At 42.4% G+C, this 144,179-nt stretch overlaps 3 protein-coding genes across 4 annotated transcripts in view; 1 reads left to right on the top strand and 2 right to left on the bottom strand.

Annotated features, from left to right (window-relative positions):
• The first annotated feature begins 5,372 nt into the window (after positions 1-5,372).
• Positions 5,373-35,706, top strand: FECH (ferrochelatase). Its single transcript, XM_054032329.1, has 11 exons — positions 5,373-5,614; positions 11,511-11,628; positions 13,374-13,493; positions 13,927-14,075; positions 23,225-23,359; positions 24,247-24,353; positions 26,566-26,664; positions 28,939-29,046; positions 30,176-30,340; positions 30,804-30,863; positions 31,357-35,706. Exons 1-11 carry the CDS (start codon positions 5,551-5,553, stop codon positions 31,489-31,491), a joined length of 1,260 nt encoding a protein of 419 aa, XP_053888304.1. The 5' UTR covers positions 5,373-5,550; the 3' UTR covers positions 31,492-35,706.
• A 21,181-nt stretch (positions 35,707-56,887) lies between these two features.
• Positions 56,888-114,563, bottom strand: ONECUT2 (one cut homeobox 2). Its single transcript, XM_054033058.1, has 2 exons — positions 113,252-114,563; positions 56,888-72,564 (listed from the first exon to the last, which is right to left on the bottom strand). The coding sequence occupies exons 1-2, from the start codon at positions 114,402-114,404 to the stop codon at positions 72,278-72,280; spliced, it is 1,440 nt and encodes a 479-aa protein (XP_053889033.1). The 5' UTR covers positions 114,405-114,563; the 3' UTR covers positions 56,888-72,277.
• Positions 114,564-143,928: 29,365 nt separating this feature from the next.
• Positions 143,929-144,179, bottom strand: part of ST8SIA3 (ST8 alpha-N-acetyl-neuraminide alpha-2,8-sialyltransferase 3) — a 13,061-nt gene continuing 12,810 nt past the window's right edge. For both annotated transcript variants that reach the window (XM_054033101.1, XM_054033102.1), the window contains one exon: positions 143,929-144,179. This exon is cut by the window's right edge. The gene's annotated coding sequence lies outside the window, so the exon portion shown is untranslated.

Raw genomic sequence — 144,179 nt, forward strand, 5'->3', positions numbered from 1 at the left:
AAGCCGTACACAGGCAGCCTGGACTGTAGTCAGGACCTGTTCAACTATATGCTGAGCAAGTGCAGAATGGTGGTAGAATGTGCATTTAGATGTTTAAAAGCGCACTGGCGCAGTTTACTAACTCAGATAGACCTCAGCGAAACCAATATCCCCATTGTTATTGCTGCTTGCTGTGCGCTCCACAATATCTGTGAGAGTAAGGGGGAGACATTTATGGTGGGGTGGGAGGTTGAGGCAAATCGCCTGGCCGCTGATTACGCGCAGCCAGAGACCAGGGCAGTTAGAAGAGTACAGCAGTTTTGTGACTGGCCAGGCTACGGTGTGAAACTTCTGTTTGTTTCTCCTTGATGACCCCCCTCCCCCCGGGTTCACTCTACTTCCCTGTAAGCTAGCCACCCTCCCCTCCCCCCTTCGAGCACCCCTTGCAGAGGCAATAAAGTCATTGTTACTTCACAGTCATGCATTCTTTATTAATTCATCACACAACTAGGGGTCAAGTATCAGGGGGTAGCCGTGTTAGTCTGTATCTACAAAACTAGGGGGATAACTGCCAGGATAGCCTGGGAGAGGTGGGGGAGGAGTGAAGGACAAGGACACACTGCAGTTTAAAACTTTGAAACTTTAACTCTTATTGAAGGCTAGCCTTCTGATGCTTGGGCAATCATCTGGGGTGGAGTGGCTGGGTGGTCGGAGGCCCCCCCACCACGTTCTTGGGCATCTGGGTGAGGAGGCAATGGGACTTGGGGAGGACGGCTATTGGTTACACAGGGGCTGTAGCGGCGGTCTCTGCTCCTGCTGCCTTTCCTGCAGCTCAACCATACGCTGGAGCATATCAGTTTGATGCTCCAGCAGCCGGAGCATCGACTCTTGCCTTCTGTCAGCAAGCTGACTCCACCTATCCTTTTCAGCCCGCCACTTGCTCTCTTCAGCCCGCGATTCAGCCCGCCACTTCTCCTCTCATTCATATTGTGCTTTCCTGCACTCTGACATTGTCTGCCTCCACGCATTGTGCTGTGCTCTGTCAGCGTGGGAGGACATCTGGAGCTCCGAGAACATATCATTCCGAGTCCGCCTTTTTCTCCTTCTAATCTTCACTAGCCTCTGCAAAGGAGAAACATTTGCAGCTGGTGGAGGAGAAGGGAGAGGTGGTTAAAAAAGACACATTTTAGAGAACAATGGGTACACTCTTTCACGTTAAATTTTGCTGTCCACATTACACAGCATGTGCTTTCGTTACAAGGTCGCATTTTTCCTCTTATATTGAGGGCCTGCCGGTTTGGTATGAGAGATCACTCACGCAGTGCCAGGCAACAGAATTCGGCTTGCAGGCAGCCATGGTAAGCCACAGTCTTTTGGCTTTTTTAACCTTCATAACATGTGGGAATGGTTTCAAACAGCAGCGCTCTCATTTCCAATACCAAGCACCCATTGGGTTGGCCATTTAAAATGGGTTTGCAATGTAAAAGGAGGGGCTGCAGTTTCCGGGTTAACATGCAACACAAACCCAACTAACCCTCCTGCCCCCGCACACCCAATTCTCTGGGATGATCACTTCACCCCTCCCCCCACCGCGTGGCTAACAGCAGGGAATATTTCTGTTCAGCTGAGCAGGAACGGGCACCTCTGAATGTCCCCTTAATAAAATCACCCCATTTCAACCAGGTGAACCAGACCGTGAATGATATTACTCTCCTGAGGATAACAAAGAGAGATAAAGAATGGATGTTGTCTGCATGCCAGCAAACACCGGGACCATACGCTGCCATGCTTTGTTATGCAATGATTCCAAACTACGTGCTACTGGCCTGGCGTGGTAAAGTGTCCTACCATGGCGGACGGGATAAGGCAGCCCTCCCCAGAAACCTTTTGCAAAGGCTTTGGGAGTACATGAAGGAGAGCTTTCTGGAGATGTCCCTGGAGGATTTCCGCTCCATCCCCATACGTTAACAGACTTTTCCAGTAGCTGTACTGGCCGCAATTGCCAGGGCAAATTAATCGTTAATCATTAAACATGCTTGCTTTGAAATCATGTGTAATATTTAAAAGGTACCTCAGGGTCTGGGAGCACACCTTGGGTGAGTTCGGGGGTTACTGGTTCCAGATCCAGGGTGACAAAGATATCCTGACCGTTGGGGAAACCGGTTTCTCCGCTTCCTTGCTGTGAGCTATCTTCCTTGTACCCCGAACCCGCTTCCCTGTTGCGTGATTCTCCATTGATGGAGTCAAAGCACACGGTTGGGGTAGTGGTGGCTGCACCCCCTAGCATGGCATGCAGCTCCGCATAGAAGAAGCATGTCTGTGGCTCTGCCCCGGACCTTCCATTTGCCTCTCTGGCTTTGTGGTAGGCTTGCCTTAGCTCCTTAATTTTCACGCGGCAATGCTGTGCGTCCCTGTTATGGCCTCTGTCCTTCATGGCCTTTGAGACTTTTTCTAATATTTTGCCATTTTGTTTACTGCTACAGAGTTCAGCTAGCACTGATTCATCTCCCCATATGGCGAGCAGATCCCATACCTCCCATTCGGTCCATTCTGGAGATCTTTTGTGCTCCTGGGACTCCATCATGGTTACCTGTGCTGATGAGCTCTGCGTGGTCACCTGTGCTCTCCACGCTGGGAAAACAGGAAATGAAATTCAAAAGTTCGCGGGGCTTTTCCTGTCTACCTGGTCAGTGCATCTGAGTTGAGAGTGCTGTCCAGAGCGGTCACAATAAAGCACTCTGGGATAGCTCCCGGAGGCCAATACCGTCAAATTCCGTCCACACTACCCCAAATCCAAGCCAGAAAGGCCGATTTCAGCGCTAATCCCCTCATCGGAGGTGGAGTAAAGAAACCGGTGTAAAGGGCCCTTTAGGTCGAAAAAAAGGGCTTCGTCGTGTGGACGTGTCCAGGCTTAATTCGATTTAATGCTGCTAAATTCGACCTAAACTCGTAGTGTAGACCAGGCCTGAGGAACTGGTTTGGCCACTCCCCAGACTTCTCTGGAAAATGTAAGTCATGATCTCAGCTTATGTTTAAAACTTCACATATAATGCTGCTGCTACATGCATTTTGCCATGATATTATTGATCAGCAAGTTATGAGTTTTTAGATACCTCACAAGACATGCCTTGTACAAAAATTACTACAGTAGTGTGCAGGGGTATAGTCTGTTACCATTTTTAGTCAATTTCACTTTCAGGTTTTCTCTCTCTTCTAGAGAAATGCTGTGATGTCTGGGTTGCAAACAATACAAGAGGATTATTATAAATTAAAATCTTTCCATTTTAAAATATGAACATATTTCTAGTCATCCTCAGTTTTGTAAATGCTAGTTTTTGGGCCAAATTGGTTCAGATAATGCCCCTCCAACTTCTACAGATCAGCTGCATGAATATCGGGGGAAGTTTGAGTTGCAAAACTGAGGTCCCAGTTACGCTGCTATGCCCTGAATATGATATTTGGCCATTGGACTATAACCTACTAACTGAATTCTAAAGGAACTCTTTGCAACTACAAAGCTCACCATCTCTGCTATGAATCTGAACCTCAATGGATTGAACTCATACATTAATCTCTGACAAAATTACCAAGAAGAAAATGGACAAAAAATGTATATATTGTTGAGAGTAGACAAATATTTGGAGGAGAAAATTAATTTGAGCACAACATCTGGCTAGGGAATAAGACAGGCCCAGGTCCAACACAAGCCTGTTACTGATTTCAGACCAAATGGAGGCTTGGCAGCAATGTGTTCTGGGAAAGGAGGAGACGGATATAAAAAGCTCAGAACAGGATGTGTTATTGGATTTCTTCAGGCAAAGGGCCAGCAAGGAGCTTTGGAAGAGACTGCAGTAGGTGTGTCTCAACCAACTGACAGACCCCAAACAGAGGAAGCAAGAGTAACTCGTGGGTCCTTCTGCACCTACCAAGCCCTAGAAACCTGCTCAGCCTCTTCAAGGAAAGTTGGAGAAAAGGGCAAGAGGGGAAGGTTTACACAAGCCTGCAACAGAGAGCTAGTGACCCCAAGGTCAGTGAGGAAAGGAACTGTTTTTATGTTTTTTTTTTCTGAAGTTGCTACAGGACCTGGGACACACCCTGATTGAATTGGCCCCGTCAAAACTGGTTCTCCACTTGTAAGGTAACTCCCTTCTTGTCAGGTGTCAGTATATTTACGCCTGTATCTGTAATTTTCACTCCATGCATCTGAAGGAGTGGGTTTTAGCCCACAAAAGCTTATGCCCAAATAAATCTGTTAGTCTTTAAAGTGCCACCAGATTCGTTGTTTTTGTGGATACAGACTAACAGGGCTACTCAGTGGCGGATTAATGATTTTGCCACCCCTAGGCCCTGAAATAATTGCTGCTGGCCCCAACTCCACCCTTTCCCCGCCCCCATTCTAACCCCTTCCCCAAAGTCCTGCCCCAACTCCGCCCCCTCCCTGCCCCTATTGGGTCCCTTCCCCAAATCCCCGCCCCAGCCCCGCCTTTTCCCCCAGCGGTTTCTCCCTCCTCCCTGCCCCCCAAACAGCTGTTTCTTGGCCCTGGGAGGGAGGGGAGAGAAACAGGACCCTGCTGCACCGGAGGCGAGCTGGAGCAGGGGAGCTTTTCCGGGGGTGCTCAAATTTGCTGCCCCTGCAGATTTGCTGCCCTAGGCTTTGGAGATACTACACTGCTGCAGCTACCCCTCTGATACTTGACTGCATGAACCTCGCAATTCAATAATTAAAGAGACAACTTTCTTCCATGTTCTGCACCAATCTTCTATTTTAAAACAATAGAAGATAAATTAGTATAAACAATTATTCTTTTGCCACTAGCTATAAAAATAAAAGGTTAAATTTTTCAAACTTGAGTGCCTAAAATTTGGTACCTAAAGCCCCAAATCGGTAAACACTTATTTATGGACATCCTCTTAAGTGTTTGCAAGATCGGGGCCTAAATAAGCAGCATGAGGTCCAGAGATGCTAAGCACCCATAACTGAGCGGTCCAGACTGTGTACCCCTGAAAGTCAGAAAACCTATTGAGGTGCCTACATATGAATGTAGGTGCTTAACTTTGGACATCCACGATAGAAAATGCTGGCCACACTTTTTAGAATACTTGATATCTCTTTGGTTTAAATTAATTTGGGACTCAAATCCCTCCAAAGAAAAGGAGACCTGTTTACAAATCAGTCTAACTTTTGCTGTCACTTTAGTGTTGGCTGTTTGCCCCAGCTCTTAAGCCATCTGCAACCAGCAGATCCTTGTCTTTGCTCTGAGATCCGAGTCACACTCCCTCTCGCTGCGCTGGCAGCTGGTTTGCTGGTGGCTGGGAGTTGGATCTTTAACAATCAAAGGAAGGGGGAGGATCTCTAGCGCTGGGACCTGCCTCTCTCCCTGTCCCCACCCCTTCCAGGCCACGCAAACGCATGTCTTCCTAACGCAAGAAAACGGCGGGCGGGATGACACAGGAGGATCTTGACAGGGAGGAAAGAGGAGGGAGAGAGAGGCGAGCCCACTCCAGCTAGTGCTAAGGCACGTTCAGCAGGGGAAGGGAACCCTTTTCCCCGGGCGTCTGCAGACTAAGGGAATGTATTTAGTTCACACAAACATGGCTGCTGCCTTCAGAGCTGCAAACCGAGTGTTGTGTCCATGTAAGTTTCCAACCGCATTTTAAGGGTGGCCGGGATGCCCTGGGCTGAAGGAAGCGTGCTGTGGAAATTGCAGCCTCCCCCCAGGGCTCCGCCAGCGGGCGGGCCGGGGGCTCTCCTGCCGCTCGCTGCACTTGCTGGCTCCCCGGGAGGGGTCGGACTTGGGGGAGCCGGGATGTTTTCTTGCCCGTCCCTGGCCCCCTAATCCCTCCGTTCCTGGGGGGCGGGGAAGTGACCCCCGCCGCTGCATTGCTAAGGGAGCAGCAATTCCGAGAGGGGTTTGTGCAGCAGGGAGGCAGATTAACGCCTGGCTGCGTTACATAAACAAAGGGCTTTCGCACGGAGCGCGGCCGGGCAGTGGGTGGGAAACCCCCCCCCGCCCCCCCGGGGGCCAGGGATGGAGGAGCATTTCTGGAGCAAACTCTTCCCCCTTGAGCCCCGGGCGGCGGATGGTCTGAGCGCAGAGAGGACAAGAAAAGATGTAACTTCTCCCACAGGCTGCCCACTTGAGCCCGGTAGCCCGGGCGGTGTTGGCGGTAGCGGCCCCTGTCCAGGGCACATGTAACACTTTCCCTTGGGCTGAGTGCAAGCAGAGGGCACGAGAAGACACCCCCCCCCCCTCCCCGGGGGGCTCTGCAGCCGGGACTGTGTTACGCAACGCGCCCTTTCAATGAAAAGCGTTTGCATAACGCTGCGTGATTAGCAGCCGCAGCAGGAGCCCTGGGGTGACTGGTGCGTCCTGCTGCAGCGAGGTAGTTAGTGGCTGGCAGCGGGAGTCCCTGCAGATGACGCTGGGTGTTGCGGGCAGCTGGTGCCCAGGGACAGTGCGCCCTGGTGGGGCAGGGCCGGTTTCTGTGAAGGCAGCACCAGGGCATTGTGCCCAGGCTCAGCAAGTGCCCCCTACTGAGGGTTTCACGCCTGCAGTAAGTGGCCTGGCCAGTGCTGAGGCACCCAGAGCCAGGGCCCTAGTTCCGTGCAAAGTTTTCAAGCTTCTGCTCTGCTTTGTGTCTCCCATTTTTTCGTGTTGTTTGTCTGTGTAGATTGTAGGCATCGGCTGTCTCTTTACATAGTGCCAAGCACGTTGTGGGCGCTTACTCCATTCTGAGCCAGCATGCTGCCCTTGCACCAGAACCTGTCTCTGGTGCCCAGGGTCAGCAGTGCTCTCTACAAGCTGTTGCAGGCGGGTAACCAGTGTTGTGTGCTCTGTCTTGGTGCAGTAAGTGTCTCTGGAAGCCAGGGAGGGAGTCAAATTCTGCCATCAGTTACAGCCATCAACCTCAGTCAGTGGGCTTGTACCATTAAGTTGAGTCTGGCCCAACATCTGTACTGACTGTTTGCAGGGAAATCTGAACTTCCGCACGCAGACCCAATTACAGCTTTGTCGACACCAGTGTAAAAGCAAACCCACTTCAGGTGACCATGGGAGACTGGGAATCACGTCTGTTATAACTGGGCCTTGCAGACACGGGTTATTTATCAGAGAGCACTTAGATGAGTATTTTGCCTTTATGCAGTGGTGGTGTAGCCATGTTGGGCCCAGGATATCAGAGAAGTAATATCTTTTATTGGACCAACTTCTGTTGGTGACCTGAAGAGCTCTGTGTGGCTTGAAAGCTTGTCTCTCTCACTGGCAGAAGTTGGTTCAATAAAATATATTACTTTACCTACCATGACTCTCTAATATCTTGTCTTTATTCATTCTGTCACAAAGTAGAGCCCTTTGGAGCACGGACAATCCTTTCTGTTCCTATTGCAAGCTGTGGTGGTTGGGAGAGTTTATGCTTAGCTGCCTTAAAACTTGGGTATGGGTGCCTCTGATTTTTGCATCAAAAATAGATTTTTGGTTTTAAAAAGCCAGAAACTCAAACAGTTGAAGGACTACAAAAATTATTTTATAAAATAGATCAGTTCTCAAAGTGCCTGGACAGTGTATTATTTTGGAAAGGATACAAACATTCACATAGACCCAATGTGAATGATGAGCCCTTTCTAACTCCCCCAAAAACAGACCCTCCCTACTTAACTTTCCCAGCCACTCACCATATCCCCAGAAAATTCCTGGGTCAGGAGATTGACATTGCTGTCCTCTAAAACTGTGCAATATAATCCTTAATCGGCTGCCTTCAGCGATAGAACCACCAGGATTTGTTGCCATACAATAGCAATTATTATTATTTATTTAGTTATTTTCACTTATAAAATGTAGCCACTTTGGACATCTACATAATTTAAAAGGTCATTTGTTATATTTAGTATATTAAAATCAATTTAAAAGGAAACATGCTCCCCCCAACAGACTACAGCCTGTGAAAAGAGATGAGACTTGTGCCATGCCCTTACCATCAACAAACTTGGCTCTGTCAGGCCAGTGGGGAAGGGACTGCCCTTGAAAACATTCTATTAACAACCACCTGCCATATAAATTTGGGGACGAATGACATTCCCCAGCTTTCCTGGTAATCTTTGGTTATGGGAAAGGAAAGAAGTGGTCTCTCTGGTTGTCAGGAAACGTGCCATGTAGGCTGAGATATGTGAAAGTCACTTCTATGGAGTTGGTCCCCCAAACATTTTAGAATTTAATTCATACAAATAAGATGAGACATAGAATGCAGCAGGTCAGTTGTGGAGATGAATACAAAAGGATTGAGCTGGGCATGTAAAACTTCATAGATATTAAATCCCAGAAGGATCCATTAGATAATTTAGTTGGACCTCCTGTATAATGCAGGCTGTAGACTTTCATCCAGTTACTCCTATAATGAGCCCAATAGCTTGGGTTTGACTAAAGTTCAGTTGGGTCATCGCTTTTTAGTATTTTAACCCTAAATCTGCCTCTTTTTTTTGTTACAAAGCTGGAATTTGAATCCCCTTCCCCCTCTCAGCTTTGATTGAAAAAATGTTAGTAATTAATGAGCACTACCCCTGTTGATTGTGAAACAGAACATGTCCCTTACTACACATACTTTGTGTGTATCTTTTTTCCAGTGTCCGTGTAAGTGAATGGAGATTATGGTAGGAAATTGATTCAAGTGGTACTATTAAAGAAAAAAGTTTAAATAAAAATCCCTGAATTAAAGTAACTGAGACATACAACCAAAAAAGCAAGATGGTTCTTTGCTGAGAAAAACAACTATTGTAAACTCAGCTTGTTTGCTGAACACCACCTCTGGTAAAAGTGAGTAACTGATCTAGTGATCCAACTCGCTGCAAATGCCTAGGGCCCTAGGCAAAACATGGGACTGCTGAAATGCCTTTTCCTCAAGAGTCCTTGGCTTTTATGGTCTGTCTTTAACCTTAACATGGTTTTTTGCATATTGTCAGAAATGGTCTCTGTCTTTTTGCCCCTTATTTATCACCAGGGCTCTATGAAAAATAGCATACAGAACAGTGACTAACATTTTAAGTAAATGCTAACAATGGTTTAAATATAATTAGCAGAGCACTTTTTATTTTTGTTTTAAAAGTACATCTATAGATTTTTTTTTCTTAAATGTTACTGAGTCAGTGTAACGATGTATGCTCAGACAGTCTAACAGTTTTTTAAAAGGAAGAATGCAATATAATTGATGAGGAATATGATTTAAGGTAACTTGAGCGTGCAGATGTATGGTTTTATTTTATTGAGTGCACATGAATGAGGAAGTGGTAGTATGTATATGTAGATCTAAGAGCTACTTAGAATACTGGGAATAAGAAATACAGCAAACAAAATTCTTTAGAGATAAAAATGTCTAGCTGGATTATTTGGTCATGTGAGAGGTGATTGACATACACAACTATTGTTGTATTCTGTTCGACTTACAAAGTTTTTATCTAATTGAAGAGGAATGTGAAGCCTTAGCATTCATTTTTAACTACAAAAATGGAATTTATAGATATCTAACTTGGCATTTCAAAATGTGGGTTTTTCCCCCCCTCTCTGGAATCTGGTTCAATAACCCTGTAATATAATTTTTTTCCTTCTCTTAAAAACATTTTGTTGTAAATTATTACTCATTGAAAAATTAACAAGATTGTGCTTTAGAAAAAACTTTAGATGCTGAAAAGTTGTGATTAGTTTTCCCAGTTCCAAGTCAGTTTTCCAGGTATTTTAATGGTGCTTCTGTGTAAAGCAAACGTACTGTAGACTGTGGCTTAGAAAGTGAAATCTTTTTATATAGTCTTGTAAGTGGGGGACCCTTTTCTAGTCTCCATTGCAGTGTGAGCAATGGTAAACATGGAATGTGTGATACAGTTGTGATAATTTAATATGGCAACATGTTAAGGAGGCATTTGTGTACGCTGTGAAAGTAATTGTGTGTGCATATTTAAGGGCAGAAGTGGCCTCTTCAAATTTTATTGTGCCCTAGCTCTGAGGGATAAAATGTTTATGGTATTTTGAAAATTAAATAAGAAAACCTCTGTTAACATAACATTAAGCTTGAAGGGTTTAAATCACAAAAGATATGTGAAATAGAGTTCCAGTAGTAGTGTTGCACATCCTGTATATTCTATGGGAAATCCCTTATGAAACAGAGAAATAAATATAAAAACCACACATTTAACCAGTGAAACAATGAGATATACATATTTACAATGCAGCTGAAAGCTTCACTTTTGCATTGTATAGTATAATGTCGACTGTACTATACAAACTTTATAAATCTAGTAAATTAAGATTTTCAGAGAAGGAGAAAAAACAATCCTTCAGGCACCGAAAGTGCTTAAATCACCTCAGTCCCTTAGATCACAACCTTTTAACCCACTATTAATATTTAGACATGTCTAAGTGCTTAAACCACTAATAACCCCCATTAACAAGTGTAGTCTTCTTATCCATCTCTGCCTTTGGGCAAAGTCTGGCTGAGGCTAGAGCCATGGAGTGATGGGAAGAATTGAGTGAAAGCAATGAGAGAGATGGCTGCCTAGAGTGAAGTTAAAGAACCCTGGTTGAACTGGCCCTGAACTGATCCGATGGAATTGCTGGATCAGTCTACTGGAGCACAGGGTCAAGCTAGGAACAGTCCAGGGCTCAAATACATTAAGCTACATTGCAGCAAATGTTTAAAAGCCCTGAAATTCAGGGGCTGATTTTTAAATGTTTTTTAATCCGTATAATATTTATATATGGATGGGTGTATTTTAATGTTTTGTAAATTTAGTGCTTGTGAAAGATTCTGGCAGCAGCTTGACAGTCTTGGTGACTGAAAGGGGGGGAGGGATAGCTCAGTGGTTTGAGCATTGGCCTGCTAAACCCAGGGTTGTGAGTTCAATCCTTGAGGGGGCCATTTAGGGATCTGAGGTAAAAATCAGTACTTGGTCCTGCTAGTGAAGGCAGGGGGCTGGACTTGATGACCTTTCAAGGTCCCTTCCAGTTCTAGGAGATAGGATATCTTCATTTAAAAAAAAAAAAAGTCATTTGTCCATAGAATAGTTACAATATTGCAGTTTTTCACTGCACAACCATTTCATTGTACCTCCACTCTGAGCTGAAGGTACTTCACTTCCTTTCATGCTGAAGTGGTGTCTCTTACAGCATTGCCAGCCCCAAGTGTTCAAAACTCATGAGTCAGGCCCTAAAAATCATGAGATTGATTTTAAAATGATAAGATGTTGCAAAAAATAAGTTTTGGTTCTTTGCTTTCCTGGTTTTTGAGCCTTTAAGGCACACTCAGGTCATGTTTTCCAGCTTTTCTCTGCAACCACGGGGGCTAGACACTTACCCTTTTAAAAATTGTATGAAATCCATGATTTTTCCTTAAATTGCTTGGCTCCAGGAGATGGGGCTTCAAAAGAAACGCCAAATATCAGGAGACCACCAAGCACATTTAAAGAGATATTGGGGGAAGGCAGCATATGTCTCATAAACAGAATCCTCTGCCCAGTAATAAACTAACAATACATTTAACCTTCTCTCCAGGCACAAAAAGCAGCAGCTGCAGTCAAGTGAGAGTCCAAATACAATGGAGAGGTCAGTCAACAGCAGCAGCCGCCACACAAACAAAAAGCACAGAGCCTCAAATTCAGCCTGAAAAGAGGTAAGGAGTTATTCACAGGCCTCATCTGTGCTGACATGAAGTGTGTGTGTGTCCTACAGGTAATTGCTCTCTGTCTCTCTCCAAAATGGTATTGCTTTACTTTACAATGCTCTGGTTTTAAAGCATTACAATCGTCTCACTGTTTCCTTGTGTTTCCCTCATTTCTATGTCTGTATCCATCTGTTCTGTTGTCCATTGTCGGCTATTTAGATACTAAGCTCTTTGGGGCTGGGATCATCTTTTTGTTCTGTGTTTGTACAGCATCTAGCACAAGGGCGTCTTCATGACCAGAGCCTCCAGGCACTATTGGAATATAGATGATAAAAATATTTACCCTTATGCCCTGTTACATCTTGTGCAGTGTTTAGTAGGGTGAAGGGGAGAAAGGAGCAGGGAAATAAACAGTGGTTAAGATTTTTTTGGAGTAGGCTATGGGAATTAGGCCAGTATCTTTCATTTGAAAGTTAGTGTCTAAATCCCTGAGACTGTTTTGAAAATCTTAACAAGCCATCTTGAAGCGTAACTATTTGTATAGTAAGAAGATAAAGTATAGTAGAGTGAGATAGCAGCTTAATAATGCAGTTATTGCATAAATTTGAGACCCCATTTAGTACACTCTTGTTAATAATAATTAGTGCCTTTCATTCAAGGATCTCAAAGGACTTTGCAAACAAATGCACCTGTGCGGTGTTTGCAGATATGGAAACGACAGAAGGGGGAAGAGAGGCTCCTCATCTCAGACTGTATAAAAGATCCAAATCCTGTGGATCTCAGACCCTGTACAAAGTCTAAATGCTTGTTAGTTACCATAACAGGCTTGATTCTGTCCTTCGTCTGATGCAGGATCCTTGATGAACCATATTCCAGTGGTAGGTAGGACTAGCAGGGTGAAGCTCTGGCACTCCACTGTTCCAAGTGGGAGGGTAGGGTGCAGCAGAACCAGAGTATGGAGCCAGAACACTTGCTCCAGCAGGGAGTTTCCCTCTGATAGGAGAATTCTCTGCTGGCCATTTGCTCCCAGTTTTTGGTCTGTCTATGCCCTCTGAGGTGCACGACAGGGCCAGAGCTGAGTCAAGAACCCAGGATGTTCATAAACAGGGATTAATGCCTTGGTGTGTGGACTGGCTCATCATTTCAGAAAGTAGTTAAGAGATGGAGAAGACATACAGGGCTAGGACATCTTCTCTAGCACACCCCCTGCTTGGACAGGATTGTTCTCTGTAGTGTAATATGTTTTCTGGTGAACCTAAAATGTGCAGCTGGCATTTAGCTGAGGTATGGAAACCGCTGTATTCATTTACTTGCGGTGTTTATTATTAAAGGATGTATACTGGAAAGTTACTTCAGCTATGGGACGCAAAATACTTGATTTAAAAAGGCCACATGTAGGTGTGAGTTTGCTGGCTCTGATGCTTACTGAGCATAAATAGATTGCACTTGCTAATTCGGCACATAGTATTTTGTCAAGTGTCTCAGGGCCAGATTGTTATAACCTTACTCTTGTTGAGTAGAAACCTATACCTTGAATAGCCCCATTGATCTCCCTGGGATGGAGTAAGGGACTGCTAAATGTGAATAAGGATATCAGCATTTACCTCTTGATTAGTTTAACATGATCCTCATTTTGCACACTAGAACGAGAGCAGGGGGTCAGGCTGATTAGCCAGTAGCTGTAAAAGGTGGCAGCTGATTACAGGGCGAAATAGAAAAAGATTTCAAACTATATATTTTTTTTCTTTTAATAGGAAAACTAAAACGGGAATCTTGATGTTAAACATGGGTGGCCCAGAAACACTGGGAGATGTCCACGATTTCCTACTTAGGCTTTTCCTAGATAAGGACCTGATGACGCTTCCAGTACAAAAGTAAGAAACACTTGGTTCACATGGTGTGTTAGTATGTGAGTGTTGTTGTAGGCTATATACTTGGACATCAGAAAGTCCTTCTAGCTGGCTGCAGTGCTTTAGGTCAAGAACTCTGTACCGACTGTCTCATGTGAACTTGGTAATGAGAAATTATATTGCAGTCCTCCAGAAACTGGGGGCTACAGGATGAGACCTTTAACCGGTGATCACAACTCTGTTTACTGCCAATTGGCAAATTTATTTACGTGAATTAGATTAAGTGGTATTATAAAACAATACAAAACAAGCCATGCATAGAATGAGACTGAACATTATTAGCTTGCTGTGTTTTGGAGGCTGGTGGTGGGTTGGATGATTTTTGTTGTTTTTAAGATGCTGGAGGGGAGGTGATGGGGGGGATGTTACTAACTCACCCTGCTTTTGAACGTTTCAGTAAGCTGGCACCATTTATTGCCAAACGTCGCACACCGAAAATCCAAGAACAATATAGCAAGATCGGAGGAGGGTCGCCAATTAAAAAGTGGACTGTAACACAGGGAGAAGGCATGGTGAAACTGCTGGATGAAATGTCTCCTCACACTGGTACTTATACCCTTCCGTACAGTTGTTTAGGAGATTGTTCTGTTTGTTGTAGTGGGTGTGTGTGTGGGGGGAGAAGACTGGGCCATGGGTGGTCATGCCTATTGGGAAGAGTAGGAGTCAGGCTTAGTGGGCGGAGCTAATCCAAGGGTCAGAGCCAGAGGTTGAAACCAGTAGCCACACCAGGAGTCTGAGCAGGAACTAAGAGCCAAGCCAGGGGTCAGAGCTGGGATCGGGAGCTAGGGTCAGGGTGAGGAAGGTGGAACTAGGAGCTAGGTGAGGTAGCAAAGACCGAGCAGAGACAAGGCAGGAATGGGTTTAGGAGCAAGGCAAGAGCAAAGTGAGGAGCAGCAGACATCAGGAGGGTCACACCTATGGGCATGAATGCATTGAGCAGCCAGAGAGTTGCTGCTGGGTTTAAAAGTCAGGCATTTGCCCTTCCTGACCAATCAGGTGGTGCAATCAGGTAGCCAGCTGCAGGCCTCTTGTGCTTGTTGGGTTGCCAGGAGACAGATTCTGCTGCAGGCCCTGATCCCTGACAGTGTGTGTGTTTGCTCCGTCCTGTTTAATACACAAAGATACAACTCCTGACACAAAACACTTACTAAATTAGACATATGCAGTGGATGGAGCATTTGGTGTGTGTGTGTGTGTGTGTGTGTGTGTGAGAGAGAGATCATGACTCCATCTAGTGGCTTCTTTGAGTAGATATAACTTCCTACTACAGTCTCACAGCTATGATTATCTACACTCTGAATCCTTTAAACTGTTCCTGAATCTAGTTGTCAGTCGTAGCTAAAAGGCTTAACACAAACTTGGCTTGATCTTATTACAGTCATTAGAGGAAGGGGGTGGCACAGAAAGATGCTGTTTCACAGTTTAATTCTGCAGTACTAAGCAAGATTACTGCTGTCAGCACCACCCCAGGACATGTGGGACCCTCCCTTGAAGCTAGAGCGATAGATAAGGCTTAACGGTTTGGTTTGGACGGCATCCACAAGATACAAAGACTGTATGTTCTCCTTCAGCTAGGGTAAGATTTGAAAATGGGAGAAAATTGTTATTCCATGTAAATGTCTGTCTCCCCCCAAATCCTAGGGCCTCTGTCAGCTTAGCCACTCAGCTTTATCAGGAGAAATCCGTATCAAGGAGGGGTGTCTCTTGTTGCAATTGACTCCCACACAAACTAACGTAGTTTTTACCAATAGTGGTTTTTCAACCTGTTCAAACCTTCACTGTTGAGCACTCTTAAATCCTCACTGACTTAAGCTAAATTGATACAAGTCATGTTTAAACCATTTTAAGAGTGTTCATGCAGGAGTCTGCACCAGTGTCCCAGGGTGCTCCACTCACCACTAGTTGGGCTCATCCTCCCGGCTGCTCTGGGGATTGGCTCATGAGATCAACATCCTCACCCGCGGTTGCACGCCATCTCTCTCTCTCTCTCTGGTCTGCAGACCCTCTCTCGCTCCTGTAACAGCATCCTCCTCCTCGTGACTTGGCCCTCCAGCTGGGTCACTCTGCGTTTTCCCCCCCCTTCTGGGAGGTACAGTCTTTCAAACCCTCTGTCACTCCGACAGTGACCCGGGCAGTCTTCCAGTTCACAGCCCCATCAGTGCCTAAACTGTCCCCTCTGCCACAGGAATAACATTGCCCTGCTTGGGCTTCTGGCCTCCCTACCCTGGGGCCTCTCTTCTTGCCCTAGCCTTTCTGGCCCTTGCTCACCTCTTGGAGAATCTTGAGCAAGTAGTACTGTTCTTCAGCTAATTGCCTCATATAGTGCCTCTCGCTCTTGCTGCTAGTTCTCTAGAATCTGCCTCATCAGGGCCTGTATCCCCCTTTGTTGCTTGTCAGCCCCCTTCACTGGGAGCAGCAGCTCTGTGGTCCAGCCTGGGAAGGTACACCTGCCTTCTGCAAAGACAGCCTCCATACATGGTGGCACCATTGTTATTTTGCCTCAGGTGTCTCTCATCTAGCCTTTCCTGCTCCCCTTGTATCATAGGCAGCTGTCTAAACAGCTTCTCAGTGTCTCCCACTCCCCTTGTATCAGGGGAAACCATCATTGCTCACATTCTCCACCAGTTGAGTCACAGAATCAACTCACTGCAAGCGGCACCTCCTGCTGGCTATCTTAGGAATTAGCATTGTCAGTCTGTGCTCTTCCTCCGGTGGTGTCTTGCCCCATTTTGTCTTGCTCTACTGCTCTGCTCACTCCTGGATCATCAGCACTCTCTTCATGCCTTGGCTCTCCAGCCAGGTAACTAAAGTCCTTCTCTTCCAGGTATTTCACAGTCTTTCCAGACCTGGTGTCTCCAATGCCTTTGGCCACACCCCAGTGGCTAGTAAGGGAACTCAGGCCCACCCACCACACTGGGTTCTAGCCAGGGGCCCTATAACAAGCAGTCGCAGTCCTTATGCAGTCCTACCTCTTGCTGCTGTTTCTCTGAGCATTTTCCTACATATCAGGCTCCCCCCCCATTTGCCAGCCTCTAACTCCCTCCATGCAGGGAGTGACTGAAGCATTTCATAGCCTCTGTAGCAAACTATCTGGCTTTATATAGGCCTTGCCTGTTCCTGCACAGGTGAGTGTGTCCTTAATTAGCCACCTCCAGCTTAAATCTCCCCTGCTTGCAGCCTATTTAGCTGATTGGGCCCAGCTGGCATAATTCAGCTCTTGCAGGGCTAGTGTGGGGAGTCTACTCCATCACAACCAGTTTAACTGAATCGTTTTAAAATCGGATTTGAGTTAAACTGGTGCAAGTTTGTGTGTAGATTAAGCCTAGACTTCTACATGTTCATCTCATGCTGGTCACAGTGAGCAGCTTTGGGAAATTTGAAACATTTGTACCTCTCCTGGATTTTTGTGAGGATAATAGAACTATGGCACATAAGGTGCTGTAAGCCAAGAATCTTTTCTACCTGAACTTTATGCTATGATTGGAATATGCTTGTCTGGCAGCATGGGGAAACCAGTTTCTCTCTGTTTCCATAGAATAGGTTCAGCAGTGCCAGGCTTTTCCTGTGTGTCTCACCTCTTGAGGGAATGCCCTGAAAAGGCACAGTAGTTCTGCCCCTGTGCCCATTGTCACTGGGGATTAAGTACAGTATGCTTGGCCACAGTTGTCTTTGGATTGGTTCCTTTTTAGTTCCTTGTCATTGCTAGTCATACCCATTTGGTAGTTGCCAAAAAGCAATGATCACCTGATGGCTGCTCTATTTGAAATGAGCCACAGGGCTCACCTTAGTTCTAAGTAAGCCAGTCTCTGCAGCATGTTTTGCTCCCGTGGGACAGTCGGCAGACAGGCTAAAGAATAACTTGGTGGGGAAGAGTGGGGAAACTTGCTCTGGCTTCCACAGAGCACCTTTGCTGTGGACTAATGCCAGAAGTCCTTTCCCAGTCCTGTTAACCTGATATTACAAAGTTACCGGGAAAACTGCAAAAGCAAGACAAAGTAAGTCTTTGTTTTTGGCCCACGAGGAGAGCTTGTGTTCAGTCCCGTAACTTAACTGTGCTTGGAGTCCACAAACACTTGTTTTCTCCCCATTTCCTTGGCATTGGAATCAGCTGCTGAATCAGTTGGCAAGTCATGGAACCCACATCGGTGTCTGGAAAGATTCCATATGCTTTTGACTCCAAGTTATTCATAATTCTTTGTATTTTAGGACCCATTTAAAACTTGGGTAGGTGAGGCTTAGCTATGAAAGTTGTAAAGAATTTGGAACTGGGAAGCAAAAAGTTGCAATCTTAAAAGGTAATCATGCTGAAGCCAAAATGGTCTTTACTTTCTTACACGCACCCCTGACTCATGAGTTTGTTTTGTGTGAATTGTATTCAACCCTTTCTTTCAGACACTGTAGTTTAACTCCATTGAAACGAAAATCCTTGCAAGTGTAGCCAAAGAATAAACTTCATCCAGAGATTGGGCTCAGAAATTACATCCTGCTATAGCAGTAAATGCAGTAGTTTATTTTTTGTATAAAAGTAGTTTCTAAATAGGTCAGGTTTGCAATAGATCCTGAAGCTGATGGCTTTAGGAAGCTTTATCTATTCTTCTCAGAGTGTATCACTCCCTCTTACTTTACCATGTGGTCACCAAAAGAAAGCCACCCTGTCTTTATCTGTTTGTGCAGCCTTTACATCTGACTTGGTATCCATTATTTAGAGATGTACTTTACTGCCTAGACAGTAGCTGCAATTTTAGAAGTAGGGCGGGCTAACAATTTGTTGTTAAAGGTGACCTTGGAGGATTTAGTGAGGCCAAATGCATCACTGCATTGCCTCAAAATAGCTTGAAAAGTCAAAAGTGCACCTTCAGCAAGAGCTGTAACGTTTCTGGAGTGCTTTTCAGAGTTCTGAAATTTCATTATGTTTGGTCTGCACTTAAAAAGTTTTACTAGCATAACTATGTTGCTGAGAGGTGTGATATTTACTGATATAGTTATACTGGTAAAAGCCCAAGTGTAGATACAGCTGTACTAGTATAGTGCACTTTATACTAGTATGTCTTATTTTACGTTGCCAAACAAGGATAAGATATGCCAAAATAAGCACTTTTATACTGGTACAACTGTATCTCCGCTGGCGTGGGGCGGAGGGGTAGGGAGTGATGACACTTTAAATACTCCAGCATAGTTAAAGTGGCAAAAATTTTAAGTGTAGACAAAACTTTACCCTAATCCGAGTCTTCCTGATGATGTGAATGTAAGTTATGGTAAAAAAAAAAAAGCCGTTTTTTAAAGCAGTACACATATCTTGGGGTGTTTTAACAACCTAAACTTTCAAATGTAAGTAGCAATTTTGTGTGCCAAAATTGAAACACCTTAAAATCCTTTGGATACTACCTTACAGGGGCCTGATTTTCAGAGGTTGGATGCTCTGCACTTCCTTAAAATCATGCCCTTTTAAGGCATTTCAGGTTTGGGACCCAGAAAAATCAGGGCAACCCCAAACCACCAGACACTTGGAAAATTTAGGGCTTTACCATTCTGGATGCCTGTTGCTTCCTTAACACGTGACCATCAAACACATAAGCACAGGAGTAATTTTACATATACAGGTAATCCCTGTGAATATAATGAGACGACTAATGTGTGTAAAGATACTTATACGCATGTTTGCAAGACCAGGACCTTGTTTGGTCAGAATAATGCTGGCTTTCTTATCAGAGCTGAAATATCTTTGTTTAACATATATGAATTGTTAGTACAGATGATTACTGGTCTGTATATCTAATAAGAAATTTATATTCCTTTATCTCCTGTTTGTCTGTGCTGTTTTTCCCAGTTCAGCAATAATTTTTCCCAAATCTTTTTGTTTCTGTTCCATTAAAACTTTTGCTGTTTGAAGGCATAACTAAGTCTGTTTTAACAGAGGTTGTTTGAGTCCTTCCCTTAGAGGTGGGTTTGGCAGCATCCGTTGCATTGTTATTTTGAGTACAGTCATTTTGGGTTTGATTTCCAGACAGGTAGCACAGAGTTATGATCTGATAGTTCAAAGGACAACATTTTGCATTTTTCTATTCTCCAGCTTTCATCTTTAAGGTATCAGCATATAGTTTGTTCTAGGAGGAGAAATGTGGATTATAGAAAAGCACATGTAGTCTCTGCCTTAGGGGTTCTGGGTCACCAGCGATCTAGTTCTGAAATTATAATCAGTAGTTTTTTGGAGGAAGCAGCTGTATTGGGATAGATCCCTGGTCTTAAAATTTATCCAGATTTTGATGAGCAGCCTTGGTTGACCCCAGTGCTCCTCAGATCTCAGCTAGGAGCAGCAGTAGCAGACCTCACTAACTCTCTTTAAATGCATAACGCTGTCCGTGACAGCTGTCCCCCTGCTGGATTCCTTTTTTCCCCTTCCTTTCTGTTTGTGCTGAGTGCCCCCATGGAACTGACCAAAGTCACAGCCTGGCCCTGCTCATGGAAATGGCCTGTGCAGAGTGACTGGAGCCATTGCTCTGCCCGGGGGGTGGGCTTTTTCGCTCCTTTGTCTAGCTTCTTTGTTCAGGACCAGGCTCGGTGTAGGGTGCTCTGCCCAGGTATGCGAGACCTAAAGTGGCCACATAGCTGAGCATATGAGTCATACCTGTGACTCAGAACTTGCCCAGACATGTCCTGTGCCTACCTGCAGTTTCCCTGCCTTCTCTCCTCCCCTGGATTAGGGTGACCAGATAGCAAATGTGAAAAATCGGGATGGAGGTGGGGGGTAATAGGAGCCTATATAAGAAAAAGCCCCAAATATCAGGACTGTCCCTATAAAATCAGGACATCTGGTCACCCTACCCTGGATTAAGGGGAACCAATCAAAGTTACTGGCGGGAAACTGCCTGAATTTGCCCTTAAAACCAGACATTTTCTGATCAGACCCCCGGAGAAGGTCCTTGCTTTGCCACCTGGTCTGATCAGCTAGGGGTCTTTGAGGGGCCCTCTCCCCGCTCTCGTTTGTTTTTGAGCATACCCCCGTTTTTAAACTCCCCTCCCACGAACAACGAATTTGTTGCTGGAGAACTCCTGATTATTGTAAGCGAATCGAGTCCTCTCTGCGTCCTCTGATGCCGAAACTGCTGTTCCTGCTGCTGCTTTGGGGATTGGTAAGGAAAAACCTCTTGCACCCCCCTCCCCTCTCCTTGTTTTACCTGCTGGCTTTCTTAGGCCTTGGCTACACTTACCCGGTAGTTCGGCGGCGAGCGATCGAACTTCTGGGTTCGACTTATCGCGTCTAGTCTGGACGCGATAAGTCGAACCCGGAAGTGCTCGCCGTCGACTGCGGTACTCCAGCTCGGCGAGAGGAGTACCGCGGAGTCGACGGGGAAGCCTGCCTGCCGAGTGTGGACCAAGGTAAGTTCGAACTAAGGTACTTCGAACTTCAGCTACGTTATTCACGTAGTTGAAGTTCCGTACCTTAGTTCGAATTAGGGGGTTAGTGTAGACCTGGCCTCAGGCAGACCCAAGCTAACTCCTTGGTCTGTATCTGTAATCTGCTTCTAGCTCCGCAGCGCCTTTGCTGCTAGAAATGAGCCTGCTTGCAGCCACCACTAGTTAAACACCCCTCCTCCCCCCTTGAAGCTGTATCCTGGGCACACTCTGCCCTCTGGAACTACCCCTAGTATAAGGTGCACCCATTAAGTTAGATTTAGCCTTTAGTCTAGATAAATTGTAATTTCATTTTGCATAGTTGTGGTTAAGTTAGGTTTAGAAAATTGCTTGCAGTGTACTCTGTAAATTAGGCTTAAAGAATTGTTGCATTGTGTTTTGTTACTTGCTAATTTGTGTAGTTTTGGTTAAGTTAAATCATAGATAAGATTTTCCTGTGTTCTGTATAGTTGTCTCTCTGCTGTTTAAACTTGCAGCCTGTCTGCTCTCTGTGTCTCTCTCTCTTAATCCCTTCCCCCACGTGCTCACCCTGCTCCTGCTGCTGCCAAACCTCAATTGTATTACTGAAGTCCAGCATAAAACCCCATTGGTTACCCTTTTTCTCTCTAACACCCCTCACATTTTACATTTACAACACTGTGACACATTTTTACCTAAAGTTGTTGGTTATTTAACACATTTTACCCATAACTGTTAGTTGGTTATATGCTGCTGTGACACACTCTTTACATAGAAACTGTTAGCTACCTGTTACATTTATACTTCAGGGTTAATTGGTTACCAACTGTATTGTACCCCACTGTATTGTACCCCACTATTGAAACCCCCTATCCTATTTACTAAAAGAAACCCCTCCCCAATTGTCTACCTTAACAAACCCCATACCCCTCACTATTGAATTTTCCCTGTTTTTGCATTTTCTTAATAAAGTTTATTTTACACCCCACCAGTGCATTAGTTGTCCCCCAAGATCCCCAACCTGCTGGCAGGGTCAAAAGCAAGGACTTGACTAACCATGGGGAAGACAGTATTGCTTTAACGGAGGGAAAAGCACAGTGGGATCATGGGAACTGCTTATATTATTTTGACTGTACTATGTTTTATCTTTTGATTGTAGGCAGTGGAGGAGAGGATGTGCACATGTGTGTATATTCTTATTTACTATTTGTATTGTGGTAGCCCCTAGGAGTCTCAAGATCCTAGTGTGGTAGGTACTGTACATATACAGAGTAAAAGGATGGTCCCAGCCCCAAAGAGTTTTCAATCTAAGTAAATAACACATGCCCTGATTCTTTAAGCATTTTGTTCTTCCCACAGCAAGCAGGGAACCTTAAGAAAATCACAACTTGTAAGACATGTAAAGAATTGCCAGCTTTTTTATTTTTAATTAGAAATGTGCATTTTTACAATATACTTCAATACCAGGAGGTCTGTTGATAGTGAATCCTACACCAGAGCACTGGAAAGGATTGCCAGAACCTGGGACTGGATGACCGGGGATGGATCACTTGATAAATTGCCCTGTTCTATTCATTCCCTCTGAAGTACCTGGCACTGCCCACTGCTGGAAGACAGGATACTGGACTAGATGGACCATTGGTCTGACCCAATATCCCGTTCTTATGAAATTGATTCCTCTGTTGATGTGCTTGTGTGATCTGCATTTAGCTGTTCGGTATGTTTAGCCAGACATGCTCACATTCCTTAACCCAATCATTTGGAATACAAGAATTCTATTCCCATTGAGCTAACTGCTCTTAGGAAGTGAGCTGTGTTACGATTCTTGTATTTTAAAGTGACATGGTTCCCATCTGGCATGAGCCAGGTTGATCATTTCCTTTTAACTTAGTTGAACATGCCTTCTTGATACTGCACTATTGTCAAACATGTAACATGCCATTGTACTCTGTCTCGTGATGGCCTGTAGAATACATCAAAATGATCTCCATGTTTGGAGGTGAGGGAGAATTTTACAGATTAATGCTGCTACTGTCAGTGCTAGGATCTTCAACAACTAAAATATATACATTTCCAAAACTCTGATTCACAGCTCATGGTAAGCCTCTAGCATATAAAGTATGCAATTATTATTTCTCCACAGCCTAACTTATCACAAACCGGGAAGAGATTTTCAGCATCTTGTAAACATCGTGATTGTCATTTTGGCTGTTGTTAAGTCAGGGAGGAGGCTGGGCTGCAGCTGGTCAGAAGGGGATTTTAAAATCCAAGCGTTTGCAGATAAAGTGATCAGCTGCTATTTCTTTTTCTCTTTCTGCTGGCAGCACCTCACAAATACTATATTGGATTTCGGTATGTCCATCCTTTGACAGAAGAAGCAATTGAAGAGATGGAGAAAGATGGCGTTGAAAGGGCTATTGCATTCACACAGTATCCGCAGTACAGCTGTTCTACCACGGGTGAGTGTGTCTGTGAAAGTGCAGTAAAAGAGGAAGATAAACAGCATATAAACAAATGTATCCGAAGAGCTGAGAGTCCAAGCACGAGAGGCTTATGAAAGCATGTGGGAACTTTTGGGATGTGAATGAAAACCCAGCTTGCCTTCCTCGAAACTAACTTCCTGGTTGGCCTGCTTTAAGTTTCCTGATTATAAGTAGAAGCCTGTTCTCTAACCATAAGGAATTTTAAATTTATAGGTCTTGTTAGATGCCTCACAACATCCCTATGAGGGGTTGTACCAATTTTACATATAGGTAAACTGAAGCACAGCTCCATAAAAGGGCACTTTCCTGAAGTTACATAAGTGAGTTGCATAGCCAGAATTGGAACCCAGGAGTCCTGACTCACAGTCACCTGCTCTAACCATTAGAGCCACTATCAGTGCCAACAAAATCAGAAACCTACATAACCGGAGTATGTACATGTTCTAGAGGTATATATTTCCACTCCCTCCCCTGGCCCTAGGACAGGTGATAATGCTTAGTGTACATTTCAGTTTAAAGCAGGGACCCATCCTCCCCATACAATATAACATGCTTTTGGGTTTTCTGCATCACACGGTGATGCTTAGTATAATGCTCCCTTAATAGCTCCTGAAAATAACTTTGCTTTAGTTGAGGATTTAGTTGGCAGGTAGAAAAGATCTATTAGTTATATAGATGTCATGAGGTAAAGATTTTTTTCTCCTCTTATGCTCTGTTCTGATTTGCAGTGTAATGTATTTGATACCTAGTCCTTAAAATATTGAAATGGCTGGTTGCAAAACTCTTTTTGTCTGGCAGCATCCATACTTCTGATGAATGTATAGCTAAAGCTCCTGCTAATCTCCTAATTTTGTGCATTTCAGGAAGCAGCCTAAATGCCATTTATCGCTACTATAATAAAAAGGGGGAGAAGCCAAAGATGAAATGGAGCATTATTGACAGGTGGCCCACACATCCCCTTCTCATTCAGGTATGGAGTTTGTATGCAAACCATTGTGGCTGTCAGGAAAACTCTTTTTGCTTGTCAATTGAGCAGATTTGACATGGAGTTATTGAGGGTACGTCTCCACAGCAAGAGAAGACCCACAGCAGTAAGTCTCAGAGACCAGGTCAGCTGACTTGAGCTCCTGCAGCGGGGCTAAAAATAGCTGTGGAGACACTCAGGCTGGGGCTGGAGCCCAGGCTCTGAAACCTGGCAAGGGAGTCGGAGTCCGGGCTCCAGCCCAGGCCTGAACATCTACACTGCTATTTTTAGCTTTGCAGCACAAGCCCCGGGAGCCCAAGTTAGCTGACCCAGGCTCTGAGACTTGCTGCCATGGGGTTATTTTTTTTTTTTTTTTTGCTGTGTGGACGTACCCCATGAGACTACTTGTCTTAAAGGGACACAAACTTGTTCCCTGATTTAGATTGTTTCAAAATGTTAAAAACCTCAGAACAAAAGGAATATTTCAATGATATGTTATATTTTATATTATAAAATATATATCCTATGTGCTAGGTCTGAAATTACTGGGGGCAGTGTTAGTTCAGGATTAATGTGTGGAAGCTTGCATTGCTTCCATAGACCTCCATGTAATCCGTGCTAGTAATGTCACCCTGAGATCCACAGCCTAAGGGGCTCGATTATCCTCCCATTGAAGTTCACGGTAGACTTCTCATTGACTTCAGTGGGAACAGAATTAGGAATCCCTTCGAAAAGAAGTGGGGGGGGGGGGAGTGGTAATGTGCTTGACTGAGGGAGGAGCCCATTTTTTTTAATTTAAAGAGGTGGAGTGCATGTGCTGGGCTTTTAATAATAGCACTAATGTGGTTTTGTATTATTCTAAAGCCCTCGTCTGGCATCAGAGAGGTGGGTAATGCTGGCCACAGCAGTAGCTGCAGCAGAAACACTTAGCAGCCACATTCTGCTCCTTCTTTTCCAGGGAAGATGTTAGTGGCTGCTTTTGCTGGGAAGAGACAGAGAGAGAGATGCCAGAGGAGCGTGAAAAGCAGAGTTGGGAGCTTTTCTTCTTCTTCTGCCTTTGACTTTTGCATTTTCACGCTGGTCTCTGACTGACTAGAGTGCAAGTGACTGAGGGGAGACCAAGAGAGAACAGTAGTTCTTGGCACTTGTGCATGCCGTTCACTTCTTTCACTGAGATGTCTCAGCAGAGTTCAGGAATCCGCTGCATGATCAGATAATCTACCAAATGCTGCTCTCCATTAGATGGATTGCACACAAATACAGCTGCGTTTTATAAGCTAATCAACATGCATTTCTCCATGCCCAAGGGAGCCTGTAAGTGAAGGGCTGGCTCAGCCTCTGATTGTATCATTGCAACAGAAATTAAAGTTTAATTTTTTGTAATGTTTTTATCCTATCTGTGGTGGTGGTGTTGCAATGTGTCTGGTAGGGAGCTGCAGACAGTCACCGCAAACTTTTTTTTTTTCCTTCTGGCAGCACCGTGTGCAAGTTGTTAAGTCAGCTTCTTTTCCTTTCTGTATGTTTCCTTGCCACCTGGACATGTATATCTTGGGCTAGGTTCTGATTTCAGTCACTGCTGTGACTCTAAGGTCAGAATCATTCCCTAGTCTTCCATGTGGGGAAACAAGGCTTTGGTTTTCAGGTCTTGGTTAACTGAAACCATCTGTCTCCCCATGTTCTGTCCTATCAGTTGACCTCAGATAAGGAACTCATTCTATCAGCCCACAGATTTAAATGTTGGGTTGGGGGCAGAGCATTCTGAAAGAGGGAACCCTGCTCTCCCTGTAGGCCCATCAAAGCCCAAGTTTGTTATCCTTTAGGACATGCATTTTACACAGCGGGCTTCTGTCAGTGAGAGCAGCTTGACTGCGGGTGTGTGGACAGACACTGATTCAATTTGCTGTAATATCTTAACTTGTGTCTTGTACCTGAAGTCCAAGTAGCTGATCCAAAGTTCATTGGGAGCCTATCAATGGACTTCAATGGGTTTTGATTTAGGCACTGTAATTCATTATTTACTGAACATTTTATTGTACACATTATTGATCAAACTCCCACTGGCATGCTACTAAAAAAAGAACCTTTGCTGTCTCGTCAGAAGTTCTTATGGTGAGCTAACACAAAGCAGAGCAGTGCCCAGCCAATTTGTGCACATTATTTTGAGCAGATGGGTGCATCTCCTGTTATCGATCTTTACTCTTTTGCCTCTCTCTTACAGTGCTTTGCAGACCACATACAAAAAGAACTGGATCTGTTTCCACCTGAGAAAAGGAAAGATGTTGTCATTCTTTTCTCAGCTCACTCGCTCCCAATGTCTGTAAGTAACATGAAGTCACCTCTGAAGTTGTTAAAACTCCGTTGCATGGGAGAGTCACGTTATTGGTCTGATGGGTTGCATCTCAGGCAAAGCAAAGTTTTGAGTAGCCTGCAGCTTGTAGGCCATCAGAATTAGACCAGACAAGGAACAAAACCTACTTCTTGCCCATCGCTTCTACATGAGGATAATGGGGGCGGGGGGGGAGGGCGGGGGAATTGTTTTCTCACCTTTCAAAAAGAAATTACTCTCCCTGAAGCAATGAGAGTAGAATCTTTGCACGTTTAGAATAGACCATCTAGAGTGGGAAATTTTAACACAGTGGGCTGGCAGTAACTAGCAACTTCAATACAGTGGCTTCTAATCATTTGGGGGGGGGGGGGGGGGGGGAGGAACAGTGGCATTGTACCACATAAGTTGAGGCTGCAGAATCTGTCTTCATTTGTGTGAAGAGGAACAATCAGGTGATGTGGCAAAGGACAATTTCATAATGAATTCTTCTGTAAAGCTGTCTTGTTCCATAAACACACATTTAAAATGTTTTCAATACTAATGGTTCAGAGTGTCCCAGTTCAGTCAAATTGTGTGTGTCATGGTTCACCTTCTAATAGTGTCCACTAGGGTCTTTTTATTATTTTTACAAGTAAAAAACTCGTGGAATAGGTCACAGTCTACTGGCGTAATTCAAAACAGTGTTCTCTGTTCTGGAAGTCATTCCAGTGCCAGTCAAGGCTGAGATGCAGGGTACTGCCGTTTCAGAAGTACTGTATTAAAAGTAATCTTTGGTCCTTTCCTTTTGCTATTGCCTAGCCCTGGGAGACTCATATTCTTGGAATATGCTGCCATCTAGTGGTTAATGGCAGAGAGAACAGTGGACATCAGTATTATTTATTTATTTATTTGTACGAAGGTAGCACTTAGAGCCCCCAGCAGAGATCTGGGCCCCATTGTGCCAAGCACTGTACAAGCACATGGTGAGGGACAGTTCCTCCTCTGAAGAGCTGAGAGTCTAAATAGATAAGACAGACAAAAGGTGGGAAGGGAAAGAGAGCCATGGAGAAGTTGAGTTATCTACCCAAGGCCACACATCAGGTGAGCAGCTGAACCAGGGGCAGAACTATGACTCTTGACTTCCAAATTTTAACGTGCATTTTTCTTTCTTTTGTTTTTTCCCTTATGGGTCTGCAGAGTTCCTGCTGGCTCTTTTCAGAGCTGTAAGGACACACATCTTGTTTTCTGCTTTAGTTGCTCCCCTTTTCCTGCATTGACTTCCAGGTTACCCGTCCTTTGTTTTACTGTTTCACTTGAATGCCCATCAGCACTGCTCCTTGAATCAGCCAACAGGAGTCATGTTGAATGGCATGGAACATTCCTCTTCTTCCCCTGTTCCATTCCCCAATGTGTTGCTGCCTCCACTGCTGTCCCAGACTTTGCTGGCAAGGGGAGAAATTGACACTGAATGCACTGTGAGTGGCCTGTCCTGTAGTGTAGAGTAATACCGCTAGGGCACTGGGCACAATGAGGCGCTTTTCCCCAACATGTTTGTACTACTGTTTCACTTGAATTGAAGAGAATATAAATAGTAAACATGAGCTTTCTCCAGTCTGAGGCCGGGGATAGGACTCAGTACTCCTCAGCTTTATTTCTAGTTCTGCTACTGGCTCACTCTGTGACTTGGCCAAGTCACTTATGCTCTCTGTGCCTCAGTTTTCTCATCCATAAAATATTAAAGTATCTGTAAAATATCAAACCCACAGAGGTATTATGAGGATTAAATATTTTTAAAATGCTTTGAGATCCTCTGTTGGAAGGCAATTACATGCATGCAATAAAGGAAACCTGTGAAATGTCAGTTTGATGCTAAAGTAATTGAAAAGAAACCATTTGTGACTCCAGCTAGTGACTGAAAACACACACATGAAATCAGGAGCAACTATTCTTTGCAATGGCTAAGATAGGCCTGTTACACTTCAGACTGAGAGTTTATAACTCTTAAATTCTGAATTATCCAGTAAAATAATAATAGTTATGTTCATTGTGATATATGTAACGGTTAACGATTTCTGTTGCCTGCACAAACATCTGCCATTGTGCGAGGCACAGCTGCTGCAGCCTGTTGCAGGGGATACATGCACTGTGCTCACGCATGGAGACTTTGCTTGCTTGCTTCCCTTCGTTTAAAATGAGTGATTGAGACTGAACATTTTTAGATGTTCTTTGCACATGAGAAAACATAACATTCACGAAGACTGAAAGGCCAGTGTTTCTGTGTTGCAGGTAGTGAACCGTGGCGATCCATACCCTCAAGAGGTGGGAGCTACTGTCCAAAGAGTCATGGAGAAGCTCAACTTTTCCAACCCCTATAGGCTCGTGTGGCAGTCCAAGGTATGTGGTCAGAAGGAAGTTGTTAAAAGCCACCTGCAGCCCCTTAGTCATCAAAGTTTAGGATGATCTCTTCTCTCTTCCTCTCTCTCCTACTTTCTGGACGTATCTGAGTTCCAATGGAATGGTGCTCTTTGTGCCTGGGTGTTATCTTCTATATATATTTAAGAGCCACATGTAAAGTTTTTGCCACTTTACAGAAGTTCTTGATGCATCATTCCCAAGTAAACTTCTGATAGCCCAGAGATTCTCCAGTACTCCTCATATGCTCACCCAATGGTGGGGATTTTTCTCTGACTAGCAGCTGGAAATGGGAAGCAAATGAACTATGATAAAGTCTGCTGAAATATTGCTCAGAGACCTTCCAAAAGATCGCTTATATGATTACGTCCATTGTTAAGGACATGAGCCCAATCCAAATAGACTTCATTTTTTTTAAAGCAGGTAACGCAGAATGGGTTGATTTATATCTCTCTTTGCACATGACGTTTGTAAACTCCAACTGAAATGAAGGAACTTTAAGAAATGTTAGCCTCATCAGAATTACATGTCAGTAATTTACATTTCTCAAATGTGTTACAGTTACGGGGGCAGAGTTGTTTTGTTCTGAAGCAGCAAGTAAATTATCGTGTTAGCTCTGCATCTGTACTTTTTGGATGTTAAAGAACACCATCGGCTTATTTAGTCTTAAAAATGGAAAAATTCTTTAAAGGCAGGTAAATCCTGCTCAGTAGCCATGGCGGGGGAGGGTTGGAATGAAAAACAAAGGACGCTTATTTTATTTGTAGTAATTTTTTTAAGTGCCCCTCTAAAAGCCAATCATCCACTCAAAATATGTGTTGTTTAACGTAAGTAAATGCAGTGTCATAGGAGTCTGCTTGTTGTCAGGATGGATTGTCTGGGGGTCTAAACAGAGAGGCAGTGTCTCTTCATCAAAAAGTAATAGATGGAGAGGTGGACAAAGATACTGCTAAACATAATAAGATAAACACAAATTTGATTCTTCATTGAATAAATAAGACTATGTGTAGGTTAATTAAATGATGACAGAATATAATTCTTGTAGAATTAATTTTATCAAAGCTTGAAGAAAGATTTTTTTTTTTTTTTTTTCCCTCCCACTTTCTCGTAGGTTGGCCCAATGCCCTGGCTGGGTCCTCAGACAGATGAAACTATTGAAGGACTCTGTAAAAGGGGAAAGAAGAACATTTTGTTGGTTCCAATAGCATTTACCAGTGACCACATTGAAACTCTCTATGAGCTGGATATTGAATATGCACAAGTTTTAGCAAATGAGGTAAACATCACTTCAGGTCTCATCATTGCTTGGGCAATTCTGCTCCCAAATTTCTTTCCCCCTGTTTTTAGCGCCAATCTTATGGTTAGATGTTGGTATGGGATTTGGGTCACGTTCTGCTGTTACACTGGTGTAAATCTGGAGTTAATCTGAATTGGCTTCAGAGATGTTACTTTGAATTTTTATCAGTGTAGCTGAGAGCTGATTTTGACCCATTTTATTTTAACTAAGATAAATGGTTTGTATGATCAATAAATAAGGGGTTTGGGGAACCTGGTATCAAAGTAAAATTTTGTCTGCTCATCATTTTAGCCGTGCTGAAAAAATATTATTACAGTTAATTCAGTCATTTTAGGGCAACCTCTAAATGATATAGAAAATGTTCTTCAAAAAAGCTACTGGGGTATTGGTTTTTTTCCATAACAGCTCTTTATTTTTCTCTCCTCTCTTGTTTTTGATTCAGTGTGGAGTTGAAAACATCAGAAGAGCAGAGTCTCTTAATGGAAATCCATTGTTCTCCAAGGTATCCGTATTGTTACCATAGTTTTAGTAGAAAATACAGCTTAGCAGTCCTCTGGAAAGCTCTAGCAGATTGTTGGTTTCCTCTCCTATTATTAAAACATTCTGAGTTTGACTATTAAAATAGAATTCACCATACTCTGTAGTTCAGAGACCACAAGCTATTTTCCTTTGTCACTGTTATTTTTTAATTGATACTTATTTTGAATGTTGTTTTGACAAAGAAAAGCAATTTTTCTCTCATCCTTTTCAGTCACCTATTTATTGAGATTGCCAGAAAAGCAGAAATGTTCCTTTTTAGGGTCAATATTATGCCAATGAATTTTTAAAATCAAGGTCCCCATTGAAATCAAGGGGAAGTTATATTAAAAAATTGGTGTCACGACACATCCCTTGGTCTGACCGATTGTTGGTCTGGCTAACTCGTTAGTTTGGTGATGTGCATGTTTTTTGCAAGTGGTTCACTCACGTCTGCTTTTTAATACTCTGTCTTTCAGGCACTGGCAGACTTGGTCTGTTCACATATCCAGTCGAATGAAATCTGCTCCAAGCAGTTAACCCTCCGCTGTCCGCTTTGTGTAAATCCTATCTGCAGGGAGGCAAAATCCTTCTTCACTAATCAACAGCTGTGACGTGCAGCGTAGAAGAACACACTTAATGGTGCAACAATGCAGACATCAGAAATTGCACACAGATAGCCAAACTCTAGCATTCTGGTACACTCTTCTAACCTCAGTGGCTTCAGTGGGGTTGCAGTTTTGTAACAGAGACGTGAATTTGAAGTTTTTCTTTTTTTATTGGAGAGATGTGGGTAGAAGGGAAGGAGGGAAGGAAGGGCTTGATGCAGTGAGGTGCTGAGAGGTCTCAATTCCTCTGGGTCTAATGAGGACTTCATAGCATCAGGCCCAAAAGTAAGCACTGAAAAAACTTTGATACAAACTGGCATCTAAAGCTCTTTGCAGGGAGTTCTTTATATGCACTAATGTCATGAATATATTCATTTCAGCCTTCCAGGTAGAGTGTACTATTATTATTATTTTTTGCTACTGGTGCAGTATTGCTAACACAGTTACCAGTCATCTTCTCTTACAGATATATTTTCAGATGTGTTTTGAATTCTGATTTTTAAAAAAAAATGTATATTTTTTAAAACATAGAAGATTATTTTGGTTTTCCTGGGAGAAAAGAGATTCTGCAAAAGCCCAGACAAGCTTTGCCCCATTGGAACAGTGGCATTGTAGGAGATTTGTTTACATTTTCTTGAAACTTTCTCATTGTCTGAAGGAAAATCTCCGTCTGTGGAGAGCATGAAGTGAAAGAAATGACCCAGGACTGAGTTATATTTTTGGAGCACACTCCACTTAAATGGAGTTCTAGCTATATTTCAAACCTCGTTACTGTCAACAGCAAACACTGTAGCTGGTTGTAAGGGGGGTTGGCTTATCCTTCAAACCAATGCTTTTCTCTTCTCCAAAGGGCTTTCTCTGTTTGATTAAGCAAATTCAGAAAGTTGAACTGGCTCTTCTGAGGATTTATAGATCTGCTCTGTGCTTTCCACTGCGTCAGGACATTGTGGTTTTTGTGGGATATCTATGGAGCTACATGGGCATAATCGATCCAGTTTAATTCATGTTGTCAATTAAAACCCCAGTGATATATTAGGAGTAATTTACATTGTGGTGGGTGTGCCAGATGAGGGGTGCAGGATGCCTCTTATCCTAACAACTGCGGTGGGTATAAATTCCCTAACCCAGAAACCGAGTTCTGCCCTATTATGTTCCCTGGGCTATTTTTAGGGCCTGATCCTGACCCATCTAAATCTCCATTGATTTCAGTGGGGCATTTGGATACACCAGGAATGCAGTCTAGTCCTAACTATTTAAATTATGGAGGTTTTATAAAATAAAGCAGTGGGCATTCAGCACAGTCCCAGCTGCTGGCCACTACCCAGCAGTTCTCGGTTTTGGCTTGAAATACATTTAGAATGGAATTATCATAGAGTGTGGATTAGCAGCCCCTTCATATTGGGGACATTCCCTCGAGGGCTAGAAGAATCCATTAAAAGTATTCTGTGGGAGAGCTCATTTATAGGCACTGGTCTAGCTGTCAGCTTCATGAATACAAATGTTTATCCTATATAATTAGCACCGAATACCGGAGGCTGTTTGCAAGTCGTTCTAACACGCACATATTGCTTAAATTGATGAATCAACTAATCATAAGATGTGGAAGTGCAGGGGATGTGATTATTAGACAATTTTACTTGCTCAGGTAATTGTGAGATGCACATAGTTTGTGCTCCTGATTCTCCAGGGATAGGGTTGTTTAAGGAGAACATAGGCCCCTGTTGCCATAAAACCTTGTTTTGCTCCATTTTATGTTGAAAGAGTTGACGTTTAGGATGCTGGAGACATAAATTAACATAATTGTTTATCAGCCAGTGGGCTAGATACACTGGTATGGGGAGTTGGAAATTACACTTCCTGCCTCAGCCAGACACACACACACTGTGCCTAATACTCTCCCTGAGGGAGGAACAAGGTTTTTCCACTGCCACCCCTATTTCAGCTTCCCAGTGTGTGTGTAAAGGGAAAGTCTACATTTAAACTACTCCGGGGGCTTCATAGGAGGTTGCTGCTGACTCAGTACATCGTATACAGGGCCTGCACCCTCCACTTTTTTGAGCAGATTCTTACAGTCCCCCAGCTCTTCAACCGAAAGGAGGCTGCTTCTGCTGCTGTGCCAAGGGCGGGCAAACTTTTTGGCCCGAGGGCCGCATCAGGTTTCATAAATTGTATGGAGGGCCGGTTAGGGGTGGGGGTCGTGGCCCAACCCCCCCGGGACTCCTGCCCCATCCAACCCCTCCTGTTCCCTGATGGCCCCTCTGGGACCCCTGCCCCATCCACACACCCCCTGCTCCCTGTCTCCTGACTGCCCCCGGAACCCCTGCCGCCCCATCCAACCCTTCCTCATTCCTGATGGCCCCTCTGGGACCCCGCTCCATTCAACCCCCTGTTCCCCCCTCCCCCGACCACCATCCACACCCCTGACCACTACCCTGAACTCCCCTGCCCTCTAGCCAACCTCCCTGCCCCCTTACCGCACTGCCTGCAGCACCAGTGACTGGCAGTACTACAGCCGCGCCGCTTGGCTGGAGCTGGGCCATGCTGCTCCTGCCACCACCACACAGCACAGAGACCTGGTCAGGCTGGGCTCTGTAGTTGCGCTGCCCCAGGAGCTCACAGCCCCGCCGCCCAGAGCATTGTGCCAGCGGCAGAGCGTACGAGCTGAGGCTGCGGGAGACGGGGGGTAGTGGAGGAGGGCCGGAGGCTAGCCTTCTGGGCCAGGAACTTGGAGGCCGGGCAGGACGGTCCCGCATGCCAGATGTGGCCTGTGGGCCATAGTTTGCCCACCCCTGTGCCGCGCCCTATTTTCATGCTCGACTCCCTGCTGCTGATATGTAGTGCTGGGATTTATGCCCGTGGAAGCCAGATGAATTGAGAGTACTCTCTGTCTAGAGTTCTGATTTTCAACACTTACGCTGCATCTTGCTCCACGATCCACACCGTCTGGCCCATGGGTTTGTATAGTCTCTACACTGCGACAAATTTCATATGACATTTTTCCTTCTCTATGTACATTATTACAATGGCCTTTTCCCTGCTTAGTAGGGTCTGTATTGGAGAGACTGAAGGAGTGATGGCCAGGCACTGTATAGCTAAATTTGTCTTTCTCCAGGAGCTCCAATTGCCTTTAAATTCCTTCAGTCCCAGTCAGAGTCTATTCTCTTGCCTAATGAGGGGCCAGAGGGAGCATTGGTATGCTCATAACTCCTCTTGGCACTAATGGGAGTTAGTCACATACGTTTCCATCCTCTCCTTTTATCCTCTTCCCTGCATCCACCCACCACACAGATGGGAGAATAGGCCACCAAGAGCCAACTGCTTCCCTCAGATGGAATCCGTGAGAGTTATCCACCTGCATTGCTGGGCGAAATTGAGCACTAACATGGGAAAGCCTCTGACCAGGATTTGAAAAATCAGAACACCAGAATAACCATTCTTGCAGCATACCTTGGAGTACATTTTTAACCTTACACCTCCCATTATACAGAAAACTGCTTGTCTCCAATCCCACTCTGCTTTGACTGTTATGGGGTAACAGAATATAGTTTACACCTCTACCCCGATATAACACTGTCCTCAGGAGCCAAAAAATCTTACTGTGTTATAGGTGAAACTGTGTTATATTGAACTTGCTTTGATCCGCCGGCGTGTGCAGCCCCACCTCCCCGGAGCGCTGTTTTACTGCGTTATATCCGAATTCATGTTATATCGGGGTAGAGGTGTATTTATAAAATTTTCCTGTGAATGCCTCTTAAAAGCCTTGAATATATAGGTCTTCTGATATGCACTGTTACCAGCAAAATTAGGAATCTACCCAAAGTTGGAAATGGAAGGCTAACTTCATGTGAACATTGTAATATTATACAAATTGATTGGCTTTTTGTTTTCGTACTGAAGAATGTAGAGGGAATATTAGTTGGCATTAATTATGAGGCATTACATTTATCCCCAGTACTAGAAGATATTCAGTTTTTATGTATGCTAACCACAAGTGGGATAATTAACAAACCTGTTCAGACTATTGTTGCTATTAGCCCATAGTGTGGAAGTCATTTAATTTTCTAGCTTTTAGCAGACTGATCCTTTCTCAGTGAGTTGGTGGTTTTTTTCTTTTTTTAGAGTATAGTATCACACTCTCTTACTATTTCACACATTGTTTTGTCTGACAGATTTCATCACAGCATCAAAATTATAATAAAATACGATTACAGTTAACCAGCACTATTAATGATTGTGTTTTTCTATTAATGATTGTGTTTTTAGAAACTACCATTTTTTTTCTTGCATGTTAAAATAATAATCGTGAAAGCAGAGACACCAATGCTAATGCGAATTCCATTGCAGCCAAAGTCATTGTACTCTGGAAGTACATACTTGGAAGTATATATGGGTACAATAACCAAGCGTTTTCTGGGAACTTTCTATTTCTGTGCCTCGTCATTGTTTAGCATTCTAATAGTCAACATCTTTTGTAACTGTTGTAGTTGGAAGGTTAAAATCTTCTTTTACCTGTTGGTACATTTGTATGCATTCAGCTGCAGCTGAGGCAAGTTTTAAGGGTTTGTGGCTACTAACTCCAGACTTACCAGATTCTGAGCTTCTCTGCTCTGGATGAATTGGATGGGAGGCTCAGGTCCTTGGACAATAATCTAGCTTCATGGTGGTTATAAATGGTACTCCATTTACAGAACCACAGTTCGTTTTCAAGGCATTGCTCAAAAGACCTATGGAGGAGAGGGCGGATGTAAATATTTGCAGGTGGGCTGCCTGGGTTTAGCTGTGTAGCCCCTATTTCATTAATAAGAGCTCAGCAACTAAATCCCAACAGGTCACTTCAAAAACCAGAGGGAGACGGGAAATAGAAGCAATGGTGTCCTGAGGGAAGAAACAGGAATTATAAACATTTGCAAACCATATGTTTTGGAAGAATTGGCTTGTGACTAGGTTGTTGTCATGGTAGTTTTGCTGTCCATCTGGATGCTGAAATTGTATTCAACCACAAGTAAGAAAAACAATCTCCTTAATTATCTACTTAAATAAGTGGTAGCTTCCGAAAGTGGTGCCCTACTTCCACAGTGGAGTGTGGGCTTTTCTCTAATACATAAGGGGAGAAACCCTGGCACCAGTAAAGTCAACGAGCATTTTACTACCTATTGAGTTCAGTGGGGTCAGGGATTTCACCCAAGGCATTCAGAGGCTCCTTTTAACTTCCCCCTCTATCCCACTCAGAATGTTGGAACTTAGCATGAACTGAAAGAGATAATAGTTCCTTTTATTTTTTTAATACCTTACATGTTCCAATATTTGCTTTAAATGCAAGACACGGATATTAAATTGAACAGGAACTTCAGTTTAGTATACAATGAATTATTTGTATAATCTGATGTACCAATTGCCATTAAGATGGATATTGACATTACATTTTTTTTTAAAGAAATAATTGAGCTTTCTCTTTGAATATGTGAAGGAAGATTTTTTTCCAGACCAATATCCAACATTCTCTGTGCTAACGTCTTTTTCTTTGCGTGATAAACAGAAAGCGTACGCTTTCTATGTTTAACTCATCTATTCTAGATGCCCTTGCTTTTCAGTGGAAATAATGGCGTTTTATTCAAGTGTGGTAGCCTGGTGTCCTACAGCCGCACATTCTGGGTACATCCAGGTTGGAGTTCACTAATCCGTTTAGATGTGCTTCCCCGCCCCCATGGTGAGTAGTGGATTCTCTACACATGCAAGTATCTCCACATGTTTTGGTAAATCAACAATCCCAATAGTCAAAGCTGTTAATTCTGTTAGGGTAGAAGTTTATCCTTCTGTATAGCTTTCAGTAATCGATACAATCTAGGTCTGACTTTTTCAGAGGTGTGAGCTCCCATAACTTTCACTTACTTCCATTGGGTTATTGGCAGCTCTTGACAATTAGACCTTAGTATCTTAACTCATCACATAACATGGTGGCTAAAACAACTGAGAACAAGATTTTTATGTAAGGAGAAACACAGCCACAGAAGATCACTTGCAGCACTTTCTTCTTGTCATTCTCTATATAAGGGGTAAGGTCCAGTATACGTCTGGGCTGCTTATGTACAGTCTATTTTCTTATGGATAAATGTTTTCTCTTTAAAAAGCAACAGAGAGTCCTGTGGCACCTTAAAGACGAACAGATGTATTGGAGCATAAGCTTTCGTGGGTGAATACCCACTTCGTCTGATGCATGTGCTACTGTTTTCTCGTAGCTTCTGTTCTGCTTCCACCCCCAACATTTGCTATGACACCACTGAGTGTTTGATACAAAGCCAAGTTCAGATCAATATATGAAAGTAGATATACAATTTATTCACAATCCCTTGTAGTCATGGTCCAGCTGTGAAGCAGTATTGGATCACCGAGGATTTTCCATTATGAGAAGGTATGATATTTAGCACAAATCCAAGGGCACCATTTGTAACAGTAGGCTCAAAAAGATGGTGAGAGACAGATTTGACCTAGTTTCAAATCCCACCTACAACTGCTAATTTATTTGGTTATCTATTAACAGTCTCTAGGCAGCTTACTTTTTATGTTTAAAATTAAGTGCTTGATTGATTATTTTCTAGAACAGTGATGGGATGTTGTTCTATACTTAAGCCAATCCATTAGTGAGCTCTCATTACTGATCTCTTTTCTGTGTGTGTGTGTGTGTGTGTGTGTGTGTGTGTGTGTAACGACATTGTTGGATGGGGGAAGGGAGGGAGAATTCAAGGGGGTGGTGGTGGGCCATTTCTCTAGCAGCTCTGTTTCAAGGGCATTTCCAAAGGGATTTTCCATCTTTAAAAGACACCGACTACTTCAATAGGTCTAAATAACATCCAGGCTTCTGAAGAATAATATGATTTTTAAAAATGGAAGCCTCATCGCTTGACACTTTTTAAAACTAGACTGAACGAGCACTGGAGAACATAATGTAGGGAACAATCCTGCACCGGCGGGGGGATGGGTGAAATGGACCTTTCATGTCTTCAATTGCTGTGAGCATAATTCTGGACTCCTGTGGAATGCTTGGGTAATAGACTGCACAGGGGATCTCTGCATGGGGAAAGGGAACAGAATCCCCCCCAGCTGTTTGCTATAAACCCTAATTCAACCAAGCACTTAAGTGTGTGCTTAATTTCAAGCACATGAACAAACTACTCGTGCATAAAGTTAAACACATGCTTAGGGGCTCTGCCAGTTGTGGTCCCTATCTTTTAGAATGGAGTGTTGCCGGAGTAAGCATGGCAGGATTTGTATTTGTTGTTTGAAAAATAGATACAGTTGCATGAAGATAACTATAAATCTTCTGTTAATGACAGGTATCATAAAACTCATTTTTACTCGGGTGGTAAGAACCTCTTAGGAATCTGAAAATAGAATTTGTCTCTCTAATTATTGTTTTCTCAAAGTAGAAAGGAAACATTTAAGTTATTTTCTCCATAAATTTGTCATGAAGCACAAGGTAACATGCTTGTCTACTTTCTTGTTTTGAGACCCCATCCGTGGCATTGGCAGTACAATTCTTGAAATAGTTCCCTTGTTTTTATGCCTCAGCACAAGTGGGGTGATGGAGTTAAGCCAGTGGTTCTCAACCTTTCCAGACTACTGTATCCCTTTCAGGAGTCTGATTTTTGTCTTGGGTACCCCCAAGTTTCACATCACTTAAAAACTACTTGCTTACAAAATCAGACATAAAAATACAAAAGTGTCACAGCACACTATTACTGGAAAATTGCTTACTTTCTCATTTTTTACCATATAATTATAAAAGAAATCATTTGGAATATAAATATTGTACTTACATTTCAGTGTATAACAGAGAGAGTACTATAAACAAGTCATTGTCTGCATGAAATTTTGGTTTGTACTGACTTTGCTAGGGCTTTTTAGGTAGCCTGTTGTAAAACTAGGCAAATATCTAGATGACTTGATGTACCCCATGGAAGATGTCTGAGTACCCCCAGGGGTACACGTACCCCTGGTTGAGAACCACTGCTTTAAGCTACTTTTATCCCTCCAGTAATCTGGGTCAGCCATCTAGCTACCTGGGTGCCAGCCTAAATTAGACCTCATCAAGCTGTTCTCACGTTCGCTATGCTTATGCTCAAATAAATTTGTTAGTCTCTAAGGTGCCACAAGTACTCCTGTTCTTTTTGCGGATACAGACTAACATGGCTGCTACTCTGAAAACTATGCTTCCCGTGACACCACATGGGAGACCGAGAATAGCCAGAGTTTAGATTGTTCAGGCCATGTTGATGCCCCACCTTGCCCAAGCCCCTTTGGCTGAAGGTTAGTAGGTGGGGCCAGCACAGACCCCTTACTTTGGCTCTGAACTTGTTGTGAAAGCCAGCCCCTAATATGCCACTGGAGCAGCACACAGGGGCAGACCACAAGAAAGAATGGGCTTAGTGCTTCTTGTTACCTCTTATTACAAAGCCAGACGGAAGAGCTTGCCATTGGCTTTTTAATTCCTCTGAGTGCTGGCTTAAAACGTGTACCTATGTGATTTTAATTGGACACGGCCCAACATGTTACAACTTTAAGTTACAAGAGTATCTTTAAAAATCCCCGATGTGACTTGGTATTGCAAGAGCCAGGAGCCACGTGGTGCTTTTGAAGATGGTGACATCTCGTCTGTTAGGTTAACTTGCAAAAGTTATGATTCACCCTATTATTGTGTGGGTGGGTGTGCCCAGCTAGACAGGCATCATTGACTGCATAAGCAGGAAGTAGGCTACGTTGAGAAGAAAATATACCCCATGGGATGGCATCCCAGAAGTTCACTTTGCTCAACGGGAGAAAGTCAATGCTGGCAAGAAATGAGAAAGACAGACAGCTGGGTTGCAAGACTGCACTTTGGATCTGCAACTGCCTTGATACCAGAGCCTCGTACTGCAATGAGGAACAAAGAATGCAGTAACCTTTCCCTTCAGTCTTCAAGAAGGCCCCTGCTGCCATCAGACATACTCTGTAGCATTCCCCCTCAACCACTACCCATCTCCCAGAAAAATGTTCCTGCAAAGAGTCGAGGGGAAGACAGGTCCCTGCAACGTGCCCACTATCCTTTTTGGCTGCCTCTCTTTGTGCCAAACTTTTAAGATGATTCTATGAGCATTCATGATTTAGTCCGACCTTTGCTATCCTAACTGGACTTTTGCTGTGTAGCATGTGTGCCATGCAATGAATGCTGTATCTAGAGAGAATCTGCATAGTCCCGGAGATACCATCTGGTTTTTAGGACATCCCTTATCCCATTTATGCCAATGCGGTGACGTTAACGCTTATGTTGCATAACACCTGTTAACACTTATCTACCATTGACACAGGGTTTGTAGGGAGTTCTAATGGCCAAAAAGGCAAGTGATACAGCAGCCAGCAGATTACAAACTACACTAAACCTTAAACAAACAAACAAAAGACTGATTTATAAATCCATCGGACAACGTGTAAGTGACTTATTTATAATTCATGACTTTGAAGCCTTTCCGTTACCACATTCACAACCCTCTTCTCTCACTTTGAACACGTTGAGTTCTAAATTTGGAATGCATTTCAAATCTGGTTTGTTTCCCCTCTGAATCTGGATTCCGCAGTAACTGCCAGGAAAATGTTATTTAATTTGCATCTACTGTCTGATCGAGTGGCATTCTTTATGTGACTGTACTGAGATGGATTGTCTCCTTGAGCTGCACAGTCTTTTATCATTTGGAGTTCAGAGGTTACATCAAAAATTGCCTGCCTGCTGCCTGATGTGACATTTGAACTCCAAAGGGCAAGAGATCATGAGGCCATAAAGTAAGGCGAAAGCACTAAAGGTGTCATTCCTATTGTTCTCAAAGGACAAGAGTTTAAGACTAGATCACATGATTCATGGGTAGGGAAGGGTGAGATAATGTAAGGGAAGATCAGGAAAAATAGTGAGTGCACATTGCAATTAAGAACTAGTTGGTATCGAAACTGTATTACAGATTTGTTTTTGTGGGATATTTTCTGATCATTACTGGTACACTGTTGACGTGATCTCTGTAGGAATAGTAATCTTCCGCTCTCTTTTTTTCATGTGTGTGGGTGGTTATTTGTGAGGCCCCCTAAATGAGTGAAAAAGCACATACCCTCTGTGTGGAGACGCTGCATGATTGTGCGTGTGCATAGGCAAAGTGTTACCAGTCCAGAGTAGAACAAATCTGAAAACTCTAGGATATATTTCATTCTCTCTCACAGTGGCGAACAAAGGAAAAAATATTGCAGCTTGAGTACTGGGGTAAGTAGCTTTAAAAAGAAAAGTGCTATATTAGTGCTATTACTGTTTTTAAAATACAGAATCATTGGCAGTGATTCAAACCTCAGAACAATATGTCATTAGAAGGAGAAAGTCTATTTGGAATAAGGGTAAAGCTATATTTGTGGCTAGTTAGCATTTCAGTATAAAGCAAAATTAATATGAAAGGTAAGAGCTGCTGAGTTCAAAATAAATATAATGGACTTGATGCTTAATGGTACTGACCACTGAACACTCCCATTAACTTTAATGACCGCTGTGGGTGCTCAGTACCTTTCAGGGATAAGACCCACTATGAAGGACTTAGAACTAAAAGTCAAGGCTTAGTCTCATTATCTTGACATAAAATACATTATCCACAATAATCTAAAAACCAAAACTAACTTGTACTGATTTATGGAAAGGTTTCAAGGGTCTTTCTGAAATGCATGCGAAGAAACATTTACACTCCCTAGTGGCAAGGAAAACCTTCCACAGCAGCAGAAAGGAGAAATACTCCAGCAGACCTGAAAGCATAACAGCTACACACATACTGCAGCATCTGAAAAGAGCTATTATAAATAGAAATCTCTCCCCAAACAATAGTCCCAGACAGACGCAGCAGTGCACCTAATGCAGTTGCAGAAGACAAGCTTTGAACAATATAAAACCGCAGTGGAGGTGAATACAATTTAAAGGGGAAATTGAATTGTGGTGATCTGAACAACGGGCAAGCTAAGGAAAGGATGATCTGGAGATTATTCTGAATTAGAAATCCCAGAGATTATAATAATGTTGGACAAAGATGTCAAAATACATAGAGATCATTTATTGTGATGAAGATTAGGGGTGAAATCCTGGCCCCACTGGAGTCCATGACAAAATTCCTATTGTCACCCAGGAATTTATAGAACTCGCTGTTATATGTGATGGATAGTTTTCAATGGTAAGGTGTGAATATTATGTTCAAACCTGATATACTGACTCCTGTAATGCCTATCATTGTAGGAGACAGGCTCTTTAAAATATTATGACACTTGTCTAAAATGATGGCATAAAAATTAGGATTACTGCTCCCATAACCACAGCCAGTGAGGAACTAACTGGTAGGCAGGGCACAAAGCAATCCAAATTGAAACTCAGAACATATGTATAGAAACAATATGGCAAAATACTCATCTCTCTTGATGTCAAGAAATGCCTTGACATTGTCTTAAGTGGGTTCAGAATTTAGTTCTTACTACGAGTGAGAGAGAATCGAGTATTCAATAAATAATGCCCTGAGTTTCCCCACACATGTTTATAATAACTTCAACTTCCAGGAACTTAATTAAGAAGATTTAAAAAATCCAGTGCCCATTGACCCAATGGGAATATTTCTGTTAATGCCAATGGGCTCTGATCAGAACTTAAGTGATTAACAAGATTAAAACAGTAGTCCAGGAGATAAATTTAAGTGAATTTTTTTCTCTGATGCTTTTCAGGTTATGGTGATAAAATGGCTCATGGAGACACAAGAGGGTGAACATTAAGCCACATATTCAGGCATATTAATTTTGGGAAGAAAAAATTGAAGAACTTTTCTTCCTATTTTCCTGCAAACTTTTTGCCCTTCTAATAACTCCCTTAATAGCAGGCCTGTAGAAGTCAGAGATCCCCATGCATATGCTCAAACTATTAAAAAAAAAAAATCCAAATGGTAATTTTGAACCTTTCTTAAAAATTATTAAACATACACAAAGATATTCAAGCGACATATAAAACCATTCCCATGCACATGGATCAGTGCCCCAAATCAGGGGTAGAATCAATCCCATTTGGTATATCAGAATGAGGGAAATTCAGAATCCATCCTTACCTTACATCATTGTCCCTCTATATGCTACAGAGTAGGAGTCTCCCGGGATGATACCTCTGTATGCAACAATCCATTACCAGATCCTCAGCTGGTGTAAATTGGCTAAATTGATTTATACCAGCTGAGAATCCTCGCACAATACCATTTTTCTCCATTCAACATCATCATAAGTAGAGCTGATTGTTTTTTTTGTTTTTGTTTTTTACAATTTTTTGTTTAATTAAACACGGATTTTCAAAGGAAATGACTTTTCAACAAAACTTCTCAAAACATTTTATTTCCTACTGAACTGAAAAATTTGTATTTTGGGGGAGGTTCTCCTTCCCCTCCCCCCTTTTATCTCTGAGGGGAAAAGGGAGAGAAAAGAGGTCTGGGGAGGAGGGAACAAAACTAAAATGAACACTTTTTATTTATTTAAATTTTTAAAAAATTAGATGTAATTTGTTTTGCAATAAAAGTTTTAAAAAATCTTGAAAAACTTTGATCAAAGCAAAAATGTTTGAAGTGATTTGCAGAAAAATATTTTTTGACTAGCCTTAAATATAAGATTTTTTTGAGAACACATCTCAGATTTGAATTAATATTTCTCATTTTATTGCCACAAGGTAGGGTGCGTGTGGAAAGACTGTACTATTTTTGCAGTCAGACAAAATGTATCCCGTAGAGCAACTTTGAGGAGTCATGTGACAAATACTGTGCAATTAAATGGCATTAACAAACCATTGCAAACAATGCAACCTAACAACACAGTTAAATAAAACAAAATGCTATACATGCAGTTCACAATTGGGTCTGAGGATATTGCCAGTTGTACTGAATCCTTTCTCTTTAGGAGAGGCAGGACCGGTGCGGGGACTACTGAACCTACAACTAGTGGATCCAGTGATCCAAAATCAATTAAGGGGGTATTCTGATCTATAGGTTGGGGGAGAATCTGTAAAAGGGCTCTTACAAACGGCATCTTACCTGAGATTTGGGTGAATTCCAACCCCTGTAGAGTTCCAAAGACACAGCCGCATTCATCAAATTTTTGTCAGGAGTATTTTGTATATTTTCCCTGGAATTCTACATTTAGAACATAATCGGCGGTGATGTGATAGTTTAAAAGGTCTGTCACCATTTCAGGTCAAAATTAATTTTGTGTTTGAGATGCTAGAAGGACATTGCAAACAAAGTTAAAAATATTTTAAAGGCAGTTGGCTTGATATAGATATATTATAATTTATGCAGCTCTATAGATGTGCACTGCTCTTTACCGGGGGGAAAATCCAATCCAGCAAAACTTTAGTCACTGGAGTAGTCCTTACTCATGCCAGTAAGGATCTATAGAATCAGACATTTACTGGTCAAGAGGCAGCATGGTCTTCTAGTGAATAGAGCATTGGACTGGGAGTCACAAGATATGGCTTCTATTCCTGGGTCTCCCACTGACTTGCTATGTTAGTTGGGCACGTTACTTCACCTCTCTGTGATGCTGTTTTCCCTCTCGTCCATTGTCCGTCTTGCCTATTTAGAATGCAAGCTCTTTGGGCCAAGGATTGTCTCTTGTCATATATTCGTACAACACCTAGCACAATGAGGCCCCACTGCCTATTGAGGTCTATTCTAATAGAGGTAATAACTTTTGCTGTTCATTTTTTGCTATGTGTTAAATATGGAATGTTTAAAAATCTCCGCTCTCCCTCATTCCACTGTCTTAAATTACTACAATTTATTCATTTTCAGATTAGACTAAGATGCACCATCTTCTTACCTTCAGCCATTGCCACATGCTACAACAGCACCCTGAGTGACACACTCAGGCAATGCATTATTAGTGGATTTTTTTCCATGTGGGATGATGGAGAGAGAGGCATAATGCACACTTCAGTGTGCTGGGACATTTCCCCCCCCACGCACCCTGTCATTTTTAAGGATGATCCACAATGTGTGAACATCACCCACAAGTGAGGCCTAATTACGTTTCTCAAGTGAGCATGTTGCATTTTCGAGGAAGTCTTAAACGAGCACTTAAGCTGTAATGCTCTTGAGTACACCACTGTGGATTTTAAGGATTGTTTTGTATCCTGAAGACTGTGCTGAGCTAGTAGCAGCCTACTCCCACAAGTACTTTTATCACAGAGTTATTAGACCATTATGGTCTACGATTGTCTTTTACTGCCTTTGATTTCTTCTGTTGTCAGACGTGAGGAAAGTGATGTGTAATCTGATCCAAAATGCTCTTGTTTGTTTTAATCTACTGTTTTAATATATTATGGCTTCCTGCCATTAAGCTTTTCTGAGATGGACCCTAGAGTCATTCGCCGAGATTTTATATGTACAGAATCTGAAGGGCACTTTTCAGATGTGCCTGCCCTATAATAGGCAGCGCTAATCTTATTTTCCTGTGGCTTTTATGTATGGCAGGGTGTGTGGGTGTGAGCATGTGCTAGTGGCTTGAAACAAAGCTACAACAAGAGCCAGACACTGCCATCTCTGGTGTCCCATCATCCTTTGCTATTAGTGCTGTTACCCATCCTTAGGCAATGAAACCAAGGACACACAAAGGCCAGATTTTTCAAGTTACGATACACAACTGGCACATTTATATATGCCCAACTTATAGGAACAAATACCTGGGGATTCACGAACGTACAATGGGGGATGTGTACCCACAGGTAAGCGGGGTGAGTGTCGGGTGTGCAAACTGCACATGACTACCTCAAAATGTGATCCTTGGGGTCTTCACATGTAAGGATAGGGGGAATCAATGTCAATGCCCAAAGAAATACATCCTGGAGACTTTATAACTCTGCATTGGGTTGTTGAAAGGAGTTTTCACCAAGAAAACATAGGAGGGGCGCATAATCCTGTTGAGTGTTCATACCCAGGGATATTACGAGGTAAACAGACTGGGGCTCAAACTCAGAGAGTGGCATGTTCCTCATCTCCGCCATCGTATTTCTTTGTTAAACAAATAGGTGAATTAAGGGAAGCAAGTTTGTGCATGAGATGGTAAACAGTTTGCCCTTCCTTATGTAAGCATTATCCCTGTTGGCTATTATGATGAAGCGTCTGCATGAGTCATCTGCCATAGAAGTGCCAGTGGTATCAGTGACAGGTTCTCTCTCCAGGCCAAATCCTGTTCCTGTGAAACTCTCTATAGGGACAAATCTCACAGAAAGAGACTCAAGTCTGATGTTTAAGAATTTTAATTCTTTGTGTTTCTGCCTGGATCTGACTGTTTATACATTCTTGAGTCTCCTTTATACATGTACATCTCGCCTTGCGTCCTGCTGACAGAAGGCAAGAGAATATCCGGTTTTTCCAATTTTCCTTCTCTTCCACTGATTTGGGCACAGTAAGTCCTCTGAGAGGCTTACTGTATTGAAGAAAGTCTGCCTATTGATATCCTCTATGAGGTGGTCCTTTCCAAATAATTTGATCTGCAACCAAAAATGATCCATGTCATAGTAATATTAAAGTATTTCCATGTCTTAAGCAGCAATACATTTTTATAGAGTCCCTCATAATAGAATCACAGGGTACAGTACAGAGCTACAGTGTTTGAGAACAGATAGAAGCAGAAGTGAATAAGTATGTATTTAGGGATTTATTTAATGTGACAGACGGAATCTTTCAGTTTATTAAGTTCCATAGATTACACTGAGTGCAAACAAAATAGTCTGCTATTTCAGGCCTTGGTGAATGAGGAGGAGATTTTGACAACATATACCCCATCGAGGATGTTGGAACATAGTCACGTATTCAAAGGGTCTCATCTGGGTGAACCTGCTTTTATGTGGCCAATTTTGCAGCCTCTGAAAGCAGGGGAATTTTCAAAGCTGTCCATGCATGTCTGATAATCAGGTCAACTGTCTGGCTGCACAAGATGTCTGGTATGCATGATAGCCCAGCCAAGGGATTTTCATAAGCCCCCTGTTCATGAGTATCCAGGTTTCCCCCTTTCTTTTGAAATGTCTTGAGTTCTCTCCAGGCCCATCCTATTGCTTGAGAACCTGTGCTAGACGAGGATGATAATAATACAACCCCTATATATGCTTAAATTGGGCCAAATTATGTTTAGATGAAATCAGGATAGTTTCTGCTAACTAAGGAGATCGCTGCAGCCTGCTAAGGAGATCACAGGTCACAAATCCTGTTCCCATGAAGATTTTTGCCCAAACATCAGTTTTGCAACTAACGGAAAGACCAAGGGCATGTGCTGTGCCCTACTAACCATCTTATTTATGGTAGCGGTATCCTTAATAATTCACCAAGGGGCTTTAGGAGACACCAGAGAAATAGGAACTTAGCTCGGATCTAATAACATTTCTGACCAATAAATATCTATAAAACTGGCTTTGCCCAAGCTCAGATATCTCACTACATTGAAAAAAAAAAGCCCATTGGTATTTTTCTTAGCAGGAAAATCCCTAGCAGATTCACACAAGGAAACCACTTGGTCTTGGGCTCCTAAGAAAAAACACTGGATGCTTCAGTGGAAACACTGGGGTCTGATGTGAATTGTGCCATAAGGAAATAAGAAAAGATCAAAGAGAAACATTTTGGGAGGGTAATGATTCTGAAAGTTCACCCTAGCGATTATGCATACCTATTCTATAAATCTAAGGTCCAAACCTGCTTTTTGCTGCTACCAAATATAGCCATTATTACTGGTGACCTGTCCAGCAAAAATCACTTCCTGAAACGCAGTACGGAAAATACAGCACAAACCCACCCACGCACCCACCCACCCAAGCAACCAACCAACCATTCTACACTACAACAATAGGCAGCATTTCCAATCAAAGAGAATTACGGTGAGTCTGATGCTTCAGATCTATTCTCTGCGGAGTCTAGAAAATATCCAAGTATCTAGATGCTTGTTCTACAGCAGGCAGCTGTCAGCTTGAGTAAACCAGCACTGACGTGTTAAACAAAACTGAGTCAGCTGGCTCTTATTTCTATTCTCTACCACACAATGAACTTCTGGAAGAAGGAAAAGTGGCACTTTAGATGTAAAAAGAACTAAATAACTTGCAGCCGTGTAACACGCAGAAGAGCGAGCCTGATCTGAGGCCTGTTAGGAAAAGATACGGTCAAAAGCCAAAACTTTTAAAAGAACAACATTTCAAGGGAAATGCTCAAAAGCAATTGCGATGGCTATCTCAGTGCGGAATCTACAAACCATATTTCAGGGGCTAAATCTAAGGCCTAGGGAGTTAACTTTTGTGATTTTTGAGGAATGTGGGTGTGTATTGTTCAGGCATCCAAAGCTGAGGAAGAGTTTTTTGTTTTGTTTTAAATAAAGTAAGTAGTAATGCGGCTGGTCCATGAGACAGACTAGTTATTACGGATAGTGGCAAAATCCTCAAAATGTTGTCATCTGTGGTGTTGTGTTTTGAAATACGACATTGTTGTCTAAGGCTATTTGCAAAACTGAGCGTGAGTAGCAGCAACCCTGGAGCACATCTTTCCATACCTAGACATTCAGGAAACAGTAGTTGTCTAGAGTGAGGGTCTGGAAGGAGGCTGTCTGACTTTAGGCAACTCATTTAGGCCCGGATCCTCAAAGTTATTTAGGCCTCTAGATCCCATTGAAATCAAATTGCAGAGTTGCTGACCCCCTTATGGCTCATTGAACATCAATCCTTAGCCAGTCTGTGCCTCAGTTTCCCCATGTGTAAATGGGAAGAGACTACTTTACTCACATTTGTGAAGCACTTTAAAATCCTTATGTGACATGTGCTATGGAAATGCAAAGTAACCAACCGGAGAGCGCCAAAAATGAGGCTAAAGAAAAGCACCAGGGCTTCTTTCCTCTTCTACTGACTAAATAATTAAAGGCCCAAGGGTGAGATTGTGTAGGTTATGATGAGCTGTTTAAATTGTGGCAGTCTCCCTAGGTTACTCTGTGGACTTCCTGGAATCTCCTCAGTGCTACGTGCTTTGTCCCCACCCCAGGCATGCCCCCTAGGCCAGGGCTTGTGAGGGGCTTGTGAGCTTTATGTCTGCCTTCCCCACTGTCTGCCCCAAGGAATCCTTCCTTAGCTGGATATGGGACTTTCAGGGCCGCTTTATGCCTCTCTGGTTTTTTATGCAGTGTAAAGAGGCTGGAGCAGGGGTGAGGATCTCACACCACATGCTTTTGTAGAGCCAATCAGAAGTAAGGTGTGTGTAGCACAGTACTGACAACTGCAAGCGTTCATAAATCATGAGTCAGGCTCCCCCAGCTCATGAGATTTGCTTTAAAATCACGAGATTTCAAAACAAAACAAAAACCTAACACCCTCCCCCCCAATCCTACATTTTTTTTCTTTTAATTTACTTTCTGTTTTTTAAGCGTTCGGTACACTCGGGTCACATTTTCTCCACAACCATGACCGCCTGGAACTTACATTTTTTTTAAATGAAAGCTGAGATTCTCATGCAACCCCGTGACTCCAGAAGTTAGTGATTTAAAGAAAACACCAAACAACTGAAGACTAACAGTAAAATCATGAGAGCTGGCAACAGTGGGATCATATGGCACAACATGGGCTCAATCCCTTCCAAGGGAAGCAAGCTCAGCTCTCCCTCTTAAACCTTCAGTTCCATTACATATCTCACTGATTAGGCCAAATTGCTGTGGAAGGGGACATGTTCGTTTCTGAACTGAGTGCTGAGGTTGTTGGTGAAAAGCATTGTGTGTGAATACGTATATGTGTGTGTATGTGGGTGCACCCCCGTGGGTGATTCGTGATTTTCCTAGACACCTAACTATTGCTGAATATCTGGTAAATATAAAACAAACCAAGAGGGACAAGTGTCTATACAACGAATACCAGCAGAACACAACAGCAGTTGCAGCTGTTTAAAAATAATCTAAAATCTTTGGTGTTCCTTAATGGGTTTACTGAGAATCCTAGTAGAAAGGAGGGCTGGAAGGGACCTCAAGAGGTCATTTGGTCTATCCCCTTCCCACACTGAGGCAGGATTAAGTATATCAAGAAGCTACTTGAACCAGGTTTTCTCTAAAAACACACCACTTCAGATGTTACACTGATTTAAAATCATGTCCCCTCCTATATTACCTATCCACGTGCACCTCAACATGACCTCCTTCTCTCCTTGTAATCCAGAGGATAGGTGCAAGGAAGGTAATGCCACTACTGGTCTGATTTTCAAAGGGGCTGAGCATTTGCAGTTCCCATTGACCTCAGTGGACGTTGTGGGTGCCCAGCACTTCTAGAAATCAGGCCATATAGGTGTCTGGTTTACCTGGAAGGCAGGTGTGTATAAACCCAAAGCACAAAGGCAATAAAAGGAGAGTTAGTATCAGTCACAAAATTGTAGGTGTGCAAAGTTCTGTAACCTACATAAAAAAACGGTGCTGCAGTTTGTGTTATACACCACTCCTGCCTTATCCAACCACCTGCATTATTTTACATTTCTTCCCATTGATTGAATTCCCTTCAAGATGAGTGCTACAGAAAATTGCAGACTACCATAGTCTCAGTGTGAAATTTTATGAATTTAGGAAAATAAACTTTTAGGGCAGGGACTGTCTTTATGTGTACGCACGAGTACGTAGCACAATGGGACTCTGAGTTTGGTTGGTGACTCTGGCCCTGCTGTAATATCAAATAATAATGTTTTATCAGCTGTGAACATTTCACAAAGCAAGAGCTGCTGCTTTCCCTAGAGCTTCAGAATTGCACATAACCAAGAGATGCCAAATCTTTCTCTATGAGTATTTTTTGACTCCAGGAACAAAACTGGGATTTGTAACATGGTTTAATTTGAAATAATCATGTGAGACCTAGTAGGGTCAAGAAGTAGCGAGATGAGGGCAAGGCTGGAGGAATAAACCATTGACATATGAAGGAAGTTAATCCTGCTAGCACCGAATGCAAATTGAGTATAAATGGCATGACCTTAAACTGATAGAAACAACAATGTGACAGAAAAGTGATTTTTGTCTTAGGAGGTTTTCACTGACATTTTGCCAGTACAGGAGGGGAAGGAGAGGTATTTTCATTGTCATGAGTGGGTGGATTTTCACCATGTGACTCCCAATGCCACTAATTAAAATTGTACCTCTAAATCCCTCTGCTGACAATTTACACCTAGATTTTAAAGAAGATTTAGAGTCTGAAAGGTATGATAGCCAGTACAGGAGTTTAAACTGCTTTGCTGCTATTTGTGTGTGTGTGGTGGCAGGGGGGAGGTTATATCATAGGGCCAGGTGTATGTTGGTGTGACTGCACTGAAGACAATGGGATTACACCAAGACTGAAAATCTTGTAATCGAATGTCTGTAGAAAGCAACAGAGAGTAACATGAAATAATAATACTAAAAAAAAAAAAAAAAAAAAAAAAAACCACTGGAAGGAACCTTGGTTATTGAGTCCAGCCCCCTGCCTTTACTAGCAGGACCAAGTACTGATTTTGTCCCAGATCCCTAACTGGCCCCTTCAAGGATTGAACTCACAACCCTGGGTTTAGCAGGCCAATGCACAAACCACTGAGCTATTTCTCCTCCCATCACTTAGTGCTTGTGTAGTGCCTTTGGGGAAAGGATCTCAAAACAGTTCACACATGTTCATTAAGTCTTCCAGCACCTCTGTGAAGTAGCTATGGTGAGTATCATCTCATCTCCCTTCTTACATTTATAAGATGATCATGCTCTCATTGAAGTTGATGGCAAAAATTCCATTGTCTTCAATGGGGCAGGACTGGCCTCATAACATAGAGTAAGAATACAATATACACATTAAACATTTTTAGGGCCAAATTCTGATCCTTGTTCCAAGCTCTCGGGGGGAACTCTGTGGCATGTGAGGTGTGTGTTTGGGTGGGTTAAGGGACGGGCAGGAGGGGTTTGAGGGATCAAAATCCTCCTTTGGGGTTTGTTTGTACTCAATATTTTGACTTTTTCAGTTAACTTGAAGCAGACAAACCATAACGCCAGGACACAGAGGACCCTCATTGCTCTGCCCGGCTGTCCTAAGGTGAGAGTTATAAGCACTGAAGGGAGAGTAACTAGATCCCCAAATCTTTCCACTAAGTGGTTCATCATAACAACAGATACAATGCCTAGAAAGATTTCCTAGCCTCTCTTTCCATGCTGCCAAATACCATATACTTAGCGAAGGACGAGGTGCAAAGAATAACAGCTATTTTCTCATGTTTGTAATGTCGGGAAGGCACTGCAGAAATAAGGACATCATAGTCTCAAGGTAGCCTGGACACCCTGAGGCCGATCACAACAACGTCCCATGGCTCAGTTCCCCATCTGTAAAAGGGGGATGATGGCGTTTATCCACCTTCGCGAACATCTTGGAGGTCTATGGATGGAAGGCCTTATATAAATGCAAGTATTATTGCAGGAAAGAATGTATCTTAGTACACTGCTATAAAGACAAGACACATTTAAATTGATCACTCAGAGCTACATTCTACCCCAGCAGCACATGTGTGATTCCTATTGAAATCAATTGTCAGAAATGATAGCTCTACTCAGGGATTGGCAACCTTTGGCACGCGGCCTGCCAGGGTAAGCACCCTGGCGGGCCAGGCCGGTTTGTTTGCCTGCTGCTTCTGCAGGTTCAGCCAATCATGGCTCCCACTGGCCGCGGTTCACTGTTCCAGGCCAATGGGGGCTGCTAGAAGTGGCGCGGGCCGAGGGATGTGCTGGCTGCCATTTCCCGCAGCCCCCATTGGCCTGGAGCAGCGAACCGGGGCCAGTCGGAGACGCAATCGGCCGAACCTGTGGATGCAGCAGATAAACAAACCGGCCTAGCCCGCCAGGGTGCTTACCCTGGCAGGCCGCGTGCCAAAGGTTGCTGATACCTGCTCTACATTTTCCCAGGCAGAGCATGCAACTCCGCTGGTAAGTGCTCAAAAATCAACAAGCACATTTACAAATCAATGGGCAAATAGAGAGCAGAATTTTCAAAATTCTGGGGGGAAGGATAGCTCAGTGGTTTGAGCATTGGCCTGCTGAACTCAGGGTTGTGAGTTCAATTCTTGAGGGGGCCACTTGGGGATCTGGGGCAAAATCAGGACTTGGTCCTGCTAGTGAAGGCAGGGGGCTGGACTCAATGACCTTTCAAGGTCCCTTCCAGTTCTAGGAGATGGGATATCTCCATTAACTTCATTTCTTTTTTTCTAAAATAGGATGCAGGGATTTAACCACTTAAAACTGTGATTCCCAATGTTTTAAGTGGTTAAAACCCCACACAATTATATGGCCACAATCCAATTCCCATTGAAGCCAGTGTTGAAAGTTAATAGAGTTACTCCAGACATACACTGATATAATGCAGAGCAGAATCTGACCCAATGAATCCGTTCCACTCAAAGCATCTGTGCATATAAATTCCTCACTGACTGAAGTCAACCTGATTGCCACATGTGACATGCCATTGCAGTGCTGACTTAAACCCCGCCAGGCACTTAGGTCATCTCTCAGCTCTTTGTCAGCGTAATGAAATGGTGCGGTCACCTTATTCCAGCTGTGGCCACTGTTAAGTGCCTGCAAAATGCTTTCCCAGGGGAATGAACTTGCAAGAGAAATGGAAATGACCCACCATGGACTGCATTTGTCTCCGTGTAATCTATTTTATTCTATTTTTTGCTGGCAAAGCACTTTTTACCCTCACCAGTTGTCAACTCTCCTTCCAGTTGTTCTGATTATTATTGCTGTGGGAACCCACTTTTCTCTCCTATACGATACATTTTACTGATAGAGGTTCTTCAGTTGTAGGGCTTTGCTAACACCTTGTCACTAGACATGGACCAGAATCAAAACTCTGATGTGTTGCGGTGGGGATGGTTTCAGAATCCAAACCCAGAGAGGAATAGCTTATCTTATCTTTATCTCATGTTGCCCCTCACCATAGTATCTGAGTGACTATATCTTTATAATGGATGAACCAAGAACTGCATACCCTGAATTTTGAAGCCTGTACTAATCTCTTGCAATCACAAATGCCATGCCATTAGATCCCACTATAAGGAAATGACTCAGGTGATGGAGAGAATTTTGACAAAAGCTGCTTTTACCTGTTCCGTCTATTCCAAAAATATGTGCACGTTTCAAACACTGCACAAGACGATGGGTAGCCTTAGCTCATACTGGCAGCGTATTTCATGACATTTTCCTTTTAAACATCAATTTCCCTTGTTGTTATTGTCAGCCGTTGGTTCTGCAAGCTGTTAAAAAACAACCCCCCCCCCCGGCACACACACACCCCGCATATGCATGCACGCATACATAAACAAAATTCCCCTACGGTTAGAATATGGAGCTATTGTTTAATTGACATTCAGATGCATTTTCATAGCATCACAGAAATCTGTAGGACTGGAAGGGACCGCGACAGGTCATCAAATCCAGCCCCCTGCGCTGAGGCAGGACCAAGTAAACCTAGATCATACCTGATAGGCATTTGTCCAACTGGTTCTTAAAAAACCTCCAATGATGAGCATTCCACAGAGTCCCTTGGAAACCTGTTCCAGAACTGACCTACCTTTCCAGTTATAACGTGTTTCCTAACATCCAACCTAAATCTCTGTATAAACCCATTTCTTCTTGGCCTACCTTCAATGGACCTGGAGAACAATTAATCACTCTTTATAAGAGCCCTTAACATATTTGAAGATTGTTATCAGGCTCCCCTCCCCCACAGTCTCCTTTTCTCAAGACTTATGCCCAGTTTTTTTTAACCTTTACTCATAGGTCAGATTTTATCAACCTTTTATCATTTTTTGTTGCTCTCCTCCAATGTATTCATCTCTTTCCTAAAGTGTGGTGCCCAGTCAGAGCTGTCCCTAGGAATGGCAAATTGGGGTGACCACCCCGGGCCTCCACGCTTTGGGGGTCCCCGTGCTTTGTGAGGTGGCAGGCGGAGAGGATGACTAGGAGCCCCCCTACCAACCTCCCCCTCCCCCCAGTGCTTCCTGCTCACTGGCGGGCCCCACCAATCAACGCCTCCCCACTCCCTCCCAGCACCAACCACCTATCAGCTGTTTTGCAGCACCAGGAGGCACTGGGGGGGAGGGGAGAGGAGCAAGGGCGCAGCACGCTTAGGGGAGGGGGCAGAACTGGGTGGGGAAGAGGCGGGGCAGGGGTGGGTCTTGGGGGAAGGGGTGGAGTGGGGGCAGGGCCTGGGCAGAGCCGGGGAAGCACCCCCCGGCTGATAGAAACTTGGCGCCTATATGTCCCGGGCCCCGCACCCCGCTAGGGATGGCCCTGTGCCCAGAACTGGGCACAGTTCTCCAGCTGAGGCCTCACCAGTACTTAGTACAGTGGGACAATTACCTACCGTGTCTTACCTCTGGCACTCCTGTTAAATATACCCCAGAATGATATTAGCCTTTTTTTCAAATGAATCACACTGTTGACTCATACTCAGTTTGTGATCCTTTTCAGCAGTACTACGGCCTACCCACTTATTCCCCATTTTGTAGTTGTGCAGTTGCTTTTTCCTTCCTAAGTGTAGGACTTTGCACTTGGCTTTATTGAATTTCTTGTGGATTTCGTCCAATTCTCTAATCTGTTAAAGTAATTTTAAATTCTAATTCTGTCCTCCAAAGTGCTTGCAACCCCTCCCAGCTTGTTGTCATCCACAAATTTTATAAACACACTCTTCATTCCATTATCCAAATCATTAATGAAAATATTGACTATTACCAGACCCAAGACTGACCCCTGTGAAACCCCAGTTTGACAGTGAACCACTGATAACTATTCTTTGAGCATGGACTTTCAACCAGTTGTGCACCCACCTTATAGGAAATTCATCTAGACCACTTTTCCTTAGCTTGCTTTTAAAAATATCATATGAGATTGTGTCAAAAGCCTTTCTAAACTCAACATAATTTTCACTATAGCTTCCTAGGAATATCAGGTCAGAGCTATTTAAAAGGTTTTTATGCATGCAAACCACACATCCATATGCCTTACCTCCACTTGGTGCAACCAGGAGCAGACGCACTTGACAGGGTGTTCTTCATTGTTGGTACTGTCGGCTGTTCAATGCTTGTTACTTGGCTATGTACTCTTTTGGCTGTGTGCATTTAGATGATTTCTTCCATATGAAGCATGACACAAACATTGGTTTCACTAAGAAGTGTTACTATGTGGGAGATCTGTGTGTCTTGTTTCCTAGTCAAAGACATTGAACCTTGCAGTATTATTTATTGGCTAGGTAGCACAAATGTGACCTAAATGTCCTCTGAGAAAGTGTTGGCTAAATTTACCTCAGTATAAAGGAAAAGAAGGCATTGTGATCCATTGTAGGTGAATTAAAGCCGTTTATTTGACATTAATTGCAGAATTTACAGCACTACCATTTAATGATAGGAATAAAAATATAAAGAATCCAGTGTAAGCAATGTTGTAGACAAAAACATCAGGATGGGAGAATAATGGCATCATGATGAAAACACAGCAAATAGAAAATAGCTTCTCAAAACTCAACCGAATTATCGAAAGGACTGGGAATTTAGCAAAGGGTTTAAAGTGCCCCAATGTGTCAACAACTACCACGATGTTCATGCTTTAGTCAATGCAGCAGTTGAAACATATAACACCAGTAACAGCTTTTTGCAAAAACTTTTTTTTTCCATTTGATGACTTGCAGATGCAGAATATGGAACATTCCTGTTGCAACAAAGCTCAGAAAGAATTGCTGTATCCCTACACTGAAGGAAAGGATGTATGTGAGAAAATGCATTGTTCTTATAGTTGCAGGTGTGCCAGCTAATTAACAGCACTTATTAACCTTTGGGAGGAATACTCCTTTCCACACGCACGTATATGTTAGCTCCCATTGATGGCCATGCCAGTTTCAGTATGCTGTTGAGAGGTGTTTAACTCCTTTTTATGGAGCAATCTCCTGCAGTTTTCATGTAGCCAAGTTGCCACTACTCCAAACATCACAGAAACCATGACCCACGGCAGTTTGCCGACTCTGACCTGAAAAGTAACATTTTTGATTTGTGTTTTTCAAGGAAAACAGAGTGTTAGGAAATTTAGGTGCTGTCATTTTCAAAAGTGCTTAAAAAGTTATATTGGCCTAGATTCTCCACTTAATTTTAATGGGTCTATAGAGTGTGGGTCTATACAGGATAGAATTTGGCTGTGTTTTCATTGACATGTACTGTTGCTTTAAATGGATTAGGCCCATAGTGATGGATGTTTTGATTTTTTTTTCTGTTTCTATTGCATAAATGGCCATTTTTTTCCATTCTTAAAGTAAGAAATTAATGCAGAGCTTTAAAGCAGAGCTGCAGAGTCCCTCTTCCGCCCCTCTGGTTTCTCATTCCAGGCCCACCCTGTGTGTCGCTCACAGAGTGGAGTGACTTTTAGTCACACAGCTGCAGGTGGACAGTGGGTTTGCACTGAAATCTTGTCTTGTCTTGCATTGACAAACTGCTACCTCTGACCAGTGGAGCCGGTTTGCAAAGCCTGAACACCAGCTGAGCTGCCAAAGGAAATGGTTGAAACAAGTTGACTATGGTATTGGCTTTATTTTTAAATTGATTGTTTTATTTCATTACCTGTAGAAGGCAAGTTTAGGGGACAGCTGTGCCAGGAAAATGTGATGCAGTGAAGGCAAGCACAGATGGAACATCTAGAAGACTGCTCTGAGGCCAGGTCTTCCCTATAAACTGACATTAGTATAACTACATCGCTCAGGGTTGGGAAAAATCCACACCCAGAGCGACGCAGTTATTCTGACCTAACTGCCAGTGTGGACAGCGCCATGTTGACAGCAAGACATAGCTACCGCCTCTTCTCAAGAGTAGTAGCTTCTTCACTGGTGCAGCTATGCTGCGGCAGCGTTTTAAGTGCAGACCTATCCTGAATTATGGCACCTAACGGACCGCAGATTTGTGGACATGAAATTTGATGCCTAAAAGAGAATTTGATTCTTCTACTCTCTCCATCAGCCTGAAAGCATCCAAGTGACCCAACAAGGAAAAGAGAGAGGAGACTCTCAAAATAACATCCTGAGCTCTTTAAAATCAAACACAAAAGGCCATATTCTGCTTTGGACCCGACTAGTGACATCCAATGAAATTAAATGAGAGCAGCGTCTGATTCAAGGAGTTCAAGGAAGGAATATAAAGAGAATTAGCACTAAAGTGCACAGTTAAAATGCTTTATTCCCCCCTGCCCCAAATGTTCTAGACACTAAAGCCCAAATTGACCTTTTGCTGACAATGGTGGTCAACAACACATTACAATCGACCTGTTCTGTAACCAATGTAACTGCTAGTTTGGATGGGACAAAACCACTTTCAGCACCATGTGCTAGTGGTAGAACTGCTGGGCACAGGTTCAGCAACAGGTTCAGTTACTGTGTTCAATAACAGGTCAACTTACTTCAGAGAAAAAACAATGGAAAATGATGCTGGGGGTATCTTCCAATTCGTCCCAGAGAACAAGGAAGGAAAGGGCTATTTTTAAGTGCCTTTTTTACTCAGAGAGATAAACAAAGGAAAACTTCATCTTTAAATGCATTTCCTTGTTCACTTATTTTGCATCTGATCTACTCTGAATGAGAGGTTTCAGAGTAGCAGCCGTGTTAGTCTGTATCCGCAAAAAAACAGGAGTACTTGTGACACCTTAGAGACTAACACATTTATTTGAGCATAAACTTTTGTGGGCTACAGCCTACTTCATTGGATGCATGTCATGCCTACTTCATCAGATGCAAGTAGGCTGTAACCCACGCAAGCTTATGCTCAAATAAATTTGTTAGTCTCTAAGGTGCCACAAGTACTCCTACTCTGAATGAGGGCACTCAAGGAGAATAAAAGACGTTCCCATAGCTATAGTAAAATGAAGGTTAACTGAATTTGTTGTGCCTTCCCAATACCAATCCTTAAATTATTTATTTTCTTTTAGAATATACCAAGAGCCATGCAGGAAGATAAAGAATAATGATATATGGTTCTTCTGAGTCTGGGATAAAGATCTATGATGAGAGACTTGCACAACATTAACAAGGGCAAGTCCCTTTATGGGACCAAGACATGGGACCTCAGCTAGAGCAGCACCTCTGCTGCGTCTTGCTGCTACAGTGGTGGATTCACACAGTAAAGGCTGCCTCAGGGTGTTAGGCTGTGTGTAGTTTACTTCAGTTTCTTGTGCTAAAGTGAGTTACACAATACTGTGCAACTTCCAAATATGGTGACATGGTGATTTGCTTTTTATGCCTGTCACTGAAGTATGTCCGTAGTCATTGTTGGCCTAGATAGCAAATTTACACTAACTGAGGTATCCCAGGGAATTAGGATTTGAATGTCAGTTTCAGAAGACCAGAGAGACTGTTGAAAAAAATAAAGGAACTATTATGACTTCTATCTTGGCTGACTTCTTCGGTGTGGTGATTTGCCCTGAGCAATGGTAAAAGCCTTATAAAGACAACTTTGGGGTAACAGTCATCCCTGGGTTGGATTCCAATGACTACAAGAGGGATGTATTTGGGCCTTTGTGTGTGAATCGTATTCAGTAGAGATGCAGAGGTATAGAAAAAGATGGAGGTGTCTGCATCCTGCGACTACCGTGAGGAACATCCACAAGAGAGTAAAAATTAAGGTGTATGTCCTGCTCATCTCCCCCAGCAGCTGTGCCAATAATGTCATCAATTGCTCATTGTCCTTTCCTCTGCCATTTAATGGAGTAGTGAAAGGCCAAGACCTGTTGCATTGCAAACAGGAATGCATAAAACTTGCAGCAAGCCCTCCAAACCTGTCTCATTCTCAAGCTTAATAGCAGGTCCTGAGCCTGCAAGAACTTGTGAACATGCTTAATTTTAAGGACTCTGAGTCGTCCCATTGAGATCAATGGCTCGACTCTCAGTGCATACAGTTAAGGACATATGCAAGTCATTGCAGGATTGGGGACTTGGAAAAGAGGTTTGGAAAGGGGAGTCCATTAGAGACAGTCTGCAGCATAATTAAGATTTTTTCCTTTATGCCCTGATCTTCCCCATTCCTTTATAATTCACCTCTGTTTTTTTTCCCCCTTTATGCGCTGATCTTTCTCATTCCTTTATAATTCACCTCTGGTAAGTGTGTCACAGGCTAGGTAACATCACAACATTTTTACAGGGACATCTGTTCACATGGAGCCTGATCCTGCATGCAATGTAGCATTTCTCAGGATCAGGCTCTGCAATATTCCCAATGTGCCCAGCTCTGCTTTAGAGTCCGCTACCAAATGGTTTATAGTCTGCTACCATATTTCAGGGTCTGATCCTGTGTTCATTGAGCTCAATAGCAAAGCTCCCATTTACTTCAGTGGTGCAGGATCAGACTTGAGGTGGGTTTCTAATAACTATAAAAGGCACCTGAAAATAAAGGACCTTTTCATTGCACAAGGAAGCAAAAATGTCAGGTTTTCCTCCTTTATTGAACTTTGGCAAATCATAGGTGTGTGGTTTTTACATCAATAGCTATAAATAAAAATTTGAAAATTATACAGTATTTGTTATTGAGATAAAGGACGTCTATTGGCACAAATCATTGAGTAAAAACCTTTAATAATAAAATAACATTCACTCTGTAGCTACTTTATTTGTCTGGAAAACTCAGCTTACACTCAATTCAACATATCACCTCCACAAAGTTAAAAAAAATGACATAAAATGGCATAATAAAATATACCTTAAATTTCATAATACAAGTACCTTGGCAAATCTTAGTAAGCTGGACCATCTACTGTTTGTTATAAACAGTAATGGACATTGTCATTGTCTCACATACCCCTTGTTTCCTTTGGATTGAAAAATTAATTTGAACTTAATGTAGAGATATTATAATAACTGCATTAAGCAGGAATAGTTTGTGGATCTGTTAGCATGAGTCGAATTTACTGAAACAAATATTGATTCTGTTTATTGCGGAAGAACATATAAAGCTTTCTGGAAGATTAAACACTATTACAATCATTAACTGTCTTACAAAAAACCTATTTAAAATTCTTGTATCCATTACCATCTTTGGCAGATAAATAAGGGGGAAAAATAAACAGACTATATTACAAAGCTTCCATTATCACAATCTACTTTATAAGGCCAAATAAAAATATGTTTCTTTGCACTAATGAAAGCACATCTCCAATATAATCTTAATGCCAGACAATATAAACACTGTACTGATGTTAAATTTAGATGTTGTGTATAGTAGACTGCCACTTTTACACCTTCTGTTTCCTAAATTGCACTCTCCTATGCAAAGTAAAATGTATTTAGTAGTTGATTTGGCTTTACGTTTAGCATGGTCAATGAGTTAGGTTTATGTAAAAGGTTGCAAGTGGGTGAGTGAACCCAAATATAAAAAACACTAAATTTGCCAATACCAAATAGTGCTACTATAAAATTAGTTTTTGTGGGTTCTTGAAGGGTAGATTAGTTTAGGATATAGAGATTATTTTAAATTGGGTACAAAATATTTTATTAAATACTAACCCTAAACTGAGGGAAATGAGAGTTGGGTGTGTCCTAAAGGGACTGAACAAAAAAGAGCTTCAGTATTCTTTCAGTAAGATTCAAATAAAACCATGTATGCACTTCAGACTAGAGAGAGACGTGAAATACAGTTGCATAGGCAAGACAGTCAGGAGGGAATTCTAACTATGTTTTTTTGACTGAATCACTGAGGCAGTCTGAATTGTTGTTCTACATTAGATCTGCTAATACTGAAGTTTTTGGTTCATGCTGAGTGCTGACCTTATTACACAATACAAGAAGAAACCAAGCACAAAAAGAATCGGAATGGTTATTCCCAGCAAGATCAGTGGAAGAGGTCTGGAATTTTTATGAAGCTTCATAATATCTACATTTACATTCGAGGGTATTACATGTTATGTCTAAGGTTTCTGCCATAAAGCCAAAATAACTCCTTTTATTTTTGGAAAAAATGCACAGTTGACTCAATTTTGAATAAGACGTATTTTGAAATGACCCACTCATAAATTAAATTTATTGGCCATCGGGAACTGCCAATTGGTCAAACTTTGCTTTGAATAAAATTTCCTGTTTTATAACGGGAATCCAATTTGATTTTGTTGTTTTTTAAACATTGACTGATCAGGATAGAGTTTCATAGTGATGTAACTGCTCATATAAACTAGTATTTCAACTGCATGAGGCAGAACTGTGCATGTTTTCACAGTTTAAATGTATACACAATTGTTCCACAACTGCTAACAGATAACAGGCTCCCATGCATAAATTCCATTAAACCAAAGGTTAAGGTCTATTTCTGAACGAAAAAAAAAGTTGCCATTAAGAACCACAATGCATCACACTGCTAAACTTTTTTTGCCTCATGCATACAAATTATAGCACTGATTGGCAGTTGCTAATTATAATACTACACTGTAACACAGAACAATTAGTTGTTCAGACCAAGTAGCACAAATGTAGAAAATAATCATATTTTTTTCAACAGAGCAAATTAACACAGATTGTTTCTTCAGCAAAATATGAAACTGTAAACTTTGGGCTCATTCTGCAACTTTCCCCAATCCAGAATAAATAAAAATCCAAAGGGAAAAAAGACAGACGTACATTATTTTAGCGCACCTTTTTTGTCTATTACAAAAGCACAACCTAAAACGTATAAAGCTTTTTTTTTCTTTAAATCACAGTTACCAAAAAGAAACAGTGAATAATTTATTACATACGCTATAATAACATTACTCTAAACACTATTATCTATGAGGTATATCTGAGAAAATTCGGTAAGGAATTGCGCGGTCTGCGTTGCCAACATGCCCAGTTTTATATTAAAGCTTTGGAACCGTGAAGAAATAGAAAAGGAGGAGGAGGAGGAGGAAGAAGAAGAAGCAGCAGCAGAAGAAGAGCCTTTGGTATTATTACAAATATTGTTCTTTGTGGGGTTGCATTGCAAAGCACCACAGTACAATAAGCCCACCAGGTACAGTATGGCGGCCCAGTTGAAGCTGAGGTATTCACAGGAAGAATTAAAAAAAGCACAGAGAGGTCTAGACTGGCAAAATCGTTGCTTTGGTTCAAGGAAGGCACTCGTCCCGTGGTAATGTCACACTTTGCAAGTGAAGCATGAGTCTGGTAAGGAATGCAATTGCTGTAGAGGGTCCTGCCAATTCTGACTATTTTCTGTGTTCAAACTGTCAATGTTCTTAGATGTACCCTGGGAGGTGAAAGGGGGTGGTATAGTATGGAAGGGTTCACTTAACACAAGGAAAATATCGTCTCCTCCATACCTAGAAAGCATCCTGAGAATTATTATAGCTCCATGTTGAAGGTGGATAGATAGATAAATAGATAGATACAAACAGATATCAAAAGCACACGCATCAAGCCACTGTCTTTTCCAAGAAAGAAAAGACTTGTTATTTTGAAAAAAAAGAAGAAGCAAGTTTAATACAAAAATGGAGCTTTTTGGTTGAGCTGATGATGAAAATAATTTGAATCAACAATGCACTGCTGATGCAAACACCTTATTGTAAAGATCAACTATCACTATAATATATGCAAGTGCATTAGACTATTACACAGTTTTATGTCCCTGATCCTAGCAGACCTATCTGCCTGAGTGGAGTCCCACTGAACCCAATGAGATTCTGCATAGGTACAATCCTTGTTACAGAACCAGGGCCTTTGTATCTTTGCAGGGCTGGATTCTCCTTCTGCTGAGGAGTTTTCTATGTCACTGGGAGCAGGAGCAGTATGCTACTCTTTTGTAACTGAACTCACTGTCTGGATTTACTTCTCTACAAATCTTCTGCGTATGCTGGCACAATCTTGCTCTCATTACTCAGGCAAAACGCCCTTTGAAGTTGATGGGATTGTGCAGGGTCCAAGTGAATGCAGAATTGGGCCCTCTATGTCTAAACCTATTTGATATAAACCTGTGAAATGTTAAATACTGTTTACAAATAGCAAACCATGCTGATGAGTGGATTTTAAGTCATTCAATCATATAACAGGCTAAAAGAAACAAGCACAAAAGGGCACTATTTATTCCCTGATGACAAAAAGTGGCAAACAACTTTTAAGTAATCACTTAGGAGCATCTTATTAATGGAGCATAATGTGTCTTCATTTCTCTGCTAACCTGAGAAAAAATAATTAACTCAACAGATGAGAATGTGAAAAAAATGTAATTGTAAAAAAGAAAAAAAATGAGAAAGCAGCCTTTGTTTCTCTTCTATCTAAAATGTTGGTTAGAAACTCAGGGCTTGTTTCTGATCTCAGTTTCACTGATGTAAAATCACAGTAATTCCATGACTTCCTGGGAGATATCCAGATTTACATTGGGGCTATTAAGATAAGGCTCTGGTTCAGAAGATTTACTGTACTAGGTTTGATCTTTGATTCACTGTCTTATGTCTACACTGCAGTTGGGAGGTGTGATTGCAGCACATGTAGACATAACAAAAGCAGTGGATCTGTGGCACGCTGAATAGCTCTGCTCAGTTATGTACCCAGGGCCCTGGGCGGATGGCGCTAGCCCATGCAGTCGACTGGGCTGCCCTGACTTCGTTGCTATTGTTTTGTTACTCAAGCTAGCTTGAGCAACGCCAGCTCAGCTATGTCTACACCTGCTGTAATCACACCTCTCAATTGCAGTGTAAACATACCCTAATTAATCTGGTATTTTGCTCCTTGCAGCACCCAATGCCTGATGTTTTAGAGGAAGTGTAAAAAAAAAAAAAAAACCCATGATGCACACAGTCACGTATAACGCTTCACACAGAGCAGCAATTACTTCCTTACCTCTCCACCCTCCACTGAAAATAGTGCTGTACTTCAGCAGAATCTGGCTTTATGTGAATTAGAGATACTTGTGTGATCTGCAGGATTGAGCCCCATGTATATCATTCCCACTGAAGTCAATGGAAGCCCTGTGTGTGGAGCATCTACTAAATCATGCAATGAGCAGAGAGAAGTACCTTCTTAACTGTGTGAATCCTGGTGATTCATGATACTGCACTTACATCTCTAAGGACCGTCAATGGGAGTTTTGCTTGAATAAGGACTACAGGATCAGACCCATAACGTTGTTAAACAGAGAGAGAGAGACCCTGGTCCAATTTCTGCAACTGATTCAAATACAAAAACCCCAAATATTTCAGATGGAGTTCTGCATTTGGCAAGATAACAGGATATAGATTTATTTTACCAAGGTAACGGTCAAAGAACAAAAATCAGATACCAACCAAGAGTCAACACAGTTGCTCCAACCGATTGAATTTGGCAGGTGGGAGAAGTAAAGTGGTGCTACCAAGCTCTGAACTTGCCTGACTTGGCCTTGGACATTTTTAGCTGGCAGAAAGGAATAAGATAAACACAGAAAATGCCCTCATCAGAATTAGCAGCCCCCACTACAGGAATTTCTTTGGGGTATCTGAGTTGCAGCTGTACATTACTGTATGTAAGAGAGAAAGGTGAAAACTATAAAAGAGCACGAGCAAAATGCAGACCGCACAGAGAAAGAAATCTTTGGTATCTTTGGTATCATCAACACGATTAAAATTACAAATGGAAAAAGTCAGTGAGGTAGCCTCTTTGGTTCTCACTAGAAATAGAAAGGTTTTTTTCTTTATTTTTTTCTTTGTTTTTCCTCTTTTTTTCCCCCCACACACGCAGAGTTCATTCTTGGAAGCAGCTAGTTTAAGGGTTTCTCTGTTTTTGCTTGTCGTTATATTTTTTCCCCCAGCTTAAGTTTTCAGAAGCCACAAAGTTCAGGCAAAGTATCTCAGTGTCTTTTTTCTATTGTTTCTGAATGCACAGTTATAGGTTGAATATTCATTGCTTGTCCACAAAATTCGCTCTGTTGTTCTGACAGAAAATAAACTGTAGTGCTTTAAGTTGTTTTAAATAAAAAATATAAAACTATACAAGGGCATCTTTCGCAGATGCTGAATAAGTTAAATAAATAAGGTATATTGGGAAGGCTTCATGTGTCATAATAATTAAAGGTACGTCCCACTTTCTAATGAGATGGGAAGGGGGATTAACTTAAATAATTTAATTACTGATATTTAAACAATTTAAATCGATTAAAAGAAGAAATAAAACTTAAAAATCCCTTTTTAACCTGTTATTTTTCCTTGTCTGTAACAGAACTTGGCTGCTTTATGAAGCAATACTAACTTTAAAGTATATATACTAATATAAGCATTGCATCTATGATGCGCTACAATTCTAGAACTGATAAATACGTAAAATTAACTCAAATGACAAAATAATCAGGAATGATTTAAATTAAATAGTTACAAAAGATTATCACTTGAGCCTGTTCCTGCAGTCTGTAAGCAGGCAAAACTCCCACTGAATATTAAAATAAAATGAAACCATATGGGGATTTAGCCTGAATAAAGACGTCAGGATTGGTCTGAGACTAATTTAAATAAAGTACATCATTGATAGTTAATATATTGGGTCACAACCCAAAAGAGTCAGGAAAAAAATAATTCAAAGATTACCATTTAAAAAAAATTTTAAACAATAAAAATTCCCCTTAATAAATACAAATTAGGCCCAGTATAATCTATAAAGTTTTCCCACTTTTAAAAATACTCAGGTGTTGTGACAAGCAAGAAAAACATCAGATTTGCCCCCCCCCCCCCCCCATAGCTAGCACAACTTTTCCAAAGCTATGTCATTACCATGTCTCCTTTTGGAAGAGGAGATTCCTATTCCCTTAAGTAGGTTTGAGCTTTGCTTTGCTGGTTTAGTCCTTCTCAGGTCTTTGGATTTAGCTTTAGTTAAGAGAGATCCAGAATAAAGCTATTCAACCGAAGTAATCAAGCACATTCTTTGTTCCTTCAGAGATGATTAAACAATATCCAAGGGTTCTTGAAAGTTGAATTCATCTTGGATGTGCCCATGATAGTGACTCCAAGTATATAGTAAAGAAGATGCTGGGATACTATTTTTACATTAGTTTTTTTGGAGCCAAACAAATAAACAAAAAAGATACAAGTTATAGCCATATAGCTATAGAGAGTTATAAACAGATGGCATATAAATGTAACACGCACATTTTGGATTTTTTTTTTAGTATAAACAGAATATACTGTATATCATACATATGTGTACGCATATATCATACATATGTGTACGCATACCCACATATATATCTACACTCAGTTTATACTGTTAACACTCATTTTCTGAGTTATATGCTACATAAAAAGCCTGCTACAGTTGACAATGAAATGGAAGACTTAATATGGGTTGATAAAATATATGGGAGTCAAAAATGCAGCAGTATTTTCATATGTCCATATCAAAATCATTTTTGACAAATAGGCATATAATAGGAACATTGACATGGCCATGGCCTTAAAATGCAATCCTCTCTCAGGCAAAATCTTAAGCTGCAATTCTGCTTGAGCAAAGGCTGCAGGGTTGGAACCCTAATCATAACAGCAAAATCAATATGTTGTTTCCAGTGTGTGATTGTTTTCTAGTAGTTTAAATTTAAACATTGGAATTTGAGCCATTATATTGTCTACCAAGCACATCCAAACATTTGCAGGGAATCAAAAATATCACATTTTATCTTAAGGATAATTTTTGTTTGTTAATAATTCAGTATTTAACCTGGATTGTTCTGGCTGCAGCTGCTGGCCTAGAGTCAAATAAAAAAGACTTACACTCATCCTTGAATAAAAATAGCTCTTTTTCATTGCGTGGTTAACAGCTTTTGCATACCCCCATGAGATATGAAGCTTAGACACAAATTTCCTGGCCATGCTCTTTCCAGAGATAGTTGGGCATCTGCTGTATTTTTTATTGATGAGATGAGACAAATAAAGCCTAAAAGGTGTTTAGATTTTTGACAATAAATTATGCTATTTTGGTCTGAAACAATCAAGGACCTGATTCTGATTCTCTCATGTTGTGTAGCAATATATGCCACAAGGTGTCCCATTGAAATTCATAAGGCTTCTCACAGAATGCAATACTACTCAGCAAAGGTCGGGGTACTAGAATCTCGCCTCAAACAATAAGAAAGAGATGTGGCAGGAATTTCTAGAAAATTCCTTGGGATTCAGTGCATATGATGTAAAATGGTCTTTAAAGTTGTGAGAATTTACTCACTTTTCTCCTTTTACTCGTTAAAAGCTTACAAATCACTCTAATTTTCCAGCATAAAAACCTCATATGGGAAACATGGCACTTTCCCCTTGATTATAAAGGAGACGTTAAACAAAAGACAGAACCCGCCACCAGGTGGATGTGCTTAATGTTAGAAGGCCATCTGTATGGAAAACTTACTTTGGCATGAACAGCTCATTTTGACCACATTCCTTAAATGATGGCTGGGATATTATTTTTTGTCAGATATACACATCAATTAATTGAAATCATAAGGAAAATTGACAGTAATCTAAAAGAGGTTAAGAAATGACATTCTGTGCTTTAACTAAAGTACTATGTCCATCCCCTTTATAGAACAGCGAAGGGTATATAACATTATGGAATGGGATATGAGAAAAACAATAAGAAAAGCAGCATTGTATAGTACTGCTAGAAAATGAAGAACAGCAGTATTAGGATGGAAAATTGCTAGTGGTCAATGATCATGCGCAGGACATGCGTGGAGATAGGCATTCTCAAACCAACCCTGATTTGAACACTAGCTTCATACCAAACTTTGAATGTGACGTTTAGATTTGGATCAAAGCTTCATAAGCTGGACCCTCTTTCTATTATGGGCCAAATCAAAACCTTAAACCCCAACACCTTGATTCCTTGGAAAAGTGTGAGTCCAGATCTGGCCTTTGCAACTCAGTTCCATCTCTGATAATGAGGCTTCCCTTGTTCTTTGGAGACTCATGTATGACCAACCTTCTCTGGGAAAGAGTTATGCGGAAAGAATAATTTCCCCCCAAAGCTAGCATTTATCAGGTTAGTTGCTGATGCTGATTCCCAGGTAGCCATCTTGAATTTATTTCTAAGGAAAGGTCCTAATTATCCTTCTGGTACAGAAACATTTTCTGTTTTTCTTTCTTTTCTTAAAAAAAAAGGTAAAATGCAGAAATTGATTATATTACTTTTATATGCAGTGTTATTTGAAAAGAAGTCCTAAGTCATGTGTAGAGATGGAGTTGAATTGAGACACTGGTTACAACCCTCCTCAGATTCCCTCTCCCCTACCCCCCAAAATTTGAGGAAATTCAGATTTGGTCCTGGATCCGAATTTCATTATTTGGAAGTATAATGGTTCAAACCAGAACAATGAATGCAAACCATCTGAACTACTGGAAGCTCTGATCCAGTTTGAATTCTAGATCTGATCTTTGTGATTCAGGCTCATCTCTAGTGATATTCAGTATTTACAATGAAGTATTTCAGTACCTATCTTGCGAGATTCATTTAAGGGGAAGGGGAAGAGGATCTGGTCAGTTAAGCATTTTTTCCCATATGGGATGGTTGTTTAAAGCTCTGAACATAGAAGAGAACAATTCTACCTGTTAAAAAAACAAATAATATTCAATTGACACATTTTCCCACATACTCTTACGGACAGAGAAGACAGATTAGTTTAGTATCCCAACACCTTATACTTGGAGTCCATGGAATCCTTGAAAGATTCCATATGGGGGGAGAAACAGAAAAAAAATAAAAAATTAAAAACCACCCTTTTTGTTGCTCAAAGAAACAGAATTGATTACCTTTACACAGATCAATGGTGCTATAAGCATTTTAGCCGTGCAAGAGGAGATAATGAACTGAAACAAAAGTTGTGAGAAATCCTCATCTTTGGTATTGTAGCTGTTGAGGTTTCGGTTGCTCTGTTCCTTGTTCTTTTGAAAAAACTGCATAGGCACAAATTAAAGACAATCTTCAACTTTAAGATTACTGAGTTGTCAGATGAAGCAGCACTCACATTGGCTTTACTTTGTTTTCATTCTTGTCAACCCTTTCTTTGAAATCTGCTTCCTAAAATGTCCAAGATGTCTGTCAAACACAGTGTGTTGTGTTGTTTTTGTTTCCTGACGTGCTTCCTTGGTTTTTTTATTTTATTTTATTTTATTAAAATGGAACAGTTTGTTGCAGAAGAAGTAGGTGCAGAAAAAGTTTCTTTGGTTTCGATTAAGTAGTACATAAAAAAGTCTCAAGTGTCTTTAAAGAATCATTACAGCGTTTGGCTTGCTTTTGAACACTCAATTGGTGTTTCAAAAGGGGCCATTCACTGGTAAATATGCACATCAAGTGACCATAACAATTTCAGTGATAAGGATTGTTTATGCTCTTTGAAGACTACTGTAACTGCAGCTAGTATGGCCCTGTTAGCTCTGCTACTCCACTCACGACTTTGCTAATTTTGTCAGCATCCACTTTCTGCTCAATTGTACAGCAAACTAAAATGATAGAGTTGTACTTTTTTTGGAGTTTGCAAGGTTTTCTGATTTCTAAAATAATCACAATACTATGATGATGATGAAAATAAATGGCAAGTTATAAATGTCTTTGGCTTGCAATATACTGCATCTTTGGTGTACTGTGTTCTCTTCAGGTTAAATGAATTGGTAATGGAGATGTGATAGATTTTGATGTGATATTTAAGTCATATGCAGCACATCTAAATGGTCAGTGACATCCTGAAAGTGGATGCTTTTTTTCTGCTAAGAAAATACCAAGGAACTCTAATACAGAATGCATCAATTTAAAAAAACCCACCTAAATAGACTTCAGTAACAATGAAATAAAGAGAAACTACATGCTAATAACTAAAAAGGACATATTGATGACCTAAGGAAATGTAGCTCTCTCAAAGTGTTGTGTTTGCTCCATGCACTGTAGCAGTTAAATTGACCTCCTGAGTGTGCATCTGCATTATGTACAAACACAGAATTTGTGACAAACAGCAAAATGTGCTTGAAGCTTGTGTGGTCACATACTTTTCGTTAACAACTTCATAAATTAGAGTGTCTTGAAAGAACAGATGTAGCAAGTCCAGAACCGTTCTATTTCTGTATCTATTGTCTTTGTGCTTGATACTTTGAGCTCAAGTGAACTGAATTTTAGTGATCCAAGACCATGTGAGTGTTCACTGATAAGTTTAAAAAATAAACCCAAAACATAAAATTGGATCAATTTTTTTTCTAAAACATCTAAACAAAACAATGCCTGAGATTACAAAACAGGTTCTTGGATTTTTCAATTTTCATCTTTTAAGATTTGTGCTCAGTTCTCATGTTATCATGTTATGGGTGTGAGCTTTGGTATTTTGTGGTGTGGCAAGCCTAAGCATTTGGAAAACAAAGTAGGTCAGACATGTTTGCATTTCTGTTTAGCTACCAACTCTGGGCAATCCTGCAGTACTCCCATCGCCTTAAATGCTGGTCCATAGTTGAAGTCTTCATTGGCTCTCAGGAAAAATTTATGTCATGAATGACCCACTTATATTTTGGATATGCTTAGCCTGTCTTGAATGTAATACTATATAGAAAGAGATTAATTTGTGATTTGCGTCTTCTAAAACTGACTAAATAGCCATTAAAAAAGTGTCCTATGTTTACAACTAGACTAGAATTACTTTCCAAGAGAATTGTGCTTTCAAATCACCAGTGAAGGGCCCCACTCAGAATCCATACTTTTTCTTTCCTTTCATTCTTTTTTTCTCTTTTTTATGGTTGAGTTGTGCCTAATTTAGATTCCTTTCTTCAATCATGCTTTGGTACAAGTGCTGGAGGCTGAAGAGGATCCCCCTGTACTCAAATCATCCTGCCATTTCTCAAGGCTGCGTCTCCTAGCGTTCATGAAGAAGTTACTGACAGTGGTAAGTTCCAAGCCCAGCTGTTGGGAGATGGTGATCTGCATTTCTTTGGATGGACGTTTGTTCTCTTTGAAGATGGCAAAAAGTGTTCTGCGCTGGAGATCGGTGAAAACCAGACGAGATTTCTTCTGGGAATTGTTCCTGTCTTTATTCGGTTCTTGTTCTTTGCGTTTGCATGCTTGGGGAACCAGAAGAAAAAAAAAAAAAAAGAGAAAGAGAGAGAGAAAGAATCAATGTATGCATAAGTACCAATAAACTGAGCTGGTGATACATTGAAAACATTGATAAAGCTGTACAGTGGATGTAAACTGTTAAACTTTATTGTGCAAATTGCAGCGCTGTCAATAACCACTGTTCTCAGGTTCATCTCTTAAGAATGTGAGTCACTGATATGCCTAGTGTGGGCAGTAAAACCAAAGAGATCAATGATCTGAATTAATACTGAGTAAACAATTAGTACTTGAAAAAGCTTTCTAGGAGGAATTATATGGGGGTGACTTTGGTCCCAATCACAGCTGAAAGGCCTGATTTTTCAAAAGTGACTAATGATGTTGAGTTACTCCAATTCTAGGTGCGGAGCACCCATCCACTGAAAATCAGGCACCCACAAGGTGTCATCCAAAAATTAAGGCTCCCAAAATCATTATACTCTTTAAAAATTGTAGGCTTTTAGGTCTATTCCTATTATAAATGGCCCCCTTTAAGAAACATATAACTCCCCCATAAATTTTGCTTCATGATCTGACATGTAGAATACAAAATTTCAGCCTAGAAAAGAAAATTCAAACCATATCTGTCTCGTCTTTCCCAGTAGCTAACAGAAAGCTTCAGATACTTTTTGGGTGCTCTTATAACACACAACAGGCTCAGATTTTATTTTGCGAATGAAATTGTGGAGACTGTTATTCCATTATGTCAAGTAAACCATTTAGGAAGTGGATCCATGCACAGAATAAATACAAAATGGAAATGACTATTATATGCATGCAGAGCATGTACTCCATTGGCATGTTGGGGCAAAGAGCCTTTTCTTAGGCCTAAAATTACATATGCACTCCAGTAAACTGGAAAAGGCACTGCACTGCAGTGGTGAGGTGAAGGCATGAAAATCTGCTGTGTAAATGTACAGGAGAAGGTAGAGAGCTGAACCAACATAATCCACTCCCACCCCCCTTCTTACAAAGCCTCACCACACAGACACCATCCATCTGGAGCTCTATGGATTGAAAGGATATGTCAGCATGGTAGCAGTTTGAATCTAGCCGACAGCCCTCTACACTATTATCTGCCAGCAAATCAACGTAATTTCCATGGGAAATTCCGGAGGGAGTGAATGATGACAGTTCCAGCGTTAATTCCTGCTGCATACCTTGAAGGGGGAGCAGAAAGGCATGGACTCACCAAGGTTAGGAAGGGACGCTCACAGTTTAGCATGGAAAGGAGACTGTCTGCAAAAATCCCCTACAAATCTATGGAACTTCCCCCCCATAGATCTCAGGACATATGTTTGGAAAGAGGATTATGTCTAACTCCTATGCCTTGAACTATGATGTCTGGGCCAGATTTTTAAAGGTATTTTGGTGCCTAAAGATACAGATGGAGGCCTAGTGGGATTTTCAAAAGCACTTAGGTGTCTAACTCCCATACAATTCCTAGTGTGAAAATCCCCCTTGGCACCTATCGCATCTTTACCCACTGAAATACCTTTAAAATTCTGGCTCTCTGTGCTCTGCCCTCTATTTAATTTCCCCTAACTTTTCTCTTCCTGTGTGTTGTCATGAGAGAGGATGGTTTGGCCCCAAATGCTGTCAGACACCTGTGTTCCTAACTTGAAAATGTGGAAAAGGAGAGGAAGCATTGTAGAGGACAGGCCAGGACTAGGCCTCTGAAGAGCTGTGTTCCAGTCCCAGCTCTGCCACAGACTTCTTGTGTGCCCTTGGGCAAACCATTTAATCTCTTTGGTCCTCAGCTTCCCACTCTGTAGAAGTGGGGACAAGGAATACCTAGTTAACAGTGGTGTTGGGAGACTTAATTCATTAATGTTTCTAAGGCGCTTTGAGATCCTCACACGGAAGGCCCTATAGGAGTGCAAAGTATTATTACTTTTTTATAAATTACTCATTCACACCATTTAAAGCTCTTGTAGTAGATGCAAATCTGGAAGGGGTGAAGTGGTTTGGAATAAAATTATAACTAGCAATGCAAACTTTTACCCCAAACTTCAGCCGAATTAAACCTTTTTTGAAATTTAGAACTGTCCGGGTACTTTTCTCCACATCTCCTGTTATTTGTCATTTTCATCCATATCTGCACCTGCCACAACCAGGAAAAGAGCTGCTGAAACATCCCAAGAGTTGTGGTGCTATTTATAGCCCAGCTGGGGACAAGAAGTACCAGAAATCTGTCAAGCATGTTTATTCTCTTGAGATTTCCAGGCACATTTTGCAGACTTGTGATGTTCCAATAGAGTTCAGCTAAGAATCAAACGTCTTGATGTTTATCAGACCATGAGCTAAACTTCTGAACCTTCTGAAGTTCCTGCATTGCTACTGGGAATGTGTAGCATGAATGAGACATAGAGGTCAACCCAGTCTTTTAATATTATTCAAATGGAAAGCAGACCTAGAATTCAGCAATTTTATTTTGGACTAGCCTAGTCCAAACTCTCCACAAAAACCAAACCAAACCAATCAATCAAAACCCAAGAACTCCAAACAAAAAAACCCCCAGTTCCCCATATCAAATTATAAATCCCTCAAACGATATGCAGATTATATGTTAATTATTTAATATTAAAAACACAAAACCAAGAAAATTCAGTTAAAACGACTCCCCCTATTTAAAAGGTACGTTTCATGATGCAATATCCTTCTTATTTATCTATTTGTGCAGTATGAGGTGATCTAGACGCAGTGCTTGCATTCTATGATGCTGAGCATTATGAAGAACCCCTAGATAGCTACATTAGATAGAGAATTATTAGCATGCCCTTTAAAACCTTGATTCAATCAGTCTCAAAATAATATTTTTTGATCAACAATTTAAAGGGACACTGTCAAGGTCAGTAGGCCCGAAATGTCACTCACCTTTTCTTCTCCTCTGTCTGTCTACAAACTCTATGCAATTCTTTCTGGCTTTGATCCTGCAAGGTGCTGAACACTCTGGTCCTGATCCAGCAAAGCACTTAAGCACATTCTTAGTTTTAAATACATGACTCATCCCATGGAAAGCAATGAGGCTAATCACACTGTTAAAATTAAACACATGCTTGAATTCTTTGCTGGATAGGACCAGAAAGCTCAGCACCTTGCATGATTGAGCCAGGTATGTCAGTTCAAACCTCCCCCTCAAAATCCCAAATGCTTCAATGATCTTCTTATGAAACAGGAAAGATCAAGAGCAGGTGCCCCAAATTCATGAGCAACCCTACAATAACAAATCAATTTGTGTGTGACAGAAGGCAAAATTTTGTAGTATGAAACCAGATTTCAGTTTCAAGCTTCTATGGATTACTGTAAATCGCAGTTAGAAGAAAAAACATGAGATAACCCCTTTATGGCATTTTTTGCTATTGCTAAAAAATCTACAACAAGTGTTTGCCTGCTTGGGGGTAGAGTATCTGTGATAGCCTCTCATTTCATAAACCCTTTTTTTTTTTTCAAAATGGAATTGTTTTCCAACCAGTCCTATTAGGAATTAACATTTCCTTCCTAAATCACCACGCTCCGCAAGGGACCCTCTCTCCAGCCCAACCCCAGCCTCCTAGCAACCTGAGCAGAGACACCATTCCCAACTCCCCCTTCTATCTGTAACAGAGAAACTAGTTATTTGATTCACACCCAGTAAAGAAACAGGTTTTATGGTTAGGTTAAAATTCAAATTATGCTATGAGGCTCAACAAAACCCTATTTAGAGCTGGTTTGCTTGAAACTCATCACAGGTTCTTCACGCCAACTGATGCCCTCAGATTAATGTAAGGCTAGTGGGGTTGCACAGGTGTCGCTGAGGGCACAATCTGAAGATAATGGTTGGCAGAGGCGTGGCTGATGACATAATTTGGCCCGCATATTACAATGAATATGGAACCCTAGAAGGCTCTTTTTACAATGTCATTTGTTAGGGTGGATCAGCCGTTTAGTGACAAAATTCCATCATAGGCCTAAGGGCCATAGCAGGCCCTAAGTCAGTGGAATCAGTGTTTCCACTGTTCTGGATAAAGCAAATGTGGAGTGAGATAGCTGAGGAACTCCATATGACTAGCTCCATGCTTGCTATTCATACAGCAGAATACAGTGGGCCTTTGCATCAGGCTGAGGAGAGCTGGGGGGCTGCTTCTCCTCTGATACCAGTTTTACAGTAGCAAAACCATTTACTTCAATAGTTACTCCTATTTTTCACTGGCGTAAGTAAGAGGAGAAGGCGGTGCCCAGGTGTCATGGCTCCAGTTTCAGCCTGGGGCTGCAGACGTGCCCTGTGTCCTGCCTGCAGGATGGACTGGATTCTGTACACCACAACAGTGCATATAGGCTGTTCTGCATATATGTTCTGCCACCTCGTACATGGCCCGTCCACAGCTCTCTGGATGGCCCATGACTGTTTGGTGCAGCACAGGGCGATTACAGACTTGGGGCCCCATAGGAAAGCATTTGGAACTTCTCCTTGTGCAGACTAAGCTGGAGATACTGCCTGTGACTAGTCTATGAGGCTTTCCATAGGGAGTCATTGAAGCACCTGCTTGTCTGGGCCGATTAGAGTGGGATGGAAGCAGCCTCCAAAGCATCTGACTCTTCTGATGGGCTAAACTCCCTCTGCAGCCTAAGTGGGGAATGGGGGAGCCTCCTAACAGGACCATGGTCAGCAACGTAAATGGAAATGAACGTTCATGCACAAACCCAATTAAATATTGTCATGTGCACAAACGAGCTCCACAGCGCAATCCCAGTTGTGCACCCAACTGAGCAATCAGGTGTACAATGTGCCCTATTCAAACAGGTGTAGGTGGATGCAATTCCATTAACTCCAATTGACTACAGTATAGTGATGGTACTGCCGTTCAAAACATCTCATAATCATAGAGTCATAGAAGATTAGGGTTGGAAGAGACCTCAGGAGGTCATCTAGTCCAACCCCCTGCTCAAAGCAGGATCAACACCAACTAAATCATCCCAGCCAGGACTTTGTCAAGCCGGGCCTTAAAAACTTCCAAGGATGAAGATTCCACCTCCTCCCGTAGATAACCCATTCCAGTGCTTCATCACCCTCCTAGTGAAATAGTTGTTCCTAATATCCAACCTAGACCTCCCCCACTGCAACTTGAGACTATTGCTCCCTGTTCTGTCATCGACCACCACTGAGAACAGCCGAGCTCCATCCTCTTTGGAACCCTCCCCTTCAGGTAGTTGAAAGCAGCTATCAAATCGTCCCTCACTCTTCTCTTCTGCAGACTAACAAGCCCAGTTCCCTCAGCCTCTCCTTGTAAGTCATGTGCCCCACCCCCCTGATCATTTTCATTGCCCTCCGTTGGACTCTCTCCAATTTGTCCACATCCTTTATGTAGTGGGGGGCCCAAAACTGGATGCAATACTCCAGATCTGGCCTCACCAGTGCAGAGTAGAGGGGAATAATCACTTCCCTCAATCTGCTGGCAGTGCTCCTACTAATGCAGCCCAATATGCCATTAGCCTTCTTGGCAACAAGGGCACACTGATGACTCATATCCAGCTTCTCATCCACTGTAATCCCCAGGTTCTTTTCTGCAGAACTGCTGCTTAGCCAGTCAGTCCCCAGTCTGTAGCAGTGCATGGGATTCTTCTGTCCTAAGTGCAGGACTCTGCATTTGTCCTTGTTGAACCTCATCAGATTTCTTTTGGCCCAATCCTCCAATTTGTCTAGGTCACCCTGGACCCTATCCCTATCCTCCAGCATATCTACATCTCCCCCCAGCTTAGTGTCATCCGCAAACATGGTGAGGGTGCAATCCATCCCATCATCCAGATCATTAATAAATATGTTGAACAAAACCGGCCCCAGCACTGGGGCACTCCGCTTGATACTGGCTGCCAACTAGACATGGAGCCGTTGATTACTACCCATTGAGCCCGACAATCTGGCCAGCTTTCTATCCACCTTATAGTCCATTCATCCAATCCATACTTCTTTAACTTGCTGGTAAGAATACTGTGGGAGACTGTATCAAAAGCTTTGCCAAAGTCAAGATATATCATGTCCACTGCTTTCCCCATATTCAAAGAGCCAGTTATCTCCTCATAGAAGGCAAACAGGTTGGTCAGGCATGACCAATCTCCCCAGCAGCCTTATATAAACTGTGAACTACAGAGGTGACGGAATAGACGTATTCATGATAATAGGTGCTGGAACTAGAGGTGCTAGGGGTGCTGCTGCTCCCTCTGGCTTGAAGTGGTTTCCATTATGGTTTCCACAGGGTTTACAGTTTGGTTCAATGGCTCTCAGCACCCCCCCTATACAAATTGTTCCAGCGCCACTGTGCAGGATCCCACACAAGGGAGCCTGGGGTAAGGGAGTGTAATTACCTCACACTGCCCATTACCCATCTCACAAAGGAAAGGAGGAAGCCACCCAAGAGCAATTCCATCCACACCTGTCAGAATTCATGAGGGTGTGTGGGTCAACAGATCAATTACATCAAAGGCTGCTAATGGATCTTAAAAAGTTCAGTATAGATAGCTGATTTTTTATCCATTAGCAGGAGGAGAATTTCTAGCAGAAAAACCAATGTCATCTTCATAATGTGTCCAAGGCTAAAACTAGACTGATAGAGGTATCTGCACAAAATCCATGTTTTGACATGCTTAGGTAACATGCTAAGACCAAAATATTCCTATTAGATAAGTGATTGGATTTGCAGATGTGCTGTTGGAGCTAACCTAACTTTAGGCACCTACGTTTGAAAATTTAGCATCTCTGGAATTGAGAACAGAATTTGGCTTGTCTGCCTCCCTTTACACCGGATGGAAAGGGGTATAAACTAAATTGACATTCAGGGAGGTGCATCCACCTGCACCTGTTGCAATAAGGCACAGCTGCGCGCTTGATTGCTCATTTGGGTACAGAGCTGGGATTCCACTGACGAGGTGTGCACTTAATTCAGGGGTGGCCGACCTGTGGCTCCGGAGCCACATGCATCTCTTCAGAAGTTAATATGTGGCTCCTGGTATAGGCTCTGGGGCTGAGCTACAGGCACCAACTTTCCAATGTGCTGATGGGTTCTCACTTCTCAACCCCTGGCTCTGCCACAGGCCCTGCCCCCACTCTACCCTTTCCCATCCTCTCCCCTTAGCCTGCAGTGCCCTCGCTCCTCCCACCCACCCCCAGCCTCCTGCACGCCATGAAACAGCTGATTGGGAGGTGTGGGGAGGGAGGGAGAGGTGCTGATTAGCAGGGCTGCCGGTGGGTGGGAGGCGCTGGGAATGGGGCGGGGGAGCTAATGGGGGGCTGCTGATGTATTACTGTGGCTCTTTGGCAATGTACATTGGTAAATTCTGGCTCCTTCTCAGGCTCAGGTTGGCCACTCCTGACTTACACCAGTTTTATACCAATATAACACAATTAACTTCAGTGGAGTTACTCCTCTTTTACACTGAGTGTAAGATCAGAGTCAGGTCCTGTGAAATGCAATTCTTTGTCTCTACCTGTATTTTTGGATTAGATTGTAATTCAGAGTCACTATTGCCTCTCTGATTTTCCTCCCTTCCCTGCCTGGCCACTCCTGCCCACCTATGCTGAATGAGGATTGGGCATGCAGGAGGCTGCTCTCACTCCCCATGCTGTGACCTGCAGTGCTCTTAGTCTATGCTGAGGAGTAAGGAAAGGAATGGTCACAATTCTGCCCTTACTTATGCCAGAGTGACAAGCTAGGTGTGGTAATATTTTTAATTGGACCAACTTCTGTTGGTGGAAAGGACGAGCTTTTGAGCTTCACAGAGCTCTTCATTATGCCAGAATGACAGCTGACACGTCAAATGCGGGAATAGTGAATGCATTACTCAGGGACTTTAAGTGGGAATTCCTTTTATGGCATAAGCATCAGGAAAGAAAATTAGTGCATGTGGCATGATTCCCTTTCATGCAGCAACCGAGACTTCAGTGTAAGTCATAGTGGACCCATAACTGTATATGGACCCTACGCATGTCCAGGAGGAGAGATTAACTGTAAAATTAAGCAAAGTCAGGACAATACTTGCTGTCCACCCTCCCGCTCCAGAGTTGATGGCATGTAAGAGATGCAGCACTTTTGTAACAGGGATAGACTAGTGGGGAAAGGGTGCTCAGGGAGTGCCTCTCTGACAATCCACCAGTGCAGGACACTTTCCTGGAGCTTTTGAGTGCTAGGAGGAGACCTTACTAACAAGCCTGCTGGTGATCCATAGACCCTCGGGGTATATTCTGCTGGTTTGAAGCCATGGTTTCTTAACCCTTTTTGCACATGATGCAGCACATACCTGAGTGGGAGCACATATATTTCCATTTCAGAGCAGAGGTAACATGCATTACAGCATGTAGCCCCCTCGTCACAATGAGTCACCCTACCTTACCTCAGGAGGGTGGCTCTGAGATCTACAGCAAAACCAATTCCCTTTGTCCTCCTCCGGTATGTGGCCACTAATAACAAAAGGAGTATTTTGTCCAGAATTTGGAAAGTGCTTTTGGCTGGAAAAGACCATTTAAATGTGTAATGTTATTATTATATTATTCTGGTACTAGAGATGGGCCTGAACCAACCCCCCAGGTTATTATTATTTGTATTACAATAGTCAACAAAAGTTGGAGTCCTGTTGTGCTAGGCACTGTATGTATACAAAGCACGAGACTGCCTTGCCTCGAAGAGCTTACACATTTCATAGACAAAAGAAAAGGGAAGTGCTATCATTTCCATTTTCAGATGAGTAATGGAGGCACAGAGAGACTAAAGACCAGAATTTCAAAAAGAGCTCACCACCCACAGAGAGCACCAGAACTGCAAAAGAGTTCAGCAGATGGGGTGTTGCGATCATTTGAAAATCTAGGTGTAAGTGTCACAATGGCAGCAGCTGGGTGCTGAGCTCTTTTGAAAATGCGGGCCCAGGTGTCTTGCACAAGGTCAAAAAGGAAGTTTGTAGCAAAGCCAGGAATTAAATCCTGATCTCTTGAGGCCTAGTGCTGTGCCTTATCACAAAACAGTCCCTTCTCTCAACAGTCATGAGCTTTGGGCAAGTTCTGATTGGGATTCAGCGCCCCACCTGAGTTTTCCCACTGGCCTCTTTTTCCATAACAGGATTAAACTATATCCCAAAATCTAAACAGCGCAAGCCCTGGGAAAGTTTAGACCTGGATCCAGAATTTCATGACTCTGACTGATGAATCAGAACTCCAGATCCAAACACCCCAAACTTTGGAAAAGCTCAGGTTGGAGCTGAATGGTGTAGCTTTGGGCCTTCTCTAATTATCACAACAAATAAAACAAAGCTCTTTCTTCTATTTATGATAAAAATAAATGTCCCCTACCCTCATTTATCTAATTTCCATGATATTTCCAGGTCTTATTTCTCCACTGTCTTATCATTTTACATCTCTGCTTCCCCCAGGTTCCTTTTTGTATTATATTGTAACTTCTTTTTAACCTTGGTTTGGGAACTAATGACTTTTACTTTGGTGGGGGAAGATTATGGAAATTATGGATTTGTGGGACAGAAATAATTTTTTCACAAATTTCTCCTCCTCCCCCGCAACTCCAAATAACCAAGTACTATTGAACTAATGTATTTGGGGCAAGGAGTGGAGAGTAGAGCAAGAGGGGAAAGTATGTAATTGATGGTGTTTTTTGTTTGTTGTGCTGGGGAACATATTCCAGTATTTAGTTCAGGAAATGTCTCATGCATGATGAAGAGTGACCAAATTTTTTTAAATGAGCCCTTTATTAAAATGTTGACAGCATGTCACTGCCGCCATACACTTGGCTGCAGCCTGTCCTCTCCTGTTGCTTTTTATATTTTATAACGCTTCTTCCTTTTTCCATTCGTCATGTCATCTCACTATCTAAATTTTTCCTTAATTTTTATTTCAGGTTAATTTCTTTCATCTATTATTTCTCTCTCCACTTATCCAACTGGTTTTTTTCCTCCTCTCTTTCTTGCTCTCTCTCTCTCTTTTTCTCCATTCTGACTGTACCGTCTCTCCATGTTTTTCTTTTCTTACCTCTTCTTTCCTTAGTTCTTCCTCTTAGTTTTGTCCCTTTTTCTCTCCCTCTATCTTCTGCCATCATTTTCTTCCTGAGCATCATGTGATATTTTGCATGAATTCTCTTGCGTGATATGATACAAAACTATATTTTGTATGGCACATTTAATGCAAACCATATCCCAAAACACTTGACACTATTTTTTTACATAAACACAACTTTTCCTGTGATATTACTTTGGAAACACAATGGTCCTGATTCTGATCTCACACTGGTTTTACACTGGTATAATACAAAGGTTTCAGTGGATTACTCCTGATTCATACTGGTGTACATCGGGGGAGAATCAGGCCCAATGAAAACAGAAGATTTCATTGTGATAATTTTGCTACAAGACAACCTTTTCCTCCAATCAACAGGAAGTCCAGAAAGGGAAAAAAGCATCCTGAAGTCTCTGACAGAGGTAACCATGCAATGACCTAATTCAGCCTTGGTGTAAGCTGGTGCAGCTACACTGGAGTAAATGAAACCTTAGGACATGTTTGGATTTCAGTCATGGACCAGATCTAAAGCACTAAGAGATGTTGTCTGGAATTTAAGGGTGGAGAATGTATGATTTAATAACTACTGTTTTTCCCTGCTAATGTGGTAAGGACTCATAGGAGGAACCTGGTTTGCCATCTGTTCCCCCAATGACCACTGAGCTCTCTCATCCCTCACCAAGACTTCTCCATGATCTCTCTTCCCCTCAACTTCTCCCAGTGCTTCGAATCTCCAGCCCACTCCTTAGTTCTCCTCCTGATCCAGGGGTGGCCAACCTGTGGCTCCAGAGCCACATGCGGCTCTTCAGAATTTAAATGCGGCTCCTTGTATAGGCACCGACTCCGGGGCTGGAGCTACAGGCACCAACTTTCGAATGTGCCGGGGGGTGCTCACTGCTCAACCCCTGGCTCTGCCACAGGCCCTGCCCCCACTCCACCCCCTTCCCTGAGCCTGCAGTACCCTCGCTCTTCCCCCCCCCCCCCCAGCCTCCTGCATGCCACGAAACAGCTGATTGGGAGGTGCGAGGAGGGAGAAGGGAGGCGCTGATCGGCAGGGCTGCCGGTGGGTGGGAGGTGCTGGGAGCAGGGGTGGGAGAGCTGATGGGGGGCTACTGACGTATTACTGTGGCTCTTTGGCAATGTACATTGGTAAATTCTGGCTCCTTCTCAGGCTCAGGTTGGCCACCTGATCATTCTCTTCCCCACAAGTTCTGCCACCTATGAATTCCCTGCTTCTAAACTCTCTCCTTATTCCTGCTGGAGCTCTCTATAAACTCTCTTTCAAACTCAAGCTCTTTCCCCCTGAGAGGTCTCTTCTGTACCCCAAAGCTCTTATTCCACCCTTAAGCTACCAGATAATGCTATCCAAGATAATATTTTATTATATGTCTGAGAGAAAAAGAAGGTTTTAATGTAGTCACACTGGATTTTTCCCTATTGTATTTTACTTAGTCTTCTGTCTCAAATCCAATTCAATGATATGCTAATGAAAGGCAAGGAATGTGATGAGCTCTTACATATTCGCTGCAGTTTGTAATAGGGTTTGGGACATTGGGAGGACTATGATATTTTCTAACATCACTAATTTATGTCCAAAGACATTCTGTGTATTACAGTTATTGGTATCTAATAATAAATAATGCAAAGCTACGTGCTTCTCAATGCATTCAGTAAATACTTTCCTTGAACTGTTAAGTTTGCTCTTGAAAAGGAACCATAAAGACAAATGTTTTTCCTTAATGTGCATTTATCAGAAAGAAAAAATGAAGTGGGAACTCTCTTGTGGGATACAGTTATTGTATTGCCTACAGAGCGAGACTCATTTTTAAGGAGGGAGAGGAAGGAGCCATCTTGATTTTAGAAAAGTCTTGATTTTATGTACTAGAGTTAATAGGTAGTTGGCAACAACTGTGAGCTTTAACTGTGGACATTTGGAGCAAAAAATGCAGATGCATCTTTCTTTGCACTACACTGCACTGGAGAAAATAGGAGTTTCTATAGGAACACTTTGAAAAAGGTCATAGCCTGACACACCACTGTATTACTCCAGTTTTACACATGCATAATACCATTGACTTCAATGGAGTTACACTAGCATAAAATGGTAGCAGAACAGCGGTGAATCAGGCCCTCAACATTTTTCTGTAAAAGAAGGACCATCCTTCCTAAATAAGGACAGTGGGTTTGATTTAGAAAACAAAAAACTAAATAATGGGATCTGAAAGTAGCAGAACTTTAAAAAAAAGATCAACAGAATTAAAAAATCCCAGAGTTTGTCATGATTGCATTCTTATAATGTCACTTTAGATATTAAGGAGCTGGAATGCAGAATCAAAGTGGGAAGTCTGCAGTTCAGACTGAGAAGTGAGGGTGAGATAGGAGCAAATGGAACCAGTCTAGCAAACTGTGCAGTTATGTATTTTTAATCAACCTTCATTGATTAAAAGATATATTTTTCCACTATAGAGAGACAGATTCTGATCTCAATTACAGTGGTTAAAATTTAGAATAATCTTCATAGTTACTCCAGCTTTTCACAGGTGTAATTGTATCAAAATTTGGCCGAAGACTCCGGTTCTGACACAGGTGTCACTTGCACCACTGCAAACACAGAGAAACTCCGGTGAAGTCAATGGAGTTAAACTGGTGTTAAACCTGATCCAGTAAAGCACTTACACACAAGTTCAGATTTAATTCCATTGACTTCAGTGAGACGACTCCCAGGCTAGAAGTAAAGCATGTACTAAAGTGCTTTGCTGGATCTAGGACTCAGTGACAGCACAATAAGGCTCTCATTTTTTCCTTTCTAACATATACAGCAGCCATTACATAGCTTTGCTCCGAATATATTACTTTTATAAGTGAATGTAGTGTTCATGAAAGCTGCCTGAAGGATGAAGACTTCTGTTTATCAACTGAACAGGTACCGTAACTAACTATGAACAACAGTACAAACTTCCCCTCACTGCACCTGACCTGGTGGTATGAAGTCTAGGAGTGCGAGGGTAGTTCTTGTTCCAAGCTCATTCCATCCTTGGCCTCTCTACAGAGCTTGCCAAAAAGGCTGCCAGTTAGTATCATTTGCAGTGGTGATTTTGTGATGAGGCATCTGTGTCCAGTAAATCTAGACTGAGACCACCAAGTCATTCCATCTGGGCCACTGGATGGCTTTACGATGGTAATGACTTTTGGTCACTATCACCGAGGACTGGATACAAACTGATAATGTAGAGATGAAAATCTTCCTACCCTACTACCCATCCTCTGAGCCAGCCAGACCACCCGGCATTGAGAATTTTACTATATTATATTACGTATTCCAGGGCATCTTTAAGAGGCTAGTTTACTGTATATGTATCACATGATACATTCTGGAGTTGTAATTAGAACTGGACATATAGTGCAAAATACTCTTCCTCTAATATTTGTTCAGATTTTTAAATGAATCAGTTTTGCACATGCCCATGCCCCTTTTCTATAAATATTCTAGTGAATGGGTTGTCTGGCAGGAATATTTGTGGAAAAAGTGAATTTAAAGCAAATAATGAAGAATGTTACAATTTGTTTTGAATTCTGGAACATATATATGTGCACCAAAAACTTGATTCTAAGAGCTATATTTTTTCCAGCAGAAACATCATGTGGCTATATATCCAGTCAAAACTAAACAAAATAACTCAAATTTTGAGTACTGAATATTCACAACAAATTGCTTGTGCACAATCTACAAAGCAAGAATTATCCATAGAAACTATTCACTACAAAACTCTAGATGTAAATAGTTAAGAGAGTACATGTATGACTGGAATTAAGGCAAATGCCATTTTGTCTGAAGCAATACAAAATACCAGCACTATATACCAGCACTAGTTTACAGGGAAAATTGTATGTCACTTTTCTTCAGTAATATCAAAAAGTACCAATTTGTTCAACAACCTAGAAATGTAAGAAAGATGAAAGCACAATGACAAAAATAGATACTTCTCTTCCTCCTCCTCCTCATCGTTGTTACTGTTATTATTTTATTATAGCAGTGCCTAGAGGCCTCCATTAAGATGAGGGCCCTACTGTGCTACATACACATAGAAAAACAGAGTCCCTCTTCAGAAAAGCTTATAATCCATACAGAAAATGCAGACAAAGGGTTTGTGGAGGAGAAAGTATCAAGAATTATTCTGTCAAGGGCCCAGTTTGTCTCTGACTGGCAAATGTGATAGGCGCAGCTGACATTCAATAAAACTTTTTTTTGGAACAAATGTCTTGTTGCAATAAGTCACTCCACCGTCAGTTCAATGTCCATCCTCAGATCACTCTCCTGTAGTCATCCGCCCAGACTTAAGAGAAGAACACAGGAAACAAGAAGAATGTAATGCCTTTATGAGGCACTTCCCTGGAACAGCCAAATATGAACATCATAAAGAAAAACAACATGGTGTGCCTCTCATAGATGTGGTGAAATTCTTCACAGAGTTATCAACTTTAATAACAATGCAGGAAGCCTGTCAATGCACAAAGATTTTTCTCAGAAGCAGAAGCTGCTGGAGCTTGAAAGAAAGGAAAAGAAATGTCATATGGGGCCATCCTGCCCTATGGTACTGTCATGAGGCTTAACCCCCATCGTCCGCAAGGCTAGCGAATGCACCCAATTACTCATGCTCTGCACCTATGGAGGTGAGTAGCTAATTGGCTCCCTGCCAGAGGGGACAGAGCTAAGCCATAATAAGTAGACTGACGGAGTTCAGTTGAGAGAAAGAGATGGCAGAGGAGACAGTGTGTGTCTCGTTGAGAGAAGCCCAGGGTTAGGGTACACAGACAGAGGCAATGGGGCAGCACACTACAGGGCCAGCATAGGCTCCTGCAAGAGAAGCCTTGAGATAGAATCTGCTAGTGAATACACCCAATTAGGAACCTGAACCTGGGGAGATGAGTAGCTAATTGGCGCCTGGCCGGAGAGGAAGGAGCTCAGTTGAGAGAGAGATGACAGAGGAGGAGACAGGTGTGTCTGATTGAGAGAAGACCAGGGTTGGTGAAGGGTCAGAATCCATTAGCTATGGATGTAAGATCTTAACTACAGTTTCTCCTGAGGACTTTTCATATAGGCCCAGAGTCCACAGCTTGGCTTGGGCTATAGGGGCTGGCTAACAGAGAACAATACATAGCTAAGAGGAAGCCGGGCTAAACAGTTAACCTTGTGTGTTTCAAGTCAGTGAGCGGAGTCAGCATAACTCCGAATGTAATTGGGAATCCTTATAGATACATGAAGCGCTGAGAAAGGCCTGATGGTTACTCCCTAATGCAGGGAGGAGATTGTGGTACAATACCCCTCAGATTCCAGACAGAGTTCAGGGAGAGGCCTAATATAATTGACATGAGTTATGACACCCTCCCCTCACAGATGTATGCCAATCCTAGCCCACAGAAATGCAAGGGCAAACTTATAAACAATTGTTATTGTTAAGTACTAATTACTGCCTTTTTCATTTTAAATCTCCAGGAATGTACCTGTTGGTCAACCGGGAGAGCTGCTACCTAATTCCCCTGGACCCCAAAATTAGGATTTAACCTATACACTTTAATAGACACAGTTTGGGGGTAATTACCTGTGTTTCAGCAATATGTTAATTTGAGCCTTGGGTGGAACCATTCTGTAATCTTTTAGACCATTGGCTTATTGTGTTTATCTTGTCTTGCTGCTAGAACCTATCCAGGGGCTAGGGAAAACCCATCCCTGTCACTTCTCTCGGCGCAATGAACACCATATATATATAATCTGTAGTAATTAATTGTTTTGCAGTGTCTCTGAGCCTGATAAGCAAAGGGACACTCCGCCAGCCCTGTGCGTAATAAACTCCTGTGCTTGAATCTACATGGTGTGGATTATTGTTCCTTCAGTTGGGGTACACAGAGACAACAGGGACCGTGCAGGCTATTGCAAAGGAAGCCCCGAGATAGGATCTGTGAATAGAGAAGACAAGAGGGTAGAGGAACTATTGAGTTTTGGCTGGATTTATGATACCCCGGAAGGGGTGTGAAATTAGGTGACTTGGCCGAGGGCCGAGACCCCGACAACCTGGGGCCAGAAGGAGGTGGCTGGTAGGAGGGGCTGGAGCCAAAGATAGTGTCAACCTTCTGCACTGACGCAAGTGAGTGAGCCCCACCAGAGGTACATGTAAAAAGCCGGAGCAAGTGGCTAGACACTGTTTCCCTTCCCCACCAACCTCTGGCAATGTGACATAAATTATTTTTGCAGGGGCTAAATTCACAAAGGCACTTAAAAGCCTAACTGCTATTTTAGGTTTTTGTGTCCCAGACTTAGGCACCACTGGCGTTGACAAATCCCACTCTTGGCAGCCACCTAGCCCTGTAGGCACCTAAACTCACTTAGCCCCTAAGTTATTGCACACAAAGTTCCCTAGAGGCTATGTCTCTGCCTCTGAGCAGGTGCACAGCTGCCTTACTCTAAGCATCCAGATACCATAGCCCCAGCGAGATTCATGAACTGGGGGAAGATAGGTGCTTCCCTGCCTAACTTGCTTGCAGGGCCGAATCATGTACGTATGCTCAGAGCCACCTAACTGTACATCCTGCTGCTGCTGCTAACATTTAGGTGTCTGACTCCAGGAGAGGGTTCACAACTGTGAATCCCAAGTGAAGATAGGTGCCCCTCTGCAACCCAGTGTCCATCTCCCTGAGAGGGGCAGGGCTTAGCACATACCCCTTTCTTTGGTCTCTCCCATTGGCTATCTAAAGCGGTTCAGAAAGCTGGCTTGGTGAGGGGATGAGAGAGCTCAGTGGTCATTGGGGGAACAGATGGCAAACCAGGTTCTTCCTATGAGCCCTTACCACATTAGCAGGGAAAACCAGTGGTTTTTAAATCATACATTCTCCACCCTCAAATTCCAGACAACGTCTTTTAGTGCTTTAGATCTGGTCCATGACTGAAATCCAAACATGTCCTAAGGTTCCATTTACTCCAGTGTAGCTGCACCAGGTTACACCAAAGCTGAATTAGGTCATTGCATGTTTACCTCTGTCAGCTTTCTTAGGCACCCGTCTATCCCCATTCATTGTATAGGGAACCTGGGCATCTAACTCAGCCTTTGTGAATCCCAGTGATTTTCTAGATGCCTAAATCCCTTTGTGAATCTAGCCCCAGGAATACACTATAACAAAATAATACTAGTGGTGGCAACTTGGAAATTCCAAACTCAATTGGGAAGCTAATGATAACATCCACGTTTCATATGAGGGCACTTATGTTTATTTAGAAACCTAAAAGTCCATTTTACATTCTGATGAGACACTTTTAGTGGCACCTGGATGTTCTATTTAGATGCTAATGTCTAAGATGAAGCCCACAGTTGTCAATGAATATAAGTTAGACTTCTCTGTTTTGGGGATGTTTTTGTCACAACCATAAAACTGATTAGAGAACCAGTAAAATGATTCACTGAAAATATAAAACAAACATGGCTGAAACTTTAAGGCATGACTGCTCTCACTCACACTGGTTTTATACTACTGTAACTCCAGTTATTAGTGATTCCTATTATTCATCATTCTTATTGCAGTAGTGCCTGGGGATCAAAGAAGTCTGGAGCCTGATTGGGTTACATGCTCTACAAACACACAGAGAAATAGAGAATCCCTGCCTTCAAGAGCTTACAATCTAAATGTGACGTCAATAGATTCACTCCTGGTTTAAACCAATTTGAATTAGATCAGAACTGAGCCCAAGAGTTTCTGATGGAATATCTTCTTATTAAAAAAAAAAAAAAAAAACTATAATCACCGAGAAATCCATTTTAATCTATTTGCAATGACCCTCAAAAAAAGAGAAAATCAGAACAATTGTTCTGTAAATTCTATATAGAATAAGTCTGCAATGTGCAATATATTTTACTGTGGAAACTTATTTTATTAAAAAAAAAAGACCCTGAAAAATGAGATTGGACTGGGATTTTCTTTACAAACAAACAAACAAATATGTATGACATATATAATTTTGAATATATAATATTCATGGGGTAAAATTCAGTTTCATTGTGTTTATTATTGTTATTTTATTTTGTAAGTCTTGATTTCTATTTTTTTACATATCCTGGATTAAAGCACCTTTCTGAGCTGCCCCTTTCTGAGCTGGTTAGACCTGACTTTTGATAGAGATGTTCACATTTTTTGTACACTGCAATCACCTTCATGTTTCGTTATGTGCAATGGATATCTGTTTTCTAGGTGATTTTTATCTTGGCACTTCTGAAGGATAGAAAAGTGGCTGTCTGACTCCTAGCTTTATCCTAGCTAGGAACAATCCAGAATTTACACAAAGGCAGACTTATAAGAGAAGGAGTATCTCTCCTGGGGATCACATTCTTAGTTTGGCCTTTAGGCCCCATTTGTCTCCTTCAGTCTGACTTCCCTCTCATATCTGAAGGGTATGCACAGAACCAGCTCCCCTTAGTGTGATCTGCTTTGTGCTCAGCATGGTACAGCCTTTGCCACACCAAGCAGAGCTGTTCAGAGCTTATCTTCTTCCACTAGGTGAAGTCACTAATGCGAGCGGGAGCAGTCCTCCTAAATCAATGAGCAGGCTCAGGGACACGGCTAGCCAGTCTTAAGGACACTAATGCCTAATGACAGTAGGCTCAGTCCTGCAAGGTACTGAGCATTCTGGGCCTGATGAAGCAATACAAACTTAACTTTAAGCTCATTAATAGTCCCAGTGATTTAAATGGAACTACTCAAAGGGTTTGCACCCACTTCATTTAAGTCAATGGAAAAACTCCAGTTAACTTCAGTGGTGGACACTGGGGGGCCAACACATGTAAAGTTAAGCACGTGTGTCTCTTTGCAGGGTTGGGGCCCAGCGCTCAATGTCTTGCACAGTGGAGCCTTTATTCATGGACAAGAAATGTCATCAACTCTTGCATGCATTGCAACAAGGTGACCATATGTGTAAAAAGCGTAAGTGATTAATGAGTCATAAAAAATATATTAACTGGAAAGCTGAGGTAATTAGTGTGAAAAATCTTTAATGAAACAGGCTTGGCATAGGCCACCATTGAGTACTACGAATTTACAGTGTTGTTTGAATGTAGAAGCAAAAATATTATAGCAAAGCGTTAGTGTACTTTAACATCAGATATTATTGAGCTCACCCAAAAGTTACCTTTGGTTATAATAATCGCCCACCAAAACACTATGTTAAAGGAACGTTATTTAAATTGCAAAGTCAAGCACTTGAAAGTTAGGGAAAGCTAGATTTATGGTTGCCTCTGTAACCTTAATTCTGTCTCTCTGTGTAGCTATCCTGTGCACTAAATGTGCACCTTGCATAGAAAACAAAAGACAGGGCCCTGCACTAACGAGTTCCCAATTTAGATTTTAGCCATGACGCAGCAAATGAGGAGAAAGGGATGAGAGTCTTGAGACCAGTCTAGGGCTACAACCATAAGATCATGTGGCTACTTAGCTTTGACATATGCACATCTTGGTGGTTCTCTTTTGTTTTGATTTTGAATAAAATAAAGCTTCAACTCAAAACCACACACATTAGTATAACCACAATAAAGCCTGCATATGGCAAGATGCATCATATATTAGGCCTGATTCGGGAAAGTGTATAAGCATGTGAGCTGAATAAGGGAAAGCACGTAGAGGCACTGCCCCAGGAGCAGCTCTGAGGCACAATCCCTCTGTTTGCTCGGTGGGGAGGGAACTGCATCAGCCTTTACAAGATGCAGCATCCTCCCCCTGTTAAGTCTAGGTTGGGTTGGAGGGATCTATATGGGTTTGCATCCCTTCCTGTCTTCCTTACTGCCCAGTCAACTGCAGAGGGATGTAATGGGTGCACACAGCCCTTGCTGTTTCTTCTTTAAACACAAACTCCAACATAAACCTAATCCAATTCTGAACCCCTCCTCATTCCATCTCTAATGTTACATAAATGAAGCAAGGGAGCTTTAACCAGGTCTCTTGGGAGACTATTTAACAGTATAGAACATTTCACAGAGGGGCACTTTTCATATCCTCATCTGATATGTTCCTTTTTTAGACCATAAGAATAGTCATACTGGGTCAGACCAATGGTCCATCTAGTCCAGTATCCTGGCTTCTGACAGTGGCCAGTGCCAGGTGCTTCAGAGGGAATGAACAGAACAGGAAATCATCAAGTGATCCATCCCCTGTCGCCCATTCCCAGCTTCTGGCAAACAGAGGCTAGGGACATTGCAGAGCATGGTTTTGTATCCCTGCCCATCCTGGCTAATAGCCATTGATGGCTCTATCCTCCATGAACTAATCTAGTTCTTTTTTGAATCCTGTTAGTGTCTTGGCCTTCACAACATCATCTAACAAATTGTTCCATAGGTTGACTGTGTGTTGTGTGAAAAAAATACTTCCTTTTGTTTGTTTTAAACCTGCTGCCTATTAATTTAGTTGGGTGACCCCTAGTTCTTGTGTTATGAAAAGGAGTAAATAGCACTTCCTAATTTACTTTCGCCACACCAGTCATGATTTTATAGACCTCTATTATATCCCTCCTTAGTCCTCTCTTTTCCAAGCTGAAAAGTCCCAGTCTTTTTAATCTCTCCTCATATGGAAGCTGTTCCATATCCCTAATCATTTTATTGCCCTTTTCTGTACCTTTTCCAATTCTAATATATGTTTTTTGAGATGGGTGACCACATCTGCATGCTGTATTCAAGATGTGGGCATACCATGGATTTATATAGAGGCAATATGATATTTTCTGTCTTATTATCTATCCCTTTCCTAATGGTTCCCAACATTCTGTTCGCTTTTTTGACTGTCGCTGCACGTTGAGTGGATGTGTTCAAAGAACTATCCACAGTGACTCCAAGATCTCTTTCTTGAGTGATAACATCTAATTTAGACCCAATCATTTTATATATATAGTTGGGATTATGTTTTCCAATGTGCATTACTTTACATTTATCAACATTGAATTTCATCTCCATTTTGTTGCCCAGTCACCCAGTTTTGTGAGATCCCTTTGTAACTCTTCGCAGTCTGCTTTTGACTGAACTATCTTGGGGAGTTTTGTATTATCTGCAAATTTTGCCGCTCACTGTTTACCCATTTTTCCATATAATTTATGAATATGTTGAACAGTACTGGTCCCAGTACAGGCCCCTGGGGGACACCACTATTTATTTCTCTCCATTCTGAAAAGTGACTATTTATTCCTACCCTTTGTTTCCTATCTTTTAACCAGTTACCAATCCATGAGAGAATCTTCCCTCTTAACCCATGACATCTTAATTTGCTTAAGAGCCTTTGGTGAGGGACCTTGTCAAAGGCTTTCTGAAAATCTAAGTACACTATATCCACTGGATCCCCCTTGTCTACATGCTTGTCGATCCCCTCAAAGAATTCTAGCAGATTGGTAAGGCATGATTTCCCTTTACAAAAACCATGTTGACTCTTCCCCAACAAATAGTGTTCATCAATGTGTCTGATAATTCTGTTCTGTACTACAGTTTCAACCAATTTGCCTAGTACTGAAGTTAGGCTTACCAGCCTGTAATTGCCAGGATCGCATCTGGAGCCTTTTAAAAAAAATGGCGTCACATTAGCTATCCTTCAGTCAGCTGGTACAGAAGCTGATTTAAATGATAGGTTATATATCACAGTTAGTAGTTCTGCAATTTCACATCTGAGTTCTTTCAGAACTCTTGGGTGAATACCCTCTGGTCCTGGTGACTTATTACTGTTTATTTTCATATTTAATTTCACACCATCACCCGGCTCCTAATTTTTACTCTCTTCAGTCTCCCTAAGCAAATCCTCTCCTTCCTCAGTGCACAGATCCTCCAATACTTGCTGATTTTTAGTGCTAGAACAATAGTGACAACAGAAGCCACAATTTTTGGAACTGTGAAATGAACACATGAAATAACTGCTAACTGGTAAAGGAGCCAAACCTATTATGAAAAGTTAAACAGTCCTTCTAATTTGAATTTAAGTAATTTCTCCATAACTTTTGCAAGGGTAAGTCATGCATATCGATCTCTAGTATGTTGTTTTATATGTGTGCAGTACAAATTCAGCTAAACCAAGTTATCTGCCTGATGGAGCTCAAAAATGTTTCTCAATTTGATTTCAAACAGAACTCAATGTGGAGGAAATGTAATTATGTTAGTAATACTAAACACAATGAAATGACCATCAAAACAGTTTCCAAAGATTTAAAATGTTTTTCTTTTGATATAATTTAGTTAGGGCACCTCTTGTATGTCTGTGTTAGTGCAATCTCTTAAAAAGTAGGCCTCGGAAATCAATTTGATTATCTCTCTGAATTAAGTATGCACAAATGAGAGCAATTGAGATCAATATAAATTAGGTTAAGTACTCCACTGTGTACAAAACCATTATGTAACAAGAAACAATTTGAATGAAGACGCAAATAAACGCATTGTAAGGGTGTGCAACTTGTACATGTTTATCTGCTTATTTCCGTCTGCTACACATACATTAAACATGCTTGCCTTTTTTTAGACTTATGAATGCCCTTTAAAGGCTCTTGTCCATCGTGATCAAATACGCACACAAATGGCAATGCAGTAGCAAGTGTGGATTCTGTTATTTCAGGGCAGATCAAGCAATGGACTTTATGGATTGGAAAGATCTCTTCGGTCACCTAGCCAAATCCCCATTCCAGTGTAGGAATGTTCCCTGTGGTATATTTTCTGGTGCTTTTCCCAGGCTACTTTCAAATGCCCCAATATAGGGGGATTCCATCACTGTCCGTGGCGGGGATATCTTACACTGCAGCTGGGTGAGAGTCTCCCAGTGCAGATTATCAGACTTGTGCTAGTATTGCTCCAGGTAGCACGGTAAAAATAGCAATGTGGCTGTTCTGGCTTGGGCTGGAGTTCAGGATCTCAAGCATAGAGGGACAGATAGGCTTGAGAGTCTTAGTTCCAGCCCAAGCTGGAGCATCCATATTGCTATTTTTACTATGCTAGCATGAGCCCCTGTAGCATGAGCCTGTTAACCCAGGCTGGGAGATTTCCCACAGCCTCAGAGATCTCATTATCAGGAAAATTTTCTTGATAGCCTAAATTTTCCCTTTCTTCATTTCATCTCAAGGATCCCAACTATACCTGGACCACGTGAAATAATTCCTCTCTGCCCTCAGTGTTTGCCATCCTTCTGATATTTGTCAAGTATTAGGGGGTAGCCGTGTTAGTCTATATCCACAAAAACAACAAGGAGTCTGGTGGCACCTTAAAGACTAACAGATTTATTTGGGCATAAGCTTTCGTGGGTAAAAAACCCACTTCTTCAGATGCAACTCCTTGTTGTTTTTCCGATATTTGGAATCTCAGCGACAAACCCAGTTCTAAAGTGGTTAGCAAGGAAATCTAATAGTCAGCACCTTGTTAACATTATTAATTATTTTAGAAAGGCAATTCACTGCATAGAAATTACACTTTTATTCATTACTGGCCTGTTCCAAGGCCCACTAAAATCCAGTGGATAGGCTCCTATTGATGATTTTAATGGGCCTCGGATCAGGTCCTAAATGTATTCGTCTCCTGTATTAAAATATATTCATAAAGAGTATTCTTTTCCCCTTTCAGTTTCTTTTAAAATATTAATTGTGAAACAAAAGAAAGGATGGACGGAAGAAAGAGGAGAAAAGGAAGATGTTGAGGTTTTTGTTTCTTTATGTCCATGTGCAGTGTTTAGCAAGTCTCAAGGTAGCTCAGTGATAGATCCCTTATAAATATGACCTATAATTTAAAGATTAGATTAGATTGTTATTTTTGGGGGGCAAGGACTATTCTTTACTATATGCTTGTACAACACCTATTGTAATAGTGTGCTGATCCCTGACTGGGGTGTCTAAGCAATACTGTAATATACAACAACAACAATAATGATAGGGCCCATTTACTGCACTCTAATGCAAGCATGAGTGGAGGCGTGGGGTGGGTACAAGATACTTTAAGTGTCGTCCTTTCCACTGAGTGGTTGTAAGCCTCAAGCTTGGACTTGTGTAGCCTCCACAGAGCAGCTCCGCTCTGCGTCCTGGCGAGGACTCTGCCCCCTATACATTTATACACCTGTTGCACAGCCCAGTTACTCATGGCTGACACTGGGCAGGTAACTTGCCCTCTAATTATTAAAAATGTATTAGCCCTGGTTTTGAATACCAAAATGCTTTGGTGTACGGGTAGAACCTTCTAAAGGCAGTTGCTTCAAAACTCTTTCATCTTCTGAATTTAAGAATTGGTGCTATCCATTTTATAGCTCTGTACAATTCACTGATGCACCAATCATAACCTGGGTTACGATTCTTCAGGTAGATTGTATAGCAGATTCTGCTTTAACAGAATATTGCAAGCAGGCCTAAAATAAACCAAATAAAACTTACAAACTGAAGACAGTAACACATTTACTGTAAGTCATGGAAACCATCCCGCAATTAAACAAAAGAGTTTGGTGATTGAATTTGACTAATTACATTTTGAATTTATTTCCTATCATGGGTCATTTGTAGGGTAATTCGCCCTAAGGCTGATCACAATTATATCAGGGCTGGCACAGAACTGGCCTCAGAACCAGGGGGAGGTGAGGTCAAACATCTCTGTTGTAGCTTTCCTCTCTTAGTTGAATGCCATGTTCACTGGGCACAAATGAGGATGGAGCTCACCATGTCCATTCAGACTTTTCATGCTACATTTACTAAACCAAATCAAGAGTAATTTTGTGCCATTCAGCACAGTAGGTTCAAACCATGTTCATTATTGCTAATTATTAATGACTTTGCCCTCTGTGCTCACTAGAAGTTCTCAGAGCACTTCAGAATCAGCCTTCCCAACACCTCCGTGAAGCGAATGTAATTCTGTCATATTCATGGGAAAACTGAGACCTGCCAAAGGTCACGCAGGAAGTCACTGGCAGGAGTGGTACTTAGATCTCCAGATTCCTAGTCCTATGTTTTCCAGAGATTGTGATTCATGACTGATAAGAGAGAATAATGACTTACTAGGAATGGCTTACGTTAATGGGATACAATGGGGGCTAGTGGACTTTTGTGCATTTGAGTCCTTATGTGTAATGTTTGGACCGGAAAACTTTTATAGTCAGCAACTAAGCCATTTATAGGCCTGATACGAAGTCACTGAGAGTCTTTCTCTTAAGGGCCTACGTAGATTGTCCCCAGCTCTTGTTAAGGATGGTTGGGGGAGGGGACCTTTCTCAGCTTTTTGCTACTGAGATGACAAACAGGGGCTGTTCATACATCTGACTGTGAGCAAGTGGGCAGGGTAGGGGCAAAGAAGGGCAGGGAGGGGAGTAGAGTGGAGTGTAATCTGCACATCCAGAAAGGGATGTAGTAACTTCCCCCCTCCCAGAGGAAGGACGAGCAGGGGAGGAATTGTCTCTCTGCAGAACAGTCCCTTCCTGGAGCACCTCTTCCTCTCCTTTGTGCCATCCCTGAATCTGGGCTGAGCCTGAGGGCTCAGTCTAGCCCTTAGCTTTTTCTCTCTCCATATTACTAGAGGAGACCTGCTGGAAAAAAGCATGCCCAACTCATCAACACATTCCTCAGTTATTTAGAGACAATTTTGGTCTAAGAGGTAATGTGGGTCTTAAGAAACAGCCAGCATCCAGTGCTAGCCCAACACTTTTTCAGCTGTGCACTTCACCAGTATTTTGAACCCACTTTTTCACAATGTAATTGCTTGATTTTTGTGCTTTTTTTTTACCCTAATGTTTTTTTTCTTTTGCATTTTCCTTCAAAATCAATGCAATGGCTGGTTGACTCCTGAATATTTTGCCTTATTACTAAACCCACCTGAGAGAGAAGCAGAATCCTGCATGCAAAACTCACCCAGAAATCAATGAGAAGTTTGTGTGGAAAAGGATGCAGGAGTAGGACTGCACACCAGGATCTTTCACCGGGGAGAAAAAGGTAATTTCTAACACACACAAACCTAATGGTGTCTCAAGACATTCATGTCCCAATTATGACTGCCTTTGTGCTAGAGGTGCCCTCTCCACCCTAACAGCTTCCATTCTGAAGGCAGCCATAAAAGGCCTGCTCATCTCTCTGAACCAAGGAGGGGCCTGCTAGTACTAGAGCTAGATGCCCCAGAGGAGGGTGCAGTGGGGGAGGCTTGCCATAGCTGAGTGATGTGTGTCTGGACAGGATGGAGGCATGACCTCCAGTTTGTGGCTGAGGGCCACACATACTATATCTTTTCCAAAAGTGTAGCAAGGACCACCAATAAGTGTGCTTCTCTGAGTCACCTACAGGCATCCTACAGAAGTATAAGGCTTCATCAAGCCGTATGAAGAACAAGGGGAGAAGGACAATAGAGAGTGATTGACAAAGAACACTTTTGTTCTCTTTTTACAAGTTTACCTGAATGTGAATTAGGGATGGGCAAATACATTCTGCCTACTTTAGAACATTAACACTTTGGAAGTTCAGCTTGAATGCTAGTGCTCAAGAAGCAGAGAGCAGGGACTGAGAAAAAAAATCTAATGAAGAAACAGAGACCAGAAATAGCCAGAGTGAAAAAAAAAATACAGAGAGTGATTTTTTTTAAAAGGAGAGAGAGAGAGGGAGAAATAGAAATACATCTAATGAAAAATAGAGTCAGACCTGCACTCAGCAACCAATCAAGAGACTGACAAAAACTCATTGGTTAATAGAGATGACCTTCAATTAAAAGGAGAGCAGAATTGTGATCAGTGTGTTTTTATAAGGAGAGCAGAATTGTGATCAGTGTATTTGGGGATCAGATGGAGCAATAAGGTAGGACTAGAGGTTGCTTAAAAAAGCTGGCACATGATAAATTCAATTTATCACATGGCAACACAATTTCTTACATGGATGACAGGTACTACCCACCAATCCATATCTGGTGAGGCTACTTCTAACATTTGGAGCCACTAAGCACCTTCGAAACAGTTTATAAGAACTAAGATATTTAGTTCAACATTAAAAATACAATTCAAGAGATTATTATTATAAATGTATGCTATTTAAAAATATTGAATGTATTTCCATTAATATTTATATATGTTGTTACCTCTTAATTTTGAGCTACATTTACAGGAGATAAAATATGTAGTCCCACAAATCCATTCAAAAATGTAGCTAAAATATAGACAGACATACTGACATAGATGGTAAAAATGCATACTGACATAGATGGTAAAAATGCACCAATGAACAGTGAATCATGATGCATTCAAAGACCATCTAGAGAATAAGGAAGTCATAGCAAAACTATATTCTTATTCTTACTGCTGAAGGCAGTGAAATAAACAGAAATGTCTGTGTTTGTCCTAGAAATTGCACCAACAAGTTTCTCTTTATCTAAATGAGAAACATGTCCCAGTATCCTAACCAGAATTCCTAACCCCTTTCTAGCTCTTTATTAAACCAGTCCTCAAAGGGCCTACTTAGCAACATCCCAGGGAAAAGAAAGAGCCTCTAGGACTGAGCCCTCTGGTCTGCAGGAACATGCAGATCTGGGGCCCCACAGTCGCATGCTGGTCCAGCTCTTACCCCACATGGTCTATGGGAAAAACATTGGCCTGATATTTTTGAGGTTGCAAAGCGGTAACTGTTCATGGTACTGAAATTAACATGAAGATCCAGCTGCAAAAAGTATTTGTATGCCCGGTATTACGTGCAAAGAAATGCAAGCACACACTTGCCTTCCACATAGCTACGGCATTAAGGACATTTAGTTCACATTGCCAAAGAATGCTATTATGTATCCCCGTGTGCTCCTCTAATTTCTCTGTAATTGCTGTTAAGATGTCTTAACTTTTTAATGAATTTAATGTCATGAACTTCTGTCTGTTATCGTCTTTCTTTGTTTATAAAAAAATTCATATTGAATTTTCTAATCTTGGTGAATATCTTATATTGACCACAGAAGTTCCAAGATATTGCTCATTACATACAAACAAATGATTTTACCATACAGCAATTAAGCGTAGTAGCAGCAGACGAAGCATTTCAATCTCGGGGAAATCACCACTGCATCTATGTAGCAGGTAGGCAGTTAATAAAAGAAAGACAAAGAAGAGCTTTCTTGGGTGCTGGTTCCAGACTGTGGAACAAACTTCCACAAGAACAAAGTACCACCACAAACCTCCCCTCTTTCTGTACCAAATGCAAGGTACACTTCTTTGACCTTGCCTTTGCTAATAGCAATATATATCTATCACTTAACAACAACTACAATAATAAAAGCCATTGCACACACAATTTCTCCCTTGGGAAAAGCATGAGAGATAGAGTGAGAGTAAACCACACATGACAGATACGAGCCATATCTCTTAATACACCTCTGGAAGGTGCTCAGATACCATGGGGTTGCGGGTGGTCTAAGAACCAGAACAGAATAGAATAGACTTTGCTAGCAATTGTGCATACAGTGAATGTTGTTCATGGCTAAGATTTTCAAAGCAGAATTCTTATAGTCATCTCAATCCTTATTTAGGCCTCTATCTAAAAGTGGCCTGATTTTCAAAGATGTTGAGCATCCACAGCTTCCTTTGACTTTAATGGAAGCTGCTAGCCCCGGATGTTCCTCCCACTGAAATCAATGGGATTTAGGCACCTAAATCCCTTAGGATCTGGGCCTCGGTACCTTTCAAAAGTGCTGAGTATTAATAGCTTCCATTAAAGTCAATGGAAGCTGTGCATGCTCAGCACCTTTGAAAATTAAACTTCCTTTATTTAGGTGCTTGAATATGGATTTAAGTGCTTAAGTTTTTTGGCCCACTTTCTGAAGATAAATAGCTTATAGTTAATACACCAGAAAATATCATAATGCCACTATGTGAATCCAAAGTACACCCACACCTTGAATACTGCATGCAGTTCTAGCCAGCCCATCTCAAAAACTGCGAGAAGGGCAACACAGGTGATTAGGGGTATGGAACAGCTTCCATACAAGGAGAGATTAAAGAGAATGGGTTCACCTTAGAAAAGAGATGACTAAGGGGGGATATGATAGAGGTGTATAAAATCATGACTGGTGGGGAGAAAGTGAATAAGGAAGTGTTATTTAGCCCTTCACATAACACAAGAACTGGGGGTAACCCAATAAAATTAGTAGGCAGCAGGTTTAAAACAAAACATAAGGAAGTACCTCCTCACACAGCACACAGTCAATCTGTGGATCTCATTGCCTGGGGATGTTGTGAAGGCCAAACATATACCAAGGATCAAAAAAGAATTAGATTAGTTCATGGAGGATAGATCCATCAATGGCTATTAGCCAGGATGGTCAGGGATGCAACCCCATGCTCAGGTTTCCCTGAACCTCCAACTGCTAGAAGCTGCAACTGGACGACGGGGGATGGATCACTTGAAATTGTCCTGTTCTGTTCATTCCCTTTGAAGCATCTAGCACTGCCCACTGTCAGATACTGGGCTACATGGACCCTTGGTCTGGTGTGTGTGGGGGGGAGGGGGGGGAGGGGGGGCGTTTTTTATGTGATAATAAAGCCACCAGTAGGTGGTGCTATGGTTCAGAGCTGGAAGGGACTCCCTTCCACCTCTGTTGGGAAAACAGTAGCTCAGAACTCAATTTCTGTCTCCAGCAGTGTTTGCATATTTGTCTTCATCTTGATCCTGCATTTATCCAGACTATATTCCAAATAAAAGCACTGTTTGCACATTCATGTTTGCTGAAATGCACAGTGATCAAGTGAATATAAATAAAAAGTGGCCAGTGGAAGTATTTTGTATAGATGAATCATTGATGGCATTTTAGTACAAAATGTTTCATCATCAGTTACATGATTCAGCAATCAGGAAATGCAAACAAGTTATGCAAGCACTTTGGTGACCAGCCCAGAAAAAATCAGAAGTATTTACAGAGTGCAGGATTGGTCTTACCCAGTGTTTTGCCCTCCCTGTGAACTATCATTTTTTGTACATTAGGGCTAATTGTGACCCTTGACTTTTCAAAACAGCAAACAATTTGGATGGGGTTAACTGCACTTGCTGCATGCCCTGACTGTGTAAACAAATGTCTTATCCATTTTAATAGGAGCACATTATTCTGAGAGCTGATTTTCAGTCCAAGCTGCAGCAGCTGCTTGACAGGTCACTGGTACCAATAAAGCAATTTTCCAATGAGAAAACACTTCTCACCCAAGGGGACTCAAAGGTTTTACCAGGCATTTCATAACGAAGTTGAGCTTGGTAACTTACATAAGACTTTGTAATGAGAGCAATTTTAATTGCATTCTTCATATGTCTGCTTACCTTACATTTGGTGCAGTATTTGCTTAACAGAGATTTGGTCTACCTTCTAAGTGATAATATTCTGACTTTTAGTACTTCGCAGGCAACACAGACATTAGGATATGGCTTTGTGTTCAATTAACCTGAACCATAGTTGAACTCTGCCCTTTGAACTCCCTAAACAGATAAATGCATTAACTCACCTAGGGATCATTAATATTTTTCATCGTGACAAAAATTTAAGAACTGCACAATTAAGCCCAGATCAAATAGAGAATTAAAACAGAATGTCTCCTTATTTGTTATTCATGCAGTTAAAAGGCCACAGAATTAGTGAGTCTGATCTAGCAGATTAGTGCTGTAAGCGAAAGGGCCTTTCACAGTCTGTAGTTATTGGAATTAGCACAACACGTTAGCATTATCCAAGGAATGTAGCAGTCATTCCTGTACTTTGTCTTACAATCCTATAGACTCTTCCCAGGGCCCATCTAACATCATATCTACGCCCAAAATGCCACATGAAAATTCTTTGGAAGAGATCTCAGCAGGGGCAAATGGTTGCAAATCCATTGGTTTCAAAATATTCTATACTTAAATAGCGCAGTTCAAAATTCTGGCTTGGACATACATTTGAAAAACCAATTGGCACTGAAATATAAGTGAAAAACCCATGTATTAAGACTAACTTACAATTTATAAGAATATTTGTACATGTGCTTTCCAACATGTAAATACACTAAAGACTCAATAAAAATGAACATATCTGAAGGAGAAATAATTGCACATTTTGGCAAATATTTTAGGGCTTGGCCCTACAAGTCCTTTCTCAGCCAAAACTCCCACTGACTTCAACATTGACTTCAATGGGAGATTTACTGGGACAAAGGCTGCAGGAGGGGCCCTTAGTTTTCTAATATTTAAAATCCCATTGTATTTTTCTAACTTACCTTTTATTTGGATCTCAGGTTTAATGCTGCCATACTACCCTAGATGAGACCACTTAAAAGAATATTGCAAGCATGAAGGATAAATCTATTGAATGGGGGGTCTTTAACTATGTGGTTTCCTTAAAGGGAAAGATTGGATCAATAGGATCAACACAAAAGGTTTCCCTGGCCCTGCATAAAACAGTAAAGAGTTCTCTTTTCACTGGTTTAACTTTCCTCTCTGACAAATGCAAATCAGTGGATCTGTGTTTACAACAGATTCTCTAACAGACTCAGAGAATTCCCGCTTAAACCAGGGGGATAAGAAGTTTGCCAGTTGAGGGGGCTGTACTGGAAACTGGGCAGAAGTCCCAGGGTCATATCAATTTGCATAAAATGGAGCCGATTGAAGCTGCCCTCTTATAGTTAATGTGAAAGTCTGGCCCAAGGACTTAGGAACGTTGGAACCTACAGTCAACACAGGACATGCTTGCATCATAATTATTTTTAATTAACATTATTGTTATTATTTTTAATAAATTGACTTTAGCCATTCACTTAATGGTATGATTAACTAATTAATAATACAGGCACCTGCGAACACTGCACGAAAGTACATTTAAATCAGTAAAATTCGAAAAGGGTAGTAATGCACAATCACTAAACAAATAGCCTGCTCGTGCTCCCACTGAAATGAATGGAAGTTTTGCCAATGACTTCAGACACAGCAGGGTCAGGGTCTGAGCATTCAAACCAATGTACTGGGCCTAACTCTGAACTCTTACTTGTTTTGCACCAACGTAAATCCATTGACTTCAGTAGCGTCGCTGCTACTGCACTCTGTGTCAGAGAGATTAGAATCAGGTCCAAAGAATCCAAACCAAAACCAACTGACTGGGGAAGCTGCTGGGCAACTCTGTAGAACTAGCACTTTGGCCACTCCTGAGCCAGCAGTCCTCAACAGGCAGGACTCCAATTGCAAATGGCTATTTTATTATTCATAAGACCTGATCCTGCACTGTTTATTCAGGCAAAAGTCCCGTTGGCTTCAGTGGGACTTTTGGTTGAGTAAGGATTGCAGGGTCCTTGTCAATATAATATTAACAGAAATGAATCGATGACGGGGGTACCTACATTACATGTTGAGATGATAAACACGCTGAAAAAGGGAGGTGGATACACAGGAATGCACATTCCTTCCTCGTTAAAAACAAATATAGTTATTTTGTCCTCTATAAAAAGTCTGATTCTTTTCCCTTAAATGTTCCCGTTCCCTTTCCTGGTTCCATATGATTAGTACTTGTGACATGCTCCAAAGTAAATGTAGACTATATACATTTAAACTATTTTCTTCCTGCAGGAAAAAGTATATGTACATTTGATTACACGAGCTAAGGTCCAAGTGCGATTAAATTACTTTAGAGGTATGCTTATAACCCAAACAATGTCTGCCAGTTTTCATGAGAATAATTCATCCTAAAATGATATAGAGCAGCTCTGCATGAATACAAATATGTCTTCCCTTTGAATATTTTGGGCCTGATTCTTCAGGCCTTACAAAGAAAAAATTCCCAATGAAAAACAAGGGGAGTTTTATCCTGGTAAGCATTGCAAACTGGCCCCTTTGTGTGCAATGCGGTCTATAAACTTTTACAGCCATTTTTAGACATTCTGGCAACTGTTATTTGAGATTCTGGCCTTTCCTTAGAATATTACTATCTCAAGTGTTGTCCTTTTAATACATAGCTGACCTCACACTATAGAAAACTTTTGGAAAGATTTGTACACACATGCACACACACTGAGACAATGGAAATAATGTTCTTGTATCTTCAAAACATTTGATGAACAACTAATTCGTTAACAGAGACATGGGAGCCAAATCTTGGCCCTATTAAAATCAATTGCAAAATTAATGGGATTTGACCCATAGCAATCTATGTATAGTGAGGTTTAGCTATAGTCCCCTAGTTCAATAAATCTGAGATCATGATTGAAATCTGTACCGCCTGAGCTTCTACATCTCTAAGAGCTGGGCAAACACGGCCGATAGTTTTATATCCAGGGATTGCACGGAAGGCTATAAAGCTATTAAGCAATTTTGATAATTCAAGTACAGAAACGGTTGGAGATGAGCAACCGACCTCTTCATAATCTATGAAAAAAATAAACACTAGGTACAGCCACACCACTAGCGTTACCTGACAAGCAGGGACGGGCTTCTCCCGGAAGATAACATAGGTTAGTTACATTTGAGAAGAACTGGCAGGAAAGAGGACAGCATGAGGTGCTCGTGTTATTGTAACCTGAGCAGCGTTTGGGTTCTTCCTCTCATTCAAGGGGAAAGTCGGGGTTGAAAGAAGAAGAAAGAGGAGAAAGGAAAAGCAAACACGGAGGCAATGAGACTGCATATTCACACGTGCTAGCCAGAAATCAATGCTCCAGAGAACGCTGTCAATTACAAAGGTCCTTCCCCGCTGTGAATCTCTCCGGGCCTCCTTACGCGGTTCTCTTCTCCCCGGGAGAATCAGGCGCCAGGCTGGACGGGCACATGGCAGAGATGGGTGCTGGGATGGGATGTGCGTGAAACAGGGCACTCCTGGCACGAAAGGTCTGCCCTCGACGTGCTCCCTGAACCGGTGGGGCTTCCTGCTCCGTGTTTACAATGCAAGCAACAAAATGCTTAGGCCACGGTTACAGAAAGTGGGCTGCTGGAGGGAGGGGGTAGGATTTATAAGCAATAATTAAATATATTCCCCCACACAAAAAAACTCATCGGGGCGTTTCACTGTTACCACCTGAGCTCAGGGAGTAAACGCGCCCCGGTTTTACCGGGGAGCCAGAGTACAGTATAGTTAGACCATCTGTATCTTCCAGCCCATCCGCACGCTCCGATCCGCTCGGAGTTTTTGCATGTTTACAAAGCATCCCGGATCCGCGGAGGTGACCCCTTCCTGCACCGAAAGTGCTGGGGGGAGGAGGGGGAAGGGGATTCGCATTTCCAGAAAGCAGCTAGTTCCAACGTCAATGCGATTGGAAGGAGAAGCGGGAGGAATACACTCGTGGCACGGCTGGAAACCCAAACCTGCCTTTCCCCATCGTGTCTCATCGGACACTGTACACGGGCTACTGTGCTAAGCCGTTCCCCTCTTCTACAGACGGCGAGCTAGGATCTCCCAGCAGACCGGCTCAGATCAGCTGAAAACCACGGCTTTGGGGACTTGCCAAACTATTCCGTGCCGGAGGCGACAAAAATGAAACGACAAACAAGTCCTTTGCAGAACTCGCTCCGTTCCAGAGGATATCCACCTACCCACGAGGGAAAAAACACCTGGAGAGCACCATTTAGAAGGAGAATCGGGGGGAGATAGATTTATCGTTGTTGAGTTTTTATGTTTGGTTTTAGTTTGTTATACGCAATTTAAAAAAAAAAAGAACGCTTGGATACTTCCAATTAAAAAACACAGACAATTCTTTAGGTGGCGATCTAAATACCTTTAAAAACGAAATATCAAAACAAACAAACAAAACCAAAGAACGAACAAACACACAAACGCAAAACCCCACCATCCATCTCATTTTGAGGCTCCATCCTAGCCACAAACAAACAAACTCGGATCAATCGTATACATTTGGTTTTGTTCTGAACTGAAATATTTTTTGGGAGAAGGGTGGAAAGAACTATATAGCAAGAACATGTGTGATGTGCATGAGTGTGCGACACACACACACCGAGAGAGAGAGAGAGAGAGACAGAGACAGATCAAATATATAATTTTTTACCTAAACCTCAAAAAATATATATTCAAGTTTAAAGTTGGAATGTCCTCCTTATTCACAATTGTGGGTAGGGCTTTCAGATGCCACAGTCCTTCATTTAGTGGAGTCAAGAAGTGAAATAATTTCCATTCCCTAGTTGCTAGACTACACAGGGATGTCAAGGAAACCCTTAACGCTGAAACTTTTGTGTTTTGGTTTCGTCGGATCGCTACCCCCAACGTATTTGGTTGTGCTTTTAAAAAACTGAAACTTTAAAAAAATGGGCACAAAGAGGTAGAAAAACAGAATGAAGGCCGATTATTCAGAAGAGTTTAAAATGTTTGTTATTGCTCAGCGAGCAACTGTCTACCGTGTAATTTACCTGTGTAGGGAGTTTTTAAATCCCTCTGTATTGATCTAAGAGTAGAAACCCCTTGTTAGCTCATGTGACTAGTTAAGGCTGGGATGCTGTATTTACATGGACATCACGTACACAGTCATTTATAGTATGCAGAGTTTGTAAGCAAGTTAGGGAAAGCGATGACTACGCATGGACAGCAGCAACTTTCCAGATTTGGGGGCTGAGAGAAGGAATTGGGAAGAAGGGGTGATGGAAGCCCCACTTCAATCTGTTTCCATTAGCCTGCTTAACCTCATGCAGTGTCAGACAGCTTCTGTTCGGAGCTGGGAGCTTTCACACTGAGAGCCATCTCCTAGGGAGACGAGGCAGGCACAGGGGTCATTTTTGTACTGGTCCAAGTGAAAAGCGTCCCCTCTAACGCCAGCCTTTCCTTCTGCTAGCTTAGTACCGCAATGAAGCGAAGCACCCAGCCGTATGGTCACCTCTTGGCATCACTCCTGGGGGAGAGCGAGCCCGAGGCCCGAGCCGCCGCCTGCTTCCCCACGGGGCTGCAGGATCGGCGCCCTCGGGGAAGCGAAACCTGGTTTGTAGGGTGACTCTCCATGTTGGCCATTATCTTTCACAATCTGCTTAGCCAACGTTTGGGGAAGATTCGCAACTAGGCATGGGGAGAGTGAGGGATTGCGAGACATACACACACACATGGGGGAGTCTTGTGCTGGGAAAGCCAGCGCCATCAGCTTTACTGGAAACAAGCCGGATCAGGTTCCAGATCAATGAAAACTGGGTCCACACGTTTATGTTACTGTTGCCAGCATTAATGCTCTTTTAATCTTCTAAACATTATCAGCATCGATCTCCCTCCATATACACATTGGTTTGAGAAAAGTGACATAACCACATGGCTGGAAAGACTGGAATAAAAATAAATGTTGGAGCCTTCTCGCTTGATGGGATCCTGTTCCCCGGGTTGTTTCGCGTGTGGTGTTCTCTCTCGCCTACCCTCAATGCTCTCAGGGACCCAGCACTAATGCATATTAGAAAGGTGTTATTGATTCACAGGGGACTCGAAAAGACAAGGACAGTAGTGAGCTAGCTCTTCAATTATTAATTTGATCAGCTCATCACGCAAAAGTATGTCTGTGTTATGTACAAATGTTAATACACGTTTCTATAGGGCGCAAGGTGCCTATTGACTACAGTGATTTGACACCGTAGGTACAGGATTATGTTTTGCATTGGTTATAATAGAATATTGCAATATGATATTATAGTATAAGCTGTGGCTACACATATAGGCATATGTCTAGTCCCATCTGTGCAGCTATATCTGAGATTCTGTGGTTCCACACACAAACATAAACCTATTCATAAATATCTATTCTCTCACTGAAAGAGTTGCAGAGAAATGTGAACGCTGTCTAATGTCGTTACAGGAATGGGTTAAAATATTAGGAAATCTTATCCATAATCATTAACTATTAGATGCGTTTCTTTACATCTTTCCTACCCTCTCTGGGTTTAGCTGGAAGGAGTGCGGTTAGCATCAATGAACAGGGCTTCAAATATGAAAAGTTAGAGCCCAATCCTGCCGTCTCAGAAAGCAGCAGAAATCCCATTGACTTCAACAGGCTCAGGATAGGGTCTGGAATGTGGATAAACATGATTGCTCTTGCCTTTGGTGTCAAAGGGACCGTGTGTATAACTGTGCCGAGAAAATAACGTCAGTTACAGGGATCTCGAGTGTGCATCCACCATGCGAACGGCACTCTTTTGTCGAGGGACAGAGGCTGGGACACGTTGGATGTTAATCGAAATGACAATGTCCTAAATGAGCTATTACAGATCACTGCAGGAAAAGTCACATGTTAGAATTAGCGCCACAACAGTTACCCCCCAATGAAAGCTATAGAAGATGACTGGCTTTAGTTTTAATGTCTTCCCCGATGTAGATAAGGCAACTGGCATATTCGTCACCTCATTATTGTATGCAGATCTCCTCTGCCTTCAGTAGTGATGTTTCCCTAATTGAAAATCGTTCAATTTCGTGTGCGCGCGCGTAAGTGATTGTATCACAAAGGTGAAAACCATTAACGCGTGAGCTCTCCCGCTTCGAAGGCATCATAATTTGATTAGTAACATTAAATGTACATCCCACCCCTCGAAAGCCTCCTTCCGAAAAGATCCCAGAATTGATTCTACTTGATGCCAAAGACCGTTTCTTTCCAGGAGCACATCGCCGCAGACAAACACAGACTCTGCAGCGAGATACATTCATAATGCTGAAAAGGCGAAGGAATAAATACCCCCCCCCATCTCGCCCTGGTGTGTTAGAGAAGATACCATGAATTTTTAATAGCCTACGGAGTCAAGAACAAAATCACCTTCCCAGTCCTGTGCTCTTTCCCCCTCCCCCAGCCAGACGAAGCCACTGGAATCGAAGGGGGAAAATAACCAAGCCCACAGCACTGCTGTAAAAATGAATGTACCCAGGTGGCTCTGGGCCGCCTCCTTCCCCCTGAAAATCTCTAAGACCCTTCGTGGTGGATTTAGATCCGAAAGCTCCGGGTTTGTGCCTGTTTAACCCAAACGAAAGTGACGCTGGCATCTCCAGTTGTGGGGCGTGCAGAGATTTCTATCAATAATGCATGGAGAGATGGCTTCTGTTCTCCCCCCCCCCCCCAGCCCCCAATCCCTGTAGCTACACTGAGTACATAATACCTACTTACCCAAATCCCCGCTACGGCATATTTTACAACAGGAGAGTGATCTATTGACCAAAATATAGTCTCCTATGATATACAGTAAGCCCTTAACACACTTGTTGTTGCTAATAAAACTACACAATAAATGGCAAAATCTCACCTTACTTCAGATACTAGATACAATCCGGATACTTGTATGCATTTATTTAAACGCCTCTCAAGAGCAATATATTTTATATGCTTCTTTTCTTTATTCAGGACTTCAAGTGAACGATTATACCGTATCCTGCAATTTTAGCAACTCTGACCAATTCCAAACGGTATCTCTGCATGAATCCGAATAGAGCCCTAACTTCTCTGTTTTGTACATTGCACTTGGGGAAAAAATCGTGGTTCACACAAAGCTTGCCATATCAGCTACACTACTACCAAAGAGACGCACTGCAAGAGTCCCACTGACCACTGAGATAGGCCAAAGAGATCTATTCACTCAGGACTTCTCACACATGAATTGTCCCTAAGATCGAATGAGAAAAGAGGAGGGGAGTGGAACTTGCCTTTCATTGTATAGTGTTTCCAAACTGCATTGTTAGAAAGTGTGCCAACTACACACACACACACACACACACACAACTAGAAACAAAGGATTTCAAATCTCACACGAGGTTTCAATGGGACATTGTTAACAACAATAACGCACACAACTCCCCCTACCTTTTGCGTTTCTTTCCATGATGTAGTGTGTAATATAAAATAATAGTAATAATAATATTCAATAATTATAATTAGTAAGAAATCTCAGAAGCTCCAGAAAGGAATTCACTCAGTATTTGACACAACCAGGAAACAACAACAACAATCACCCCCACTGCGCCCAAATGGAGGGTGGATTTTGAAGCAAAAAGTAATCTTTCCGAAAGGTTGTTTCCTATTTACCCTCTGCAAATCAATAATACCAAACGATTAATTGCTACAGATTGGAATCAATCCAACCACAGGTGAACGAGGCAGTTGTCAGAGTAGAAATCCCTTCTAAAATGCATTTGTAAACATGCAGCTGTCACATTATAAAAATGAGCCACACACACTATTATATATATCTGTATAATGGGAACAAGTTTGTGGTAAAGGGCTAGCATGTGTCAAAACAGGTTGCCAATATTTTATGTTATATGTTAAAATGTGATGGGACAGTGAAGCAAATTCTAGTTAATGCAGATATGTTAATTCTTGCTTATATGTCTTTCTTTCCAGATGTAGAGCAAAAGCAATGCTGAAAGGACTGCAGATATTCATCTAGACAAACACTTTCTCCTCACTGTGTGAAAAGAGATCTTCCCCCAGAATATAGGTTTTCCCAATCTTAACATGTCTATTTTTTAAGCATAAATACTCTATTGGTTCGCTCCTCCACTGCACACTATATCAAGGAAAGAAACATCTACACATAATCCCATGTACACTTTTCCAGATAGCAATTTATTTTTCAACCATCTGTATTATTATCCCCCACTTCCCTCAAATAGCAACCTTAATGGACGATTTCTTGTAATCTTAGAACAATAGAGGGTTGTACTTCTCTTTGATTACAGCAGAGGGAGCACAAAACAGCTCACCTCACATTAGAACAATATACCAAGTGTGATTGTCTTCTCCCTCGGCTTCAAATCCATCTCTGTGGTCTGTACAAAAATGAGCGCCCGTGTATGCAAAGAGGGTATTGCAGCCTTATACTTTTAGATGCAATAATCTATAGCTTAATTTCTCGGCACGTAATTTATCACACACCTAATGTGCTTCCTTTCACTGAGGAATCTAGGAGACTTTTAAATGATCCACACAACCTCGGCAATGCAAAGGAAATACACATTTTGTGATTTGTCTAATAAATGCGTGGATGCGACAGCTACTACTACCAGAAATGAAAGATACTGGTGCTAAGGGTGAAAAAATCAAACCGAAGCACTCAAAGCCGGGAGAACAGCTATTCTAAAACTACCTCCCACAAAATGCGCCATTCTTTATAACAGCTTTCCCAGAATCTGATGCTTTTTCCTCTCCTAAAATTGATGAAATACATCAGACACCACCCCGTGACCTCTTGTTATGTCCAAGGAAGTTTTCCGAGAGAAATAAACAAAAGAAAACACCTCTATCCTAGAAATAAGGATACAATGTACCTTCCATACATCCTTACTGTGGGTCAAAACTGAAGAGCCTTTTGCTGGATGTATTAGGGATTTTCCAAGTGCAATAGGAAATGTCAAAAACTCGGCACTATTCTAGCCTAGATCATGTGTAAAGATTACAGAGCAGGGTGAAAACAAAACATCCAAACCATTGTCCTCTTAGCAGTGCCATCACACAAGCCAGTCTGGTAGCACCCAGTAGCTCGAAGTAGTCAAATTAAGAATATTAAAGGGAGACATTAAATCAAGACAAGGGTAATCTATTCATCGTGAATGAAGCTCCCTAAAAAAACAGCCTCTTGAATACATCAAGCACTAGGCTATGCCTAAAGTCTGTACCCGCAGCATCCCATTACACTTTTCAGTGGCTCTTTCGCTGGGACACTTTGTCTATTTGCATGTGCACAGAGTATTATTGGTGCCAGAACTCACCTGCAAGTCTTAAGGCTGACATTCTCTGGAACTCGGGTTCCTGCAGCCATTTCCACATTCTCCTGAACGTCTCCCTGCCAGATTTCAGCTTACTCCAAGGTTTAGGGTTCCTTAGAAGGTCTGAAAGGGTCCCCTGAGAACGGCACAGCACCCTCTGGGCAAAGATCGCCTGGGGGATGCTATAGCGCTTCAGCTCTGCAGTGATCCTTTGGGCCACTTCTTTGGTGTTGATCTCTTCTAACTGCCCAGAGTTGTTAACTTGAGATCCAGAGGAGGAGGGCGGCCTTTCCCGGCTGGAAGCCAACACGGGCCCGTGAGGCTGAGCATGGCCAGGGTGTCCAGGATGGTGCATACCGGTTAAGTGGGACATCATGGCCGCAGGGGGGGTAGCCAGCCCCCGGGAGAGGTGCTGCTCACCCCTGGCCAGCATGGCAGTGTGGGCATCAAAGTTGGGGCTGAGCATCTTGTCGTGGCTGGGGGGTCCATAGTTATGGAGGCTCTGCTGGGTGTTGTGGATGGACCCCAATCCGTTGCCCAGGGGGGTGCCAGCCAAGGGGGACAGGCTCTGCCCCATGCCGGACATCTCCTTGTAGGGGCTGTAGAGGTTGTTCATGGCCGGCAGACCCCTCTCGTCCCTCATCAGGGTGAAGCTCCCGCTGACATTGCCGGAGAGGCGCTGGTGGTGGTGGTGGTGATGGTGGTGGTGGGCATGGGGGTGGTGGTGCGGGTGGTGGAACTTGTCGGAGACGGTGGAGATGGGCGGCAGGGGCTGGAGTGGAGTCAGAGTGGTGTAGGTGCTGCTCATGCCCATGCCAGGGGGCGAGGAGTCACAGGGCATGCTCATGGCATGATGGAGGGGGATGGACAGCTCCGGGCGGTAATCCCCTGCCCCGTCTAGCAGGGAAGCCATGCTGGACACCATGGCCGAGCGGGAAGAGGCAGAAGCTAAGTCCTGGTGCGAAGGAGGAGGATGGACCCGTAGCGATCCGGCGCTGCGGCTGGGGTGGTGCGGGCTGGGGGTGCCCAGCAGATCCTGCTCATGGCTGGCTGCCCCATGCAAACTGCCCAGACTGTCCATTGTCATCTCCGGGTTCATGGCGCAAGCATCCAGCTCTTTGGTGAGGCATCGATAGGCGGTGTAGGCAGTCTTCATTCAGTCCATGGGGGTGCTGGGCTGGCGGGATGCTCGGAGCTGGGGGGGGGGGGATATAAGGCCTCTCAGTTGTGTGTGTGTGTGTATGTGTGTGTGTGCGGGGGCGGGGGGAAGGGTGTGTGCGTGCGTGTGTGAGTGCGTGTGTGTGTGTGTAGGGGGAGGGGGGGAAATCACCAGTCTCTATCAGCCGGGCCAGCGCCGTTCCCTCGCCATGTCCTAGCCCTTTCCTCCTCTTACGTCTTCTGTTTAGGTAGCTGGAGCTGTCCAGAGTGGGTTTGCTGCTCAAACAACCTAGCTTAGCTCGGCTGGGCAGGGCTTGGGCCAGGACTGACAGGCAGCCCAGCCAGAGGCCAGTGAGGGAATGCTAAGCCCTCGCTTTGTCGGGGAGAGCCCTCCAATGGGCAAGGGGATGGGTGGGACTGGAGGCTTAAAGCTTGGCTGAGATTTCAGAGCTCCTTCTCTCCCCCCCTCCCCCCCGCACGGGAATCAAACGTCAAGGAGAGAGCGAGCAAGTTGAAGATGCAGCGTCCCCCTTGTCCAGGGGAAAGGCAGGCGCTGTGTCTCCGAGGGGAAAGCGCCCTCTCCCCCAGCAGCTGCGAATCAGGACGCAGAATTTGCTCTCAATAATAGGCAAAAGTAAGATGCTACAATCGTGACTTTGACACAAATACTCGTGTAAGCGACCGTTTGCTGCTGCCTGGTAATTCAGTGCCACGGTGTAATACAGTGTACTTAAGCGCACCCCCGTCTGAACTGTCTCTACTACACCGTGCTTGCCAACCGATGGTCAGTATTTTAACCCCGTCACAAAGTCGGGGGGATGGGAAGGGGGGTTGCGTTTGCGCATCGCCCGCCAACTTAGTACAGAGACATTGTTTTAATTATGCAATTGCTCAAGTTTATTCTCAGAAATCGCTCGTTTGTTACACTATTCTGTCTCTCTGGATCCCTGCAGACTGCAAAACAAAGCTGGAGCTCTGGGCACTTTAGAGATGAATATTTTAAACAAAAGTGAAGGACTCTGTAAAAACAATGCCCCAAAAGAATTTAGTTACATGTTCTAATTACTTGTAGTAAAGTTTTGCAGCCCCCCCCCCCCACCCCGTTCTGCAGCACGTCTGAACAGCATGCTCCAGGCTCATTTAACTTTTTAAAAAGCTGTGCACCACGTTTTTCTCCCAAGAAAAGCCAGGCATTATGCAGCACACGCTGCCATATGGCTTTGAAATCTCTGCGTTCCAGAAGGTAATACACTTTTTGCCTAGTCCTAATTCTGTTCTGAAATGGATCAGTGGATGCTGAAGGCATGACCAGGGCCTGTCTTTCAGTTTCCCCTCCTCTCTTCAAAAGCCCCTCTACATATCTATTCCTTGAATCTGTGTCCTCTGTAAACCGTGAAGAAAGACAATCACCAAGAGAAAGGGCATTGCAGCCAACAGCCCCTGCCTGCCCCCCAAAGTAACAGATTCTTGAGGAGCAAGTTGCTCTCCCTGTGTTATTCTGGAGGTTTGAACAGGCTGAGGTTGCGCAGATGTTGCCTTTGTTTAAAGAGACAGTAATTAAGGGCAGGGTGGACATAAGTTTGAAAAGCGTGACCTATTTTCTTTTGATCAGCTGTCAAAAGAAGAGCAGGGGGTCTTCTTAAGGCAGCCCCTTCCAACCACTTCCAGCTGTTAGAGAAAACTTGATAAGAAAAGAAGGAAAAGTGCCCAAAATACAGTATGTGCCATCTTGGCTACAAAAAGATTTGATTCATTTGGAAAACACTTCTGACTCTCCCTTGACCTTTCCCTTTCTCCTGCTAGCTGCACAGGGAGAAAACATCCCCTCACATGAATATACAGTAATGTTACGGGATCAACTTTAGAGTTCTGGTCAGTGGAAGTATTCTCTTAACTGACCCTTCCTTCCCTCTTGCACCAGATCTATTTAGTAAGTTGTTTCATTCTCTATGTTTATAAAGGTGGATCGCCTTGGTTGTCAGGCATCTCTAATTCACTACAAAAGCTCATGCTAATGCAAGCTCTCAGTTCCTAGTTGGTTGGTGTCACCATTGATACCCAAGGCGCTTGTACATTTCCTGAAGCATTCCATGAAATTTTAAAAAAGCCATCCTGAAGTACAGGTGCTCTTAATGCCTTTTGTAATCTGTGCTTCATATGCAAAGGTCTAGACCCACTAACTTCACACTGGCACAAATAAGAAGCTCTTCTTACATCAATACATTAGCTTATTATTTCTCTTCTTTTTCTAGGAGTGGGTTTGAGGTGCGGGGGTGGGTTTGTGCAAACTAAAATAAACCTATTTTCTATCATGATCAAGATGTACACTGTGAGCTGCACTCCTGGGCTTGGGAATGATCACGTGTGACAGAGTTTAAAGGTGAGTTGTTGCATGCTCCCACCTCCGGATCAATACTGGGTTTCTCTGTGAAATCATGCAATCCTATTTCTTTCTTTGTGTAACAACTGGGCACGATTTCGACAGGTTTCACGTTTAGTTTCTAATGGAAACGGGACATTTTGAGGTTTACCCTTAGCAAACATTTACATGAGAGATGCACAGCCTGAATGAACCACAGGCTAAGGTCCTAATTTTAAATTAAGTCTCTCCTCCCCCTTTTAGTAAAATATTGAATTGTGTCTTCCCACTCAGGTTCATTTATACAGTGGCAATTTTGATAGCGGGCACAGTTTTTTAAAGTGTTAACTTATTTTGTGGGTTTTTTAATGGTACCATTAGATGAAAACTACAACTCCAAAGGCCACGAGAAGAGCTTTGAAAACTGCACTTTGCAGAATTTAAGAGTCCACATTTTACTCTTTTGATTCCATTGAGTTTTTTCCCCCGTTTGAATGATTTTTCAATATACTGGTAAACAATGCAGAAAGTGTGATATATGGCCAATACAATTCCCTCATTAATAATATTTGGCCAAACTGGCCTGTAAAATGTTATAGCAAAGCACATTGTAATATTCCACTTTAAATATGACACAGGTTGGAGAGTATAATCACCGTGCATAATAGTGTGATAAAAGTAGACATTATACAAATATTTTGAAAATAAGGTGTTTCGTGCTCTATTTTGTTCTTAAATCAAGACCTCAGGCAAATTAATGAGATATAAATACTTTCAACTAGATTAAATATATCAGCAACTAAAGCTGGGCAAATATACATTATTAATGTAAAATAAACTATATATATATATATAATTATATACACAGAAATAAACAAATCTCACAAGTCACATATCTAGATCTGTCTTTACTTATCTTGCTGATAACACACACAACATCTATTTTAGAGACTATTTGAGCCATTTTCAGAATATTCAAAAATGCCTGCAATTCTTTGCCTGTAGAAAGACCAGAAAAAAACATTTATTCTCCAACTAGGGTTATTAGAGAAGCACAAAAAGATACAATAATAGTGAGTTGATTTGAACTACTTTATTTTTGTCCTTACCAAAACCATCTGGCATGTGAGTGCAGGAGTATTGATCAGAATCTGTGTGCTGCAGACCCCATGCTAATCTATAGCGTTACTGGCAATCAGCTTCGCCAATGAATTGCATCTGTCTGTACAGCTATCAAACAAACATCTTCCAAAAAGTTCCCCTTCCCCAGCGTAATCATCCATTCAGGGGTAAGTCAATCCTCTTCCTTTCTGATTCTGCTAAGGAGAATTAGATAGAAAGTTTGTGTTGTTGGGTTTTAAAGGAATGAGAGCAATTTTTCTAGCCAGTGAATGATAATGGTTTTCCAGAAAGGCCTCAAGCGTTTGTATTAATCTGACAACAAATTCAATTTCAATATTGTAGGGGAATTTTTAGGAGAGGCGGAAGAATCATTATACTACCTAAAACTGAAGAGCTGCATTTTAACCACTAAATTCTATGTTAGTAAGAGGACTATGGTGAAGAGTGTGTATACATTTATATTCATATGTATGGGGGTGTAAACATACACAGAGACAGACATAATCTCCAAAGTAGATCTGTGTATCTTCTGACACATGTAGCTTGATTCTATCTAACCATTCAATAGGTGTAAGAGAAGAGGAAAAGTACATAAAGCCAGTCTTCGAGTGAAAAAATAGGTGATCAGCATAGAGACAAAAAAATCATTTAGATCACGAACAAGAATTGTTTCCCTGGGTAACTGTTGGGAGGCGAGGAATGGCTGAAATGTGCAGGATCGCCTCCCTCGTTAACCAAACGCGAGAAGTTTTTTGTTTTGACTAAAAGTGCAGTTTTTAATCCAGTTGATGCTTGCTACGCTGTTACTTCGCCAGGGCTCATCACGTCGAGGTTGGACTGTAAATACAAGCCAGGAAAGTATTGGACCACCAGACAATGAGTTCTCTTAGCTCCAGGTTGGATCTGGAAGTACCAGAGCGCAACAACCATCGCTCTGATACAACTCTGGCCTTCGCACGGATTTGGGAACTTCCCCCGCTACAACTTTGCTAGATGGAAGGGGTTGCGGGGGTCGGGGGGAGGGGAGCGCGAGAAAAAAGGAGGAAAAAGAGCAAATCATACCAAACGCCAATTAGGCACAGAGTTAGGAATGGGACTTGCTGGCTTTGAACAGGAGGCTATTTGCGGACCCAGCACCAGCGGGACCCGCTTCTTCTGCCTTATCTCGCAAGGGCTGTGAGCCGGGCTCTGAGCTAAAGGGAGCGGGATGCGGGGCAGTGGGAATTGTTTGGATCTTCGTCGGTGCTGAGTTCGCTGCTGCCAAGTACACCAATGTTATGCTTTTTCTCAGTGCCAGCCCGCTGCGGCCCCCGCCTCCTCCATTTTAATCAGTAACGCAGAGACGACAACTTTGAGAAATGTTGTCCTTGTGCTTCATGCTGATCTTATCGAGGACCTGATAATCATCTTTGTGTTTTTTTAAGGTTGTATCCATTTTTTTTTTTTTTTTTTGGTAAGGCAGATGAAAATGGCACCTTTTTGACAGGACCAGAGAAAGTTCAGTCTGTTTGGATCTCTGAGAATACCAGGGAGGAAAATTCCTAACAGTAGAAAGGAAAAGAAAAGAAAAAAAAAATCCCTCGACATTAAGGCAGCTTAGTATTTTAAGAAAAGAAAAGAAAAGAAAAGAAAAGAAAAGAAAAGAAAAGAAAAGAAAAGAAAAGAAAAGAAAAGAAAAGAAAAGGAAAGGAAAGGTTGTGAATTGCTATCCGTTCTGTTTGTGCATATGCAAACTACAGCTCATGGATTCAGTTTAAAGCAATTTAAAAAGTATCCTCTTTCTGTGGTTAAGGATAATTGTTGTGAGTTTGAGGGAGACATTGTCAATCGCCTAATTAAAAAAAAATATCAAATGGTCAACAGTTTGACAACTCTGTTTTCATGTTACATACATATATATCTGTAAATAGCTATACAGAAAAATAGACATATAGGTATAACTATAAATATACCGTACAGTATATCAAGATATACTTTGTATCTAGCTATATATATTTTATTATACGTTACAGATACACTTAGTCTAGCTATATACACTTTACATATAATAAAACCTAGCTCTTATACTGTGCTTTCCTCTGTCGATCCTAAAGCGCTTCAGATACTTAACTGTATATCTGTACTTTATATTCATTCATAAAGCTCAAGTTAGTTTTCAGAACTAGCCCTCCAAGTGTGTATCAAATTAGGTCCTCCCCCCACCCCCATTGTCAGCCTACAACAGAAAAAACTGGCGTGAGGTCTCTTTGTTCAGGGCAAGTTATGCGTGAAATCTTTTTGTTGTCCTTTCTAAAGAAAGGCAAAAGTTGCAGTTGATTGTAAAAAAGACAAATTTAACTCTCTGAAAGCGGAAATGTTTCTAAAGTTGGCCTTAGACACTAAATTCTGGCGTCGCTTTTAATTTATTGCCTCTTTAAATGTTTCGTTTGCCCTGGAAGCGCACAGGTTTTTGACCATGGAAATTCAACCGAGCCACGCCAATAGAAGTTTAACAGGAAAGTGCTTAATGCAAATGTATGTTTAATACAAATGTTTGTGTATTGAATGCTTACAGCATCAACAAATGACTTCTATTTGGACAATTTTCCCGGTTATTCATTAACAGGAAAATTGATTTTTTTTAAACAACTGATGTTAAACATTTAAAAAGTTGTTTCGATTTTAAATGTTAACATTTTGTTAACATTTTATATCTATGTACACACCTTTTGCTAACATTTTATATCTATATACACACACCGTTTGCTAACATTTATCTGTATCCACATCTCCGTGTGTTTAAATCCAAAGATTTCTATGTAAAACCCTCACACATAAGGACATTTACAGCGGTGTGATTAGTTATTTAGCTGCATAATTACTGTGATCTTCGGATTTCCACAACTCTGCAGTTTCACCAGGAAAGCAAAGAGGGCTAGTGAGCGCAGCTCGTCTTTAGTACTGTTGGACAAAACTTTGAAAAGGGACTCCAGGTTTTTTAAGAGCTTTTCACCGACTTTCAAACAGTCACAAAAGTGCAACCGTTTCTGCAGAAAGCCGTCTTTATCTGTTACCTTAGAAAAATATATAAATAGCTTTTGAATGGTAGTTAAATGTTAATTTCTAATAGCCAAATTAATAAAATATTGATAGCACCTCTAATTACATCAGTAAGTATATATAGGGAATGGGCTATATAAGAGAATATATATGGCTGTGTACGTATTCATATACATATGTTACCAAATACGCACAAAAGTGCTGTAGATACATATATATGCAATTAAACTTATGTAAACCTCTGAAATGAACGTTGCAGTAACAAGATCTTTCACGATTTGAAATACTATTTAGAAACCCACTGGGGATTATGCTGGCAGATCCAAACCACTGCTTTTGAAGGAATCGATGGTTTTCCAGCTACCTAAAAATCTTGGATTAGAAGGCATGGAAGCGGGGGTGAGGTCGGAGAAAGCAAATTCAAAGGGGGAGGTGAAAAAAATCAACCCGGGTTTAATTCCCTGCCTGCTTCTCTCTCCCCTCCCCAGCCCCGTGCACCATGCTGCATTGGTTTGCAGTATGCCTGATTCAAGGGGAATATCCCTTTATAGACTCCTAGTAGCTGTTTTTTTTAAAGGCATCTGCAAAGAGTGAGGGGTTTAGGGTGGAAGGAGAGTGCACCACCGGGCTGCAAACAAACAAGACAGAAAGGAAGGAAGGAAGAAAGAAAAGCAACCCTGAAAATGTGTTTGAGCAAAAGACCCTTTCCCAGGTGTGTTCTTGAGGCTGGTATCTGCTGCTGTTGTAGCGACGGGCAACTGAAAAAGGAGCTCTGTCCTTAGAGCCATTGAAAAGGGAACATTTTCAGTCTTGGGGTCCGATCTTGGGTCCCCAGGGGGCTCCCTAACTCCCCCTTGACTTCTATGGGAGAAACGCGCATGTCCGCCCGGGGGAGGAAGGAAACACTTTGTGACACGCTTTTGTGGATGTACATTTGTTTGTGTTATTCTTCTCCAGAAGCAAATCCCAGAGTCCTGAAGCGGGGGAATCTCCGCAACTCTGCTGAAAACAGTGTTGTACAGAGATTTCACACCCCCTCCCAAAGGACAGGGGAGGGGGAAATCAGCCACAAACTCTTAAAGGAGCAAAAAAATTGGGTTAATCAACCAGATTAGTCTGGGAGGTAACTACAGTAACAATAACTCAGCCGAGCTCCCAGTGTGAACACAGGATCCGGCTCCCCAGCTGACTTAAGTATAATAGTAACAGCGCAGAAGAGCTCAGCTTTGCAGGGAATTAAACGAACCCCTTCCTTTCACCCTGAAGAGCCACTTTTCTGGTTGGTTTGGATTTTAGCAGCAGTAAAATGTCTAACACAACCCAGGGCAGGGACGCAGTGAAAAGGACATCGTGCGACTCTGAATGAATGTGTTTAGCGTACACCTGGATTTTCTAATGCAGCATATTTTGCATATATGGCCCCTTCCCCTCTCCCCTAGAGGCAGATTTGATGAAGTTAGGAAATATCTCAGAAGAAGACCACTCCTCCCAATTCCGAATCTTTCTTAATGCCAGGAGGCCTGGTCTTTGATTTAATTACCCACTGATGCAAAGCAGACAGCTGCTATTATTGTGGAAAAGCAGCAAGTCCCATCGCTTCGGTTTTGGCTAGAATTTAACCAGGGTCCTCAAGTTGTCCCCTCCTCACGGGGACAGAGATTCGGACCATTGGAAACTTCGTGTTCCATCGCCCTGCGCTGGTGTGTGAGCGACATAATCCTATATCGCCTAAAAGCAGCTAATCACTTGATGCAATTGGAGGAGTATCATCCCATTATGAAACTAATTAGATCTGGTGATTTTGGGGGTCGGGCAGGGAGAGAGCTGGGATAATCTTCAGGAGTCACTGTACACTTTAAAACTGTTTTCCATTAGGGTCTCAGTTCCAACCTACTCTATTGCAAGTATTATTTCCTTCAGCAAAACTAAATCAATAATTACAGTGCAATTTCTCCTTCTCTTGCTGTATATACATGTACATGTATATATGCAAACCGCAATTTATATATATTTTTATTTCTCTTTCTCTCTAAAACAGAACTTAAAACAAGGTATGTATTGCAATACACACACACACACACACACACAAAGAGCAAACTAGGAAAAGGCACTGAGATCGGGTTAACTTCCAAACAGGTTGTTTGTTACTGCCCCATTGTACATAGCTTTATAGATCACAGCCTGCAATGATATATTCATTGCAGCTGCACAGAAATTCCCAATGGGGTGTGTGTGTACACACACACACACACACACACACACACCCCATTGGGAATTTCTGTGCAGCTGCAATGAATATACACACAGGAATATACACTGCAGGAATATACACACAGGAAGAATTTCCTTCCAACACAGCACCACCCATTCCAGTAAAGTTGTTGCTCTCCATGGCAATGGCCCTCATTCATTGGGTAAGGATGAGCTGTGTATTGAGAAGGATGGACATGGGAACATTGCGCTGTGCTCAGGTCCCATTGTAGCGTCTCGGAGGTCACTTGATCCATGGACTGCCAGATTCCCCCTCCTCCGCTCCCACTCCAGGGCACAGGGAAGCAAAGGTCAGCACCTTCAGGCCTGGTCAGCACTGGCTTTCCTATTAGCATGGGCCTTTCATTTCAGAGAGCCATGGGTAGAAGGAAAATGAATGCATTATCTCATTAGGCAGGAGCTCACAAGTCACCATTTAACCTTTATTTCAACATATTGTGTAGGGTTAGAACTGCAGAAGAGACAAAAAAAAAATCCACTCTCTATTAGAAGGTTTAGTTTGTTACTGATAAATAATGACATTTGATTATAAATGATTATAATGATTAATAGTAAGAACAAATAAAACAACAGCTTATTACACTGATAGTAAACATTTACGTTAGTGAAGAATCAAACTTTGAATACAAAGCTATTGTCTTCATTACATTAATAAATTATGCAGCCACATATCACCAGCAATTATATTGTACATTGTGTGTGCTTAGAGTGATATCAGGACTCCCAATCTCCCTGCCTGAGAGCTAGCTTAACATTCTGTTCTCAGGTATTGCCCACATAAGCCTGTCAGGAAAAGGTAAGTAATTTTCAATTGTACTGGAGAGAAAAGCAACAAGCGTTAATCTCTTAGGGAGAAATTCAAGTAGCCTAGGCAAAGTGCCAAACACTGACCCTATCTAATACTGTATCTGAGTAAGAGGCATAGAAGCTTGTCAGAGCATGGAATGGATGGATAGATGGATAGATCTCCTGGCCCCGTTCAGGTTCCTTCGGTGAACTCCTGGTCCCCCTGTAGCCAACTAGAAAACTCCTGTAGACTTCAGTGGGGTCAGGGTTCACCCTCTCTCTCTAACTGCCAACCATTTGTGAGCCCTGCTCCATCCAGTGGAGATGGGAAGGTGTAGTGTATGTGCAGTGTCTTTCTGATATCAGGGTAGTGGCTGGAGCCATTAAGTCAATCCAAAGACAGGAAGGGGTGGGACCAGTTGTGAGCTCCCAAAATCCTAATAACCGGTTCCCTATTGGGCCCTCGGCAGCACTTTGGCAGCAGGGGGGTCTTCACTCACTCCGGGTTTTCGGCGGCATTTCAACGGCGGGTCCTTCACCCAGAGCGAGTGAACACCCCATGCCCCCACTGTCGAAGTGTCGCCGAAGACCTGGTAGGGAATGGTGAATATAAGCCCCACGTGCCTGTCTCCCCCGCCATCCGACCCCAACCCATGTCCTGCCCCCGACTGCCCCTCTCAGAACCTGCAACCCATCAACCCCCCCGGCTCCTTGTCCCCTGACCATCCCCTCCTGAGACCCCCCCACCCTAACTGATCCCCAGGACCTCACCCCCTACCCAGCTCGCCCCGCTCCCTGTCCCCCGACTGCCCTGATCCCATCCACCACCACCCCGACAGACCCCCGGAACTCTCATGCTTACCCACTCCCCTGTTCCCCATCCCCTGATGGCCCCCCCAGAACCTCTTCCCCCTCCAACTGCTCCCTGCCCCTTATCCAACCCCTCCCCCCAGCCCCGGACCCCTAACCATGCTGCTCAAAGCGGCAGGAGCTGCAGAGCTGCCCAGAGTGCTGGTGCCGGCAGCGAGGCGCGCTCAGGCTCTGCAAGGGGGGGAAGTGGGGGAGGAGCCGGGGGAGCCTCCCCAGCTGGGAGCTCAGGCGGGCTGGACAGGACGGTCCCGTGGGCTGGATGTGGCCTGTGGACCGCAGTTTGCCCACCTGCCGGCACCTTTAATAACTGGTTCTACACTGGCTTCTAAATTTAACAACCAATTCTTGTGAACTGGTGTGAATTGGCTCCAGCTCACCATTGGGTGGGACCCTGAATACCTCAGCAGCACTTGAGTGGGATACTTCTACTCAGGGTGGCAGGCTCCTTGGCCTTACTGGCTCACAGACTCTGTCTTTGAAGTGGATACCCAAACGTTTTGCTAGTAGAGTTATTTGCTTCCCTACAGCTTCCCTCAACCCCCCCATCCCCCAAACTGACACTACCACTCGCTGTGACAGAACATCACTGAAAAGCCTTACAGTGCAGTTAAACTATACAAGACAATATGACCAGCTAGACAGTCCCAGATCTTGTCTGAAGCAGTAAAGGGCTCCAACACACAGACTGCTCATGGTCCACATAAAACAAAAACAAAACCAGACTGACAGCAACCAATGAGCATTGATAGATAAGAAACAAAGGAAGTGACTGCTAGCCACCATCATCACAAATGCAAACAACTGAGGCCTGCATCTGAGGCTAGTAAAATATTCTCTTCCATGAATTGTATTTGCTGCTCATACCAAGCAAGTGCACCTTAACAAAAATAAGGGATTTACTTTCCAAGTGACAATTTCCTAATTCAAAAGCTATGGCCTCATGGCTGCATGAAAAAATAAGACAACAATGAAATAGTGATTCATGTAACAACACTTAGCAAATAATACGCATTGCCCACTAAAACAGGGGGGAAATGATTTAAGACCTCAACTGTGTTATGAGAAAAATGTGAATTACTTACCTGTATGCTGAAAAGGTACCTTCCTGTGTAGCAAAAGGGAAAACATCATTGTAAAATACCTGCTTATGTATTTAACAGAGCATTCACTCACCATCATATCTACCTGTGTATTCATCTATAGAACATAATAACCTGCTATTTCAAAAAGATTATGCATCTTAATATCAGGCCCACAAATTTGTAAAAATGTTACAGTACTTGTTGCATAATTTAGGTGAATTAAAATATTTGTATAGAACAAAAATTTAACAGTGCTTCCCTTACATTATTGCTTATTGATACTTTCTTATTTCTAAAGAGCCTACTATCCACCCTCCATCACATTCCTCTTCAATGTCCTGCTGCCACAAATCCCCCTAGCATTGGTTTGGGGGCAGCGTTCATATTTGTGAAGGTTCTGTAGTTAGCTGCTGTAAGCCTAGTGCTTGTATCCTCTTTTCAGATCCATCAGGTAGAGCTGAGATTAGTGGCAGAGATGATGGATTATCTCAACTGTAATGCAAAAATGTTCTTTGATCCCTCTGTGCTCTAAATCAATTGACTTAAATGAGCCTCAGATCAGGCCCTGAGAGACAGATTTTGCCACCCTTGTTCACAGAGAGTAGTACCCTACTCAAGAAGTAAGGTGCTACCGATTGTGGTCAAGGGTGGCAGAATCTAGCCTTTGGATGGGAGACTTCAAGTGTACATCTAGGTGCTACAAAAATGGGGGCCTGATCACGCCAGTATTCTAAGCACATAACTCCATATAAAGGCCAGATTCTGTTCCCCCTCATCATATTAAGTTCCTTACTCCATAGGGTCATTGAAATCAGTGGGCTAGATTTTGGGAAAGGGGGTTTGTCCCTTGGCCTGGGTGGGGGGGAGGGGGGGCTTGTTAGTGCACCATTCATTTGGGTGCCTTTGAACAGACCCCACGAGTTAGGAAAGATTGTTTTCAGAGGCTTTAGTCCGTCTGGCCTCTCAGTGAACATTATGGATTTAATTATTTTTCTAAAAATCACAACAATGGCAGCTATAACAAGACCTCAGAGCCATTTTGCTGCCAATGTGGAGCAGTCCTACACTGAACATTTAGAATATCATTAGCCACCGAAGTATGCAATGTACCAACTCTCCTAAGCAGGATGGGAGATAAAGCTTTCACCATATCAGGTACTTTAAACCACGAACAAGGGACAACCATGGCAAGAAAAAGGACGTGTATTCTTTTCAGTAGGACCAGAGAAACTCATGCTTGGAGTTCAGCACCTGCTTAAGGCCCTGATTCAGCAAAACACTTAAGCATATGCTTAACTTTAAGCACACATGTCCTGCCTTGAGTGCAGGAGACTGGATGAGAAGACCTCTCAAGTTCCCTTCCAGTCCTACGATTCTATGATGTCTATGAAGTCCTATTGACTTTAATGGGATTTAAGCATACGCCTAAATTTATGTAAGTACTTAAATGCTTTGATGGACTGGTGCTAGAGTACTCAGCACCCTGCAGCCTCGATCCTTGAATGAGTATGCAACCTCACCCAGTTTGACAGCATTCATATGACCATAATATCAGAGTGCTACTGTCTAGCATGAGTGATTCTGAAGGCTGTATAACTGGAACTGTAAAACAGCTGATCTATTGCTCATTCAAACCCCTCCACAGTAGAATTTGCTGCCACTTGGTGGTAAAATACAGAACAAGTGTCATCATTTCAAATCTGTTTCCCCTTGGATTTGTGGGGAGGAAGTGTTGCCTAGTGAATAGAGCACTGGACTGGGATTCAGGAGACTAGGATTCTATTCCCCTCTCTGCCATTGGTCATCTGGGTGACTGCGAGCAAAACGCTTTGCCTCTCACAGCCTCTGTTTTCCCACCTGTACAATGGGGATAATGATACCAACCATCTCTGTAAAGCTTTTTGAGAACTGCTGATGAAAAGCACTATATAAGCCTTGAATATTAATTATTGTTATTATTCAGCTCATTTTCAGCTGACTTTCAGCATTCCTTTTTCTTATAGGGCTATAAGATTTTCTTTACAAAGAGCGTTGTATAATAAGGCCTCAATCCTGCCATTTACAGAGCAGGCTGGGCTGCTGCACCCACATGGAGCCCTAGCACTATAGTCCAATCAAATGCGATCTATTGCAGGACTGGGGGCTTCAAATGTAATCATGAAGGTTACAAGTATTCTGTTCAGTGACAGCTGGCTACATTACTTACACCTTTATTTTCCTTTAAAGCCTTAATAAAGGGCCCCGAAATGTATTCTTGATTTGAGCAGTATGCACTAAACAAACACCATTTCGAACTGTTACAATTTCATTAGGAGAATGGCAAATGCAACAGTCTCAAATATATATTGCTGAAAATACCAAGAGATCTGAAGATTTTAGGTCTGGTCCTGCTTCTACTGAATTTCACTGCACTGCCTTCGATGGGAGCAGACTGAGCCCTCAATTATGCTCTCTTCAGATTAACACTAGAAAAAAGGAGAAAATGAGCTTGTTGACAAAATGATATTTTCACAATTCAGGCTATAAGCATGGAATTTGATTTTTTGATTTTTTTTAGCTGAGTCAGCTATTATGATTATTACATTTTGCAATTACATTGTGTGGTCTATGTTGATGTCTAATACAGGCAACTCGCCAAATTTAAATCAAATGTGGCTGGTAATAAAATTTAAAAATATACAAATAAAATAATGTACAGAAAATAAAATTATAATTAATAAAATACCAAGCAACAAAATCGGTATATAGCTCTTTATGGGACAGATCCTCCACCTCTGCTCTGGCCTCTTTGCTCCTGAGTAAGCTGCCTTAACAGGGCATCTGGGGATTCACCTTTCCTGGTGTAAGATTTGTTTCATATGTGGAAATGGCACATGATGTGCTCTGACAATTTGTGCAGGCATAATAGCCTCCAGGGCCATTACAAGATGGTTCAAGTTAGAGCAGCCTCAGGGCTGCTCTAACTTGTACTGAGGAATCAATCAGTTTTCAGGACTCAAGGGAGTGCAAAAATGACTTAACTCCACCTTTGATCATCCCATTCAGTATGTGGAGTAAGGTTCTGGCACACTTGAGCATCTGGGCCTATATCCTCAAAGCATTGTTTGAAGTATTAAAGGCAAGATTGTGTTCAGCCCCTGCATGGGAGCACAAAGGGAACAGAGAGAGCAGATAAAGTTTCCTTCTGTCTTGTGGCCCCACAGTGCAAGTGCCAAGAACAACAGTAATCTTTTTATTAAGGAATCATAGGACACAACAGAACCAGCACCACCAGCCGTACTTACCTCTCCAAAGATGGTTGCAAGCCTCTCAATAAGAGACCATCAAAGAACCTCTCCATGGCCCTTCCTCCTTTGACTTCCCCCTCACTGTCCAGCAGATCTGGCTGGGTACAAAGAGAAGTGGACATTGTACTCTCTTCAAAGGACTGATGTAGAACATAAGAATGGCCATACTGGGTCAGACCAATGTTCCATCTAGCCCAGTATCCTGACTTCTGACAGTGGCCAGTGCCAGATGTTTCAGAGGGAATGAATAGACCAGGGAAATTACTGAGTGATCCATTGCCTATTGTTCAGTCCCAGCTTCTTGCAATCAGAGGCTTAGGGACACCTAGTGCAAGATGGTATCCCTGACCATCTTGGCTAATGATGGACCTATCCTTTATGAAGTTGTCTAATTCTTTCTTGAATTCGGTTATACTTTTGGCCTGACAATGAGTTCCACAGGTTGGCTGAGCATTGATTTAATTATTTTACCCTAATGACTGTTGGTGCAAGAGTAACTCCTGGAAGTCTGAATACTGGGATCTGCTTAAGTGACAGTAACGGATGCACAGGCCCTGTATGGCAGCAGAAGCTGGCTTGACCAGGTGACATGTTTTTAAATGTGATAGTCCTTGTCTATGCTGAGTGCTAAATAGTGCTTTACATTGCATTAGTTAACACACGTTACATTTCCCAGTGCAAGCAAGCCATTAAGGACCAGTTGATCCATCAGACTAGAGGACCAGATTTTTATGCGTACCCCTCTCAGGGGTGATAAGTACACATTTGTGAAACCTGGCACACAGTTTCATTCAAAAAAGTGCCATCTGCTTCTCTACCAAGTCTGGGTTCTGACTGACCAAGGCTTTATTTCATCATTATAAATTTCTGTCAGTGAACAACGGTAACTCTTCAGTCTCTATTCAATAGAATCACTGAACAAATTGGTGGTGTCTTTGGTGTCACTGACAGTGAGCACAGGGGCTGACTGGAAGGAGATGATGCTGGAAACCCAGGGCAACTAGCTTAAGGCTTAGACTGTAACAAGCTTTCGCTGCCTAGTGGGAAGAGATGTTTTCCTTGACACATGGCTGCATTTGCCAGGGGCTTTTCTTCTTTCTCTTGAGTATGTGTGTGTGTTGTATTTCTTTGTTTCCTATTTCTCTCTTCATCCCTTCCCCCATTCTCTCTGTGCGAGAAGGATTCCCCGTTCCCCCACACCCAATTGCTAGGTACAATATAATTTTTTTTCTTTTCTTCCTCTGAAACATCAGGTATTGGACAGTGCCTGAGGCAGCCTACAGGATTTGATGTACCATTGGGGTCTGACCTGATTGGACTCTATTACGCCTATATATTCTCCCTTCATTACCATTTCAGCTACTTCTCCACTGGGTTTTTTCATGTTTAATTTGCTTCCCTTTTAAGAACATAAGAACATAAGAATGGCCGTACTGAACATCAGAAGCTCAGTCCTGCAGTTCCCTCGTACAACCGAAGCTCACGTTGCCTTCAGTGGAAGCTTTTGATGTCCAAAGAATACGGGACTGGCCCTTGAGCACTGCAAAATCTACTCTCTTCCCCAAACTGTAGAGGAAGAAAAGCTGTATAGATCCCTGGATTCTCCTTTTATCCAGGGAACAAATTATCTCCACGCAACACATGGCCATGTCCTGTTAGCATAAATGTGGGATTTTGCACAGGCACCAAGGGGACTATTGACTCCTAAAACAGCAACCACAAACTAGCATGTGACAGACACAGACACGTCTTTTTTGCCTCCTTTAAACAGACTTTTCTGAGTATTTTCTTTTAATATGTTTACATAACATTTGCAATTTCTTTCCCTTCTGTGTCAAGGCATCAGGACCTGATCCAGCTTATATTGTAATCAATGGGAGTCTTTTCACTGGGTAGGTGAGAGCTGGACTGGGCCATAATGGAGGCATTAGTAAAGCATTTGACCTTGTGTGGGCTCACTGCACTGGAGTGAGTTTCACTCAGAAGAAGGGAGCAACAATGACTCTCCCAACCTTTTTATGGCCACACAGGATAGTCAATTTTGTAATAAGAACAACTGGCAAAACAGTACTGGGCAATAAGTGATTTATTTGTTCCAGGATTTGGCTGTGAGGCAGAATAGGATTTAGAAAATTGAATCTATATTAGAATCTGGAAAGTAACAGTATGATAAAGAGGGATGTTGGCCAAGTGGTTTGAGTACTGATCTGAAGCTTGAAAGATGTGAGTTCAATACTCTGCCTTGTCACAGATTTCCCGTGAAACCTTGGTCAAATCACTTCATCTCTCTGCCTCATTTGTAGACTAGAGATAATCATGCCCCCCTGCCTCGTAGGGGTGTTGTGAGGATAAATACATTAAAGAGTGCAATGGGCTTTGATGCTACAGTAATGCGGGATCTATGAGTACCTTAGCTAGATAATAGTTCTCACATTATACCACAGTACATCCTGATGGAGCCTAAACCACTTTTCAAATATTAATACCTGATCGCACAAGCTATTGGCTCTATTCTGAATCTGAACATGGAGATCTATTGGGACCAAGTGCCGTTAGTTTTAGTGGGACATGCGTGGTTAAAAAAAATATTGATAGACAGAGTCCCTAATGCGCACAGACATAAAATACACGTCTAATCATTCAATAACTCACTTGCATTTTTACAGTGTATTTCATGCAAGCATCTCAAAGGCAATTTACACATCAGAATAAATCAGGAAAAAGCCAACTCAGACAAGTATGTCTTTCCAATGGGTTTGCATTCTGGCAGGTATTCAGAGAGCAGTAATCCTCAGTGGAATAGAACTTCAGCAAACAAGGTCTGAGGGCCTGAGTCTGTCCGCACTTACACCTGTTTGACACTTGTGGTAACTCCATTGACTTCAGTTGATGACTGATCCTGATTTCCAACAGTGCAAGTAAGATCTGAATCAAGCCCACAGTTTGCAAAAAGCCTCTTGCCAAATAACACTGTTCTAAAACAAGCAGCAATGAAAATTTTGTCTGCGGATCAAGGATGCTAGGGTGCGAATGGGAGACAAGGAGAGTTCCTGGGACCCAGGATAATCAGGGAGCATGTAGCTGTAAACAAACATGTGTGTATGTGTTAAATAGCAACTGGTGGATGTAAGGGCCCTGGGGGCAGATTCTCCATTGACTTCAATGGAGCTTTGACAATTTACACCAACTGAGGATGCTCTATAGAATCTTGACATGTCCTGAGGGCCCAGAAATGTTCTTTTTAGCCATGCCCAGCAAGTTCTGGGCAAGAAGGTTATGCAAGTAAAATGAAAAACATGCACAGGAAACTGAGCATCTACTCACTGTCTTTAAAAAAAAAGTCAGTGTAGCATTCAGGAGACTACAACCAGCTGTGACCAGAACTAGGATTTAAATAATAATATATGGAGATATCCTATATCTGGAAGGGACCCTGAAAGATCATCAACTTCAGCTCCCTGCCTTCACTAGCAGGACCAAGTACTGATTTTGCCCCAGATGGCCCCCTCAAGGATTGAACTCACAACCCTGGGTTTAACAGGCCAATGCTCAAACCACTGAGCTATACCTCCCCCCACAACACTCTGTAGAATAAAGGTGAATGCACTAAAGCATTCCAACCATAATAATGTATTTATCTGGTCATACACAACGAAGTGAGTAGTACATATCATTATTTGTGCACCAAACCAAATTGGCTATTTCAGCTGTTGATACATACAGTGGTAGAGACTTAGGCCTGGTCTACACTAGGAGGTTATGTTGAATTTAGCAGCGTTAACTCGAATTAACCCTGCACCCATCCACACAACGAAGCTATTTATTTCGACATAGAGGTCTCTTTAAATCGATTTCTGTACTCCTCCCCGACGAGGGGAGTAGCGCTAAATTCGACATAGCCATGTTGAATTAGGGTAGGTGTGGATGGAATTTGACGCTAATAGCTCCGGGAGCTATCCCACAGTGCACCACTCTGTTGACGCTCTGGACAGCAGTCCGAGCTCGGATGCTCTGACCAGCCACACACGAAAAGCCCCGGGAAAATTTGAATTCCTTTTCCTGTCTGGCCAGTTTGAATCTCATTTCCTGTTTGGACATCGTGGCGAGCTCAGCAGCACTGGCAACGATGCAGAGCTCTCCAGCAGAGGTGACCATGCAATCTCAGAATAGAAAGAGGGCCCCAGCATGGACTGATCGGGAAGTCTTGGAGCTGATCGCTGTGTGGGGCGATGAGTCCGTGCTTTCGGAGCTGCGATCGAAAAAACGGAATGCGAAGATCTACAAGAAGATCTCAAAAGCCATGATGGAGAGAGGATACAGCCGGGATGAAATGCAGTGCCGCGTGAAAATCAAGGAGCTGAGACAAGGGTACCAAAGAGTCAAATGGATGCTCCGGATCCCAGCCCCAGACATGTCATTTCTACGAGGCACTGCATTCCATTCTAGGTGTGGCTGCCATCACTACCCCACCACTGTCCGTGGACTCTGACGATGGGGTATTGTCGACGGCCGCTTCCTCTGAGATGTTCGCGGATGGGGAAGATGAGGAAGGAGATGAGGAGGATGAGGCAGTCGACAGCGCTTTCAATGCTGATTTCCCCGACAGCCAGGATCTCTTCATCACCCTCACGGAGATCCCCTACCAACCCTCCCAAGGCAGTAACCTGGACCGTGAATCAGGGGAAACATCAGTAGGTAAGTGTTTTAAACATTTATTTTGAACAGAATAGGAATGATATCTTAAAAATGGGTTTTTCATGATTAGTTTGCCCTAGGCGCTTTACTTTTTAGTCTTTGCCAGTGCAGCTACTGGAAAATTCTGTCAATATGTCCGGGGATAGAGCAGAAATCCTCTTGGGACATCTCCACAAAGGTATTGTGAAAGCCTTTGCATCAGGTTCCTGGGGAGAGCGGCCTTATTGCGTCCTCCATGGTAGGAAACTTTTCCGCACCAGGCTAGCAGCAAGTACTCCGGGATCATTGCCTCGCAAAGCATGGCGGCATACGGCCCTGGTGCTTGCTGGCATTCACGCAGCATGCGGTCTTTCTCTGTCTCCGAAATCCTCATCAGAGTAATATCACTCATGGTGACCTGCTTTGAATTAGGGGAATGTTAGTATTGGGACTGATTGCCTGTTCCTTTACATAACTGTAACCGGCCGTTTACAGCCACGTGGTGGAGGCGTGACAGGGGCAGCATGCAGAGATCTTTCCCGGGGACAGCCGCGAGGGGGGTGGGACAGGGGCGGAGTTCATGCTGGCCGGATTGCCGGCAGCAGGAACTGGCCAACGCTAGGAGCATTGCTTGGAACGTGAAAGGAGGGCACTGCTATAAATTAAGCTTTAAACAGCCAAAAGTCTACGGCTTACCATGTCTGCCTGCTAGCTGAATTCCGTTGTCCGGCCCTGCTTGTGTGATCTGTACAGCAAGACCCCAGGCACTCAATGGGAAGGCAGAAAATTCGACCTTGTACTGAGTGCGCATGTGATAGGTGCTGTGCATGGTCTTGTTCACAGAGAAAGACTATATTAATTGTTCGCAAAACTGTATCTTTCTGAGGAATTCACTCCCTTTTTCCCATCCCACAGCTGCGAGTGTCTCCCGAGCTACCCCGGCATCCCCCTCCCAGAGGCTGGCGCAGATCAGGCGACGAAAGAGATGGACACGGGATGAGATGTTCTCAGAACTTATGATATGCATCCGAAGAAGTGGTCTGTAGTCCACGAAAGTTTATGCGCTAATAAATTTGTTAGTCTCTAAGGTGCCACAAGTACTCCTGTTCTTCTTTTTTCAGAACTTATGGGCTGCTCCCGAGCCGAGGCGGCACAGCAGACCCAGTGGAGGGAGAACATGTTGCAATACCAGCGATCACACAGCGAATGGGAGGACAGGTGGTGGCAGGAAGACCAGCAGGCGACTCAAACGCTGCTTGGACTAATGAGGGAGCAAACGGACACGCTCTGGCGCCTTGTAGATGTTCTGCAGGACCGGAGGCAGGAGGACAGAGTCCCGCTGCATTCTATCTCTAACCGCCCTCCCTCGCCACAAAGTCCCATCCCCCCCTCACCCAAAGTCCCAAGAAGGAGGGGCGGCAGGGGTCGTGAAAACAGTCACTCCACCCCTGCAGACTGCTCAAGTAACAGAAGGCTCTCATTCCCAAAGATTTGATAAGTCCTTTCCTTCACTCCAAAAGCACCTCACCCAAGCCCCTGTCCCAGTTTCATCCCCTAATTGTGCAGTTGTTAATAAAAAATACGTTTCTGTTAATTACTGTTTCTGTCATGTTCTTCTAAAGGAGAGTGTGTTTGAAGGGGGGGAAGAGGGTTGGTAATTGGAGAGGACAGTCACCTTTACCAGGGTACAGACACGGGGGCAGGTTCAGCAGAAGGCCACACAAACATTGCAGTCACTAGGCACCCTGGTCAGTCTGGGAGGTGGTTTTCCTGTTCTGTGGGGGGGGGCTATGTGAGTTTGTGGTGGGGGAGGGCGGTTACAGATCTTATGCAGTGGTCCTTAGCCTGGATGACAGAGCCACACAGCAGGGGATCTGTAACTGCCCTCCCCCGCCACAAAGTCACATTGTCCCCCCACACAGAGTCCTGAAAAGGAGGGGTGGCAGGCTCCGTTGAAACAACCAGTCCACCACTGCGGACCGCTGTAGGAGCAGGATCCTGTCATTCCTCGAGTTTAGAAGCGTCCTTTCCATCACTACACCTGCTCCCCACCACAGTCTGCGTCCCAGTTTAAACACTTTACCACGAAATCCTTAATAAAGAAAACGGTGTTAATGAACAAAGTTCATTTATTTTATTGTTAAAGGTGTGTTGGAAGGAGGGGAAGGGGGTTGGTAACTGGAGAGGATAGTCAACATGAACTGGGTAAAGAAACGGGGGCAGGTTCAGCTTCTGTTTAAACAAACTTGATAGTCACAGGTTACCCTGCTCACTCTGGAACCTAGCTTTCAAAGCTTCCTGGATGCACAGCACGTCCCGCTGGGCTCTTCTAATCGCCTGGCTGTCTGCCTGGGTGCAATCAGCAGCCAGGCGATTTGCCTCAACCTCCCACCCCGCCATAGACGTCTCCCCCTTGCTCTCACAGAGATTGTGGAGCACACAGCAAACTGCATTAACAATGGGGATATTGGTTTTGCTGAGATCAGAGCGAGTCAGTAAGCTTCTCCATCTCCCCTTCAGACATTCAAAAGCACACTCCACCACCATTCTGCACTTGCTCAGCCGGTAGTTGAAGAGTTCTTTTTCACTGTCCAGGGCGCCTGTATAGGGCTTCATGAGCCAGGGCATTAGCGGGTAGGCTGGGTCCCCGAGGATGACTATAGACATCTCCACATCCCCAACAGTTATTTTGTGGTCCGGGAAGTAAATACCTTCCTGCAGCCGTCTAAACAGACCAGAGTTCCTGAAAATGCGAGCATCATGAACCTTGCCTGGCCATCCGACACTGATGTTGGTAAAACGTCCCCTATGGTCCACCAGTGCTTGCAGCACCATTGAAAAGTAGCCCTTTCAGTTAATGTACTGGCTGGCCTGGTGGTCCAGTCCCAGGATAGGGTTGTGAGTTCCATCTATAGTTCCCACCGCAGTTTGGGAATCCCATCGCAGCGAAGCCGTCTATGATCACCTGCACATTTCCCAGGGTCACTACCTTTGAGAGGAGTAGCTCAACGATTGCATTGGCTACTTGCATCACAGCAACCCCCACAGTAGATTTGCCCACTCCAAAGTGATTCGCGACTGACCGGTAGCTCTCTGGCGTTGCAAGCTTCCAGAGGGCTATGGCCACTCGCTTCTGGACAGTCAGGGCTGCTCGCATCTGGGTGTCCTTGCACTTCAGGGCAGGGGACAGCAACTCACAAAGTTCCAGGAAAGTTCCCTTATGCATCCGAAAGTTTCACAGCCACTGTGATTCATCCCAGACCTGCAGCACTATGCGGTCCCACCAGTCCGTGCTTGTTTCCTGGGCCCAGAATCGCCATTCCACAGCATCAACATGACCCATTGCCACCATGATGTCCATGCCCCTCTCAGACTTAATGTCCTCACCGCGCTGCCGTAGCCTCCTCGTCCGATTTCTCAGCATCTGCCTCTGAAAAAGGTGGATGATAAGGTGCGAGGTGTTGACAACGGCCATAACTGCAGCGATGATCGCAGCAGGAGCCATGCTCGCAGTGCTGAGGCGTCCGCGCTGTCAATCACCAGAAAAGTCCGCGAACTGATTGCCCGCCGGCACTTTCACGGAGGGAGGGCGGGAGTGAGAGTTGTATGATGACAGTTACCCAAAACCACCCTCGACACATTTTTGGCCCCAGCAGGCATTGAGGGCTTGACCCAGAATTCCAATGGGCAGCGGGGACTGCGGGAACTGTGGTTTAGCTGCCCACAGTGCACCGCTTCCAATGTCGACGCTTGCCCCGTTAGTATGGACTCACAAAGTCGAATTACTGTCCTTAGTATGGATACACACGTTTGACTTTGTAATATTGGTTCCACAAATTCGCTTTAAGTAAAATCGAACTACTCTCGTAGTGTAGACATACCCTTAGAATATCACGGCATGTATCAGATCTTTTATGAGCAATTAATGTTTTGTTCTCAATCTGGACTATGACTCCACTTCTGAGAAAGCAAAGCTACAGATGCAATTACACCTCTACCCCCGATATAACGCGACCTGGTATAACACAAATTCAGATATAACGCAGTGCTCCGGGGGGCGGGGCTGCACATTCCAGCGGATCAAAGCAAGTTTGATATAACGCGGTAAGATTTTTTGGCTCCTGAGGACAGCATTATATCGGGGTAGAGGTGTATTTTCACCTGCGAGGCAAGCCACATGACTGCACAGACAATTCAGGGGCTTAGGCATCTACTTGACCTAAATTGCGTGGGCAAATATGTGTCAGGTCAAAATTTGGTCCAATATTTGCTCCTGCAAAAATGGATTCCAGTGTCTTGAAAATATGGTCCTCTATATTTTGGTTTTACACCATATTCTGTATATTAACAACATAGAAATTTGCATGTATATCATGGTATGTTAGAACCTTATGAGCTGACATTAATTTTCATTATGCATAAATTCATTTTCAAGGTTTGTTTTTATGATGTAATAAAACATATTTTTATTAATCAGACTACATAAAGCAGTAGAAAATATATAGTACAACAACCCTGGAACTGGCAGGGGATGAACTAGATTATCTAACAGCCCATTTCTCTAATTTCTATGATTTTACAAAGAATTCTTATAAACCATCCAGTCCAGACAGCTTCTTACCAAAAACCACAGATTCTGACCGGTCCCAAAACTACTACTTCATGTCATTTTTATTTTTGTTATTTTTCTGTGCAAATATATACACGTAAAAACCCCTAAACATGTAAGTTGCTTTGCCAGTAGATTAGGCTTCAGTGATGGTTAGTGGATCAATAAATAAATAAAATAAAACAATAAATAATGTTAATAATAAATTATAATGTTTGTACTCATATGGAAGTTTTCATATGAGTATCTAAATATGCTTTACAGCTATTTAAGCCTACATTTTCAAAGGTACCTACTAGTCTGGAGATCCTCTTTTTCGGCCCAGGTTGCCCACCACTGGGATAAGACATTATACCGAGAATACAAGAATGTCATTAGCTAAAAAGATGGTAGGCCATCACCTGGAGCACTATGTTCATTTCTGGTCAACTCACCTCCAAATACACCTAGAGAAACAGAAGGAGTTCAGAGAGGGGCAACAAAAGTGGTTAGATTAAGGATTCATATAAGGAGAGACTGGTAAGTGCAGGACTGCTTAGTTTATTAAATAAATTAATTAGAAGGTAGATGAGAGAAATATGTAAAATAATAAATGATATAGAGAAGGGAAATTGGACAGTCCTATTTTTCAGAACACAAGAACAAGAGGACAGCCAATGGAATGAAAGACAATAATTGGAAAAAGGCTAAATAAGGAAATTATTTTTTAAAAAATGTCATAATTAGCCAGTGGAACTCCCTGGCACTGGGTATCAGTGAAGCCAAGAGCTTAATAGGATTCAGAAAGGGATAAAACATTTATTTAGATAATGAGAATATCCACAGTTACATTAAGCAGAATAAAAAAATAAGGGATATGAAAAAACCCTTATGATTCAACCAACCGCTGACTGCCAGGGTTAACAGACTTCCCCATGGAAATTTATTCAATAATTGTCCATTAAGTGGCTCGTCCTGTGAAGCAACTGGTACTGGCTTCTCTCAGAAATGTGATGTTGGACTAGATGGACCCCTGGCCTGGTCTACTAAAAACCAGAAGCTTCTTACTCCAAGTCCCAAGCTTTTTTCATTTGGGATCTAAAATCCTCCCACACTTGCTTGCGGGAATACATACAAATCCCACAATCCTTTGCAGGTACAAAGGCTCATGGGACTGTGTCAGTGCCTAAAGTACGCGCATGTGTGTGTGTGGGAGGTCCATAAAGGGGTGCAGACTGAGTTAAAAATTAAAGTCATCATGATAATGGAACACTTTAAGCACTCTCTCAGCAAAACTGCTCTGCCTAAACTCTTTGTCTGCATGACTGACCTTTTTTAGATCACTTTAAGCACAGGGTATGGTAATGCCAATGGCTTTGGGTGGAGACTCTGGTAATGTTTGGGGTGGACAATGAGGGGGCCATTGGAATTATGGGTGATACTGAGTTCAGGGCTGCTGGTTATGGGGCTGGTGCTGGGTGTCTGTGCCAAATGTAGAGATTGGGGTTGTGTCTGGTAGGGACAGGTGGGATTGTTGGGGAGGAGTGCTGATGTTGGAAGGGGTAGTCACTTCTCCCCTTCTCACTGTGCTGCCAACACAGAACTCAGCTCTGGGGGCGGCACCACACAAAGCTGTGGAGCTCCAGTGGGAGTGGATTGGAGGTGGACTGAGAACAAGGCATGAATACAGCAATAAGGAGAAGAGGGATTCCTTCCCTCCTCTTAATTTACTTGCTGCCACCAGGTCTCAGTGTTCAAGGGTCTTTGAATGTTGTTTTTCCACTCAACCTGTGGGTTGTAAACCAGTGGATCGCTGTCACAAGCTACTTGTGGGTCAGATCCTATGAGCTGAGAAGCCATTTTCTTTTAAGCTGCGGAGAAAATGCACACTCTGCTCTTTCCCAGAGACTTTCCTTAGATTGAAATAGTATATTTTGCTCTTTGTATACAGAAAACAATACAGTTAGAACATGTGCATTCATTAGAAGTCAATTGTATGGGCTGGGACCTTTCTCAGCCAATCTGATCACTGCCACTTTATAAATGCTGAATTATTTAGTTCACACAGGCATTAATCCAACCAAATATTTCAGAGAGTTAATTAGTTCTGAGTGCAGTGGGGGAGTTTTTGGTGTTGGTTAACATTGATTTAGCTGATGTAAAGTGTTTAAAATACTGTTGTATGTAGACTTTGCGGTGGATCGATAACTACACTGCATAAATGGAAAAAAGAAACAAATAAAATTCCATCTCCTGACATTTGAATAAAAAATTTGCCCCAAATTACTAAAGTCTTCACTAATCATAGGTGCCCAATTTGAGACAATCTGAGATTCAAAACCTGCAACCTGCTGAAGTCAATGGGAGCATTCAGCATCTTTGCAAATAAACACATTTCAAGTTGGGTGCCCACAAATGGAGACACCCAAAATTAGTGGGCACTTTTGTAAATGTTGGCTTTTGTCATCTCTGTTGTGCTCTGTAATTTAGAAAAATATTTCTATCCAAATATTGTAAACTGGGAAAAATAGTTTAGCTTTATTCATGCAAATAATCTGAATATATTTTAATTTCAATTAGAAAATAATCATTGATATTGAGATAGTGTATTAGCTGATCAGGGTCATTAGCATGACATTTAATTTGTGCTAATCAGCTTGAGGCAGTAAGTGTGAAAAAGATCACTGAGTTTGCAGTGATCAGAGCTACTGGTGGTAATTTTTTAAATCATTATTTCTGCGTGAATTTAGTTCTTGGGAAGTATGTTGGTGTGATGATGCACTCAGATATAACAGTCTTGGGCATGGCATAAAACTCCAGCTAGAATAACAGAGAAGAATAGACCTGACAAGCCTGAAGACTGTTTATCAGAGTCAGTGCAGCAAGTGTTCCACATTAGCCCAACAATTTACCTCAACTTCTGACTTGGAGAGGCAACCTGAGAGGTTAGTTCATCCGCTATTGTCATAGGAGCTCAAGCCCTCAAAAGAAGGATGGCCTTGGAGTTAAGGCAGTAAACTGGGATTCATGAAAGCAGAGTTCAATTCCTGTCTCTGCCACAGACTTCCTGTGTGTGTTCTTGGACAAGCCATAGTATTTGTTCAGTTAGACTATTGGGATGGCACCTGTCCTTTCCAGTGTGTTTGAACAGCACCTAGCACAATGGGGTCTGATCTCAGGTGAGCCTGTAGGTGCTACTGGAATACAAATGATAATAACAACCCTCAAAACTTCTGAGCATCCTCAACTCCTATTTAAACCAATGGTTCTTAGGGACGCTTATCAACTCAGTCCTTGGTCTCTCAGATAAAACTGTTTAAAAAGATGCTATTTTTTATAGTCTTGTGGACACTTGTCTACAATGTACTGGACTGAGGAAATCAACTCTATTGTGCTTAGGCCACTGAACACGTATAGGTGTTTGGTCACTTTCCTCTTGAGATGAATACACATCAATGACCTTGAAGTGAAAGGCTACATATCCCATTATCAGTCTCTTGAGTTGCCCAGTAAGAATTGAATTTTTGTGTGTATAGCCTTTAAATGTTAAAATCAGACCCAAAGAAGACATACTATTGTATAATTTGTTCTCAGATACTTCTGTGCCTATCTTGTATCCTGCAAAATATAAAATGCTTTTTGATTAAAATTATGTTAAGGAATTCAATACAGTGTTAGCATCTGACACAGCTCAAGTAGTCAAAAGCAGGACTACAAACTACAAACAGTTAAAAAAATATAGGAAGGAAGAAATACACACTGCTGAGTTTCACAGATTTCCAATGCACAATAAAATATTTTATTTAAAAACAATGCATTCAATATTGTGTTTTGGCACGTGAGTCAATGTTGCAGGCACATTCACACCGAACAATAACATTGTGAAAAGATTCAAAATGAATCATTGCGTTCCCCCCCCACACGCACACAAACTACAGTCACAATAAATATGCAGGATTCCTCTACAAAAGGAAACAGGTTCCTTGTTCACAAATATGACAACATATTTACATGTACATTACACTGTGCAGGCCACATTCAAATCTCAGATGTGTGGCCACATCGAGTACATATTAAGTAATGCCCTGGGACCTGATCCTGATCCCACTGAAGCCAATAGTGACTTCAGTGGGAGCAAGATCAAATACCAGCTTTTGCATGCAACACATTTTGCAACATGTGCAGCTTTGCACGCCATTCACCTGAGATTATATCCTGGCCCATAATGGACATTAATACTATTTAAAAATAAATAATACTTCTAATATGGCCATTAACTAATAAATGCTTTGTTACAATTATGGCAGATCTGTTTTTAATTTTTTTATTATTATTTTTATGTTTTTTAGTGAAAACAACTCCATCAAGCATTGAACTGCATGGTCATTAGAATAAAGACACATTCATTTACAGAAAACCTGCTTTCAAAATCATTTCTTTTTGCAGCCTCCATTCACAGTTAGTTATATTTCACAATCCTCACTTTTTGGTATACTCAACTGTTAAATAAACAAAGTGATAGCCAGAATGACTTTTTTCGTGTGCCCTACGTACATGTAATATTCACTGAAAAAATGATAGGTACTAAAATGTTAAATAAAGATATATAAAGTAACAGAAGTAGTACACATACATCTCCAATTTTTATGTACAGTTTTGTTTTATGTTTTACTACTCTCCTGCCCAATCCCCAATATACAAGCTAGCATCTAGATTAGCACTGCTCCTGTGTTACACACTCACATTTCTTTGTGAGTTTACACTTGCATATGCTCACACCTTCACAGGTCTTCTTTATAGGTGGATGGCTTATACCCACTGAGAAAGGAAATAGGCATGCAGTTGCTCACATAAATTCAGTCACTGACTTTATTGAAAGCAGGATAGGCCTTTATGGACTGTGCAACAGTATCACGAACATCAACAAGTCCTGAGGTGATCAGAGCTAAGATCTTAAAACTTTAGCTCAAAAGAGCTTAGGCCCCCTATTTATAGATAAAATTCACCCTAATGGATATTGTGCGTGGAAAGCCCTCTGCGGCACCACAGACAATACTGCCCCAGAACAACATCCATCCCAACATTGTGCTCACCTAGAGACCTTATAACCCTATCCTACCTTGTCTCCATTTGCAACCTGTCCCATGGTAGGCATTCTACCCTCATGAGACAGGGCTGTATTGGTTTTGAACAGTTCATGCCCTTCTCCTTGGAACCAGTAACTATGATTCAATATTTTAAACAAAAATGTTTTGAAAATGACACACATCGGCATACAATGTCCTATATCTATGCCTTTCTAGCGAGACATTCACTTGTATTACTGGTTTCAGAGTAGCAGCCGTGTTAGTCTGTATCCGCAAAAAGAAGAACAGGAGTACTTTTGGCACCTTAGAGACTAACAAATTTATTAGAGCATAAGCTTTCGTGGACTATGCATCCGAAGAAGTGGGCTGTAGCCCACGAAAGCTTATGCTCTAATAAATTTGTTAGTCTCTAAGGTGCCACAAGTACTCCTGTTCTTCTTTTTACTTGTATTACTGCATATTTATCCTTCGCCATCAGAAATCCATTTAGATTGATATAGACAAGAAGGAATTCAGATTGCAAGAGAAAGGCAGGAAGAGTGTAGCCAACAAGATAACAAATGTAGGCATGATTTACCCTCTTCAACACCTGGGGTGGGGTGCAATTT

Source organism: Malaclemys terrapin, chromosome 6 (genome assembly GCF_027887155.1).
Source record: "Malaclemys terrapin pileata isolate rMalTer1 chromosome 6, rMalTer1.hap1, whole genome shotgun sequence".
NCBI classification, from domain to species: domain Eukaryota; kingdom Metazoa; phylum Chordata; order Testudines; family Emydidae; genus Malaclemys; species Malaclemys terrapin.

What these genes read in the sequence shown, in the direction of transcription:
- FECH (XM_054032329.1), top strand. Translation starts at nt 5,551, where the DNA reads ATGTATTTAGTTCACACAAACATGGCTGCTGCCTTCAGAGCTGCAAAC. An exon ending in AAACCGAGTGTTGTGTCCAT is followed by an intron (nt 5,615 to 11,510) that starts GTAAGTTTCCAA and finishes CCTTCTCTCCAG; the next exon opens with GCACAAAAAGCAGCAGCTGC. An exon ending in CACATCCCCTTCTCATTCAG is followed by an intron (nt 24,354 to 26,565) that starts GTATGGAGTTTG and finishes TCTCTCTTACAG; the next exon opens with TGCTTTGCAGACCACATACA.
- ONECUT2 (XM_054033058.1), bottom strand. Translation starts at nt 114,404, where the DNA reads ATGAAGACTGCCTACACCGCCTATCGATGCCTCACCAAAGAGCTGGAT. An exon ending in GTCAGCCTTAAGACTTGCAG is followed by an intron (nt 72,565 to 113,251) that starts GTGAGTTCTGGC and finishes TGGTTCCCCAAG; the next exon opens with CATGCAAACGCAAAGAACAA.